General features: G+C 42.0%; 4 protein-coding genes and 5 long non-coding RNA genes across 9 annotated transcripts in view; 8 read left to right on the forward strand and 1 right to left on the reverse strand.

The window, feature by feature from the left end:
• LOC146499034 (uncharacterized) overlaps positions 1-12460 on the forward strand; it is a 22363-nt gene extending 9903 nt beyond the window's left edge. The window contains exon 5 of the mRNA XM_085137121.1: positions 1-12460. This exon is cut by the window's left edge and continues 3635 nt beyond it. Coding sequence (XP_084993247.1) covers positions 1-10899 — 10899 coding nt within the window. The 3' untranslated portion in view covers positions 10900-12460.
• A 6551-nt stretch (positions 12461-19011) lies between these two features.
• Positions 19012-115864, reverse strand: LOC146499035 (uncharacterized). The gene is made up of 3 exons (XR_014870074.1): positions 115477-115864; positions 115271-115400; positions 19012-19605 (listed from the first exon to the last, which is right to left on the reverse strand). It is a non-coding gene; the product is annotated as an uncharacterized LOC146499035 (long non-coding RNA).
• Positions 32880-35450, forward strand: LOC146499036 (uncharacterized). The gene is made up of 3 exons (XR_014870073.1): positions 32880-33476; positions 33582-33749; positions 33861-35450. It is a non-coding gene; the product is annotated as an uncharacterized LOC146499036 (long non-coding RNA).
• On the forward strand, positions 48880-76684 carry LOC146499037 (uncharacterized). Its single transcript, XM_085138254.1, has 8 exons — positions 48880-49099; positions 51163-51264; positions 51370-51537; positions 51649-51759; positions 55270-55868; positions 59717-59726; positions 62235-63598; positions 76604-76684. Exons 1-8 carry the CDS (start codon positions 49054-49056, stop codon positions 76682-76684), a joined length of 2481 nt encoding a protein of 826 aa, XP_084994380.1. The 5' UTR covers positions 48880-49053.
• LOC146499038 (uncharacterized) lies at positions 57745-58907 on the forward strand. Its single transcript, XR_014870315.1, has 3 exons — positions 57745-58038; positions 58144-58311; positions 58423-58907. It is a non-coding gene; the product is annotated as an uncharacterized LOC146499038 (long non-coding RNA).
• On the forward strand, positions 59908-76684 carry LOC146499039 (uncharacterized). Its single transcript, XM_085138255.1, has 6 exons — positions 59908-60060; positions 60155-60245; positions 60633-60827; positions 64854-65346; positions 66313-67057; positions 76604-76684. Exons 1-6 carry the CDS (start codon positions 59908-59910, stop codon positions 76682-76684), a joined length of 1758 nt encoding a protein of 585 aa, XP_084994381.1.
• LOC146499040 (uncharacterized) lies at positions 79447-85203 on the forward strand. Its single transcript, XR_014870388.1, has 4 exons — positions 79447-80691; positions 80797-80964; positions 81076-81186; positions 84706-85203. It is a non-coding gene; the product is annotated as an uncharacterized LOC146499040 (long non-coding RNA).
• On the forward strand, positions 86855-91862 carry LOC146499041 (uncharacterized). The gene is made up of 4 exons (XR_014870314.1): positions 86855-87354; positions 87460-87627; positions 87739-87849; positions 91367-91862. It is a non-coding gene; the product is annotated as an uncharacterized LOC146499041 (long non-coding RNA).
• Positions 93328-109963, forward strand: LOC146499042 (uncharacterized). Its single transcript, XM_085138256.1, has 9 exons — positions 93328-94014; positions 94120-94287; positions 94399-94509; positions 98027-98726; positions 100635-100846; positions 100952-101119; positions 101231-101341; positions 104859-106870; positions 106955-109963. Exons 1-9 carry the CDS (start codon positions 93831-93833, stop codon positions 108854-108856), a joined length of 5568 nt encoding a protein of 1855 aa, XP_084994382.1. The 5' UTR covers positions 93328-93830; the 3' UTR covers positions 108857-109963.
• Positions 115865-124625: the final 8761 nt, after the last annotated feature.

A 124625-nucleotide genomic window follows, 5' to 3' on the forward strand; every position in this document is an offset into this window, starting at 1 on the left:
ACAACAACTGCTGCTCCAACAACAACCACAGCAGCTCCGACCACAACAACTGCTGCTCCAACAACAACCACAGCAGCTCCGACCACAACAACTGCTGCTCCAACCACAACAACAGCTGCTCCAACCACAACAACTGCTGTTCCAACCACAACAACAGCTGCTCCAACCACTACAACTGATGCTCCAACAACAACCACAGCTGCTCCAACCACAACAACAGCTGCTCAAACAACTACAACTGCTGGTCCAACAACAACAACAGCTGCTCCAACAACTACAACTGCTGCTCCAACAACAACCACAGCTGCTCCAACCACAACAACATCTGCTCCAACAACAACCACAGCTGCTCCAACCACAACCACAGCTGCTCCAACAACAACAACAGCTGTTCCAACAACAACCACAGCTGCTCCAACAACAACAACAGCTGCTCCAACAACAACCACAGCTGCTCCAACCACAACAACTGCTGCTCCAACAACAACCACAGCTACTCCAACCACAACAACTGCTGCTCCAACAACGACAGTAGCTGGTCCAACAACAACCACGACGGCTGAACCAACCACAACAACAGTTAATCCAACCACAACAACTGCTGCTCCAACAACAACCACAGCTGCTCCAACAACAACCACAGCTACTCCAACCACAACAACTGCTGCTCCAACAACGACAGTAGCTGGTCCAACAACAACCACGACGGCTGAACCAACCACAACAACAGTTAATCCAACCACAACAGCAGCTGCTCCAACAACAACCACAGTTGCTCCAACAACAACAACAGCTGCTCCAACAACAACCACAGCTGCTCCAACAACAACAACTGCTGCTCCAAAAACAACAGCAGCTGCTCCAACCACTACAACTGCTGCTCCAACAACAACAACAGCTGCTCCAACAACAACTACTGCTGCTCCAACCACGACGACTGCTGCTCCAACCACAACAACAGTTGCACAAACAACAACCACAGCTGCTGGAACCACAACAACACCTGCTCCAACAACAACCACAGCTGCTCCAACCACAACAACTGCTGCTCCAACAACAACCACAGCTACTCCAACCACAACAACTGCTGCTCCAACAACGACAGTAGCTGGTCCAACAACAACTACGATGGCTGAACCAACCACAACAACAGTTAATCCAACCACAACAACTGCTGCTCCAACAACAACAACAGCTGCTCCAACAACAACCACAGCTGCTCCAACCACAACAACTGCTGCTCCAACAACAACCACAGCTGCTCCAACCACAACAACTGCTGCTCCAACAACTACAACTGCTGCTCCAACCACAACAACTGCTGCTCCAAGAACAACAACTGCTGCTCCAACAACAACCACAGCTGCTCCAACAACAACCACAGCTACTCCAACCACAACAACTGCTGCTCCAACAACGACAGTAGCTGGTCCAACAACAACCACGACGGCTGAACCAACCACAACAACAGTTAATCCAACCACAACAACTGCTGCTCCAACAACAACCACAGCTGCTCCAACAACAACCACAGCTACTCCAACCACAACAACAGCTGCTCCAACAACGACAGTAGCTGGTCCAACAACAACCACGACGGCTGAACCAACCACAACAACAGTTAATCCAACCACAACAGCAGCTGCTCCATCAACAACCACAGTTGCTCCAACAACAACAACAGCTGCTCCAACAACAACCACAGCTGCTCCAACAACAACAACTGCTGCTCCAACAACAACAACAGCTGCTCCAACCACTACAACTGCTGCTCCAACAACAACAACAGCTGCTCCAACAACAACTACTGCTGCTCCAACCACGACGACTGCTGCTCCAACCACAACAACAGTTGCACAAACAACAACCACAGCTGCTGGAACCACAACAACACCTGCTCCAACAACAACCACAGCTGCTCCAACCACAACAACTGCTGCTCCAACAACAACCACAGCTACTCCAACCACAACAACTGCTGCTCCAACAACGACAGTAGCTGGTCCAACAACAACCACGATGGCTGAACCAACCACAACAACAGTTAATCCAACCACAACAACTGCTGCTCCAACAACAACAACAGCTGCTCCAACAACAACCACAGCTGCTCCAACCACAACAACTGCTGCTCCAACAACAACCACAGCTGCTCCAACCACAACAACTGCTGCTCCAACAACTACAACTGCTGCTCCAACCACAACAACTGCTGCTCCAAGAACAACAACTGCTGCTCCAACAACAACCACAGCTGCTCCAACAACAACCACAGCTACTCCAACCACAACAACTGCTGCTCCAACAACGACAGTAGCTGGTCCAACAACAACCATGACGGCTGAACCAACCACAACAACAGTTAATCCAACCACAACAGCAGCTGCTCCAACCACAACAACTGCTGCACCATCCACTACAACTGCTGTTCCAACCACAACAACAGTTGCTCCAACCACAACAACAGCTGCTCCAACAACTACAACTGCTGGTCCAACAACAACAACTGCTGCTCCAACAACAACAACAGCCGCTCCAACAACAACCACAGCTGCTCCAACTACAACCTCAGCTGCTCCAACCACAACAACAGCTGCTCCAACAACAACAACAGCTGCTCCAACCACAACAACAGCTGCTCCAACAACAACCACAGCTGCTCCAACCACAACCACAGCTGCTCCAACCACGACAACTGTTGCTGCAACCACTTCAACAGTTGCTCAAACCACTACAACAGCTGCTCCAACAACAACCGCAGCAGCTCCAACAACAACCACAGCTGCTCCAACCACTACAACAGCTGCTGCAACCACTTCAACAGTTGCTCCAACCACTACAACAGCTGCTCCAACAACAACCGCAGCTGCTCCAACAACAACAACAGCTGCTCCAACAACAACAACAGCTGCTCCAACAACAACCACAGCTGCTCCAACCACAACCACAGCTGCTCCAACAACAACCACAGCTACTCCAACCACAACAACTGCTGCTCCAACAACGACAGTAGCTGGTCCAACAACAACCACGACGGCTGAACCAACCACAACAACAGTTGCTCCAACGACAACAACTGCTGCACCATCCACTACAACTGCTGTTCCAACCACAACAACAGTTGCTCCAACCACAACAACTGCTGCTCCAACAACAACCACAGCAGCTCCGACCACAACAACTGCTGCTCCAACAACGACAGTAGCTGGTCCAACAACAACCACGACGGCTGAACCAACCACAACAACAGTTAATCCAACCACAACAACTGCTGCACCATCCACTACAACTGCTGTTCCAACCACAACAACAGCTGCTCCAACCACTACAACTGATGCTCCAACGACAACCACAGCTGCTCCAACCACAACAACAGCCGCTCCAACAACAACAACTGCTGCTCCAACAACAACAACAGCCGCTCCAACAACAACCACAGCTGCTCCAACTACGACCTCAGCTGCTCCAACCACAACCACAGCAGCTCCAACAACAACCACAGCTGCTCCAACCACAACCACAGCAGCTCCGACCACAACAACTGCTGCTCCACCAACGACAGTAGCTGGTCCAACAACAACCACGACGGCTGAACCAACCACAACAACAGTTAATCCAACCACAACAACTGCTGCACCATCCACTACAACTGCTGTTCCAACCACAACAACTGCTGCTCCAACAACAACCGCAGCTGCTCCAACCAGAACAACAGCTTCTCCAACTATGACAACAGCTGCTCCAACAACAACCACAGCAGCTCCAACAACAACCACAGCTGCTCCAACCACAACCGTTGCTGCTCCAACCACAACAACAGTTGCTCCAACCACTACAACAGCTGCTCCAACAACAACCGCAGCTGCTCCAACAACAACAACAGCTGCTCCAACAACAACAACAGCTGCTCCAACAACAACCACAGCTGCTCCAACCACAACAACTGCTGCTCCAACAACAACCACAGCTGCTCCAACAACAACCGTTGCTGCTCCAACAACGACAACTGCTGCTGCAACCACTTCAACAGTTGCTCCAACCACTACAACAGCTGCTCCAACAACAACCGCAGCTGCTCCAACAACAACAACTGCTGCTCCAACAACAACAACAGTTGCTCGAAACACAACAACTGTTGCTCCAACCACAACAACTGCTGCTCCAACAACAACAACAGCTGCTCCAACAACAACCACAGCTGCTCCAACAACTACAACTGCTGCTCCAACAACAACAACAGCTGCTCCAACAACAACCACAGCTGCTCCAACCACAACAACTGCTGCTCCAACAACGACAGTAGCTGGTCCAACAACAACCACGATGGCTGAACCAACCACAACAACAGTTAATCCAACCACAACAACTGCTGCTCCAACAACAACAACAGCTGCTCCAACAACAACCACAGCTGCTCCAACCACAACAACTGCTGCTCCAACAACAACAACAGCTGCTCCAACAACAACCACAGCTGCTCCAACCACAACAACTGCTGCTCCAACAACTACAACTGCTGCTCCAACCACAACAACAGCTCCTCCAACCACTACAACAGCTGCTCCAACAACAACCACAGCTGCTCCAACAACAACCACAGCTGCTCCAACCACAACAACTGCTGCTCCAACAACGACAGTAGCTGGTCCAACAACAACCACGATGGCTGAACCAACCACAACAACAGTTAATCCAACCACAACAACTGCTGCTCCAACAACAACCACAGCTGCTCCAACCACTACAACTGCTGCTCCAACAACAACCACAGCTGCTCCAACAACAACCACAGCTGCTCCAACAACTACAACTGCTGCTCCAACAACAACAACAGCTGCTCCAACAACAACCACAGCTGCTCCAACCACAACAACTGCTGCTCCAACAACAACCACAGCTGCTCCAACCACAACAACTGCTGCTCCAACAACGACAGTAGCTGGTCCAACAACAACCACGATGGCTGAACCAACCACAAAAACAGTTAATCAAACCACAACAACTGCTGCTCCAACAACAACAACAGCTGCTCCAACAACAACCACAGCTGCTCCAACCACAACAACTGCTGCTCCAACAACAACAACAGCTGCTCCAACAACAACAACAGCTGCTCCAACAACAACCACAGCTGCTCCAACCACAACAACTGCTGCTCCAACAACTACAACTGCTGCTCCAACCACAACAACAGCTGCTCCAACCACTACAACAGCTGCTCCAACAACAACCACAGCTGCTCCAACAACAACCACAGCTGCTCCAACCACAACAACTGCTGCTCCAACAACGACAGTAGCTGGTCCAACAACAACCACGATGGCTGAACCAACCACAACAACAGTTAATCCAACCACAACAACTGCTGCTCCAACCACAACAACTGCTGCTCCAACAACAACAACAGCTGCTCCAACAACAACCACAGCTGCTCCAACAACTACAACTGCTGCTCCAACAACAACAACAGCTGCTCCAACCACAACAACTGCTGCTCCAACAACAACCACAGCTGCTCCAACCACAACAACTGCTGCTCCAACAACGACAGTAGCTGGTCCAACAACAACCACGATGGCTGAACCAACTACAACAACAGTTAATCCAACCACAACAACTGCTGCTCCAACAACAACAACAGCTGCTCCAACAACAACCACAGCTGCTCCAACCACAACAACAGCTTCTCCAACTATGACAACAGCTGTTCCAACAACAACAACAGCTGCTCCAACAACAACCACAGCTGCTCCAACCACGACAACTGCTGCTGCAACCACTTCAACAGTTGCTCCAACCACTACAACAGTTGCTCCAACAACAACCGCAGCAGCTCCAACAACAACCACAGCTGCTCCAACCACTACAACAGCTGCTGCAACCACTTCAACAGTTGCTCCAACCACTACAACAGCTGCTCCAACAACAACCGCAGCTGCTCCAACAACAACAACAGCTGCTCCAACAACAACAACAGCTGCTCCAACAACAACCACAGCTGCTCCAACCACAACAACTGCTTCTCCAACAACAACCACAGCTGCTCCAACCACAACAACTGCTGCTCCAACAACGACAGTAGCTGGTCCAACAACAATCACGATGGCTGAACCAACCACAACAACAGTTAATCCAACCACAACAACAGCTGCTCCAACAACAACAACAGCTGCTCCAACAACAACCACAGCTGCTCCAACCACAACAACTGCTGCTCCAACAACTACAACTGCTGCTCCAACCACAACAACAGCTGCTCCAACCACTACAACTGCTGCTCCAACAACAACCACAGCTGCTCCAACCACAACAACAGATTCTCCAACTATGACAACAGCTGCTCCAACAACAACCACAGCAGCTTCAACAACAACCACAGCTGCTCCAACCACAACCGTTGCTGCTCCAACCACGACAACTGCTGCTGCAACCACTTCAACAGTTGCTCCAACCACTACAACAGCTGCTCCAACAACAACCGCAGCAGCTCCAACAACAACCATAGCTGCTCCAACCACTACAACAGCTGCTGCAACCACTTCAACAGTTGCTCCAACCACTACAACAGCTGCTCCAACAACAACCGCAGCTGCTCCAACAACAACCACAGCTGCTCCAACCACTACAACAGCTGCTCCAACAACAACAACAGTTGCTCCAAACACAACAACTGTTGCTCCAACCACAGCAACTGCTGCTCCAACAACAACAACAGCTGCTCCAACAACAACCACAGCTGCTCCAACAACTACAACTGCTGCTCCAACAACAACAACAGCTACTCCAACAACAACCACAGCTGCTCCAACCACAACAACTGCTGCTCCAACAACAACCACAGCTGCTCCAACCACAACAACTGCTGCTCCAACAACGACAGTAGCTGGTCCAACAACAACCACGATGGCTGAACCAACCACAACAACAGTTAATCCAACCACAACAACTGCTGCTCCAACAACAACAACAGCTGCTCCAACAACAACCACAGTTGCTCCAACCACAACAACTGCTGCTCCAACAACAACAACAGCTGCTCCAACAACAACAACAGCTGCTCCAACAACAACCACAGCTGCTCCAACCACAACAACTGCTGCTCCAACAACTACAACTGCTGCTCAAACCACAACAACAGCTGCTCCAACAACAACCACAGCTGCTCCAACAACTACAACTGCTGCTCCAACAACAACCACAGCTGCTCCAACAACTACAACTGCTGCTCCAACAACAACCACAGCTACTCCAACCACAACAACTGCTGCTCCAACAACGACAGTAGCTGGTCCAACAACAACCACGACGGCTGAACCAACCACAACAACAGTTAATCCAACCACAACAACTGCTGCTCCAACAACAACAACTGCTGCTTCAACAACAACCGCAGCTGCTCCAACAACAACAACTGCTGCTCCAACAACAACAACAGCTGCTCCAACAACAACCACAGCTGCTCCAACAACTACAACTGCTGCTCCAACAACAACCACAGCTACTCCAACCACAACAACTGCTGCTCCAACAACGACAGTAGCTGGTCCAACAACAACCACGACGGCTGAACCAACCACAACAACAGTTAATCCAACCACAACAACTGCTGCTCCAACAACAACAACTGCTGCTCCAACAACAACCACAGCTGCTCCAACAACAACCACAGCTACTCCAACAACTACAACTGCTGCTCCAACCACAACAACAGTTAATCCAACCACAACAACTGCTGCTCCAACAACAACAACTGCTGCTCCAACAACAACAACAGCTGCTCCAACAACAACCACAGCTGCTCCAACAACTACAACTGCTGCTCCAACCACAACAACAGCTGCTCCAACCACAACAACAGTTACTCCAACCACAACAACAGCTGCTCCAACCACAACAACAGTTGCTCCAACCACAACAACAGTTGCTCCAACCACAACAACTGCTGCTCCAACAACGACAGTAACTGGTCCAACAACAACCACGACGGCTGAACCAACCACAACAACAGCTGCTCCAACCACAACAACAGCTGCTCCAACCACAACAACTGTGGCTCCAACCACAACAACAGTTGCTCCAACCACTACAACTGCTGGTCCAATGACAACAACAGCTGCTCAACCCACAACATCTGTGGAACCAACCACAACAACAGCTGCTCCAACCACAACAACAGCTGCTCCAACCACAACAACTGTGGCTCCAACCACAACAACTGTGGCAAAGACCACAACAACAGCTGCTCCAACAACAACAACAGCTGCTCAAACCACAACAACTGTGGCACCACCCACAACAACAGCTGTTCTAACCTCAACAACTGTGGCTCCAACCACAACCGCAGCTGCTCCAACCACAACAGCTGCTCCAACCACAACCACAGCTGCTCCAACCACAACAACAGCTGCTCCAACAACAACAACAGCTGCTCCAACAACAACAACAGGCGCTCCAACAACAACCACAGCTACTCCAACCACTACAACTTCTGGTCCAATGACAACAACAGCTGCTCAACCCACAACATCTGTGGAACCAACCACAACAATAGCTGCTCCAACCACAACAGCAGCTGCTCCAACCACAACAACAGCTGCTCAACCCACAACATCTGTGGAACCAACCACAACAATAGCTGCTCCAATCACAACTACAATGGCAACAACAACAGCTGTTCTGTTGGCACAAACCACTGCTCCAACCACAACAACTGCTGCTGCAACCACTTCAACAGTTGCTCCAACCACAACAACTGCTGCTCTAACAACAACAACAGCTTCTCCAACCACAACAACAGCTGCTCCAATCACAACTACAATGGCCACAACAACAGCTGCTCCAATCACAACTACAATGGCAACAACAATAACAGCTGCTCCAACAACAGCTGCTCCAACAAAAACTGCTGCTGCTCCATCATCAACAACTGCTGCTGCGCCAACAACAACAACAGCTGCTATAACGACAACAACAGCTGCTCCAACAACAACAACAGCTGCTCCAACCACAACAACAGCAGCCACTCCAACCACAACAACAGCTGCTATAACCACAACAACAGCTGCTCCAACAACAACAACAGCTGCTCCAACCACAACAACAGCAGCCACTCCAACCACAACAACAGCTGCTCCAACCACAACAAGAGCTGCTCCATCCACAACAACTGCTGCTGCTCCAACAACAACAACAGCTGCTCCATCAACAACTGCTGCTGCTCCATCAACAACTGCTGCTGCTCCAACCACAACAACAGCTGCTCCAACAACAACTGGTGCTGCTCCAACAACAACAACAGCTGCTGCAACCACAACAACACCTGCTCCACCCACAACAACAGCTGCTCAAACCACAACAACTGGAGCCCCAAAAACAACAACTGCAGCCCCAACAACAACAACAGCTGCTCCAACCACAACAACTTCAGCCACTCCAACAACAACAACAGCTGCTCTTACAACAACAACTTCAGCTCCAACAACAACAGCAGCTGCTCCAACCACAACTTCTGCTGCTCCATCAACAACTGCTGCTGCTCCAACAACAACAGCTGCTACAACCACAACAACAGCTGATGCAACCACAACAACAGCTGCTCCAATTACAACTACAATGGCAACAACAACAGCAGCATCTTCTCCAACCACAACCGCAGCTGCCCCAACCACAACTGCAGCTGCTCCAACCACAACAACTGCTGCTCCAACCACAACAACTGCAGCCCCAATAAAAACAACTGCAGCCCCAACAACATCTACAGCCACTCCAACCACAACAATAGCAGCCGCTCCAACCACAACAACAGCTGCTCCAACCACAACAACAGCTACTCCAACCACAACAACTGTGGCTCCAACAACAACAACAGCTGCTCCATCAACAACTGCTGCTGCTCCATCAACAACTGCTGCTGCTCCAACCACAACAGCAATTGCTCCAACCACAACAACAGCTACTCCAACCACAACAACTGCTGCTCCAACAACAACAGCTGCTTCTCCAACAACAACAGCTGCTGCTCCAACCACAACATCGGCAGCTGTTCCAACCACAACCGCAGCTGCTCCAACCACAACAACAGCTACTCCAACCACAACAACTGCTGCTCCAACCACAACATCGGCAGCTGTTCCAACCACAACCGCAGCTGCTCCAACCACAATAGCAGGTGCTCCAACCACAACAGCAGCTGTTCCAACCACAACAACAGCTACTCCAACCACAAGAACTACTGCTCCAAGAACAACAGCAGCTGCTCCAACAACAACAACAGCTGCTCCAACCACAGCAACAGCAGCTGCTCCAACCACAACAGCAGCAGCTGCTCCAACCACAAAAGCAGCAGCTGGCCCAACCACAACAACAGCAGCCGCTCCAACCACAACAACTGCTGCTCTTACAACAACAACTGCTGCTCCAACAACAACTCCTGCTCCAACCACAACAACAGCAGCCACTCCAAACAAAACAACAGCAGCCGCTCCAACCACAACAACAGCAGCCGCTCCAACCACAACAACAACTGCTCCAATCACAACTACCATGGCAACAACCACAACAACAGCTGCTACAACAACAACAACTGCTCGAACCACTACAACTGCTGCTCCAATCAAAACTACCGTGGCAACAACCACAATAACAGCTGCTCGAACCACTACAACTGCTGCTACAACAACAACAACAGTTGCTCCAACCACAACAACTGCTGCTACAACAACAATAACTGCAGCTCCACCACCACCAACAGCTGCTACAACTATGACAACAGCTGCAACAACAACCACTAAAAATCCTACGACAGCTATGTCATCCACAACAACAAAAAGTCACGCATCTTCTGTCAGAATGAATGTAATCCCTCTATTAGTGGCACTCTTTGTCTTTACCATCTATTAAATGGTAAATCATGGATGGAAACCCCATAAAAACACTAAAACTGTGAAAGGATGATTTTTTTTTATGTTACTGTTTACTTCTTCTTTTCCTGTTTAGTTGGGATTTAAGTTTCATTCACTTCAGATGTAAGTAAAAGGGTCTGGGTAAACCTTAGCATGGATAACTATTTAACAAACAATTACCCTTGTGACTTATAAAGTGTAATATCTATTTAATATTTACCCACAAATATATTTATGTATTTATTAAACTCATTATGCAAATGTCTTGAAAAAATGTAATAGTGTGCAATAATAGGAACAGAAATATACATACAGAAATAGACAACCAAACTAGTTACTTGGGATTTTTGTTATATGTGATTCAATGACAGCATTTCTAAAACTAATCACTGTAAATACACCAAAAAAAAGCAAAAGGATTACAACTATGACCATGATAAAGTTTTCAACAGACAGTATGATGGGATTTGTTTTTTTTTCTTTGGAAATATCCCATTGATGGCAAGGGGAATAAAGAAAGCTATGGCAGTATATTTGTTTTGTATGTTATGATTGTCCCGACTGTCACTTATTTTCTTGAATTTTCTCAATCATATTGATGGTAACACATGGCCCCACTTTTAACATTTATAAAATTACAGAATATATTAACCATATGTTATTTAAGATGAGATACTCTGGTTTCCCCTGAATGTAGACTTTTACTCTCTTCACCCTAATAAAACTATTAATGCAACCAATTGTTTTTCTACATGAATTACCCTACCTATAAGATATTTCAAAGTTTCTTTAATGAAATGATATATTTCACACTATTCAACAATATTTCATTATTAAGAAAGTCAATGTTTTTTGCTGGCTTTTCTAACTGCTAGTACATTTCCCTAATAGATATACAAATTTTGATAATTGAAAAGGAAGGGGGATGTGTTGAATTATATATTCTTTTTAAAAGAATGTAATCTCTGTTTCTAGTTATCAATTATGTTGTCCTTGGATCTTTAGTGGTTCTAACAGGCACTAACTATTTGTTTCTTTTTATAATGTCTAAAGGGTTTGGAGTGGTTGATAAGATTAGAAATAAGCTTCCTAAATGTGTATCGATCACATAGTAGTACATATCATGTCACAAGAACCAAAATTAATTGTTGTAATGGAAGTAATAACTAATATGAATTTAGGCAGGTTTGCAACCAAGCAGAAAAGTCTTTCAACATCTCAGATAATAAATATGAAATCACCACACTTGGAGAATGTTCATTTAGCTTTTTTTTACTTCAGAATTTGAATGGCTTTCCCTTTTTTAAAATTAAGTACAGAAAACTTTATGTAATGTTACGATATAAATATATATTCTTAATGCTTATTTTCTGATTATATTGTCTTTTGTACTTTGTAATAGAGGCATAAGATACAACTAGGTCAGAGGGTGACAGGTCGATTTGGCAACAGACTTTAGAAAGGGGAAGTAAAGAAAGGGGAAGTTTAGTGCAGAGCTGCACAGGAAGCCAGACACACAAAAAGAGGAACTAAGTAAACGGTGTGTCGGTGTGACGTAGTGCAGAAATATATATATATATATATATATATATATATATATATATATATATATACATATATATACATATATATATATATATATATATATATATGGATTTAGCTGCAGAAAATTCAGACCTGAGCATGTGTGTTCCGTCTCCATTTCCAGAAATGTAAAATAAAGATTATTTATTTTTCTCTTTCGCCAAAAGTATTCAAAAGAACGTGATTTAATAGTAATCATTTGATAATTTAAACATTATGGAAACCAAAAAGGAGACTCCGCTGGAGGGAGGTCAGCAGCTGATAGATGGATGGCTTCGACAAAGAAAAGGTCATTAGCAATAGGCCACAAAGGAGGTGGAACTCTTCTGAATCTGGAGAAGGAAAATTCAGTGATGCAAGCTCTGACAAAGTGTCTGGTGACTTAGGGGCAGACTCCCTAAAAACATTCATAGAACATACAATTTAATATTAGTAGCTCCTGAAAGGTGTGAGGGACCTAAAACACAGAAAAAAAAATACAATCCTGTCTTTGTGTTTGAAAAGCAAGCACAATCATAGCCCCTCTCATTTGCTGTCATTTTATTAACTGTTATTTTTAACTGCAATTTTTGTTTTATGCTATTTTAAACCAGTAGTTTTGTAAATGAATCACATTTTTTAAATAAAGATTATCATGGTGAAGGGGTTTGTGTGTCCCAGGGATCACAGGGGCTATGTTGGCAGGGGGCTTTTGCCCCCTTGGTAGGGTCTCCCATGGCAAATTGGCCCTGGGTAAGGGACCAGACAAAGAGCGATTCAGAAAACCCCTATGAGAAGACCATTGAGGGGACCGTTCACCCTATGGTTTCAACACTACTTCTTAGCCAACAGGCTTCAGTTTATCTCAGGATGGCTAAAACATACCTTCTTAGATGACACAATATGGGATCAACAGAAAAAGATTATTAGAATATCAAAAAATTAAATCCATAATAAAAAAAAGAAATATAAACCTGGTCAAGTTTAATTACAAACACCACCAAGTGTGGAACAATTTCTTGCTCTTATAACCCCTAAATTACTGTCCAAACTATACAGAATGTTTTCTAAAACAGATGAATCAGTATCACTTCCCATTGCAAAATGGGAAGCGGATTTATCAGTCAACTTAGACCAAAACTTCTGGTCTTATGTAACGCGGTAAAAGACCAGGGCTCCTGACTGCAGCTTCATAGATAATGAGCTATCAGAAGTAGCTTCGGCTACTGAGCCTAGTGTGTGAATAAAACACAGGAAACAGAAATAGAGCTCAAACAATATATATATTATGTATGTTATGGTCAATGCGAAATATATAGACAGGTGCAAAAAAAAATACATACATATATATATATATATATATATATATATATATATAAATATATATATATATATATTAGGGGTGCAACGATACACAAAATTCAGGGTTTGGTTCGATACTTTGGTGTCACGGTTTGATATTTTTTCGATACAAAAAAATGTTCATGCCTTTTTAATTTGTCATTTATTAAAATTATAAATATATATTTTAACTCAAAAGTACAGTTGTTGTGGCCATTTTTGTTGAATGTTTATAGAACGCAATTTGTATTCATTTTTGTTTTTTCTTTAAAGTTGTAAGAATATGCTGACCTAGGTCGTGTCCAAATTCATGGGCTGCATCCTCCTGAGGCCGCATTTGTAGACCGATTACGTCACAGCGACGCGCCGAAGGCTGTCCAAATTCGTAGACTCCTCCGAATGCAGCCGACAAATGCGTCCTCCTTTTCCCCGAATTTGAAGGATGGGTCGGGTGTGTCCTTCGTGGCCTACCATATCCCAGAATTCATAGCGCGGCTCAGCCAAACTCCAGTTTCCAACAATGGCGGCCGCTACTAAGTTTTAAAATTACTCATACTAATCTTTCTGGGTCACAAAATAAACTTTTAACATATTTTCAGGCGAGAAAGTAGCTGTGTGAACATCAAATATCTGTTCGGTTTATCAAGATATCGCATATTTGCAAAAGTGCTTCGACGTTTTCGGAGACGTCTGCTACCCACCAGCTCGATAGCTAGCCGGGAGCTCGAGGGTTACTGAAGCCGCAGAGAACGGCACAACTCCCGGCACATGATTTTCAGATCACCGTGGACTTTCGCTACTCGGCTTACACGTAATATATAAGTCACTTAGACAACCTAAAAATGTTATTGTTGGGCTTTTTTTGTTTGCGAGTCAATCGGTTTGGCTGAGATTAAAGTTATTAGATTAGATTAGATAAAATGAAACTTTATTAATCCCCCGGGTGGGTTCCTCCTTGGTTTTTACACAGCTGACTAAACGTCAAACAGAAAACTGATTAAACAGAAGTATGAGACAGTCGAGAATTTACGCCAGTGTCCTGTTATATTTTAGATAGCAAGGAGCAGACGGCCGAGTTTATTAAACTCCACCGAGACAGCGGTGACGCTAATCAGAAGGCTAGACCGTCCAATTTCACGGCCGTTTACTTCCGGCCTACCCGACCTTCTGAGGACCCGGCCCACGTAGACCGCGAAGGCCGGGTCCTCAGGAGGATGCAGCCCATGAATTTGGATACGACGCTAGTTTTGTTATGTAAATTTGTAATTCATTTTATTGGAAAAGGTTTTGGAAAGTGATTTGTTTATTGGCTTATGGACCCTCCCATTAATCACGGGATTAAGAGCACCCTGGAGGGGTGTGGTAAGGATGGATTTTTGTTTGCCAAATGTCTAATGGGAAGACAGGAGGGTTAGAAAATGATTTTTTGACCACTTTTGAAGTTGTTAAAGCAAATTGAGTTAACTTTCGTTTAATTTTAAGTTTTAAGAAGTTATTTGGTTGACTTTTGTTTATAATTTTCCACGAAATAAACGACATGATTTTTAAACAATGGAGTCAGAAGTGCGTTCTAAAACAAACCTCCCGTTGCCACCCACGGCCTTTTCTTGGACTTTTTTGGTGTTTGGAACAGAGGCGATTTTAGCCCATTTTTGGGGGTGCTGAAGCACCCCCAAAATGAATCAAAGCACCCCCAAAGATTTCTTACTTTTTTTTTTTTTACTTTTTTTGACAATATTTGCTGTTTGTGTGACACACTACTAAAAATATAAAAAGCATACAGTACTTGGTTGAGACGTAACATTTTAACAACAAAAGTATAGAAATCCCCCCCTCCCAAAATGGTTTGTTCCACCTCGCCTCTCCCCTGCTCTGGCTCTAGCGCTCTGTCTGCCAGAGCAATGCTGGCTGAGATGCAGCGGAGCGGAGGTGGAAGTGCCTGGCTTAAAACAGGACATGTTAACTGCATTTAACCTTCAGTTACTCTTTATATAGTTAGGTAGGAGCAGTGTTGGGACTAACGCGTTATTAAGTAACGCGTTACAGTAACTACGTTATTATTGTGGTAACGAGCATGGTAACTAGTTATTATGCCAAAATCAGGAACGCGTTAGTCGTTACTGGGATTTAGATAGGGTCGTTACTCGTTACTTCGTGTGGTGGCTATCGCGGAGCTTACACAGATTCTGTAACATTAGCAAGTGGTGGAGGCCAGCAGGTGGATGAGTGAAAGGGGACGCAGAAGGAAAAGAGACCTGAGGCAGCCGCCGGTCCAAGTGTGAACTGAACTTCAGGTAAGAAGTTATGACCTGCAGTCTATCTGGGTCAGATATAAACCAAGTTTAGGTGGAGTTTATTTTCGTTTTTCTGACTTTTTCCGTACTGCTACTAGCTAGCATGACGAAGTTTCTATACAGCTGGGTGGGTGCTATGATGTTAAAGATGTTGAACTTTATTTTGTTCATAAGTTATTAGAGTTGCCAACCGTCCCGTCTGGTATTCAGAGAAAATATTACGCATTTCTTATTGAGGTGAAAAGGAACAGTTTGTCCCGTAATTCAGCTACAATGGAAAAAGACACAAAGCTGGAGTTATTCTGTGTCTTTGCTGCACAGCTGCCTCTTCTTCTCTCATTCTCCCCCGTCCCTCTCCCGTTTCTACTTCAATCATGAAACTGATCAATGATCAGCTGATCGGCTTTTCTCTCATGTTTATTTATCGCACACTTTGCGCCAGAAAGAGGAAACCAGCCGATGTCGCGTTAAACAACAGCAGCACGTTTAAGCTTGATCAGCTGTTGTTAGAATTTATTTAATATTAATTTCTAGTATCAGCTGATGTTTGCTGGAGCCACAGCTGTAAAGCTGCTGGTCATGATGGTTTGGATATGTGGTGAGAGGGAAACATGAAGATGAAACCAGAAGATGTCCTTACTGAATCATCACAGCTGAACAGGTGATGGAGAAACAGGTTTACCTTTTAGGTGACATGAAGGAGTTGAAGTTATGAACTGTTTCTGAGAGACAGATAACACCAGGATCCTTTTTAGGTAGCTGACAGCTGGTAACTGTGCAGGGGTGGGTCTAGCAAAGTGTTGCCAGGGGGGCAGGTAGGGCATTAACAGGAGAGGGGGGCACAAAGAAATACTTTTCTTTCTTATTCTCATTTAAAATGTTTCGCTTTTATTAAATAATTATCTGAATCTTACAACATAGATTGATAGATTGATGCATATATACCATCAGAACAGTGAACATCACTGTCACAACAGTGTTTGTTTTCATTCAAAGGCTTTATGATTTTTCCTATCATGGCGGCCGGTCAGTCAAAACGCCCGGGACGATTTTTTGTCCCAGTCCAGCCCTGTATGCAGCTCATCTGCAGTCTGCTGTTACCTACATCTTCCTATTCAGAAGGCAGAATTTCCGAGTTCTGAGTACAATCAAAGCACCACGACTGCAGTTTTTGTGTTGGATGTAAAAAGCGCACATGACGCTGTGACGTAGGCTAGAATCATGGCGGCGGTCAATGACGGTCCAGGCGTGGGATTTCTCTCGTGGAAATATGCACATTATCTTTTCCTTTCTATTGGTAGGTGGCACAGTGCTGTGTGGCAGGATAGTGCTAACATGTAAGCAAGCTAGAAGACTGGCAAAGTTATGGAAGCAACACATTAACAAGAGAATTCTGAGTAAAACCAAAGTTACTTTCCCTAGTAACTAGTTACTTTGAAAGTAACGAGTAACTTGAAGTAACTGAGTTACTTTTGATAGAAGTAACTAGTAATGTAACTAAGTTACTATTTTAAAGTAACTTACCCAACACTGGGTAGGAGTCAGACCATGTTTCTTTTTAGCTGAAAAACATTACACCAGGTAACCTGCAGTGTTGAAAACTTGTTTTCTGACGATGTTAGCTAACCTACAATCCATCCTGCACTGTAGTAAAATCAGCCACATATGATCGTCCTGTTATTCCCATTGAAATTTATATAGCCTATTTAAAATCTAAAACTTAGCCTACTGTTGTTACCACTGTCCTGTTTTAAATGGATACTAACTGACTGAATGCCCATTAACCTTATAACTCCTGTTGTGTGTGTGTGTGTGTGTGTGTGTGTGTGTGTGTGTGTGTGTGTGAGAGAGAGAGAGAGAGACAGCCAGGTTCATAATGGATATAAGAAAGTTTTTTAAAAAAAAGGAGCCACGTCAGGTAAAAGTGTAAAATCAAATGATCCGTGAATCAGGAATAATGTTGGATCAGTGTTTCAATATTTATATCTTTTATTAGATGTTCATGTGGTTTGGTTATTTGCCTTTTGGTTGAAAGTAGACTGAGAGAGGACTTTTTGTTAGTGATCTTAATAGTATTTTTTCATATTAATTTAATTTTTCATCTAATTGAATACAATCTATTTGTGTATGATTGTCAGTCCAAAGAGGAAGAGGGGAAAGAGGTGAACGTGAAGAGAAAGTACAAGGTCAGGAAGAACCAGGTAAGAAAACAGACAGGGAACAGTGACAGGCACAATATAAACTGTTAAACTGACAAAGAGAAAAAACCTGATTTTACTCTCACAGTCTGGAAGTTGTGTCCTCCCTATATTAAAGCTGCTGTACAGAATCTGCTAAACAAACTGGGTTGAAACATTTTGACCCTCTTTAACAACATTCCAACATAACATTATCATTGATTGGGGAGATTAAAATTAATGATATATTTTCATGTGGTTCAGCCACAACTCTACTGAAACCTCAGCCAGTAATAGGTAGGCCAACTTTTGGACCGTCCAGTTGTCTGTATGACTGCTACAGTACGTACATCACATTTGCACACTATCAGTGCTAAACAGCCCTGGTGGAGTGAGGAGCTGTAAAGAGAAGCAGATGCTCTGTTTATATTCTAAACATGTTTTAAGCTTGTTTCAAAGATTCTGTACTGCAGCTTTAAATGTTTTCCAAAAGCACACATACACTTATCAGTGTTTCTCAAACTTTTTACAGTGGACCACCTGATAAAATGTCAAGCTCTCCTAAGGACCACTATGAAAGCATGAAACTCATAAATCTTACAACACAAAATTAGTATGATTAAATTAGTAAAATTAGCATCTGCAGTAAAGGTTTTTTCATACATTTTATACATTCTACCACAGGCAAAGTTGCCTCCATTTTTATATTTTTTTAAATTAATATTTTGTAATAATTTATTTATAATAATTTATTCTGTTTTCGGAGTGTTTTTGTATGTATCCAAAAAATGCACTCAGTTTACTTTTTACTCACTATGAGCATCATTCATTATTCTCCCCAGTAATTAAGGTTAGAATATGTATTTTTATTCCAATCCATTCTTCTTTTGCAGCATTCAGATTTGATGGTTTTGTTACAGACTTTGAAAAAAGTGTTTTGCTTTTCTTTCACAAATGTGGGATTAAATTGTTAAAATGTACAAAACAGTGATGTCATGTTTTGTGACGAGGACCCAGGCACAGAGAGACTTGATGAATTTAAGAATCTTATGATTTAATAAAGAAATTTGCAGACTTGCACAGAGATGGTAAAATTATGATGACTGATAACAGAGACGAACATAACAGACTACGAGGACAGGCAGGAACAGGTTTAAATGCATCAAGGAGACATTCAGAGACAACTCGGGACAACTGGAGACATTTAAGGATGCAGGGACTGACAGAGACGGGGAAGACGTCTCATCGTGACGAGTAAAGTTTATCTTGCCTGGCTGGGCAGCTCTCTGGGTGCTCAGCACCCCCAAAGCTCTGATCCTAGAATCGCCCCTGGTTTGGAACATAAAAGGCCGTGACATTTAAGTCAAAAAATCATTTGATTTGCTTGGATGTCAACTTGGAAGCTGGGAAAAACTTGCAAGATTGGTCTTGGAAGATTGGATCTTCTCAGAATGGACTGAAAAAATGACGCAAAATTCGTGAGTAAATGCGAAACTTTGTTTGGATGAGCCGAGACGCTGAGCTGTAACATGAAACATTTGTATTAAACAATTATCTTTTGGACCTTGTGAAACGAATTTTGTGGTTAAAATGGAGGAACAAGAAAGAGAGCTTTTTAATTTGATTAAAAAACGCAGAGCGAAACTTGGTGTTCTGCCAAAAAAACCGAAATGACATTAGTGCTCTCATTGATGCTGGAGAATCAAAAGCTTCCATAGATGAACACATGAAAACATTTAATGATTATTTGGGAGAGTTTATGGACTTACAGACTTCAGTTCAAAAATTGCTGAACGATGATGAAAAGGAAACAGATCACAGCGATTGGTATGAACCTAAGCTGATCGGTTTTAAAGACTTTCTGCATGAAATCGACACTTGGATAAATGCAGACCCTGATCCACAAAAGGATGAATTTGCAGCCTCTAATGTTGAATCAAAGGTAGCATCTCATGACAGTGACATTGCGCCGCATGATAGTGTCTCACAAGTAGCGCAAGAAACGAGCGACATGATTTCCTGTCGGTGGCGCTGTCACTTGGTGTTCGCTCGCTCGCTCTGTGGTATAGTATCGCTTCCTGTTCCTGCTCAAACACAGTGGTGTTTCTGAGTAGCTTATTTGCTTAGCAGTTTAATTAACAACTTTTAAATACATTCTTTTTTCACAGTATAATCTTCACGTGCTTCATCCGAAGCACACTTTCTGTGTACTCACTACCTAATTTATAGTATTCACTCACTGTCTCTGTACTGTTTCGCTAGCTTAGCTCGTAGCCGACCCGTTAGCACCATGGCTACTTCACCTGTCCCTTCTGCACTTTCTTGCTCATTGTGTCAGATGTTTAGTTACTCCTCGGCCTCCTTTAGCAGTAATGATATCTGTAACAAATGTAGCATATTTGCAGCTCTGGAGGCCAGGATTACTGAATTGGAGACTCGGCTTTGCACCCTGCTCTCACCCTTAGCTAGCCAGGCCCCTGTAGCTGGTGCAGCCGAAGATAGCGTAGGCCCCGCTAGCTGTTCCCCGGCAGACCCCAAGCAGCTGGGGAAAGGCTGGGTAACGGTGAGGAGGAAGCGTAGTCCTAAACAGAAGCCCCAGGTACACCACCAACCCGTTCATGTGTCTAACCGTTTTTCCCCACTCGGTGACACACCCGCTGGGGGTCAAACTCTGGTAATTGGTGATTCTGTTCTCAGACATGTGAAGCTAGAGACACCGGCAACCATAGTCAATTGTCTTCCAGGGGCCAGAGCAGGCGACATTGAAGGAAATTTAAAACTGCTGGCTAAGGGTAAACGTAAATTCAATAAAATCATAATTCACGTCGGCAGTAATGACACCCGGTTACGCCAATCGGAGGTCACTAAAATCAATATTGAATCGGTGTGTAACTTTGCCAAAACAATGTCGGACTCTGTAGTTTTCTCTGGTCCCCTCCCCAATCAGACCAGGAGTGACATGTTTAGCTGCATGTTCTCCTTAAATTGCTGGCTGTCTGAGTGGTGTCCCAGAAACGATGTGGGCTTCATAGATAATTGGCAAACCTTCTGGAGGAAACCTGGTCTTGTTAGGAGAGATGGCATCCATCCCACTTTGGATGGAGCAGCTCTCATTTCTAGAAATATCGACAAATTTATTAAACCCCTCAAAACATGACTATCCAGAGTTGGGACCAGGAAGCAGAGTTGCAGTCTTACACGCCTCTCTGCAGCTTCTCTCCTCCTGCTACCCCCCCAAAAACCCATCTCCATAGAGACTGTGTCTGCTTCCAAAAAGACAAAAAACAAACTAAAAACCAGCAACAAACAACTTAAACAATCACAAAGAAAGAACAATACAGTATCCACATCTGAACCAAAGAGTAAAACAGTGAAATGTGGATTATTAAATATTAGGTCTCTCTCCTCCAAGTCTCTGTTAGTACATGACTTAATAATTGATCAACAAATTGATTTACTCTGCCTTACAGAAACCTGGTTGCAGCAGGATGATTATGTTAGTTTAAATGAATCAACACCCCCAAGTCATTCTAACTACCAGAAATCTCGAAGCACAGGTCGAGGGGGCGGTGTGGCAGCAATTTTTCACACCAGTCTATTAATTAATGAAAGACCAAGACAGACTTTTAATTCATTTGAAAGCCTGATGCTTAACATTGTCCACCCCAGCTGTGAAACTCAGAAACCAGTCTTACTTGTTATCATCTATCGTCCACCTGGGCCTTACACAGAGTTTCTGTCTGATTTCTCAGACTTTATATCTAATTTAGTTCTGAGCTCAGATAAAATAATTATTGTGGGTGATTTTAACATCCATGTAGATGCTAAAAATGACAGCCTCAACATGGCATTTAATCTGTTGTTAGACTCAATTGGTTTCTCTCAAAATGTAAAAGAACCCACCCACCACTTTAATCACACTCTAGATCTTGTTTTAACATATGGCATAGAAACTGAACATTTAACAGTGTTTCCTGAAAACCCTCTCCTGTCTGATCATTTCTTGATAACATCTACATTTACAATAATTGATTACGCAGCAGTGGAGAGTGGACTTTATCAAAGTAGATGTCTTTCTGAAAGCGCTGTAACTAAGTTTAAGAATATAATCCAGCCACTGTTATCATCGTCAATGCCCTGTACCAACACAGAGCAGAGCAGCTATCTGAACGCTACCCCAACAGAGGTCGATTATCTTGTTAATAATTTCACCTCCTCACTACGTACGACTCTGGATACTGTAGCTCCAGTGAAAACTAAGGTCTCTAATCAGAAGTACCTGACCCCGTGGTATAATTCTCAAACACGTACCCTAAAGCAGATGACTCGTAATCTGGAGAGGAAATGGCGTGTCACAAATTTAGAGGATCATCATTTAGCCTGGAGAAATAGTTTGTTGCTTTATAAGAAAGCCCTCCGCAAAGCCAGAACAGCTTACTACTCATCACTGATTGAAGAAAATAAGAACAACCCCAGGTTTCTCTTCAGCACTGTAGCCAGGCTGACAAAAAGTCAGAGCTCTGTTGAGCCAACCATCCCTTTAACGTTAACTAGTGATGACTTCATGAACTTCTTCACAAATAAAATTTTTATCATTAGAGAAAAAATTACCAATAATCATCCCACAGATGTAATATTATCTACAGCTACTCTTAGTTTCATTGATGTTAAGTTAGACTCTTTTTTTCCAATCGATCTTTCTGAGTTAACTTCAATAATTACTTCCTCCAAACCATCAACGTGTCTTTTAGACCCCATTCCTACAAAACTGCTCAAAGAAGTCCTGCCATTGATTAATTCTTCGATCTTATATATGATCAACCTATCTCTAATAATCGGCTATGTACCACAGGCCTTCAAGGTGGCTGCAGTTAAACCTTTACTCAAAAAGCCATCTCTAGACCCAGCAGTCTTAGCTAATTATAGGCCAATCTCCAACCTTCCTTTCATATCAAAAATCCTTGAAAGAGTAGTTGTCAAACAGCTAACAGATCATCTGCAGAGGAATGGTTTATTTGAAGAGTTTCAGTCAGGTTTCAGAGTTCATCACAGCACAGAAACAGCTTTATTGAAGGTTACAAATGATCTTCTTATGGCCTCTGACAGTGGACTCATCTCTGTGCTTGTCCTTCTTGACCTTAGTGCAGCATTCGATACTGTTGACCATAATATTCTATTAGAGCGATTAGAACATGCTGTAGGTATTACAGGTATTGCACTGCAGTGGTTTGTATCATATCTATCTAATAGACTCCAATTTGTGCATGTAAATGGAGAGTCCTCTTCACACACTGAGGTTAATTATGGAGTTCCACAGGGTTCGGTGCTAGGACCAATTCTGTTTACATTATACATGCTTCCCCTAGGCAGCATCATTAGAAGACATAGCATACATTTTCACTGCTATGCAGATGACACCCAGCTCTATCTGTCCATGAAGCCAGATAACACACACCAATTAGTTAAACTGCAGGAATGTCTTAAAGACATAAAGACTTGGATGGCCACTAACTTTCTGCTTCTTAACTCAGATAAAACTGAGGTCATTGTACTCGGCGCTGAAAAGCTTAGAAATATGGTATCTAACCAGATTCTTACTCTGGATGGCATTACCTTGGCCTCCAGTAACACTGTGAGGAACCTTGGAGTCATTTTTGACCAGGATATGTCCTTCAACGCACATATTAAACAAATATGTAAGACTGCGTTCTTCCATTTGCGCAACATCTCTAAAATTAGAAATATCCTGTCTCAGAGTGACGCTGAAAAACTAGTTCATGCATTTATTACTTCCAGGCTAGACTACTGCAATTCATTATTATCAGGATGTCCAAAAAACTCACTGAAAAGCCTTCAGTTAATCCAAAATGCTGCAGCAAGAGTACTGACAGGGACTAGAAAGAGAGAGCATATTTCTCCTGTTTTGGCTTCCCTTCATTGGCTTCCTGTTAAATCCAGAATTGAATTCAAAATCCTGCTCCTCACATACAAGGTCTTAAATAATCAGGCCCCATCTTATCTTAATGACCTTGTAGTACCATATTACCCTATTAGAGCACTTCGCTCTTGCTCTGCAGGCCTACTTGTTGTTCCTAGAGTATTTAAAAGTAGAATGGGAGGGAGAGCCTTCAGTTTTCAGGCCCCTCTTCTGTGGAACCAGCTTCCAGTTTGGATTCAGGAGACAGACACTATCTCTACTTTTAAGATTAGGCTTAAAACCTTCCTTTTTGCTAAAGCATATAGTTAGGGCTGGACCAGGTGACCCTGAATCCTCCCTTAGTTATGCTGCAATAGATGTAGGCTGCCGGGGGATTCCCATGATGCATTGAGTTTTTCCTTTCCAGTCACCTTTCTCACTCACTATGTATTAACAGACCTCTCTGTATTGAATCGTATCTGTTATTAATCTCTGTCTCTCTTCCACAGCATGTCTTTATCCTGTCTTCCTTCTCTCACCCCAACCGGTCGCAGCAGATGGCCGCCCCTCCCTGAGCCTGGTTCTGCCGGAGGTTTCTTCCTGTTAAAAGGGAGTTTTTCCTTCCCACTGTCGCCAAAGTGCTTGCTCATAGGGGGTCATATGATTGTTGGGCTTTTCTCTGTATCTATGAAGCGCCTTGAGGCGACATTTGTTGTGATTTGGCGCTATATAAATAAAATTGAATTGAATTGAATTGAATTTCTGAATGAGTTGCTAAACCTGTCAGCAAGGGCTCTAGTAAAGCGCCCAGTAATGTTACTGCAGCCTTAAGTTTAAGGAGTAAAAGCTCACGTGCAGCTTCAATGGCGCTGATGGAAGCTGAGTTGGAAAGAGCCGCTTTGAAAACGGAGGTGGACGCACTGCAAGAAAAACATGCGCTCGAACTGGAAGGAGTTCAATTAAAAGCAAGAAAAGAAGCATTGGCTCTAAGAACTAAGTTGGTTATGGCAGATGCAAAAATGCAAATTTTGGCAGGATTACAGCTCCTTCTGGAACATCTACTGAGTTCATACCTGCTGCTACAGCTCAAAAGGCTCCAAGAACAAAGAAAGCCCCTTTAGTTCATTCACCTTTGCCAATGCCCCTAGAGACACCTGTACCTGCTAAGGTTAAACCAGAAGGGGAAAGCCCAAGGCCAATCTCTTCTCAGGTTGATGTCCACAGCAGTGCCCTAACAGAGATCACGAGAAAGCAAAATGAGATTACTGGCCTTACTAGCTGAGGAACACGTAAACTTTTTACGTTTTCTCTGGTGGCCCGATGGTGACATCACAAAACAGCTGGTGGAACATAGAATGTTAGTCCACATTTTTGGTGCAGTATCCTCCCCCAGCTGTGCCACCTATGCACTAAAGACTGCTGATGACAACCAACATCTGTACCCAGAGGAGGTTATACATACAATCAGGCACAGTTTTTATGTAGATGATTGTCTTAAATCTACCCAGTCTGTTGAGCAGGCCGTCTCACTTTATCAGCAGCTTACTGAGGTGTGTGCCAAGGGGGGATTTAAGCTCAACAAGTGGGTATGTAGTGATCGCTCTGTCCTCTGTCAGATCCCGGAGGAAAATAGAGCCGCAGGTTTAAAGATGCTGGACCTTAGTCGGGACCAGCTCCCCACAGAAAGAGCCCTCGGTGTGCAATGGGATATTGAACATGATGTTTTCACATTCAGTATTGTGAACAAGGACAAACCACTTACAAGACATGGTATTCTGTCCAATGTCAGCTCCATTTACGACCCTTTGGGTTTCTTAGCTCCAGTCATTCTGCCAAAACAAATTCTGCAACATCTATGTAAACTGAGGTTTGGCTGGGATGAGACAATACCAGCAGAAATGGCAGAAACTTGGCAAAAATGAGTTGAGGATTTAGTTCTTCTTAACAAGTTTAGTATTAGTAGATGTGTCACACCCAAAGGATTTGGGGAGGTAAAAAGTGCACAGCTGCATCACTTTTGTGATGCCAGTGAAACTGGGTATGGTGCTGTATCATATCTTAGGCTATCTAATAGCAAGCAGGAAGTGTGTGTTTCCTTTATTATTGGTAAAGCAAGGGTGGCGCCGTTAAAACAAGTCACCATTCCATGTCTTGAGCTGGCTGCTGCAGTTTTAGCTGTGCGCTTGGACAAAATGCTATCAGTTGAACTTAAGCTTAATCTGAGTGAATCAGTCTTTTGGTCTGACAGCACAACTGTGCTACAGTACATTGCAAACACAACCACACGGTTCAAAACATATGTAGCTAACAGAGTTTCCATCATTCATGCTTTGACAAAAGTTGAGCAGTGGAGGTACATTAGTTCAAAGCTGAATCCAGCTGATGCAGCCTCTTGAGGAATGACGGTTGGCTGTTTCCTGAAATCTTCCACCTGGATCAGTGGTCCAGAATTTCTCAGTAAACCTGTTGTTCACTGGCCAGTAAGCAAAACTTATGTATCTGTCCATTTGGAAGCTGACCCAGAAATAAAAGGGGAGGGCGTGATGTGTGCAGCTATGCTGAAAGAAGATGTGTGTCCCACTACTAAGCTGCTGATGTATATTTCTCCAGCTGGACAAAATTAAAAAGGTGTGTGGCATGGATCCTAAAAGTAAAAGAAAGACTTAAACTGCAAACAACGCTGGACACGCACTGTGGAAATCAAATATGTGCTAAAGAAGATGGGAACACTCTGCTCAAAACTGATGATTTGTCCAAGGCTGAGGAGGCTATAGTGAGCTTTGTGCAGAGAAAACATTATGCTGATGAAATGACTGCCCTAAACTCTGGCACTGTAAGGAAGTCAAGTCATCTGTATAAGCTTGATCCTGTAGTTACTAATGGTGTCTTGAGAGTGGGTGGAAGACTGAGCAAAGCAGATTTACCCGAGGAAACAAAACATCCTGCAATTTTGCCTAAAGAAAGCCATGTTTCAAAGCTTATTCTTCAACATATTCATGAAAAGGTTGGTCACAGAGGAAGAAATCACATGCTTTCAACCCTTCGCCGTCAATACTGGATCCCTCATGCTAATTCAGCAGCTAGAAGAGCAGAAAATGTCTGATCTTCCTATTGACAGAATCTCAGCTGATCTTCCACCATTTACTTATGTTGGTGTTGATTATTTTGGACCAATAGAAGTAAAGAGAGGCAAGAGTCTTGTTAAGAGGTATGGAGTTCTTTTCACATGCCTAACCTGTCGTGCAGTTCACCTTGAGGTGGCACATTCTCTTGATACAGCTTCCTGCATTAATGCCATCAGGAGATTCATCTGCCGCAGAGGACAAGTCAAGGAAATCCGGTCAGGCAATGGAACCAACTTTGTCAGCTCAAATCGTGAGTTAAAACAAGCTATGTTAGAGCTAAACCAAAGTAAAATCCAAAAAGGTTTAGCACAGGATGGCATAAAGTGGACCTTTAACCCGCCTTATGGGGCCCATCATGGTGGAGTATGGGAGCGCTTGGTGCAAGAGATAAAGAGAATATTATGCTCTATCACAAACCAGCAAGTAATAGATGATGAAACCTTACATACAGTTTTGTGTGAAGTGGAGGCTATACTGAATGACCGCCCAATCACACCTTCTTCTGATGATCCCAATGATGTAGAAGCTCTTACTCCAAATCACTTGCTCCAGTTAAAAGGCAAACCTGTGCTGCCACCAGGTTTATTCAAAAAAGAGGACCTGTATCTGCGAAGATGATGGAAACAAGCCCAGTATATTGTGGATCTGTTCTGGAAAAGGTGGGTGAAAGAATACCTTCCTATGTTGCAGGAACGACAGAAATGGAACAAGATTAGTAGGAACTTTTGCATTGGTGATGTTGTGCTTATTGTTGATGGAGCTGCACCAAGAAATTCTTGGCCCATTGGCCGCATTACTGAAACCATGGCCGATGCACACGGAGTAGTTCGCTGTGTTCGAGTTAAAACACAAACAAATGAGCTGGAGAGGCCAATAAACAAAATATGTCTCCTGGTGGAGGCCATCTAGAGGAAACAATGAATGTTTGCCTCCAACTGAGCCAAGTTCTGGAACCTCTGTCATTCACACTGACACTCACTTTGCTCTACACTCCATTATGCAACATACACATTTTTTCAATACACACAAAACAAACACATGAACAACAAAGACTTGAAATCATAGAACAATGACCTTTTTTTTGTTTTTGTTTGTTTCTATGAAGACATGGACCACTGAAGAAAATTATCGGTATTGCACTTTGTGATGGCCACTCAGACAGATATAATTCATGTTACACAGGAATTAGGGGCCGGAATGTTGTGGCCATTTTTGTTGAATGTTTATAAAACGCAATTTGTATTCATTTTTGTTTTGTCTTTAAAGTTGTAAGAATATGCTGACCTAGTTTTGTTATGTAAATTTGTAATTAATTTTATTGGAAAAGGTTTTGGAAAGTGATTGATTTATTGGCTTATGGACCCTCCCATTAATCATGGGATTAAGAGCACCCTGGAAGGGTGTGGTAAAGATGTTTTTTTTTTTTTTTTTTTTCCAAATGTCTGATGGGAAGACGGGAGGGTTAGAAAATCTTTTTTTTTTTTACCACTTTTGAAGTTGTTAAAGCAAATTGAGTTGACTTTCGTTTAATTTTGAGTTGTAAGAAGTTATTTGGTTGATTTTTGTTTATAATTTTGCACGAAATAAACGCCAAATGATTTTTAAACAATGGAGTCAGAAGTGCGTTCCAAAAACAAACCTCCCGTTGCCACCCACGGCCTTTTCTTGGACTTTTTTGGTGTTTGGAACATAAAAGGCCGTGACAATATCATTCGTAGAACCCTCCTCTTTTTTCCCCTAAGTCCTTAATGATTCCCCTACCCAACCTTGAAGATTTGTCAGGTAAAGGTCAGGTTAGGAAAAGGAGGTACTTCTAAATGCACTCTGTGTGTTAAAACAAAAATGCCAAGGAGGAAAGACATAAGCCATATTATGTCTTCCTGTTTCTGTCCATAAATCTGGCAAGGATTAAACCAAGTTCTATCATTCTGCATTAAGAAATATTATTCACAAAGGGAAAACATTCAAGACACTTTCTAGGAAATTCACTAATTGGAAAACAAGAGCAGTGTTGGTTCCTGGTGCATTACGACAGGTGTTATGCAACTGCATTCTTTATGCTCATTGTAATATAAGTGTGCATAAAGTGATACTGGTATCTCTTCATAATTTCCCTGGGAGGACAGCTCTTTACTCAAGTTTGGAGTGGAGGAAAATCAGAACGTGTTCTCAGGTTCTACACTCAGATAAGCAAATATATGTAGACGCAAGATTGCTTTTAGAGGGGAGCTAAATGCAATAGACACAGGGAAAAATTTGGAGCCACTCAATCATCTTACCGTAGGGGAGCTTTTCCCAAAATGAAGAGTGCTGCAGCTCACTTTAAAAACCAGAAAATAAATCCCAATACTTTGTATTGGATACATCTTGGATATAGCAAAGCATTAAGTAGCTTCAGTTCAGAGAGTAAAGAGTCTCATGAAGACAGCTACTTAACAACAAGAACAACCAGAATCTAAAATAAAAACATCTTGCATGAAAATCAACCCTCTTTGTTGTCCTTTTAGAGATGCACAAAACACACACAAAACAGAAGCCAAAATCTAAAAAAAGAAAAAACAAAACATGACGTGCCTAGGGCAGACCCGATACAAAGAATACCTTATGTTTGATTTCCAACATGCTATTATTAAGATATAAATAGATTATACCTCAACAAGAGAGGTCGCAGCAATGTCATCAGAAAGTAGCTATTAAGTTATTACACTAAATACTTTCAAATATTTTAAGCTTTTATTAGAGTCACAGTATCATCTGTACTTGGTGATGTTATTAACTTGTTATTAGCAAAATGAACAAAGTGCAAAATATACTTTTCAGTTTATGAAAAATAAAACAGAAATGTTTGAGCTAAAATATACTTAACTACAGCAATGGAGTAAAAGTGCAGTTCCTTCACTTTACAAATATTAATGTGATACTCAAAGTGAGACTGCTGCCACACCTGCTGCTGGAGTAGTTTTACACCTCTGTCTGATTAATTTCACTGAACAGATCGGTTACCTGGTTTATCAACATCTCAGATTAGCAGGAACAACAAAAGTACAAGTGAGCCATGAATCTAGTGATATTACATCTGCATTATAATTTGCAGATCACAGTGGCTCTATAAAGGCAAAATGTTTGCATGATGTATTCATCCATAGAAACAATGGTGTCGCATCACAACAACAAGAATAGCAGTGCATTTAATCATGAGGGGGGAAAAGCATCATGATAAATTAAGAGTATAATTGAAACTTGATTTCACACTGTCTCTGTAAGTTATAGAAATAGGATGTGTGTTTGCATATAAGCTTTGACTGTTTGTAGCTCCAGTGAAAAACTTGCATTGATTATGGGTTTACACTAACTACAGTGGGACAGACAAGCATCCATGGCTAGTGCCATTATAGCTAAACTTTGTTTGCTGTACTAAGCCTTTAGAAAATAGTAGTGAGGAACAAATACATCTGTATGTTAAACTGTACATAAATGTACATTAAATCTTCAAAAGGTGTTGAGGGATTTCTAAAATAATGCTGTGCAATATTTCATTTAGTGTGATGTAGAAAAGATCTCACCATGACTATTCATTCCTTACTCTACAAGTTTTTACAACTATGACAAGTAATCATGGACTCATATTAATTTAGTGAATAAAGAAATGCAAAACACGGAAAATAAAAAAAATAAAATTTACATAGCAAAAGAGAAAATGAAGGCTCAGTGACGCATTATAAGAAATTGTACTCATTCATTTATGAATGAGTACAATTTACCAGGGTGTGGTAAAGTGCGCTAGCAGAATGATTTGACAAAAGAGGAGATGAATGTCTGAATGTTCATGCTGTAAAAATGTAAACACACCCAATCCTGAGATCATCTGTTCAGTATAAAAAGTGTAGGAGTGCTCCTGAGATTTAGTATCGCAGTCCAAGGAAACTAATCTGCAGAAGTGACCTGTTCATCACAATGAAGCTAACTGCTCTAATTGTCCTTTGGGCACTCTCCAGCACAGGTAACTGCTCTTTTTCTTATCATTCAGGATTTAATTTAAACATTTAAAGTCTAAATTTTACAATAAAAGAAAAAGAAAACCTTAAAGTTTATTTTATATAGATATTAAATGTCATTTTCCAAGAACATCCAAACAGTTTACAAGATTAGGTAACTACATGAGCATCACACCACAAACATAACTAAGTTTCCTCTCAAAGCATTATCAGTAGGGATGCACCGATACCGATACTGGTATCGGGTATCGGGGCCGATACTGTAAAATATGTGTGTACTCATACTCATAAAAGTTAACCGATACCATGAACCGATACCAACTTATCTCATTAATCAGAGGGTGGCTTGTCATTTCTTTTGTAGTTTTTTAGATTGGCCACTAGGGGGACATCCCGCGCTAAACAGGCACAGGGTTAGGCGAGTGAGACTGGCAGCTCCAGATAAAAAAGAGAAACTGGAGGCTGCTGTAGCTAGGCTAAACAAAATGTCAGCAGTGTGGACCGGAACAGCCAACTTTAACTCAGGTTTTGGAAAAGCGATGAAAAATGTCAAGAGAAAATCCACGGGCAGTTAAAATAACAGAGGCTCTGACTCATTTTATCGCTCTGGATGACCAGCCAATGCCGGCTGTGGAAAACATAGGATTGCATCGTCTTCTCAGCATACTCGAGCTGCGATATGAAATTCCCAACCGCCCATACATCAGAGAGATAATGGTGCCAAAACTTTCTGAAGAGGTAAAGACAAGCAGTGTGTGCGCGATGTCAGGCCTCGGTTTAACGGCACAGTGGACTGATGATCCACGGGCAGATGAGGAGTTTATTCGTCAATGCCAAATACTTTCGTTATTTTGTTTGTTTGTAATTTAAAAATTTATTTTATTCTCAAACCTAATTTGTATTTATTTTATTCCAAACAAAAGTGTTTATTTATTATTCTGAAAGCTCGAGACAGTGCCAATAGTTTAGCGATATTTTGTTAAATTACAATGTGGAGACTCTGCAATAATTTAACAGAAGTGCTTATTTTTCACTTGAAATTTTTTTGTGGTCATTTTTATTAAGATTTAATTTTTTATCGGCAGAGAATAAAATAAAACCTGTCTTCCAATTCATTGCATTTGTGTGTGTGTGTGTGTGTGTGTGTGTGTGGTAGAAGTATCGGTTTTTGTACTCTGTATCGGCAAGTACTCAGATCCAAGTATCAGTATCGTATCGGTTTGAAAAAATTGGTATCGTTGCATCCCTAATTATCAGGAAACCAAATATCTGTCAGCATATGTGTAGAGAAAATAGATCAATGAGCATGATACACCCAATTAAAGAGCAAACAAGCAAACAAACCAAAAAAACAAACCAAAAAAACCCAAGAGCCTCTGACAAAGATATGCCATACATTTTGTTTTAGTTTATAAATTCTGTTTCTGAATCTGTTTGGCAAACTGATGTGGAAATCTTTTACTTTCGCCAAATCATTTCACTGAGTGGATAAGTTCTACTTCATGCTGAGCAAAACTGGGAAGTGCACATTCCTTTCAGTGTGGACATCTTGATGGATGGCTTAACACTTTGTTCAGTTTGTGATGTGGATGTCACAACCTGTTATCACGTGAACTGTTTGTGATTGGGAAAACAGGTTTAACCCAGAGATAACTGGGAGTTAAAATCCACCTTAATATTTCATATTGCTGATCGCATCTAGTGGTCAGATTCTTTTCTCACACTAGGTGGTGCTATACATGCCATAAAAATGATAACATTTTAAATATAGTTTTACAAACTGTTAAATGTTGGAAGGTTTTTAGAGCAGGCCTCCATGGTGTAAATTATCCTTAATAGATTAACCTTAAATTAACTTTAATGTAGTGTTTCATGTCGACTTTATTAAAAATATTTATACACATGTTAAAGAGATTAACTGCATTTCATCAATCTGTGTAACAGTGTAAAGAAATCAAAGAGCTAAAGATTCTTTAATTATGCTAGTATGCTGGGGTATTTTAAAACCTTTCATTTTTCATTATAACTTCAATCCTTTTATTGTTTCTCTCCTGATTGCAGCTGGAGCCCTTCAGTGTCAAACCTGCACAGATAAGTTGTGTTCAAGCACAGCACTACTTCCATGTTCTTCAGACACCATGTGTGTCACAGCTACTATTTTAGGTAATCTTCTCTTCATATTATGTGATAAACTTCAGTAAATTTCAATGACTTTGAAATTATGTGTACTTTCCATCAACATTCATAAAATACACTTTGAATTTGCAGCTACTTCATCTGGAATTACGGCAACACAAATCTAGAAGGCATGTGCATCTTCCTCCCTGTGTCCAGCTACGGGCTCTCAGACATTTTCAGTTGACCTGGGTGTTCAAAGTGCTCTTGCATCTGCCACGTGCTGCAACACAGATAACTGCAACTCAGCAACTCTGGCTGGTAAGTACAAATCTATAAGTGTTTTATTAAAGACACAATAAGAAACAATATTCTGATATTTGCTGAAATGTTCTCAGTTCTGAAATGAAATGATGCTCTTTTCTTTTACAGCTCCTGCTCCTCAGTCAAGTAATGGCCGACTATGTAACGTTTGTTCCACCCCTCTGTGCGACACTCCATTACAGTGTCAGGGAGTGGAGGACCAATGCTTTCAATCAATGAGTGAGTCTTCATCATGTATACTTTAACAAAGATCATCTTTAAATTGGCTTTTATACCTAAAATAAATTCAAAAACATATTTTTTTATACATTTTTTGGTTAGAGTTCACATGTCAACATGAAAGATTCTGAACATCAAATTAACCTCATGCATTATCAGTGTTGCGCACAACAGTTAGAGAGCACAAAAAAGGCTTACTGTAAAACTGCTGTCTGAGTTTCAAGTTTTATTGTCATGTACATATAAACAGTGTAGCCACATTTACCCGTAGTGAAATTCTTTGGCTCGTGCTCCTCAGCTTTATATGAACATATATAAGTCTGCAGTTATATTTAAAAAGAAAATAACCACAACAACAGCAATGATTATAATAATGATAATAATAAAGATAACAAAAAACTAAAGTATTAATATTAAGAGAATTTGAGACAGTTGTTCAGAATTTACAGTTTCGTATTTAGAGTTGTGCAAAAAGTATGCAGTGAGGATATAAAGTGGCAGTGTGTAAAGTCTAGTAATTGTAGGGAGTGTGTAATGGTCAGAATCAGAATCAGAATCTTTATTGTCATTGTCACAGGTACAATGAAATTAAAAATGGTTCCCAATCAATGCATCACCCCTAACAATATCAAAATATAAATAAAACAATAAAATTCAATAATAAAATAAATAGAATACTTAAAGTACTAATAAGAGGTATCAACAAACATTCACATACATTCCCACATACATGCTTCAGTCAGCGCATAGATTAAAACAAGAGTGGTGTGATGGACATTTTTTTGTAGCAGTATTCAGATGTGTTATTGCAGTTGGATAAAAGCTGTTTGAGTCTATTAGTCCTTACACTGATTGCTCTGTACCGTCTGCCTGAGGGCAACAGTTCAAACAGGGAGTGGCCAGGATGTGAGGTATCTTTTATGATGTTTTGGGCTTTTTTAAGACAGCGGGTGTAGATCTTCCAGTGTGGGGAGAGGGCAGCCAGTGATCTTTTGGGCGGTGTTAATGATCCCTTGGAGTGCTTTCCTCTGAGCCACTGTGCAGCTAGTGTATCAGATGCATATGCAATAGGTTCGAACACTCTCAATGGTGGCTCTGTAGAAGGACACCAGCAATCTCTGTATGATGTTATTCCTCCTGAGAATTCTCAGGAAGTACAGTTTCTGTTGGGCCTTTCTCAGCAGCTCGGAGGTGTTCACGCTCCAGGAAAGGTTCTCCTCTATGTTAACTCCCAGGAAGCGGAAGCTTGCCACCCTTTCTACACAGTCCCCATTAACAAATAGTGGTTGGGTCTCTGCCTTTTTCCTTCTGAAGTATATTATGAGTTCTTTGGTTTTTGAAGTGTTGAGGAGGAGGTTATTGGCCGTACACCATGACGACAGCTGGTGTAAGAATGTCAGCAGTTCAAAAGCCTGATGGCTTGTGGGTAAAAACTATCCCTGTGTCTGCTAGTGCGGTTCTGAATGCTCCTGAACCATCTGCCGGACGGCAGGAGTGTGAAAAGGCTGGGGTGCTTGGGATCAGAGTATCCGCTTCCTCATGCAGGGCTATCTATTTAGATCCTGCAAAGCATGCAGCTCAGTCTTGGTGATGCGCTGTGCTGATCTCCCCACCCTCAGCAGAGCTTTGCGGTCGGGAGTGTTACATCTGCCATACCAGGTGGTGATGCAGCTGGTCAGAATACTTTCAATGGTGCATCAGTAGAAGTTGGTAAGTATTCTGGAGTTCATGCAAAATCTTCTCAGGCGCCGGAGGAAGAAGAGCCGCTGTCTTGCTGCTTTTGTGATCACACCAACATGGTGTGACCAACTCAGATCCTTGCAAATGTAGATGCCTAGGAATCTGAAGAAGCTGACTCTCTCCACCTCTGCTCCTTCGATGTGAATGGGCGTGTGCCTTCTTCTCTGTAGTCTCCTGTAATCCACAATGAGCTCCTTGGTTTTGCTGACGTTAAGCAGGAGGTTGTTGTCATGGCACCATGATGTCAGGGCTCTCACCCCTGCCCTGTATGCTTTCTCATCTCCATCAGAAATGCAGCCAATGATGGTAGAGTCTGCAAATTTGATGATGGTGTTGGAGCTGTGTGTTGGTGAACAGGGTGTAAGCAGGGGGCTAAGCACGCATCCCTGGGAGGCACCTGTGCTGAGTGTGAGTGTGGATTAGGTGATGCTGCTGATCCGAACCACCTGAGGTCTGTCTGTCAGGAAGTCCAGGATCCAGCTGCACAGGGAGGAGCTGATGTTCAGATCACGGAGTTTCACGATGAGTCTGGATGGTATGATGGTGTTGAAGGCAGAGCTATAGTCTATGAACAGCATCCGCACATATGTGTTTTTCTGGTCCAAGTGCGAGAGGGCAGTGTGGAATGCAATTGCTATTGCGTCGTCTGTAGATCTGTTTGGCCTGTAGGCAAACTGGAGGGGATCGAGTGAAGCAGGGAGTAAAGGTGTGATGTGAGCTTTAACTATGCGCTCAAAACACTCACGCAATGGATGTGAGTGCTACTGGGTGATAGTTATTTAGGCAGCTCACATTAGTTTTCCTTGGGACAGGGATGATGGTGGTCCTCTTAAAACATTTTGGGACAACAGACTGGAGCAGGGAAAGAGCAGGGAAATGGTAAATGTGTGTCTGAACTGGTAAATATGACTTAGTGGAAAAGTTAATTTGGGGGCTTTATTAAAGTAGAAGACAACAATAAATGTATCAGTTGTTTTACCATTTACCATGACTTATGACTTACCAAAAGGCACTAAACCAACATATTAATGAATATTACTGGTGTAAGATTCTTATTTTATCATATGTTATCCTATCCCTATAATCTTACTGTGTGAATCATTATACTGCTGTAAGCCACACCCTACTCCATATTATAGAGAGTATAATTAGTATTTAGTTTTAATTTGCATTATACCTCTGGATTAAGAAATTGTGAAAATCATTAGATTTATTAGATATGTCTATATTATCCTATACTGTTGATTTACTGTGAATGAGTTACACTGTTTCATTGCATGTCATACTGCTGAGTTAAGAAGAGAATATTGTGTGCAGATGGCCTTGTTTTCTGATAGTTGAGGAGACAGACCACATTCCACAGAAGTTCTACCCCCAGCTTTCTCTATGTCAGAAAGACAGGGAGCCAAGGTCATAACACAGGCTCACTGAGAGTTAGAGGGTATGTAAGTTTAGGCTTTTTACGACTAGGTGGGGGTCAACAGAGGCTATAAAAGCTTTGGCTAACGCTCCACCATTTTGAGATTTGCTGTGCCCCTCTGCATGCATGTCTCCCCATCCGGATGGTTTGTGCTCATAAAGTGTTGAATTGTATGGAATAAAAGATTGTTGATTGAGCATTTATACACCGAGTATTGTCCTTCCTTCAGCCCAAAGAATAAAAGAATTGGGAGGATTTAACACCTGATATCAGCAAACTCATTTTTAAGATGTCTTAACTAATGCTTTAAATATGATATGTCATGACAATAAACATTTTTCATCTGCAGTGACCGACGGCACCAACACTTTCCCAGCTAACGGATGTGCATCTACAAACCTGTGTGCAGCTGCCTCAAGCTTGAAATCTCTACCTTTCATGCAGAGCGTTGGTAACATAACAACAGGACCAATCTGTAATTTACCCTTGACCACTGCTGCACCAACCACAACCACAGCCAACCCAACCACAACAGCTGCTCCAATCACAACAACAACTTCTGCTCCAACCACTACAACTGCAGCTCCAACCACAACAACTGCTGCTCCAGCCACAACAACAGCTGCACCAACCACAACAACAGCTGCTCCAACCACAACAACAGCTGCTTCAACCACAACAACTGCTGCTCCAACAACAGTTGCTCAAACCACTACAACTGCTGCTCCAACAACAACAACAGCTGCTCCAACCACAACAACAGCTGCTCCAACAACAACAACAGTTGCTCCAACAACAATAACTGCTGCTCCAACCACAACAGCAGCTGCTCCAACCACAACAACTGTTGCTTCAACCACAACAACAGCTGCTCCAACCACAACAACAGCTGCCCCAACCACAACAACTGCTGCTCCAACCACAACAGCAGCTGCTCCAACCACAACAACTGTTGCTTCAACCACAACAACAGCTGCTCCAACTACAACGACAGCTGCCCCAACCACAACAACTGCTGCTCCAACAACAGTTGCTCAAATCACTACAAATGCTGCTCCAACCACAACAGCAGCTGCTCCAACAACAACAGCAGCTTCTCCAACCACAACAGCAGCTGCTCCAACCACAACAGCAGCTGCTCCAACCACAACAACTCCTGCTCCAACCACAACAACAGCTGCTCCAACAACAACAACTGTGGCACCAACCACAACAACTCCGGCTCCAACCACAACCACAGCTGCTCCAACAACAACAACTGTTGCTCCAACCACAACAACTGTTGCTCCAACCACAACAGCAGCTACTCCAACAACAACAACTGCTGCTCCAACAACAGTTGCTCCAGCCTCTACATCTGCTGCTCCAACAACAACCACAGCCGCTACAACCACAACAACTGTGGCTCCAACCACTACAACAGCTGCTCCAACCACAACAACCGCTGTTCCAACCACAACAACAGTTGCTCCAACAACAACAACTGCTGCTCCAACTACAACAACAGTTGCTCCAACCACAACAACTGCTGCTCCAACAATAACGACAGCTGCTCCAACAACAACAACAGTTGCTCCTACCACTACAACTGCTGCTCCAACCACAACAACAGCTGCTCCAACAACAACAACAGCTGCTCCAACGACAACAACACCTGCTCCAACAACAACCACAGCTGCTCCAATAAAAACCACAGCTGCTCCAACCACAACCACAGCTGCTCCAACAACAACAACTGCTGCTGCAACCACTACAACTGCTGCTCCAACCGCAACAACAGCTGCTCCAACCACAACAACTGCTGCCCCAACCACAACAACAGTTGCTCCAACAACAACAGCAGCTGCTCCAACAACAACCACTGCAGGTCCAACCACAACAACTTCTGCTCCAACCACAACAACAGCAGCCGCTCCAACCACAACAGCAGCCGCTCCAACCACAACAGCAGCCGCCGCTCCAACCACAACAGCAGCAGCCGCTCCAACCACAACAACTGCTGCTGCTCCATCAACAACTTCTGCAGCTCCAACAACAACTGCTGCTCCAACCACAACAACAGCAGCCGCTCCAACCACAACAACAGCAGCTACCCCAACCACATCAGCAGCAGTTGCTCCAACCACAACAGCAGCCGCCGCTCCAACCACAACAGCAGCAGCCGCTCCAACCACAACAACAGCAGCCGCTCCAACCACAACAACAGCAGCTGCCCCAACCACAACAGCAGCAGTTGCTCCAACCACAACAGCAGCATTTGCTCAAACCACAACAACAGCAGCCGCTCCAACCACAACAACTGCTGCTCCAACAACAACAGCCGTTAAAACCGCAACAGCAGCCGCTCCAACCACAACAGCAGCCGCCGCTCCAACCACAACAGCAGCAGCCGCTCCAACCACAACAACTGCTGCTCTTACAACAACAACTGCTGCTGCTCCATCAACAACTTCTGCTGCTCCAACAACAACTGCTGCTCCAACCACAACAACAGCAGCCGCTCCAACCACAACAACAGCAGCCGCTCCAACCACAACAACAGCAGCTGCCCCAACCACAACAGCAGCAGTTGCTCAAACCACAACAACAGCAGCCGCTCCAACCACAACAACTGCTGCTCCAACAACAACAACAGCCGCTCCAACAACAACAGCAGCTGCTCCAACCACAACAACGGCAGCTGCTCCAACCACAACAACGGCAGCTGCTCCAATCACAACAGCAGCAGCCACTCCAACCACAACAGCAGCAGCCGCTCCAACCACAACAACTGCTGCTCTTACAACAACAACTGCTGCTGCTCCATCAACAACTTCTGCTGCTCCAACAACAACTGCTGCTCCAACCACAACAACAGCAGCCGCTCCAACCACAACAACAACTGCTCCAATCACAACTACCGTGGCAACAACCACAACAACAGCTGCTACAACAACAACAACTGCTCAAACCACTACAACTGCTGCTACAACAACAACAACAACAACAGTTGCTCCAACCACAACAACTGCTGCTACAACAATAATAACTGCAGCTCCACCACCACCAACAGCTGCTCCAACTATGACAACAGCTGCAACAACAACCACTAAAAAACCTACAACAGCTATGTCATCCACAACGACAAAAATTCACGCATCTTCGGTCAGAATGAATGTAATCCCTCTATTACTGGCACTCTTTGTCTTTACCATCTATTAAATGGTAAATCATGGATGGAAACCCCATAAAAACACTAAAACTGTGAAAGGAAGATTTTTTTTTTTATGTTACTGTTTACTTCTTCTTTTCCTTTTTAGTTGGGATTTAAGCTTCATTCACTTCAGATGTAAGTAAAAGGGTCTGGGTAAACCTTAGCATGGATAACTATTTAACAAACAATTACCCTTGTGACTTATAAAGTGTAATATCTATTTAATATTTACCCACAAATATATTTATCTATTTATTAAACTCATTATGCAAATGTCTTGAAAAATGTAATAGTGTGCAATAGTAGGAACAGAAATATACATACAGAAATAGACAACCAAACTAGTTACTTGGGATTTTTGTTATATGTGATTCAATGACAGCATTTCTAAAACTAGTCACTGTAAATACACCAAAAAAAAAAAAGCCGAAGGATTACAACTATGACCATGATAAAGTTTTCAACACACAGTATGATGGGGTTTGTTTTTTTGCTTTGGAAATATCCCATTGATGGCAAGGGGAATAAAGAAAGCTATGGCAGTATATTTGTTTTGTATAATGTTATGATTGTCCCGACTGTCACTTATTTTCTTGAATTTTCTCAATCATATTGATGGTAACACATGGCCCCACTTTTAACATTTATAAAATTACAGAATATATTAACCATATGTTATTTAAGATGAGATACTCTGGTTTCCCCTGAATGTAGACTTTTACTCTCTTCACCCTAATAAAACTATTAATGCAACCAATTGTTTTTCTACATGAATTACCGTACCTATAAGATACTTCAAAGTTTCTTTAATGAAATTATATATTTCACACTATTCAACAATATTTCATTATTAAGAAAGTTAATGTTTTTTGCTGGCTTTTCTAACTGCTAGTACATTTCCCTAATAGATATACAAATTTTGATAATTTAAAAGGAAGGGGGATGTGTTGAATTATATATTCTTTTTAAACGAATGTAATCTCTGTTTCTAGTTATCAGGTTTCAATTATGTTGTCCTCGGATCTTTAGTGGTTCTAACAGGCACTAACTATTTGTTTCTTTTTATAATGTCTAAAGGGTTTGGAGTGGTTGATAAGAAATAAGCTTCCTAAATGCGTATCGATCACACATAGTAGTACATATCATGTCACAAGAACCAAAATTAATTGTTGTAATGGAAGTAATAACTAATATGAATTTAGGCAGGTTTGCAACCAAGCAGAAAAGTCTTTAAACATCCCAGATAATAAATATGAAATCACCACACTTGGAGAATGTTCATTTAGCTTTTTTTTACTTCAGAATTTGAATGGCTTTCCCCTTTTTAAAATTAAGTACAGAAAACTTTATGTAATGTTACGATATAAATATATATTCTTAATGCTTATTTTCTGATTATATTGTCTTTTGGAAACAACTAGGTCAGAGGGTGACAGGTCGATCTGGCAACAGACTTTAGAAAGGGGAAGTAAAGAAAGGAGAAGTTTAGTGCAGAGCTGCACAGGAAACCAGACACAAAAAAAGAGGAACTAAGTAAACGGTGTGTCGGTGTGACGTAGTGCAGAAATATATATATATATGGACTTAGCTGCAGAAAATTCAGACCTGAGCATGTGTGTTCCGTCTCCATTTCCAGAAATGTAAAATAAAGATTATTTTTTTGAGCTTTACCACTCTGAGTTCAGTCTTTCTCTTTCGCCAAAAGAATTCAAAAGAACGTGATTTAATAGTAATCATCCATCCATCCATCCATTCGCTTCCGCTTATCCTTTTCAGGGTCGCGGGGGGCGCTGGAGCCTATCCCAGCTGTCATAGGGCGAGAGGCGGGGTACACCCTGGACATGTCGCCGGTCTAACACACATGGACAGACAACCATTCTCACTCACATTCATTCGCACATTCACACCTAGTGACAATTTGGATTATCCAATTAACCTATCCCCACAAGCTGCATGTCTTTGGACGGTGGGAGGAAGCCAGAGTGCCCGGAGGGAACCCACGCAAACACGGGGAGAACATGCAAACTCCACACAGAAACCCTGATGGTGGAATTGAACTCAGGACCTTCTTGCTGTGCGGCAACAGTGCTAACCACCGTGCCACCGTGCTGCTTAGTAGTAATCATTTGATAATTTAAACATTATGGAAACCAAAAAGGAGACTCCGCTGGAGGGAGGTCAGCAGCTGATGGATGGATGGCTTCGACAAAGAAAAGGTCATTAGCAATAGGCCACAAAGGAGGTGGAACTCTTCTGAATCTGGAGAAGGAAAATTCAGTGATGCAAGCTCTGACAAAGTGTCTGGTGACTTAGGGGCAGACTCCCTAAAAACATTCATAGAACATACAATTTAATATTAGTAGCTTCTGAAAGGTGTGAGGGACCTAAAACACAGGAAAAAAAATACAATCCTGTCTTTGTGTTTGAAAGGCAAGCACAATCATAGCCCGTCTCATTTGCTGTCATTTTATTAACTGTTATTTTTAACTGCAATTTTTGTTTTATGTTATTTTAAACCAGTAGTTTTGTAAATGAATCACATTTTTTAAATAAAGCTTATCATGGTGAAGGGGTTTGTGTGTCCCAGGGATCACAGGGGCTATGTTGGAAGGGGGCTTTTGCCCCCTTGGTAGGGTCTCCCATGGCAAATTGGCCCTGGGTAAGGGACCAGACAAAGAGCGATTCAGAAAACCCCTATGAGAAGACCATTGAGGGGACCGTTCACCCTACCCAAGATATGGTTTCAACACTACTTCTTAGCCAACAGGCTTCAGTTTATCTCAGGATGGCTAAAACATACCTTCTTAGATGACACAATATGGGATCAACAGAAAAAGATTATTAGAATATCAATAAATTAAATCCATAGTAAAAAAAGAAATATAAACCTGGTCAAGTTGAATTACAAACACCACCAAGTGTGGTACAGTTTCTTGCTCTTATAACCCCTAAATTACTGTCCAAACTATACAGAATGTTTTCTAAAACAGATGAATCAATATCACTTCCCATTGCAAAATGGGAAGCGGATTTATCAGTCAACTTAGACTAAAACTTCTGGTCTTATGTAACGCAGTAAAAGACCAGGGCTCCTGACTGCAGCTTCATAGATAATGAGCTATCAGAAGTAGCTTCGGCTACGGAGCCTAGTGTGTGAATAAAACACAGGAAACAGAAATAGAGCTCAAACAATATATATATATTATGTATGTTATGGTCAATGCGAAATATATAGACAGGTGTAAAAAAAAAATTACATATACATACAAAAATTACATCTATATATACATATATATATATATATATATATATATATATATATATATATATATATATATATATATATATTAGGGGTGCAACGATACACAAAATTCAGGGTTCGGTTCGATACTGTGGTGTCACGGTTTGATATTTTTTCGATACAAATAAAATGTTCATGCCGTTTTTATTTGTCATTTATTAAAATTATAAATATATATTTTTAACTCAAAAGTACAGTTGTTGTGGCCATTTTTGTTGAATGTTTATAAAACGCAATTTGTATTCATTTTTGTTTTTTCTTTAAAGTTGTAAGAATATGCTGACCTAGCTTTGTTATGTAAATTTGTAATTCATTTTATTGGAAAAGGTTTTGGAAAGTGATTGGTTTATTGGCTTATGGACCCTCCCATTAATCATGGGATTAAGAGCACCCTGGAGGGGTGTGGTAAAGGTGTTTTTTTTTTGTTGTTTTTTTTTCTCCAAATGTCTGATGGGAAGACGGGAGGGTTAGAAAATTTTTTTTTTGACCACTTTTGAAGTTGTTAAAGCCAATTGAGTTAACTTTAGTTTAATTTTAAGTTGTAAGAAGTTATTTGGTTGATTTTTGTTTATAATTTTGCACGAAATAAACGCCATATGATTTTTAAACAATGGAGTCAGAAGTGCGTTCCAAAAACAAACCTCCCGTTGCCACCCATGGCCTTTTCTTGGACTTTTTTGGTGTTTGGAACATAAAAGTCCGTGACAATATCATTCGTAGAACCCTCCTCTTTTTTCCCCTAAGTCCTTAATGATTCCCCTACCCAACCTTGAAGATTTGTCAGGTAAAGGTCAGGTTAGGAAAAGGAGGTACTTCTAAATGCACTCTGTGTGTTAAAACAAAAATGGCAAGGAGGAAAGACATAAGCCATATTATGCCACTCCAGCTTATTAATGAACCATAGAACCAGACAGAATTCTAATTGATTTGAAGTTTGAGTCTTATCCTTGTTCACCCTTTCATGTATGCCATAGAAAAATAACATGTGACAGCATTCCCTAAAAACCCTCTTTTGTCTGATCATTTCTTAGTAACATTTACATTTACTCTAACAAATTACACAGAAGTGGGAAAAAGTGTTTGTTGCTATGACACTATTCATCACTGGTTGAAGAAAATAAGAACTCCTTAAACAGGCATTTAGGGTCAGACAAAAAATTTTTTTTTAAAAATGACACAACCTGAAATTCATACACAATTCAAATGCAGATGATAAGCCTAAATGACACACAACAGGAGACAATTGTCATTCATTTAATTTTAGAAATGAATGTAACTGTTTACCCTTTTGACAGTGTTAAATGCAGGATTAAAAGGGTGTGGAACCTGTACTTACGTCATGATTTTGCAAAAGAGCGAACTGCATGTTTGGAATTTACAAAATGTAAACACACCCAGTCTATTCAGCATATAATTATATATTATGTAGTTCATGACGTAACCATTAAAGTGTATAATTTAGAACACAGAGTAACAGAGAAAACAAAATAGAGTAATGAAGAGTAAAAGGCAAAAAAGGACTATTTAAATTTTCTATATCAAGAGACAGGCACTTGCGGTGGCAAAAAGTAAACTAAAAAAAGTAACTAAAAATTGTTTCCTCATTTTTTGTTTTCAGTCCTGCTTGCCTTACTTGTCCTGACAGAATGCCACTCCCAGTGCTACGTAGTGTATGTTTGCCTATTTAGCTGCAGTAATAAAGTCTATTTCTACAAATATTACCATCACCTGGATGACTGAGAACCTATACAGACATAGAAATTACTATGTCTGCGTAGGTTACAATGCAGATAGACATTAAACACATAAAGAGAGTAAAAACAAACCAACAAACAAAAAACAGCACTTTTCTTTATGTATTTAAAAAGTTTAAAAAATTCCTTTCTAGAAAAATGCTTCCTAGAAAGTAGGTAGTGGTTATTATCCAATTCAAGCTACACTTATACTTTTCCAGCCAAAGGTTAATTATAATTTCTTTAGAATGATCATTATTTTAACTTCTAATTAGAGTTGATTGGGATAAAGTGATCGATAGAGGAAATTCTATTTCAGTCGTTAAACAAAGTGGAGGAAAGGCGTTACACTCAGTAACTATCCAGCAGGTAAATAAAAGAAAATAAGATTTAATGTATAGACTATGGAGCAGTTATCCTGCACAGGTCAAATTATTATGGTGAAGTATTCATAGGGTGATCTACTAGCAGTGTGGTGTAATTTAGACGCAAAGACCCAGCAAGTTCACTTCAGTAATGTACAGTGTTCTGCCAGGAGGCGCCCAAACTAACATCTCAAAAAAATGAGCAGACCAGGTAAGGTTGCTGAGGGAGCGAGTAATAACCTATTAACAAAAAAGGTTTCAATTCAATTTGATTCAATTTTTTTATACAGCACCAAACCACAACGACAGTCATCTCAAGGCACTTTGTATTGTAAGATCGACCCTACAATAATAGAACACAGAAAACCTCAACAATCATATGACCCTATGAGCAAGCGCTTTGGCAACAGTGGGAAGGAAAAACTCGCTTTTAACAGGAAAAATCCTCCAGCAGAACCACGCTCTGCCATCTGCAGCATTTAGTTGGGGATGAGAGGAGGAATTCAGGACAAGACCCAAGGACCATGACAACATTGTTTGTGTGTGCACGCACTTTATATTTGTTTGTTTGTTGGGGTCTTTTTGGCCAGCTCTCATATTGTAATATTCAGACTTTATTATGCAGCACATTAACACGGTTTCATTAATATTTGTATTTTGGCAGACATTTCCCTTTGGTTTTTTATGCATGAATATGGAGAAATGGTTTGCTGAAAAGACAAGTTAGTTCAGTAAAATTACTCTGTTTCAAAAAGGTATTTTTGAAGAACAGAAATGAGTGGGGCTTGGGTATAAACACTCAGCGTAAGGATCAAGTGAAGAATTTTAGGATAGAGCTAACGTTTTGACATCACAGGCATAACTTAATTTCACCTAGAAGCAGCTATCTTAATGACATCAGGCATAAAACATACGCTGCTTTTTTTGTTATTGAATTTAGACATTAATTTAACTGTATCGCCAGCTTTGTAAATGACATTCTCAGTTACATTGCCTGCCTAAACTATAACAATAAGGACATGGGATAAAGTAAGATGTGTATTTTGTTGTCCTTCTTTTGCACATTATAGTTTCAATTAGGCAGGCATCTGACATTAAATTGTTTGAAGGCTTGTGTAATATCATTCGTAGAACCCTCCTCTTTTTCCCCTAAGTCCTTAATGATTCCCCTACCCAACCTTGAAGATTTGTCAGGTAAAGGTCAGGTTAGGAAAAGGAGGTACTTCGAAATGCACTCTGTGTGTTAAAACAAAAATGCCAAGGAGGAAAGACATAACCCATATTATGTCTTCCTGTTTCTGTCCATAAATCTGCCAAGTTCTATCATTCTGCATTAAGAAATATTATTCACAAAGGGAAAACATTCAAGACGCTTTCTAGGAAATTCACTAATTGGAAAACAAGAGCAGTGTTGGTTCCTGGTGCATTACGACAGGTGTTATGTAACTGCATTCTTTATGCTCATTGTAATATAAGTGTGCATAAAGTGATACTGGTATCTCTTCATAGTGTCCCTGGGAGGACAACTCTTTACTCAAGTTTGGAGTGGAGGAAAATCAGAATGTGTTCTCAGGTTCTACACTCAGATAAGCAAATATATGTAGACGCAAGATTGCTTTTAGAGGGGAGCTAAATGCAAGAGACACAGGGAAAAACTTGGAGCCACTCAGTCATCTTACCGTAGGGGAGCTTTTCCCAAAATGAAGAGTGCTGCAGCTAACTTTAAAAACCAAAAAATAAATCCCAATACTTTGTATTGGATACATCTTGGATATAGCAAAGCATTAAGTAGCTTCAGTTCAGAGAGTAAAGAATCTCATGAAAACAGCTACTTAACAACAAGAACAACCAGAATCTAAAATAAAAACATCTTGCATGAAAATCAACCCTCTTTGTTGTCCTTTTAGAGATGCACAAAACACACACAAAACAGAAGCCAAAATCTAAAAATAGAAAAAACAAAACATGACGTGCCTAGGGCAGGGGTGTGTGTGCCTGTGACACACACGCAGACCCGATACAAAGAATACCTTATGTTTGATTTCCAACATGCTATTATTAAGATATAAATAGATTATACCTCAACAAGAGAGGTCGCAGCAATGTCATCAGAAAGTAGCTATTAAGTTATTACACTAAATACTTTCAAATATTTTAAGCTTTTATTAGAGTCACAGTATCATCTGTACTTGGTGATGTTATTAACTTGTTATTAGCAAAATGAACAAAGTGCAAAATATACTTTTCAGTTTATGAAAAATAAAACAGAAATGTTTGAGCTAAAATATACTTAACTACAGCAATGGAGTAAAAGTGCAGTTCCTTCACTTTACAAATATTAATGTGATACTCAAAGTGAGACTGCTGCTACACCTGCTGCTGGAGTAGTTTTACACCTCTGTCTGATTAATTTCACTGAACAGATCGGTTACCTGGTTTATCAACATCTCAGATTAGCAGGAACAACAAAAGTACAAGTGAGCCATGAATCTAGTGATATTACATCTGCATTATAATTTGCAGATCACAGTGGCTCTATAAAGGCAAAATGTATAGCAGTGCATTTATTCATGAGGGGGGAAAAGCATCATGATAAATTAAGAGTATAATTGAAACTTGATTTCACACTGTCTCTGTAAGTTATAGAAATAGGATGTGTGTTTGCATATAAGCTTTGACTGTTTGTAGCTCCAGTGAAAAACTTGCATTGATTATGGGTTTACACTAACTACAGTGGGACAGACAAGCATCCATGGCTAGTGCCATTATAGCTAAACTTTGTTTGCTGTACTAAGCCTTTAGAAAATAGTAGTGAGGAACAAATACATCTGTATGTTAAACTGTAGATAAATGTACATTAAATCTTCAAAAGGTGTTGAGGGATTTCTAAAATAATGCTGTGCAATATTTCATTTAGTGTGATGTAGAAAAGATCTCACCATGACTATTCATTCCTTACTCTACAAGTTTTTACAACTATGACAAGTAATCATGGACTCATATTAATTTAGTGAATAAAGAAATGCAAAACACGGAAAATAAAAAAAATAAAATTTACATAGCAAAAGAGAAAATGAAGGCTCAGTGACGCATTATAAGAAATTGTACTCATTCATTTATGAATGAGCACAATTTACCAGGGTGTGGTAAAGTGCGCTAGCAGAATGATTTGACAAAAGAGGAGATGAATGTCTGAATGTTCATGCTGTAAAAATGTAAACACACCCAATCCTGAGATCATCTGTTCAGTATAAAAAGTGTAGGAGTGCTCCTGAGATTTAGTATCGCAGTCCAAGGAAACTAATCTGCAGAATTGACCTGTTCATCACAATGAAGCTAACTGCTCTAATTGTCCTTTGGGCACTCTCCAGCACAGGTAACTGCTCTTTTTCTTATCATTCAGGATTTAATTTAAACATTTAAAGTCTAAATTTTACAATAAAAGAAAAAGAAAACCTTAAAGTTTATTTTATATAGATATTAAATGTCATTTTCCAAGAACATCCAAACAGTTTACAAGATTAGGTAACTACATGAGCATCACACCACAAACATAACTAAGTTTCCTCTCAAAGCATTATCAGTAGGGATGCACCGATACCGATACTGGTATCGGGTATCAGGGCCGATACTGTAAAATATGTGTGTACTCATACTCATAAAAGTTAACCGATACCATGAACCGATACCAACTTATCTCATTAATCAGAGGGTGGCTTGTCATTTCTGTTGTAGTTTTTTAGATTGGCCACTAGGGGGACATCCCGCGCTAAACAGGCACAGGGTTAGGCGAGTGAGACTGGCGGCTCCAGATAAAAAAGAGAAACTGGAGGCTGCTGTAGCTAGGCTAAACAAAATGTCAGCAGTGTGGACCGGAACAGCCAACTTTAACTCAGGTTTTGGAAAAGCGATGAAAAATGTCAAGAGAAAATCCACGGGCAGTTAAAATAACAGAGGCTCTGACTCATTTTATCGCTCTGGATGACCAGCCAATGCCGGCTGTGGAAAACATAGGATTGCATCGTCTTCTCAGCATACTCGAGCTGCGATATGAAATTCCCAACCGCCCATACATCAGAGAGATAATGGTGCCAAAACTTTCTGAAGAGGTAAAGACAAGCAGTGTGTGCGCGATGTCAGGCCTCGGTTTAACGGCACAGTGGACTGATGATCCACGGGCAGATGAGGAGTTTATTCGTCAATGCCAAATACTTTCGTTATTTTGTTTGTTTGTAATTTAAAAGTTTATTTTATTCTCAAACCTAATTTGTATTTATTTTATTCCAAACAAAAGTGTTTATTTATTATTCTGAAAGCTCGAGACAGTGCCAATAGTTTAGCGATATTTTGTTAAATTACAATGTGGAGACTCTGCAATAATTTAACAGAAGTGCTTATTTTTCACTTGAAATTTTTTTGTGGTCATTTTTATTAAGATTTAATTTTTTATTGGCAGAGAATAAAATAAAACCTGTCTTCCAATTCATTGCATTTGTGTGTGTGTGTGTGTGTGTGTGTGTGTGTGTGTGTGGTAGAAGTATCGGTTTTTGTACTCTGTATCGGCAAGTACTCAGATTCAAGTATCAGTATCGTATCGGTTTGAAAAAATTGGTATCGTTGCATCCCTAATTATCAGGAAATCAAATATCTGTCAGCATATGTGTAGAGAAAATAGATCAATGAGCATGATACACCCAATTAAAGAGCAAACAAGCAAACAAAAAAAAAAACAAACCAAAAAAACCCAAGAGGCTCTGACAAAGATATGCCATACATTTTGTTTTAGTTTATAAATTCTGTTTCTGAATCTGTTTGGCAAACTGATGTGGAAATCTTTTACTTTCGCCAAATCATTTCACTGAGTGGATAAGTTCTACTTCATGCTGAGCAAAACTGGGAAGTGCACATTTCTTTCAGTGTGGACATCTTGATGGATGGCTTAACACTTTGTTCAGTTTGTGATGTGGATGTCACAACCTGTTATCACGTGAACTGTTTGTGATTGGGAAAACAGGTTTAACCCAGAGATAACTGGGAGTTAAAGTCCACCTTAATATTTCATATTGCTGATCGCATCTAGTGGTCAGATTCTTTTCTCACACTAGGTGGTGCTACACATGCCATAAAAATGATAACATTTTAAATATAGTTTTACAAACTGTTAAATGTTGGAAGGTTTTTAGAGCAGGCCTCCATGGTGTAAATTATCCTTAATAGATTAACCTTAAATTAACTTTAATGTAGTGTTTCATGTCGACTTTATTAAAAATATTTATACACATGTTAAAGAGATTAACTGCATTTCATCAATCTGTGTAACAGTGTAAAGAAATCAAAGAGCTAAAGATTCTTTAATTATGCTAGTATGCTGGGGTATTTTAAAACCTTTCATTTTTCATTATAACTTCAATCCTTTTATTGTTTCTCTCCTGATTGCAGCTGGAGCCCTTCAGTGTCAAACCTGCACAGATAAGTTGTGTTCAAGCACAGCACTACTTCCATGTTCTTCAGACACCATGTGTGTCACAGCTACTATTTTAGGTAATCTTCTCTTCATATTATGTGATAAACTTCAGTAAATTTCAATGACTTTGAAATTATGTGTACTTTCCATCAACATTCATAAAATACACTTTGAATTTGCAGCTACTTCATCTGGAATTACGGCAACACAAATCTACAAGGCATGTGCATCTTCCTCCCTGTGTCCAGCTACGGGCTCTCAGACATTTTCAGTTGACCTGGGTGTTCAAAGTGCTCTTGCATCTGCCACGTGCTGCAACACAGATAACTGCAACTCAGCAACTCTGGCTGGTAAGTACAAATCTATAAGTGTTTTATTAAAGACACAATACGAAACAATATTCTGATATTTGCTGAAATGTTCTCAGTTCTGAAATGAAATGATGCTCTTTTCTTTTACAGCTCCTGCTCCTCAGTCAAGTAATGGCCGACTATGTAACGTTTGTTCCACCCCTCTGTGCGACACTCCATTACAGTGTCAGGGAGTGGAGGACCAATGCTTTCAATCAATGAGTGAGTCTTCATCATGTATACTTTAACAAAGATCATCTTTAAATTGGCTTTTATACCTAAAATAAATTCAAAAACATATTTTTTTATACATTTTTTGGTTAGAGTTCACATGTCAACATGAAAGATTCTGAACATCAAATTAACCTCATGCATTATCAGTGTTGCGCACAACAGTTAGAGAGCACAAAAAAGGCTAACTGTAAAACTGCTGTCTGAGTTTCAAGTTTTATTGTCATGTACATATAAACAGTGTAGCCACATTTACCCGTAGTGAAATTCTTTGGCTCGTGCTCCTCAGCTTTATATGAACATATATAAGTCTGCAGTTATATTTAAAAAGAAAATAACCACAACAACAGCAATGATTATAATAATGATAATAATAAAGATAACAAAAAACTAAAGTATTAATATTAAGAGAATTTGAGACAGTTGTTCAGAATTTACAGTTTCGTATTTAGAGTTGTGCAAAAAGTATGCAGTGAGGATATAAAGTGGCAGTGTGTAAAGTCTAGTAATTGTAGGGAGTGTGTAATGGTCAGAATCAGAATCAGAATCTTTATTGTCATTGTCACAGGTACAATGAAATTAAAAATGGTTCCCAATCAATGCATCACCCCTAACAATATCAAAATATAAATAAAACAATAAAATTCAATAATAAAATAAATAGAATACTTAAAGTACTAATAAGAGGTATCAACAAACATTCACATACATTCCCACATACATGCTTCAGTCAGCGCATAGATTAAAACAAGAGTGGTGTGATGGACATTTTTTTGTAGCAGTATTCAGATGTGTTATTGCAGTTGGATAAAAGCTGTTTGAGTCTATTAGTCCTTACACTGATTGCTCTGTACCGTCTGCCTGAGGGCAACAGTTCAAACAGGGAGTGGCCAGGATGTGAGGTATCTTTTATGATGTTTTGGGCTTTTTTAAGACAGCGGGTGTAGATCTTCCAGTGTGGGGAGAGGGCAGCCAGTGATCTTTTGGGCGGTGTTAATGATCCCTTGGAGTGCTTTCCTCTGAGCCACTGTGCAGCTAGTGTACCAGATGCATATGCAATAGGTTCGAACACTCTCAATGGTGGCTCTGTAGAAGGACACCAGCAATCTCTGTATGATGTTATTCCTCCTGAGAATTCTCAGGAAGTACAGTTTCTGTTGGGCCTTTCTCAGCAGCTCGGAGGTGTTCACGCTCCAGGAAAGGTTCTCCTCTATGTTGACTCCCAGGAAGCGGAAGCTTGCCACCCTTTCTACACAGTCCCCATTAACAAATAGTGGTTGGGTCTCTGCCTTTTTCCTTCTGAAGTATATTATGAGTTCTTTGGTTTTTGAAGTGTTGAGGAGGAGGTTATTGGCCGTACACCATGACGACAGCTGGTGTAAGAATGTCAGCAGTTCAAAAGCCTGATGGCTTGTGGGTAAAAACTATCCCTGTGTCTGCTAGTGCGGTTCTGAATGCTCCTGAACCATCTGCCGGACAGCAGGAGTGTGAAAAGGCTGGGGTGCTTGGGATCAGAGTATCCGCTTCCTCATGCAGGGCTATCTATTTAGATCCTGCAAAGCATGCAGCTCAGTCTTGGTGATGCACTGTGCTGATCTCCCCACCCTCAGCAGAGCTTTGCGGTCGGGAGTGTTACATCTGCCATACCAGGTGGTGATGCAGCTGGTCAGAATACTTTCAATGGTGCATCAGTAGAAGTTGGTAAGTATTCTGGAGTTCATGCCAAATCTTCTCAGGTGCCGGAGGAAGAAGAGCCGCTGTCTTGCTGCTTTTGTGATCACACCAACATGGTGTGACCAAGTCAGATCCTTGCAAATGTAGATGCCTAGGGATCTGAAGAAGCTGACTCTCTCCACCTCTGCTCCTTCGATGTGAATGGGCGTGTGCCTTCTTCTCTGTAGTCTCCTGTAATTAACAATGAGCTCCTTGGGTTTGCTGACGTTAAGCAGGAGGTTGTTGTCATGGCACCATGATGTCAGGGCTCTCACCTCTGCCCTGTATGCTTTCTCATCTCCATCAGAAATGCAGCCAATGATGGTAGAGTCTGCAAATTTGATGATGGTGTTGGAGCTGTGTGTTGGTGAACAGGGTGTAAGCAGGGGGCTAAGCACGCATCCCTGGGAGGCACCTGTGCTGAGTGTGAGTGTGGATTAGGTGATGCTGCTGATCCGAACCACCTGAGGTCTGTCTGTCAGGAAGTCCAGGATCCAGCTGCACAGGGAGGAGCTGATGTTCAGATCACGGAGTTTCACGATGAGTCTGGATGGTATGATGGTGTTGAAGGCAGAGCTATAGTCTATGAACAGCATCCGCACATATGTGTTTTTCTGGTCCAAGTGCGAGAGGGCAGTGTGGAATGCAATTGCTATTGCGTCGTCTGTAGATCTGTTTGGCCTGTAGGCAAACTGGAGGGGATCGAGTGAAGCAGGGAGTAAAGGTGTGATGTGAGCTTTAACTATGCGCTCAAAACACTCACGCAATGGATGTGAGTGCTACTGGGTGATAGTTATTTAGGCAGCTCACATTAGTTTTCCTTGGGACAGGGATGATGGTGGTCCTCTTAAAACATTTTGGGACAACAGACTGGAGCAGGGAAAGAGCAGGGAAAGGTAAATGTGTGTCTGAACTGGTAAATATGACTTGGTGGAAAAATTAAATTGGGGGCTTTATTAAAGTAGAAGACAACAATAAATGTATCAGTTTTTTTTTACCATTTACCATGACTTATGACTTACCAAAAGGCACTAAACCAACATAATAATGAATATTACTGGTGTAAGATTCTTATTTTATCATATGTTATCCTATCCCTATAATCTTACTGTGTGAATCATTATACTGCTGTAAGCCACACCCTACTCCATATTATAGAGAGTATAATTAGTATTTAGTTTTAATTTGCATTATACCTCTGGATTAAGAAATTGTGAAAATCATTAGATTTATTAGATATGTCTATATTATCCTATACTGTTGATTTACTGTGAATGAGTTACACTGTTTCATTTCATGTCATACTGCTGAGTTAAGAAGAGAATATTGTGTGCAGAGGGCCTTGTTTTCTGATAGTTGAGGAGACAGACCACATTCCACAGAAGTTCTACCCCCAGCTTTCTCTATGTCAGAAAGACAGGGAGCCAAAGTCATAACACAGGCTCACTGAGAGTTAGAGGGTATGTAAGTTTAGGCTTTTTACGACTAGGTGGGGGTCAACAGAGGCTATAAAAGCTTTGGGTAACGCTCCACCATTTTGAGATTTGCTGTGCCCCTCTGCATGCATGTCTCCCCATCCGGATGGTTTGTGCTCATAAAGTGTTGAATTGTATGGAATAAAAGATTGTTGATTGAGCATTTATACACCGAGTATTGTCCTTCCTTCAGCCCAAAGAATAAAAGAATTGGGAGGATTTAACACCTGATATCAGCAACCTCATTTTTAAGATGTCTTAACTAATGCTTTAAATATGATATGTCATGACAATAAACATTTTTCATCTGCAGTGACCGACGGCACCAACACTTTCCCAGCTAACGGATGTGCATCTACAAACCTGTGTGCAGCTGCCTCAAGCTTGAAAGCTCTACCTTTCATGCAGAGCGTTGGTAACATAACAACAGGACCAATCTGTAATTCACCCTTGACCACTGCTGCACCAACCACAACCACAGCCAACCCAACCACAACAGCTGCTCCAACCACTACAACTGCTTCTCCAACCACAACAACAGCTGCTCCAACCACAACAACTGCTGCTCCAACCACAACAACTGCTGCTCCAACCACAACCACAGCTGCTCCAACCACAACAACTGCTGCTCCAACCACAACAACAGCTGCTCCAACCACAACAACTGCTGCTCCAACCACAACAACTGCTGCTCCAACCACAACCACAGCTGCTCCAACCACAACAACTGCTGCTCCAACCACAACAACAGCTGCTCCAACCACAACAACTGCTGCTCCAACCACAACAACAGTTGCTCCAACCACAACAACAGTTGCTCCAACCACTACAACGGCTTCTCCAACCACAACAACAGCTGCTCCAACCACAACAACAGCTGCTCCAACCACAACAACTGCTGCTCCAACCACTGTCCTTTGGGCACTCTCCAGCACAGGTAACTGCTCTTTTTCTTATCATTCAGGATTTAATTTAAACATTTAAAGTCTAAATTTTACAATAAAAGAAAAAGAAAACCTTAAAGTTTATTTTATATAGATATTAAATGTCATTTTCCAAGAACATCCAAACAGTTTACAAGATTAGGTAACTACATGAGCATCACACCACAAACATAACTAAGTTTCCTCTCAAAGCATTATCAGTAGGGATGCACCGATACCGATACTGGTATCGGGTATCGGGGCCGATACTATAAAATATGTGTGTATTCATACTCATAAAAGTTAACCAATACAACTTTTTTCATTAATCAGAGGGTGGCTTGTCATTTCTGTTGTAGTTTTTTAGATTGGCCACTAGGGGGACATCCCGCGCTAAACAGGCACAGGGTTAGGCGAGTGAGACTGGCGGCTCCAGATAAAAAAGAGAAACTGGAGGCTGCTGTAGCTAGGCTAAACAAAATGTCAGCAGTGTGGACCGGAACAGCCAACTTTAACTCAGGTTTTGGAAAAGCGATGAAAAATGTCAAGAGAAAATCCACGGGCAGTTAAAATAACAGAGGCTCTGACTCATTTTATCGCTCTGGATGACCAGCCAATGCCGGCTGTGGAAAACATAGGATTGCATCGTCTTCTCAGCATACTCGAGCTGCGATATGAAATTCCCAACCGCCCATACATCAGAGAGATAATGGTGCCAAAACTTTCTGAAGAGGTAAAGACAAGCAGTGTGTGCGCGATGTCAGGCCTCGGTTTAACGGCACAGTGGACTGATGATCCACGGGCAGATGAGGAGTTTATTCGTCAATGCCAAATACTTTCGTTATTTTGTTTGTTTGTAATTTAAAAGTTTATTTTATTCTCAAACCTAATTTGTATTTATTTTATTCCAAACAAAAGTGTTTATTTATTATTCTGAAAGCTCGAGACAGTGCCAATAGTTCAGCGATATTTTGTTAAATTACAATGTGGAGACTCTGCAATAATTTAACAGAAGTGCTTATTTTTCACTTGAAATTTTTTTGTGGTCATTTTTATTAAGATTTAATTTTTTATCGGCAGAGAATAAAATAAAACCTGTCTTCCAATTCATTGCATTTGTGTGTGTGTGTGTGTGTGTGTGTGTGTGTGGTAGAAGTATCAGTTTTTGTACTCTGTATCGGCAAGTACTCAGATCCAAGTATCAGTATCGTATCGGTTTGAAAAAATTGGTATCGTTGCATCCCTAATTATCAGGAAATCAAATATCTGTCAGCATATGTGTAGAGAAAATAGATCAATGAGCATGATACACCCAATTAAAGAGCAAACAAGCAAACAAAAAAAAAAACAAACCAAAAAAACCCAAGAGGCTCTGAAAAAGATATGCCATACATTTTGTTTTAGTTTATAAATTCTGTTTCTGAATCTGTTTGGCAAACTGATGTGGAAATCTTTTACTTTCGCCAAATCATTTCACTGAGTGGATAAGTTCTACTTCATGCTGAGCAAAACTGGGAAGTGGACATTTCTTTCAGTGTGGACATCTTGATGGATGGCTTAACACTTTGTTCAGTTTGTGATGTGGATGTCACAACCTGTTATCACGTGAACTGTTTGTGATTGGGAAAACAGGTTTAACCCAGAGATAACTGGGAGTTAAAGTCCACCTTAATATTTCATATTGCTGATTGCATCTAGTGGTCAGATTCTTTTCTCACACTAGGTGGTGCTACACATGCCATAAAAATGATAACATTTTAAATATAGTTTTACAAACTGTTAAATGTTGGAAGGTTTTTAGAGCAGGCCTCCATGGTGTAAATTATCTTTAATATATTAACCTTAAATTAACTTTAATGTAGTGTTTCATGTCGACTTTATTAAAAATATTTATACACATGTTAAAGAGATTAACTGCATTTCATCAATCTGTGTAACAGTGTAAAGAAATCAAAGAGCTAAAGATTCTTTAATTATGCTAGTATGCTGGGGTATTTTAAAACCTTTCATTTTTCATTATAACTTCAATCCTTTTATTGTTTCTCTCCTGATTGCAGCTGGAGCCCTTCAGTGTCAAACCTGCACAGATAAGTTGTGTTCAAGCACAGCACTACTTCCATGTTCTTCAGACACCATGTGTGTCACAGCTACTATTTTAGGTAATCTTCTCTTCATATTATGTGATAAACTTCAGTAAATTTCAATGACTTTGAAATTATGTGTACTTTCCATCAACATTCATAAAATACACTTTGAATTTGCAGCTACTTCATCTGGAATTACGGCAACACAAATCTACAAGGCATGTGCATCTTCCTCCCTGTGTCCAGCTACGGGCTCTCAGACATTTTCAGTTGACCTGGGTGTTCAAAGTGCTCTTGCATCTGCCACGTGCTGCAACACAGATAACTGCAACTCAGCAACTCTGGCTGGTAAGTACAAATCTATAAGTGTTTTATTAAAGACACAATAAGAAACAATATTCTGATATTTGCTGAAATGTTCTCAGTTCTGAAATGAAATGATGCTCTTTTCTTTTACAGCTCCTGCTCCTCAGTCAAGTAATGGCCGACTATGTAACGTTTGTTCCACCCCTCTGTGCGACACTCCATTACAGTGTCAGGGAGTGGAGGACCAATGCTTTCAATCAATGAGTGAGTCTTCATCATGTATACTTTAACAAAGATCATCTTTAAATTGGCTTTTATACCTAAAATAAATTCAAAAACATATTTTTTTATACATTTTTTGGTTAGAGTTCACATGTCAACATGAAAGATTCTGAACATCAAATTAACCTCATGCATTATCAGTGTTGCGCACAACAGTTAGAGAGCACAAAAAAGGCTAACTGTAAAACTGCTGTCTGAGTTTCAAGTTTTATTGTCATGTACATATAAACAGTGTAGCCACATTTACCCGTAGTGAAATTCTTTGGCTCGTGCTCCTCAGCTTTATATGAACATATATAAGTCTGCAGTTATATTTAAAAAGAAAATAACCACAACAACAGCAATGATTATAATAATGATAATAATAAAGATCACAAATAACAAAAAAATTAAAGTATTAATATTAAGAGAATTTGAGACAGTTGTTCAGAATTTACAGTTTCGTATTTAGAGTTGTGCAAAAAGTATGCAGTGAGGATATAAAGTGGCAGTGTGTAAAGTCTAGTAATTGTAGGGAGTGTGTAATGGTCAGAATCAGAATCTTTATTGTCATTGTCACAGGTACAATGAAATTAAAAATGGTTCCCAATCAATGCATCACCCCTAACAATATCAAAATATAAATAAAACAATAAAATTCAATAATAAAATAAATAGAATACTTAAAGTACTAATAAGAGGTATCAACAAACATTCACATACATTCCCACATACATGCTTCAGTCAGCGCATAGATTAAAACAAGAGTGGTGTGATGGACATTTTTTTGTAGCAGTATTCAGATGTGTTATTGCAGTTGGATAAAAGCTGTTTGAGTCTATTAGTCCTTACACTGATTGCTCTGTACCGTCTGCCTGAGGGCAACAGTTCAAACAGGGAGTGGCCAGGATGTGAGGTATCTTTTATGATGTTTTGGGCTTTTTTAAGACAGCGGGTGTAGATCTTCCAGTGTGGGGAGAGGGCAGCCAGTGATCTTTTGGACGGTGTTAATGATCCCTTGGAGTGCTTTCCTCTGTGCCACTGTGCAACTAGTGTACCAGATGCATATGCAATAGGTTCGAACACTCTCAATGGTGGCTCTGTAGAAGGACACCAGCAATCTCTGTATGATGTTATTCCTCCTGAGAATTCTCAGGAAGTACAGTTTCTGTTGGGCCTTTCTCAGCAGCTCGGAGGTGTTCACGCTCCAGGAAAGGTTCTCCTCTATGTTGACTCCCAGGAAGCGGAAGCTTGCCACCCTTTCTACACAGTCCCCATTAACAAATAGTGGTTGGGTCTCTGCCTTTTTCCTTCTGAAGTATATTATGAGTTCTTTGGTTTTTGAAGTGTTGAGGAGGAGGTTATTGGCCGTACACCATGACGACAGCTGGTGTAAGAGTGTCAGCAGTTCAAAAGCCTGATGGCTTGTGGGTAAAAACTATCCCTGTGTCTGCTAGTGCGGTTCTGAATGCTCCTGAACCATCTGCCGGACAGCAGGAGTGTGAAAAGGCTGGGGTGCTTGGGATCAGAGTATCCGCTTCCTCATGCAGGGCTATCTATTTAGATCCTGCAAAGCATGCAGCTCAGTCTTGGTGATGCGCTGTGCTGATCTCCCCACCCTCAGCAGAGCTTTGCGGTCGGGAGTGTTACATCTGCCATACCAGGTGGTGATGCAGCTGGTCAGAATACTTTCAATGGTGCATCAGTAGAAGTTGGTAAGTATTCTGGAGTTCATGCCAAATCTTCTCAGGTGCCGGAGGAAGAAGAGCCGCTGTCTTGCTGCTTTTGTGATCACACCAACATGGTGTGACCAAGTCAGATCCTTGCAAATGTAGATGCCTAGGGATCTGAAGAAGCTGACTCTCTCCACCTCTGCTCCTTCGATGTGAATGGGCGTGTGCCTTCTTCTCTGTAGTCTCCTGTAATTAACAATGAGCTCCTTGGGTTTGCTGACGTTAAGCAGGAGGTTGTTGTCATGGCACCATGATGTCAGGGCTCTCACCCCTGCCCTGTATGCTTTCTCATCTCCATCAGAAATGCAGCCAATGATGGTAGAGTCTGCAAATTTGATGATGGTGTTGGAGCTGTGTGTTGGTGAACAGGGTGTAAGCAGGGGGCTAAGCACGCATCCCTGGGAGGCACCTGTGCTGAGTGTGAGTGTGGATTAGGTGATGCTGCTGATCCGAACCACCTGAGGTCTGTCTGTCAGGAAGTCCAGGATCCAGCTGCACAGGGAGGAGCTGATGTTCAGATCACGGAGTTTCACGATGAGTCTGGATGGTATGATGGTGTTGAAGGCAGAGCTATAGTCTATGAACAGCATCCGCACATATGTGTTTTTCTGGTCCAAGTGCGAGAGGGCAGTGTGGAATGCAATTGCTATTGCGTCGTCTGTAGATCTGTTTGGCCTGTAGGCAAACTGGAGGGGATCGAGTGAAGCAGGGAGTAAAGGTGTGATGTGAGCTTTAACTATGCGCTCAAAACACTCACGCAATGGATGTGAGTGCTACTGGGTGATAGTTATTTAGGCAGCTCACATTAGTTTTCCTTGGGACAGGGATGATGGTGGTCCTCTTAAAACATTTTGGGACAACAGACTGGAGCAGGGAAAGAGCAGGGAAAGGTAAATGTGTGTCTGAACTGGTAAATATGACTTGGTGGAAAAATTAAATTGGGGGCTTTATTAAAGTAGAAGACAACAATAAATGTATCAGTTTTTTTTTACCATTTACCATGACTTATGACTTACCAAAAGGCACTAAACCAACATAATAATGAATATTACTGGTGTAAGATTCTTATTTTATCATATGTTATCCTATCCCTATAATCGAACTGTGTGAATCATTATACTGCTGTAAGCCACACCCTACTCCATATTATAGAGAGTATAATTAGTATTTAGTTTTAATTTGCATTATACCTCTGGATTAAGAAATTGTGAAAATCATTAGATTTATTAGATATGTCTATATTATCCTATACTGTTGATTTACTGTGAATGAGTTACACTGTTTCATTGCATGTCATACTGCTGAGTTAAGAAGAGAATATTGTGTGCAGAGGGCCTTGTTTTCTGATAGTTGAGGAGACAGACCACATTCCACAGAAGTTCTACCCCCAGCTTTCTCTATGTCAGAAAGACAGGGAGCCAAGGTCATAACACAGGCTCACTGAGAGTTAGAGGGTATGTAAGTTTAGGCTTTTTACGACTAGGTGGGGGTCAACAGAGGCTATAAAAGCTTTGGGTAACGCTCCACCATTTTGAGATTTGCTGTGCCCCTCTGCATGCATGTCTCCCCATCCGGATGGTTTGTGCTCATAAAGTGTTGAATTGTATGGAATAAAAGATTGTTGATTGAGCAGTTATACACCGAGTATTGTCCTTCCTTCAGCCCAAAGAATAAAAGAATTGGGAGGATTTAACACCTGATATCAGCAAACTAATTTTTAAGATGTCTTAACTAATGCTTTAAATATGATATGTCATGACAATAAACATTTTTCATCTGCAGTGACCGACGGCACCAACACTTTCCCAGCTAACGGATGTGCATCTACAAACCTGTGTGCAGCTGCCTCAAGCTTGAAATCTCTACCTTTCATGCAGAGCGTTGGTAACATAACAACAGGACCAATCTGTAATTCACCCTTGACCACTGCTGCACCAACCACAACCACAGCCAACCAAACCACAACTGCAGCTCCAACCACAACAACTGCTGCTCCAACCACAACCACAGCTGCTCCAACCACAACCACTGCTGCTCCAACCACAACAACAGCTGCTCCAACCACAACAACAGTTGCTCCAACCACAACAACAGCTGCTCCAACCACAACAACAGCTGCTCCAACCACAACCACTGCTGCTCCAACCACGACGACTGCTGCTCCAACCACAACAACAGTTGCACAAACAACAACCACAGCTGCTGGAACCACAACAACACCTGCTCCAACAAGAACCACAGCTGCTCCAATAACAACCACAGCTGCTCCAATATCAACAACAGCTGCTCCAACAACAGTTGCTCAAACCACTACAACTGTTGCTCCAACCAAAGAAACAACCGCTCCAACCACAACAACTGACGCTCCAACAACAACAACTACTGTTCCAACAACAACAACAACAGTTGCTACAACCACTACAACTACTGTTCCAACAACAACAACAACTGTGGCTCCAACCACAACAACAGCTGCTCCAACCACAACAACAGTTGCTCCAACAACAGTTGCTCCAACCACAACCACAGCCGCTCCAACCACAACAACTGCTGCTCCAACCACAACAACAGTTGCTCAAACCACTACAAGTGCTGCTCCAACCACAACAGCAGTTGCTCCAACCACAACAGCAGCTTCTCCAACCACAACAACAGCTGCTCCAACCACAACAACAGCTGCCCCAACCACAACAACTGCTGCTCCAACAACAGTTGCTCAAACCACTACAACTGCTGCTCCAACCACAACAGCAGCTGCTCCAACCACAACAGCAGCTTCTCCAACCACAACAGCAGCTGCACCAACCACAACAGCAGCTGCTCCAACAACAACCACAGCCGCTACAACCACAACAACTGTGGCTCCAACCACTACAACAGTTGCTCCAACAACAACAACTGTGGCACCAACAACAACCACAGCCGCTACAACCACAACAGCAGCTGCACCAACCACAACAGCAGCTGCTCCAACTACAACAACAGCAGCTCAAACCACAACAACTGCTGCTCCAACCGCAACAACAGCTGCTCCAACCACAACAACTGTGGCACCAACCACAACAATAGCCGCTCAAACCACAAAAACAGCTAATCCAACCACAACAACAGCCGCCGCTCCAACCACAACAGCAGCCGCCGCTCCAACCACAACAGCAGCAGCCGCTCCAACCACAACAGCAGCAGCCGCTCCAACCACAACAACTGCTGCTCCAACAACAACAGCCGCTAAAACCACAACAGCATCCGCTCCAACCACAACAGCAGCAGCCGCTCCAACCACAACAGCAGCAGCCGCTCCAACCACAACAACAGCCGCCGCTCCAACCACAACAGCAGCCGCCGCTCCAACCACAACAGCAGCAGCCGCTCCAACCACAACAGCAGCAGCCGCTCCAACCACAACAACTGCTGCTCCAACAACAACAGCCGCTAAAACCACAACAGCATCCGCTCCAACCACAACAGCAGCAGCCGCTCCAACCACAACAGCAGCCGCCGCTCCAACCACAACAGCAGCCGCTCCAACCACAACAGCAGCAGCCGCTCCAACCACAACAGCAGCCGCCGCTCCAACCACAACAGCAGCCGCTCCAACCACAACAGCAGCAGCCGCTCCAACCACAACAGCAGCAGCCGCTCCAACCACAACAACTGCTGCTCTTACAACAACAACTGCTGCTGCTCCATCAACAACTTCTGCTGCTCCATCAACAACTGCTGCTCCAACCACAACAGCAGCCGCCGCTCCAACCACAACAGCAGCCGCTCCAACCACAACATCAGCCGCCGCTCCAACCACAACAGCAGCCGCTCCAACCACAACAGCAGCAGCCGCTCCAACCACAACAGCAGCCGCCGCTCCAACCACAACAGCAGCAGCCGCTCCAACCACAACAACTGCTGCTCCAACAACAACAGCCGCTAAAACCACAACAGCAGCCGCTCCGACCACAACAACAGCAGTTGCTCCAACCACAACAACAGCAGCCGCTCCAACCACAACAGCAGCCGCTCCAACCACAACAGCAGCAGCTGCCCCAACCACAACAGCAGCAGTTGATCAAACCACAACAACAGCAGCCGCTAAAACCACAACAACTGCTGCTCCAACCGCAACAACAGCTGCTCCAACCACAACAGCAGCAGTTGATCAAACCACAACAACAGCAGCCGCTCCAACCACAACAGCAGCCGCTCCAACCACAACAACAGCCGCTCCAACAACAACAGCAGCCGCCCCAACCACAACAGCAGCAGCTTCCCCAACCACAACAGCAGCAGTTGATCAAACCACAACAACAGCAGCCGCTCCAACCACAACAGCAGCCGCTCCAACCACAACAACTGCTGCTCCAACAACAACAGCCGCTAAAACCACAACAGCAGCCGCTCCGACCACAACAACAGCCGCTCCAACAACAACAGCAGCCGCTCCAACCACAACAACAGCAGCCGCTCCAACCACAACAGCAGCCGCTCCAACCACAACAGCAGCAGCTGCCCCAACCACAACAGCAGCAGTTGATCAAACCACAACAACAGCAGCCGCTAAAACCACAACTACTGCTGCTCCAACCGCAACAACAGCTGCTCCAACCACAACAGCAGCAGTTGATCAAACCACAACAACAGCAGCCGCTCCAACCACAACAGCAGCCGCTCCAACCACAACAGCAGCCGCTCCAACAACAACAGCAGCCGCTCCAACCACAACAGCAGCAGCTGCCCCAACCACAACAGCAGCAGTTGATCAAACCACAACAACAGCAGCCGCTCCAACCACAACAGCAGCCGCTCCAACCACAACAACAGCAGCCGCTCCAACCACAACAGCAGCCGCTCCAACCACAACAACTGCTGCTCCAACAACAACAGCCGCTCCAACCACAACAGCAGCAGCTGCCCCAACCACAACAGCAGCAGTTGCTCAAACCAGAACAACAGCAGCCGCTCCAACCACAACAACTGCTGCTCCAACAACAACAGCCGCTAAAACCACAACAGCAGCCGCTCCAACCACAACAGCAGCAGCCGCTCCAACCACAACAGCAGCCGCTCCAACCACAACAACAGCCGCCGCTCCAACCACAACAGCAGCCGCCGCTCCAACCACAACAGCAGCAGCCGCTCCAACCACAACAGCAGCAGCCGCTCCAACCACAACAACTGCTGCTCCAACAACAACAGCCGCTAAAACCACAACAGCATCCGCTCCAACCACAACAGCAGCAGCCGCTCCAACCACAACAGCAGCCGCTGCTCCAACCACAACAGCAGCCGCTCCAACCACAACAGCAGCAGCCGCTCCAACCACAACAGCAGCCGCCGCTCCAACCACAACAGCAGCCGCTCCAACCACAACAGCAGCAGCCGCTCCAACCACAACAGCAGCAGCCGCTCCAACCACAACAACTGCTGCTCTTACAACAACAACTGCTGCTGCTCCATCAACAACTTCTGCTTCTCCATCAACAACTGCTGCTCCAACCACAACAGCAGCCGCCGCTCCAACCACAACAGCAGCCGCTCCAACCACAACAGCAGCCGCCGCTCCAACCACAACAGCAGCCGCTCCAACCACAACAGCAGCAGCCGCTCCAACCACAACAGCAGCCGCCGCTCCAACCACAACAGCAGCAGCCGCTCCAACCACAACAACTGCTGCTCCAACAACAACAGCCGCTAAAACCACAACAGCAGCCGCTCCGACCACAACAACAGCAGTTGCTCCAACCACAACAACAGCAGCCGCTCCAACCACAACAGCAGCCGCTCCAACCACAACAGCAGCAGCTGCCCCAACCACAACAGCAGCAGTTGATCAAACCACAACAACAGCAGCCGCTAAAACCACAACAACTGCTGCTCCAACCGCAACAACAGCTGCTCCAACCACAACAGCAGCAGTTGATCAAACCACAACAACAGCAGCCGCTCCAACCACAACAGCAGCCGCTCCAACCACAACAACAGCCGCTCCAACAACAACAGCAGCCGCCCCAACCACAACAGCAGCAGCTTCCCCAACCACAACAGCAGCAGTTGATCAAACCACAACAACAGCAGCCGCTCCAACCACAACAGCAGCCGCTCCAACCACAACAACTGCTGCTCCAACAACAACAGCCGCTAAAACCACAACAGCAGCCGCTCCGACCACAACAACAGCAGTTGCTCCAACCACAACAACAGCAGCCGCTCCAACCACAACAGCAGCCGCTCCAACCACAACAGCAGCAGCTGCCCCAACCACAACAGCAGCAGTTGATCAAACCACAACAACAGCAGCCGCTAAAACCACAACTACTGCTGCTCCAACCGCAACAACAGCTGCTCCAACCACAACAGCAGCAGTTGATCAAACCACAACAACAGCAGCCGCTCCAACCACAACAGCAGCCGCTCCAACCACAACAGCAGCCGCTCCAACAACAACAGCAGCCGCTCCAACCACAACAGCAGCAGCTGCCCCAACCACAACAGCAGCAGTTGATCAAACCACAACAACAGCAGCCGCTCCAACCACAACAGCAGCCGCTCCAACCACAACAACAGCAGCCGCTCCAACCACAACAGCAGCCGCTCCAACCACAACAACTGCTGCTCCAACAACAACAGCCGCTCCAACCACAACAGCAGCAGCTGCCCCAACCACAACAGCAGCAGTTGCTCAAACCAGAACAACAGCAGCCGCTCCAACCACAACAACTGCTGCTCCAACAACAACAGCCGCTAAAACCACAACAGCAGCCGCTCCAACCACAACAGCAGCAGCCGCTCCAACCACAACAGCAGCCGCTCCAACCACAACAACAGCAGCCGCTCCAACCACAACAGCAGCAGCTGCCCCAACCACAACAGCAGCAGTTGCTCAAACCAGAACAACAGCAGCCGCTCCAACCACAACAACTGCTGCTCCAACAACAACAGCCGCTAAAACCACAACAGCAGCCGCTCCAACCACAACAGCAGCAGCCGCTCCAACCACAACAACTGCTGCTCTTACAACAACAACTGCTGCTGCTCCATCAACAACTTCTGCTGCTCCAACAACAACTGCTGCTCCAACCACAACAACAGCAGCCGCTCCAACCACAACAACAGCAGCCGCTCCAACCACAACAACAGCAGCTGCCCCAACCACAACAGCAGCAGTTGCTCAAACCACAACAACAGCAGCCGCTCCAACCACAACAACTGCTGCTCCAACAACAACAACAGCCGCTCCAACAACAACAGCAGCTCCTCCAACCACAACAACGGCAGCTGCTCCAACGACAACAACGGCAGCTGCTCCAATCACAACAGCAGCAGCCGCTCCAACCACAACAGCAGCAGCCGCTCCAACCACAACAACTGCTGCTCTTACAACAACAACTGCTGCTGCTCCATCAACAACTTCTGCTGCTCCAACAACAACTGCTGCTCCAACCACAACAACAGCAGCCGCTCCAACCACAACAACAGCAGCCGCTCCAACCACAACAGCAGCAGCTGCCCCAACCACAACAGCAGCAGTTGCTCAAACCAGAACAACAGCAGCCGCTCCAACCACAACAGCAGCCGCTCCAACCACAACAGCAGCCGCTCCAACAACAACAGCAGCCGCTCCAACCACAACAGCAGCAGCTGCCCCAACCACAACAGCAGCAGTTGATCAAACCACAACAACAGCAGCCGCTCCAACCACAACAGCAGCCGCTCCAACCACAACAACTGCTGCTCCAACAACAACAGCTGCTAAAACCACAACAGCAGCCGCTCCGACCACAACAACAGCAGTTGCTCCAACCACAACAACAGCAGCCGCTCCAACCACAACAGCAGCCGCTCCAACCACAACAGCAGCAGTTGATCAAACCACAACAACAGCAGCCGCTAAAACCACAACAACTGCTGCTCCAACCGCAACAACAGCTGCTCCAACCACAACAGCAGCAGTTGATCAAACCACAACAACAGCAGCCGCTCCAACCACAACAGCAGCCGCTCCAACCACAACAGCAGCCGCTCCAACAACAACAGCAGCCGCTCCAACCACAACAGCAGCAGCTGCCCCAACCACAACAGCAGCAGTTGATCAAACCACAACAACAGCAGCCGCTCCAACCACAACAACAGCAGCCGCTCCAACCACAACAACTGCTGCTCCAACAACAACAGCCGCTCCAACCACAACAGCAGCAGCTGCCCCAACCACAACAGCAGCAGTTGCTCAAACCAGAACAACAGCAGCCGCTCCAACCACAACAACTGCTGCTCCAACAACAACAGCCGCTAAAACCACAACAGCAGCCGCTCCAACCACAACAGCAGCAGCCGCTCCAACCACAACAGCAGCCGCTCCAACCACAACAGCAGCCGCCGCTCCAACCACAACAGCAGCAGCCGCTCCAACCACAACAACTGCTGCTCTTACAACAACAACTGCTGCTGCTCCATCAACAACTTCTGCTGCTCCAACAACAACTGCTGCTCCAACCACAACAACAGCAGCCGCTCCAACCAGAACAACAGCAGCCGCTCCAACCACAACAACAGCAGCTGCCCCAACCACAACAACAGCAGCCGCTCCAACCACAACAACTGCTGCTCCAACAACAACAGCCGCTAAAACCACAACAGCAGCAGCCGCTCCAACCACAACAACTGCTGCTCTTACAACAACAACTGCTGCTGCTCCATCAACAACTTCTGCTGCTCCAACAACAACTGCTTCTCCAACCACAACAACAGCAGCCGCTCCAACCACAACAACAGCAGCCGCTCCAACCACAACAACAGCAGCTGCCCCAACCACAACAGCAGCAGTTGCTCAAACCACAACAACAGCAGCCGCTCCAACCACAACAACTGCTGCTCCAACAACAACAACAGCCGCTCCAACAACAACAGCAGCTGCTCCAACCACAACAACGGCAGCTGCTCCAACGACAACAACGGCAGCTGCTCCAATCACAACAGCAGCAGCCACTCCAACCACAACAGCAGCAGCCGCTCCAACCACAACAACTGCTGCTCTTACAACAACAACTGCTGCTGCTCCATCAACAACTTCTGCTGCTCCAACAACAACTGCTGCTCCAACCACAACAACAGCAGCCGCTCCAACCACAACAACAGCAGCCGCTCCAACCACAACAACAACTGCTACAAGAACAACAACTGCTCAAACCACTACAACTGCTGCTACAACAACAACAACAACAACAGTTGCTCCAACCACAACAACTGCTGCTACAACAACAATAACTGCAGCTCCACCACCACCAACAGCTGCTCCAACTATGACAACAGCTGCAACAACAACCACTAAAAAACCTACAACAGCTATGTCATCCACAACGACAAAAAGTCACGCATCTTCAGTCAGAATGAATGTAATCCCTCTATTACTGGCACTCTTTGTCTTTACCATCTATTAAATGGTAAATCATGGATGGAAACCCCATAAAAACACTAAAACTGTGAAAGGAAGATTTTTTTTTTTTTATGTTACTGTTTACTTCTTCTTTTCCTGTTTAGTTGGGATTTAAGCTTCATTCACTTCAGATGTAAGTAAAAGGGTCTGGGTAAACCTTAGCATGGATAACTATTTAACAAACAATTACCCTTGTGACTTATAAAGTGTAATATCTATTTAATATTTACCCACAAATATATTTATCTATTTATTAAACTCATTATGCAAATGTCTTGAAAAATGTAATAGTGTGCAATAGTAGGAACAGAAATATACATACAGAAATAGACAACCAAACTAGTTACTTGGGATTTTTGTTATATGTGATTCAATGACAGCATTTCTAAAACTAGTCACTGTAAATACACCAAAAAAAAAAAAGCCGAAGGATTACAACTATGACCATGATAAAGTTTTCAACACACAGTATGATGGGGTTTGTTTTTTTGCTTTGGAAATATCCCATTGATGGCAAGGGGAATAAAGAAAGCTATGGCAGTATATTTGTTTTGTATAATGTTATGATTGTCCCGACTGTCACTTATTTTCTTGAATTTTCTCAATCATATTGATGGTAACACATGGCCCCACTTTTAACATTTATAAAATTACAGAATATATTAACCATATGTTATTTAAGATGAGATACTCTGGTTTCCCCTGAATGTAGACTTTTACTCTCTTCACCCTAATAAAACTATTAATGCAACCAATTGTTTTTCTACATGAATTACCGTACCTATAAGATACTTCAAAGTTTCTTTAATGAAATTATATATTTCACACTATTCAACAATATTTCATTATTAAGAAAGTTAATGTTTTTTGCTGGCTTTTCTAACTGCTAGTACATTTCCCTAATAGATATACAAATTTTGATAATTGAAAAGGAAGGGGGATGTGTTGAATTATATATTCTTTTTAAATGAATGTAATCTCTGTTTCTAGTTATCAGGTTTCAATTATGTTGTCCTCGGATCTTTAGTGGTTCTAACAGGCACTAACTATTTGTTTCTTTTTATAATGTCTAAAGGGTTTGGAGTGGTTGATAAGAAATAAGCTTCCTAAATGCGTATCGATCACACATAGTAGTACATATCATGTCACAAGAACCAAAATTAATTGTTGTAATGGAAGTAATAACTAATATGAATTTAGGCAGGTTTGCAACCAAGCAGAAAAGTCTTTAAACATCCCAGATAATAAATATGAAATCACCACACTTGGAGAATGTTCATTTAGCTTTTTTTTACTTCAGAATTTGAATGGCTTTCCCCTTTTTAAAATTAAGTACAGAAAACTTTATGTAATGTTACAATATAAATATATATTCTTAATGCTTATTTTCTGATTATATTGTCTTTTGGAAAAAACTAGGTCAGAGGGTGACAGGTCGATCTGGCAACAGACTTTAGAAAGGGGAAGTAAAGAAAGGAGAAGTTTAGTGCAGAGCTGCACAGGAAACCAGACACAAAAAAAGAGGAACTAAGTAAACGGTGTGTCGGTGTGACGTAGTGCAGAAATATATATATATATATATGGACTTAGCTGCAGAAAATTCAGACCTGAGCATGTGTGTTCCGTCTCCATTTCCAGAAATGTAAAATAAAGATTATTTTTTTGAGCTTTACCACTCTGAGTTCAGTCTTTCTCTTTCGCCAAAAGAATTCAAAAGAACGTGATTTAATAGTAATCATCCATCCATCCATCCATTCGCTTCCGCTTATCCTTTTCAGGGTCGCGGGGGGCGCTGGAGCCTATCCCAGCTGTCATAGGGCGAGAGGCGGGGTACACCCTGGACATGTCGCCGGTCTGTCGCAGGGCCAACACACATGGACAGACAACCATTCTCACTCACATTCATTCGCACGTTCACACCTAGTAACAATTTGGATTATCCAATTAACCTATCCCCACAAGCTGCATGTCTTTGGACGGTGGGAGGAAGCCGGAGTGCCCGGAGGGAACCCACGCAAACACGGGGAGAACATGCAAACTCCACACAGAAAGACCCCGGCCTGATGGTGGAATTGAACTCAGGACCTTCTTGATGTGCGGCAACAGTGCTAACCACCGTGCCACCGTGCTGCTTAGTAGCAATCATTTGATAATTTAAACATTATGGAAACCAAAAAGGAGACTCCGCTGGAGGGAGGTCAGCAGCTGATGGATGGATGGCTTCGACAAAGAAAAGGTCATTAGCAATAGGCCACAAAGGAGGTGGAACTCTTCTGAATCTGGAGAAGGAAAATTCAGTGATGCAAGCTCTGACAAAGTGTCTGGTGACTTAGGGGCAGACTCCCTAAAAACATTCATAGAACATACAATTTAATATTAGTAGCTTCTGAAAGGTGTGAGGGACCTAAAACACAGAAAAAAAAATACAATCCTGTCTTTGTGTTTGAAAGGCAAGCACAATCATAGCCCGTCTCATTTGCTGTCATTTTATTAACTGTTATTTTTAACTGCAATTTTTGTTTTATGTTATTTTAAACCAGTAGTTTTGTAAATGAATCACATTTTTTAAATAAAGCTTATCATGGTGAAGGGGTTTGTGTGTCCCAGGGATCACAGGGGCTATGTTGGAAGGGGGCTTTTGCCCCCTTGGTAGGGTCTCCCATGGCAAATTGGCCCTGGGTAAGGGACCAGACAAAGAGCGATTCAGAAAACCCCTATGAGAAGACCATTGAGGGGACCGTTCACCCTACCCAAGATATGGTTTCAACACTACTTCTTAGCCAACAGGCTTCAGTTTATCTCAGGATGGCTAAAACATACCTTCTTAGATGACACAATATGGGATCAACAGAAAAAGATTATTAGAATATCAATAAATTAAATCCATAGTAAAAAAAGAAATATAAACCTGGTCAAGTTGAATTACAAACACCACCAAGTGTGATACAATTTCTTGCTCTTATAACCCCTAAATTACTGTCCAAACTATACAGAATGTTTTCTGAAACAGATGAATCAATATCACTTCCCATTGCAAAATGGGAAGCGGATTTATCAGTCAACTTAGACTAAAACTTCTGGTCTTATGTAACGCAGTAAAAGACCAGGGCTCCTGACTGCAGCTTCATAGATAATGAGCTATCAGAAGTAGCTTCGGCTACGGAGCCTAGTGTGTGAATAAAACACAGGAAACAGAAATAGAGCTCAAACAATATATATATATTATGTATGTTATGGTCAATGCAAAATATATAGACAGGTGTAAAAAAAAAATTACATATACATACAAAAATTACATCTATATATATATATATATATATATATATATATATATATATATATATATACATATATTAGGGGTGCAACGATACACAAAATTCAGGGTTCGGTTCGATACTGTGGTGTCACGGTTTGATATTTTTTCGATACAAATAAAATGTTCATGCCGTTTTTATTTGTCATTTATTAAAATTATAAATATATATTTTTAACTCAAAAGTACAGTTGTTGTGGCCATTTTTGTTGAATGTTTATAAAACGCAATTTGTATTCATTTTTGTTTTTTCTTTAAAGTTGTAAGAATATGCTGACCTAGCTTTGTTATGTAAATTTGTAATTCATTTTATTGGAAAAGGTTTTGGAAAGTGATTGGTTTATTGGCTTATGGACCCTCCCATTAATCATGGGATTAAGAGCACCCTGGAGGGGTGTGGTAAAGGTGTTTTTTTTTTTGTTTGTTTTTTTTCTCCAAATGTCTGATGGGAAGACGGGAGGGTTAGAAAATATTTTTTTTTGACCACTTTTGAAGTTGTTAAAGCCAATTGAGTTAACTTTAGTTTAATTTTAAGTTGTAAGAAGTTATTTGGTTGATTTTTGTTTATAATTTTGCACGAAATAAACGCCATATGATTTTTAAACAATGGAGTCAGAAGTGCGTTCCAAAAACAAACCTCCCGTTGCCACCCATGGCCTTTTCTTGGACTTTTTTGGTGTTTGGAACATAAAAGTCCGTGACAATATCATTCGTAGAACCCTCCTCTTTTTTCCCCTAAGTCCTTAATGATTCCCCTACCCAACCTTGAAGATTTGTCAGGTAAAGGTCAGGTTAGGAAAAGGAGGTACTTCTAAATGCACTCTGTGTGTTAAAACAAAAATGGCAAGGAGGAAAGACATAAGCCATATTATGCCACTCCAGCTTATTAATGAACCATAGAACCAGACAGAATTCTAATTGATTTGAAGTTTGAGTCTTATCCTTGTTCACCCTTTCATGTATGCCATAGAAAAATAACATGTGACAGCATTCCCTAAAAACCCTCTTTTGTCTGATCATTTCTTAGTAACATTTACATTTACTCTAACAAATTACACAGAAGTGGGAAAAAGTGTTTGTTGCTATGACACTATTCATCACTGGTTGAAGAAAATAAGAACTCCTTAAACAGGCATTTAGGGTCAGACAAAAATTTTTTTTTAAAAAATGACACAACCTGAAATTCATACACAATTCAAATGCAGATGATAAGCCTAAATGACACACAACAGGAGACAATTGTCATTCATTTAATTTTAGAAATGAACGTAACTGTTTACCCTTTTGACAGTGTTAAATGCAGGATTAAAAGGGTGTGGAACCTGTACTTAAGTCATGATTTTGCAAAAGAGCGAACTGCATGTTTGGAATTTACAAAATGTAAACACACCCAGTCTATTCAGCATATAATTATATATTATGTAGTTCATGACGTAACCATTAAAGTGTATAATTTAGAACACAGAGTAACAGAGAAAACAAAATAGAGTAATGAAGAGTAAAAGGCAAAAAAGGACTATTTAAATTTTCTATATCAAGAGACAGGCACTTGCGGTGGCAAAAAGTAAACTAAAAAAAGTAACTAAAAATTGTTTCCTCATTTTTTGTTTTCAGTCCTGCTTGCCTTACTTGTCCTGACAGAATGCCACTCCCAGTGCTACGTAGTGTATGTTTGCCTATTTAGCTGCAGTAATAAAGTCTATTTCTACAAATATTACCATCACCTGGATGACTGAGAACCTATACAGACATAGAAATTACTATGTCTGCGTAGGTTACAATGCAGATAGACATTAAACACATAAAGAGAGTAAAAACAAACCAACAAACAAAAAACAGCACTTTTCTTTATGTATTTAAAAAGTTTAAAAAATTCCTTTCTAGAAAAATGCTTCCTAGAAAGTAGGTAGTGGTTATTATCCAATTCAAGCTACACTTATACTTTTCCAGCCAAAGGTTAATTATAATTTCTTTAGAATGATCATTATTTTAACTTCTAATTAGAGTTGATTGGGATAAAGTGATCGATAGAGGAAATTCTATTTCAGTCGTTAAACAAAGTGGAGGAAAGGCGTTACACTCAGTAACTATCCAGCAGGTAAATAAAAGAAAATAAGATTTAATGTATAGACTATGGAGCAGTTATCCTGCACAGGTCAAATTATTATGGTGAAGTATTCATAGGGTGATCTACTAGCAGTGTGGTGTAATTTAGACGCAAAGACCCAGCAAGTTCACTTCAGTAATGTACAGTGTTCTGCCAGGAGGAGCCCAAACTAACATCTCAAATAAATGAGCAGACCAGGTAAGGTTGCTGAGGGAGCGAGTAATAACCTATTAACAAAAAAGGTTTCAATTCAATTTGATTCAATTTTTTTATACAGCACCAAACCACAATGACAGTCATCTCAAGGCACTTTGTATTGTAAGATCGACCCTACAATAATAGAACACAGAAAACCTCAACAATCATATGACCCTATGAGCAAGCGCTTTGGCAACAGTGGGAAGGAAAAACTCGCTTTTAACAGGAAAAATCCTCCAGCAGAACCACGCTCTGCCATCTGCAGCATTTAGTTGGGGATGAGAGGAGGAATTCAGGACAAGACCCAAGGACCATGACAACATTGTTTGTGTGTGCACGCACTTTATATTTGTTTGTTTGTTGGGGTCTTTTTGGCCAGCTCTCATATTGTAATATTCAGACTTTATTATGCAGCACATTAACACGGTTTCATTAATATTTGTATTTTGGCAGACATTTCCCTTTGGTTTTTTATGCATGAATATGGAGAAATGGTTTGCTGAAAAGACAAGTTAGTTCAGTAAAATTACTCTGTTTCAAAAAGGTATTTTTGAAGAACAGAAATGAGTGGGGCTTGGGTATAAACACTCAGCGTAAGGATCAAGTGAAGAATTTTAGGATAGAGCTAACGTTTTGACATCACAGGCATAACTTAATTTCACCTAGAAGCAGCTATCTTAATGACATCAGGCATAAAACATACGCTGCTTTTTTTGTTATTGAATTTAGACATTAATTTAACTGTATCGCCAGCTTTGTAAATGACATTCTCAGTTACATTGCCTGCCTAAACTATAACAATAAGGACATGGGATAAAGTAAGATGTGTATTTTGTTGTCCTTCTTTTGCACATTATAGTTTCAATTAGGCAGGCATCTGACATTAAATTGTTTGAAGGCTTGTGTAATATCATTCGTAGAACCCTCCTCTTTTTCCCCTAAGTCCTTAATGATTCCCCTACCCAACCTTGAAGATTTGTCAGGTAAAGGTCAGGTTAGGAAAAGGAGGTACTTCGAAATGCACTCTGTGTGTTAAAACAAAAATGCCAAGGAGGAAAGACATAACCCATATTATGTCTTCCTGTTTCTGTCCATAAATCTGCCAAGTTCTATCATTCTGCATTAAGAAATATTATTCACAAAGGGAAAACATTCAAGACACTTTCTAGGAAATTCACTAATTGGAAAACAAGAGCAGTGTTGGTTCCTGGTGCATTACGACAGGTGTTATGCAACTGCATTCTTTATGCTCATTGTAATATAAGTGTGCATAAAGTGATACTGGTATCTCTTCATAGTGTCCCTGGGAGGACAACTCTTTACTCAAGTTTGGAGTGGAGGAAAATCAGAATGTGTTCTCAGGTTCTACACTCAGATAAGCAAATATATGTAGACGCAAGATTGCTTTTAGAGGGGAGCTAAATGCAAGAGACACAGGGAAAAACTTGGAGCCACTCAGTCATCTTACCGTAGGGGAGCTTTTCCCAAAATGAAGAGTGCTGCAGCTCACTTTAAAAACCAAAAAATAAATCCCAATACTTTGTATTGGATACATCTTGGATATAGCAAAGCATTAAGTAGCTTCAGTTCAGAGAGTAAAGAATCTCATGAAAACAGCTACTTAACAACAAGAACAACCAGAATCTAAAATAAAAACATCTTGCATGAAAATCAACCCTCTTTGTTGTCCTTTTAGAGATGCACAAAACACACACAAAACAGAAGCCAAAATCTAAAAATAGAAAAAACAAAACATGACGTGCCTAGGGCAGGGGTGTGTGTGCCTGTGACACACACGCAGACCCGATACAAAGAATACCTTATGTTTGATTTCCAACATGCTATTATTAAGATATAAATAGATTATACCTCAACAAGAGAGGGTGCAGCAATGTCATCAGAAAGTAGCTATTAAGTTATTACACTAAATACTTTCAAATATTTTAAGCTTTTATTAGAGTCACAGTATCATCTGTACTTGGTGATGTTATTAACTTGTTATTAGCAAAATGAACAAAGTGCAAAATATACTTTTCAGTTTATGAAAAATAAAACAGAAACGTTTGAGCTAAAATATACTTAACTACAGCAATGGAGTAAAAGTGCAGTTCCTTCACTTTACAAATATTAATGTGATACTCAAAGTGAGACTGCTGCCACACCTGCTGCTGGAGTAGTTTTACACCTCTGTCTGATTAATTTCACTGAACAGATTGGTTACCTGGTTTATCAACATCTCAGATTAGCAGGAACAACAAAAGTACAAGTGAGCCATGAATCTAGTGATATTACATCTGCATTATAATTTGCAGATCACAGTGGCTCTATAAAGGCAAAATGTTTGCATGATGTATTCATCCATAGAAACAATGGTGTCGCATCACAACAACAAGAATAGCAGTGCATTTAATCATGAGGGGGGAAAAGCATCATGATAAATTAAGAGTATAATTGAAACTTGATTTCACACTGTCTCTGTAAGTTATAGAAATAGGATGTGTGTTTGCATATAAGCTTTGACTGTTTGTAGCTCCAGTGAAAAACTTGCATTGATTATGGGTTTACACTAACTACAGTGGGACAGACAAGCATCCATGGCTAGTGCCATTATAGCTAAACTTTGTTTGCTGTACTAAGCCTTTAGAAAATAGTAGTGAGGAACAAATACATCTGTATGTTAAACTGTACATAAATGTACATTAAATCTTCAAAAGGTGTTGAGGGATTTCTAAAATAATGCTGTGCAATATTTCATTTAGTGTGATGTAGAAAAGATCTCACCATGACTATTCATTCCTTACTCTACAAGTTTTTACAACTATGACAAGTAATCATGGACTCATATTAATTTAGTGAATAAAGAAATGCAAAACACGGAAAATAAAAAAAATAAAATTTACATAGCAAAAGAGAAAATGAAGGCTCAGTGACGCATTATAAGAAATTGTACTCATTCATTTATGAATGAGCACAATTTACCAGGGTGTGGTAAAGTGCGCTAGCAGAATGATTTGACAAAAGAGGAGATGAATGTCTGAATGTTCATGCTGTAAAAATGTAAACACACCCAATCCTGAGATCATCTGTTCAGTATAAAAAGTGTAGGAGTGCTCCTGAGATTTAGTATCGCAGTCCAAGGAAACTAATCTGCAGAATTGACCTGTTCATCACAATGAAGCTAACTGCTCTAATTGTCCTTTGGGCACTCTCCAGCACAGGTAACTGCTCTTTTTCTTATCATTCAGGATTTAATTTAAACATTTAAAGTCTAAATTTTACAATAAAAGAAAAAGAAAACCTTAAAGTTTATTTTATATAGATATTAAATGTCATTTTCCAAGAACATCCAAACAGTTTACAAGATTAGGTAACTACATGAGCATCACACCACAAACATAACTAAGTTTCCTCTCAAAGCATTATCAGTAGGGATGCACCGATACCGATACTGGTATCGGGTATCGGGGCCGATACTGTAAAATATGTGTGTACTCATACTCATAAAAGTTAACCGATACCATGAACCGATACCAACTTATCTCATTAATCAGAGGGTGGCTTGTCATTTCTGTTGTAGTTTTTTAGATTGGCCACTAGGGGGACATCCCGCGCTAAACAGGCACAGGGTTAGGCGAGTGAGACTGGCGGCTCCAGATAAAAAAGAGAAACTGGAGGCTGCTGTAGCTAGGCTAAACAAAATGTCAGCAGTGTGGACCGGAACAGCCAACTTTAACTCAGGTTTTGGAAAAGCGATGAAAAATGTCAAGAGAAAATCCACGGGCAGTTAAAATAACAGAGGCTCTGACTCATTTTATCGCTCTGGATGACCAGCCAATGCCGGCTGTGGAAAACATAGGATTGCATCGTCTTCTCAGCATACTCGAGCTGCGATATGAAATTCCCAACCGCCCATACATCAGAGAGATAATGGTGCCAAAACTTTCTGAAGAGGTAAAGACAAGCAGTGTGTGCGCGATGTCAGGCCTCGGTTTAACGGCACAGTGGACTGATGATCCACGGGCAGATGAGGAGTTTATTCGTCAATGCCAAATACTTTCGTTATTTTGTTTGTTTGTAATTTAAAAATTTATTTTATTATCAAACCTAATTTGTATTTATTTTATTCCAAACAAAAGTGTTTATTTATTATTCTGAAAGCTCGAGACAGTGCCAATAGTTTAGCGATATTTTGTTAAATTACAATGTGGAGACTCTGCAATAATTTAACAGAAGTGCTTATTTTTCACTTGAAATTTTTTTGTGGTCATTTTTATTAAGATTTAATTTTTTATTGGCAGAGAATAAAATAAAACCTGTCTTCCAATTCATTGCATTTGTGTGTGTGTGTGTGTGTGTGTGTGTGTGTGTGTGTGTGTGGTAGAAGTATCGGTTTTTGTACTCTGTATCGGCAAGTACTCAGATTCAAGTATCAGTATCGTATCGGTTTGAAAAAATTGGTATCGTTGCATCCCTAATTATCAGGAAACCAAATATCTGTCAGCATATGTGTAGAGAAAATAGATCAATGAGCATGATACACCCAATTAAAGAGCAAACAAGCAAACAAAAAAAAAACAAACCAAAAAAACCCAAGAGGCTCTGACAAAGATATGCCATACATTTTGTTTTAGTTTATAAATTCTGTTTCTGAATCTGTTTGGCAAACTGATGTGGAAATCTTTTACTTTCGCCAAATCATTTCACTGAGTGGATAAGTTCTACTTCATGCTGAGCAAAACTGGGAAGTGCACATTTCTTTCAGTGTGGACATCTTGATGGATGGCTTAACACTTTGTTCAGTTTGTGATGTGGATGTCACAACCTGTTATCACGTGAACTGTTTGTGATTGGGAAAACAGGTTTAACCCAGAGATAACTGGGAGTTAAAATCCACCTTAATATTTCATATTGCTGATCGCATCTAGTGGTCAGATTCTTTTCTCACACTAGGTGGTGCTATACATGCCATAAAAATGATAACATTTTAAATATAGTTTTACAAACTGTTAAATGTTGGAAGGTTTTTAGAGCAGGCCTCCATGGTGTAAATTATCCTTAATAGATTAACCTTAAATTAACTTTAATGTAGTGTTTCATGTCGACTTTATTAAAAATATTTATACACATGTTAAAGAGATTAACTGCATTTCATCAATCTGTGTAACAGTGTAAAGAAATCAAAGAGCTAAAGATTCTTTAATTATGCTAGTATGCTGGGGTATTTTAAAACCTTTCATTTTTCATTATAACTTCAATCCTTTTATTGTTTCTCTCCTGATTGCAGCTGGAGCCCTTCAGTGTCAAAGCTGCACAGATAAGTTGTGTTCAAGCACAGCACTACTTCCATGTTCTTCAGACACCATGTGTGTCACAGCTACTATTTTAGGTAATCTTCTCTTCATATTATGTGATAAACTTCAGTAAATTTCAATGACTTTGAAATTATGTGTACTTTCCATCAACATTCATAAAATACACTTTGAATTTGCAGCTACTTCATCTGGAATTACGGCAACACAAATCTACAAGGCATGTGCATCTTCCTCCCTGTGTCCAGCTACGGGCTCTCAGACATTTTCAGTTGACCTGGGTGTTCAAAGTGCTCTTGCATCTGCCACGTGCTGCAACACAGATAACTGCAACTCAGCAACTCTGGCTGGTAAGTACAAATCTATAAGTGTTTTATTAAAGACACAATAAGAAACAATATTCTGATATTTGCTGAAATGTTCTCAGTTCTGAAATGAAATGATGCTCTTTTCTTTTACAGCTCCTGCTCCTCAGTCAAGTAATGGCCGACTATGTAACGTTTGTTCCACCCCTCTGTGCGACACTCCATTACAGTGTCAGGGAGTGGAGGACCAATGCTTTCAATCAATGAGTGAGTCTTCATCATGTATACTTTAACAAAGATCATCTTTAAATTGGCTTTTATACCTAAAATAAATTCAAAAACACATTTTTTTATACATTTTTTGGTTAGAGTTCACATGTCAACATGAAAGATTCTGAACATCAAATTAACCTCATGCATTATCAGTGTTGCGCACAACAGTTAGAGAGCACAAAAAAGGCTAACTGTAAAACTGCTGTCTGAGTTTCAAGTTTTATTGTCATGTACATATAAACAGTGTAGCCACATTTACCCGTAGTGAAATTCTTTGGCTCGTGCTCCTCAGCTTTATATGAACATATATAAGTCTGCAGTTATATTTAAAAAGAAAATAACCACAACAACAGCAATGATTATAATAATGATAATAATAAAGATAACAAAAAACTAAAAACTAAAGTATTAATATTAAGAGAATTTGAGACAGTTGTTCAGAATTTACAGTTTCGTATTTAGAGTTGTGCAAAAAGTATGCAGTGAGGATATAAAGTGGCAGTGTGTAAAGTCTAGTAATTGTAGGGAGTGTGTAATGGTCAGAATCAGAATCAGAATCTTTATTGTCATTGTCACAGGTACAATGAAATTAAAAATGGTTCCCAATCAATGCATCACCCCTAACAATATCAAAATATAAATAAAACAATAAAATTCAATAATAAAATAAATAGAATACTTAAAGTACTAATAAGAGGTATCAACAAACATTCACATACATTCCCACATACATGCTTCAGTCAGCGCATAGATTAAAACAAGAGTGGTGTGATGGACATTTTTTTGTAGCAGTATTCAGATGTGTTATTGCAGTTGGATAAAAGCTGTTTGAGTCTATTAGTCCTTACACTGATTGCTCTGTACCGTCTGCCTGAGGGCAACAGTTCAAACAGGGAGTGGCCAGGATGTGAGGTATCTTTTATGATGTTTTGGGCTTTTTTAAGACAGCGGGTGTAGATCTTCCAGTGTGGGGAGAGGGCAGCCAGTGTTCTTTTGGGCGGTGTTAATGGTCCCTTGGAGTGCTTTCCTCTGAGCCACTGTGCAGCTAGTGTATCAGATGCATATGCAATAGGTTCGAACACTCTCAATGGTGGCTCTGTAGAAGGACACCAGCAATCTCTGTATGATGTTATTCCTCCTGAGAATTCTCAGGAAGTACAGTTTCTGTTGGGCCTTTCTCAGCAGCTCGGAGGTGTTCATGCTCCAGGAAAGGTTCTCCTCTATGTTGACTCCCAGGAAGCGGAAGCTTGCCACCCTTTCTACACAGTCCCCATTAAGAAATAGTGGTTGGGTCTCTGCCTTTTTCCTTCTGAAGTATATTATGAGTTCTTTGGTTTTTGAAGTGTTGAGGAGGAGGTTATTGGCCGTACACCATGACGACAGCTGGTGTAAGAATGTCAGCAGTTCAAAAGCCTGATGGCTTGTGGGTAAAAACTATCCCTGTGTCTGCTAGTGCGGTTCTGAATGCTCCTGAACCATCTGCCGGACAGCAGGAGTGTGAAAAGGCTGGGGTGCTTGGGATCAGAGTATCCGCTTCCTCATGCAGGGCTATCTATTTAGATCCTACAAAGCATGCAGCTCAGTCCTGGTGATGCGCTGTGCTGATCTCCCCACCCTCAGCAGAGCTTTGCGGTCGGGAGTGTTACATCTGCCATACCAGGTGGTGATGCAGCTGGTCAGAATACTTTCAATGGTGCATCAGTAGAAGTTGGTAAGTATTCTGGAGTTCATGCCAAATCTTCTCAGGCGCCGGAGGAAGAAGAGCCGCTGTCTTGCTGCTTTTGTGATCACACCAACATGGTGTGACCAACTCAGATCCTTGCAAATGTAGATGCCTAGGAATCTGAAGAAGCTGACTCTCTCCACCTCTGCTCCTTCGATGTGAATGGGCGTGTGCCTTCTTCTCTGTAGTCTCCTGTAATCCACAATGAGCTCCTTGGTTTTGCTGACGTTAAGCAGGAGGTTGTTGTCATGGCACCATGATGTCAGGGCTCTCACCCCTGCCCTGTATGCTTTCTCATCTCCATCAGAAATGCAGCCAATGATGGTAGAGTCTGCAAATTTGATGATGGTGTTGGAGCTGTGTGTTGGTGAACAGGGTGTAAGCAGGGGGCTAAGCACGCATCCCTGGGAGGCACCTGTGCTGAGTGTGAGTGTGAATTAGGTGATGCTGCTGATCCGAACCACCTGAGGTCTGTCTGTCAGGAAGTCCAGGATCCAGCTGCACAGGGAGGAGCTGATGTTCAGATCACGGAGTTTCACGATGAGTCTGGATGGTATGATGGTGTTGAAGGCAGAGCTATAGTCTATGAACAGCATCCGCACATATGTGTTTTTCTGGTCCAAGTGCGAGAGGGCAGTGTGGAATGCAATTGCTATTGTGTCGTCTGTAGATCTGTTTGGCCTGTAGGCAAACTGGAGGGGATCGAGTGAAGCAGGGAGTAAAGGTGTGATGTGAGCTTTAACTATGCGCTCAAAACACTCACGTATTGGATGTGAGTGCTACTGGGTGATAGTTATTTAGGCAGCTCACATTAGTTTTCCTTGGGACAGGGATGATGGTGGTCCTCTTAAAACATTTTGGGACAACAGACTGGAGCAGGGAAAGAGCAGGGAAAGGTAAATGTGTGTCTGAACTGGTAAATATGACTTGGTGGAAAAATTAAATTGGGGGCTTTATTAAAGTAGAAGACAACAATAAATGTATCAGTTTTTTTTTTTACCATTTACCATGACTTATGACTTAGCAAAAGGCAATAAACCAACATAATAATGAATATTACTGGTGTAAGATTCTTATTTTATCATATGTTATCCTATCCCTATAATCGAACTGTGTGAATCATTATACTGCTGTAAGCCACACCCTACTCCATATTATAGAGAGTATAATTAGTATTTAGTTTTAATTTGCATTATACCTCTGGATTAAGAAATTGTGAAAATCATTAGATTTATTAGATATGTCTATATTATCCTGTACTGTTGATTTACTGTGAATGAGTTACACTGTTTCATTTCATGTCATACTGCTGAGTTAAGAAGAGAATATTGTGTGCAGAGGGCCTTGTTTTCTGATAGTTGAGGAGACAGACCACATTCCACAGAAGTTCTACCCCCAGCTTTCTCTATGTCAGAAAGACAGGGAGCCAAGGTCATAACACAGGCTCACTGAGAGTTAGAGGGTATGTAAGTTTAGGCTTTTTACGACTAGGTGGGGGTCAACAGAGGCTATAAAAGCTTTGGGTAACGCTCCACCATTTTGAGATTTGCTGTGCCCCTCTGCATGCATGTCTCCCCATCCGGATGGTTTGTGCTCATAAAGTGTTGAATTGTATGGAATAAAAGATTGTTGATTGAGCATTTATACACCGAGTATTGTCCTTCCTTCAGCCCAAAGAATAAAAGAATTGGGAGGATTTAACACCTGATATCAGCAAACTCATTTTTAAGATGTCTTAACTAATGCTTTAAATATGATATGTCATGACAATAAACATTTTTCATCTGCAGTGACCGACGGCACCAACACTTTCCCAGCTAACGGATGTGCATCTACAAACCTGTGTGCAGCTGCCTCAAGCTTGAAATCTCTACCTTTCATGCAGAGTGTTGGTAACATAACAACAGGACCAATCTGTAATTCACCCTTGACCACTGCTGCACCAACCACAACCACAGCCAACCCAACCACAACAGCTGCTCCAACCACAACAACAACTTCTGCTCCAACCACTACAACTGCAGCTCCAACCACAACAACTGCTGCTCCAACCACAACAACTGCTGCTCCAACCACAACCACAGCTGCTCCAACCACAACAACAGCTGCTCCAACCACAACTGCTGCTCCAACCACAACAACTGCTGCTCCAACCACAACAACAGTTGCTCAAACAACAACCACAGCTGCTCCAACCACAACAACAGCTGCTCCAACCACAACAACTGCTGCTCCAACCACAACAACAGTTGCTCCAACCACTGTCCTTTGGGCACTCTCCAGCACAGGTAACTGCTCTTTTTCTTGTCATTCAGGATTTAATTTAAACATTTAAAGTCTAAATTTTACAATAAAAGAAAAAGAAAACCTTAAAGTTTATTTTATATAGATATTAAATGTCATTTTCCAAGAACATCCAAACAGTTTACAAGATTAGGTAACTACATGAGCATCACACCACAAACATAACTAAGTTTCCTCTCAAAGCATTATCAGTAGGGATGCACCGATACCGATACTGGTATCGGGTATCGGGGCCGATACTGTAAAATATGTGTGTACTCATACTCATAAAAGTTAACCGATACCATGAACCGATACCAACTTATTTCATTAATCAGAGGGTGGCTTGTCATCTCTGTTGTAGATTTTTAGATTGGCCACTAGGGGGACATCCTGCGCTAAACAGGCACAGGGTTAGGCGAGTGAGACTGGCGGCTCCAGATAAAAAAGAGAAACTGGAGGCTGCTGTAGCTAGGCTAAACAAAATGTCAGCAGTGTGGACCGGAACAGCCAACTTTAACTCAGGTTTTGGAAAAGCGATGAAAAATGTCAAGAGAAAATCCACGGGCAGTTAAAATAACAGAGGCTCTGACTCATTTTATCGCTCTGGATGACCAGCCAATGCCGGCTGTGGAAAACATAGGATTGCATCGTCTTCTCAGCATACTTGAGCTGCAATATGAAATTCCCAACCGCCCATACATCAGAGAGATAATGGTGCCAAAACTTTCTGAAGAGGTAAAGACAAGCAGTGTGTGCGCGATGTCAGGCCTCGGTTTAACGGCACAGTGGACTGATGATCCACGGGCAGATGAGGAGTTTATTCGTCAATGCCAAATACTTTCGTTATTTTGTTTGTTTGTAATTTAAAAGTTTATTTTATTCTCAAACCTAATTTGCATTTATTTTATTCCAAACAAAAGTGTTTATTTATTATTCTGAAAGCTCGAGACAGTGCCAATAGTTTAGCGATATTTTGTTAAATTGCAATGTGGAGACTCTGCAATAATTTAACAGAAGTGCTTATTTTTCACTTGAAATTTTTTTGTGGTCATTTATATTAAGATTTAATTTTTTATCGGCAGAGAATAAAATAAAACCTGTCTTCCAATTCATTGCATTTGTGTGTGTGTGTGTGTGTGTGTGTGGTAGAAGTATCGGTTTTTGTACTCTGTATCGGCAAGTACTCAGATCCAAGTATCGGTATCGTATCGGTTTGAAAAAATTGGTATCGTTGCATCCCTAATTATCAGGAAACCAAATATCTGTCAGCATATGTGTAGAGAAAATAGATCAATGAGCGTGATACACCCAATTAAAGAGCAAACAAGCAAACAAAAAAAAAAAAAAAAAAAAAACCCAAGAGGCTCTGAAAAAGATATGCCATACATTTTGTTTTAGTTTATAAATTCTGTTTTTGAATCTGTTTGGCAAAGTGATGTGGAAATCTTTTACTTTCACCAAATCATTTCACTGAGTGGATAAGTTCTACTTCATGCTGAGCAAAACTGGGAAGTGCACATTTCTTTCAGTGTGGACATCTTGATGGATGGCTTAACACTTTGTTCAGTTTGTGATGTGGATGTCACAACCTGTTATCACGTGAACTGTTTGTGATTGGGAAAACAGGTTTAACCCAGAGATAACTGGGAGTTTAAGTCCACCTTAATATTTCATATTGCTGATCGCATCTAGTGGTCAGATTCTTTTCTCACACTAGGTGGTGCTACACATGCCATAAAAATGATAACATTTTAAATATAGTTTTACAAACTGTTAAATGTTGGAAGGTTTTTAGAGCAGGCCTCCATGGTGTAAATTATCCTTAATAGATTAACCTTAAATTAACTTTAATGTAGTGTTTCATGTCGACTTTATTAAAAATATTTATACACATGTTAAAGAGATTAACTGCATTTCATCAATCTGTGTAACAGTGTAAAGAAATCAAAGAGCTAAAGATTCTTTAATTATGCTAGTATGCTGGGGTATTTTAAAACCTTTCATTTTTCATTATAACTTCAATCCTTTTATTGTTTCTCTCCTGATTGCAGCTGGAGCCCTTCAGTGTCAAAGCTGCACAGATAAGTTGTGTTCAAGCACAGCACTACTTCCATGTTCTTCAGACACCATGTGTGTCACAGCTACTATTTTAGGTAATCTTCTCTTCATATTATGTGATAAACTTCAGTAAATTTCAATGACTTTGAAATTATGTGTACTTTCCATCAACATTCATAAAATACACTTTGAATTTGCAGCTACTTCATCTGGAATTACGGCAACACAAATCTACAAGGCATGTGCATCTTCCTCCCTGTGTCCAGCTACGGGCTCTCAGACATTTTCAGTTGACCTGGGTGTTCAAAGTGCTCTTGCATCTGCCACGTGCTGCAACACAGATAACTGCAACTCAGCAACTCTGGCTGGTAAGTACAAATCTATAAGTGTTTTATTAAAGACACAATAAGAAACAATATTCTGATATTTGCTGAAATGTTCTCAGTTCTGAAATGAAATGATGCTCTTTTCTTTTACAGCTCCTGCTCCTCAGTCAAGTAATGGCCGACTATGTAACGTTTGTTCCACCCCTCTGTGCGACACTCCATTACAGTGTCAGGGAGTGGAGGACCAATGCTTTCAATCAATGAGTGAGTCTTCATCATGTATACTTTAACAAAGATCATCTTTAAATTGGCTTTTATACCTAAAATAAATTCAAAAACATATTTTTTTATACATTTTTTGGTTAGAGTTCACATGTCAACATGAAAGATTCTGAACATCAAATTAACCTCATGCATTATCAGTGTTGCGCACAACAGTTAGAGAGCACAAAAAAGGCTAACTGTAAAACTGCTGTCTGAGTTTCAAGTTTTATTGTCATGTACATATAAACAGTGTAGCCACATTTACCCGTAGTGAAATTCTTTGGCTCGTGCTCCTCAGCTTTATATGAACATATATAAGTCTGCAGTTATATTTAAAAAGAAAATAACCACAACAACAGCAATGATTATAATAATGATAATAATAAAGATAACAAATAACAAAAAACTAAAGTATTAATATTAAGAGAATTTGAGACAGTTGTTCAGAATTTACAGTTTCGTATTTAGAGTTGTGCAAAAAGTATGCAGTGAGGATATAAAGTGGCAGTGTGTAAAGTCTAGTAATTGTAGGGAGTGTGTAATGGTCAGAATCAGAATCAGAATCTTTATTGTCATTGTCACAGGTACAATGAAATTAAAAATGGTTCCCAATCAATGCATCACCCCTAACAATATCAAAATATAAATAAAACAATAAAATTCAATAATAAAATAAATAGAATACTTAAAGTACTAATAAGAGGTATCAACAAACATTCACATACATTCCCACATACATGCTTCAGTCAGCGCATAGATTAAAACAAGAGTGGTGTGATGGACATTTTTTTGTAGCAGTATTCAGATGTGTTATTGCAGTTGGATAAAAGCTGTTTGAGTCTATTAGTCCTTACACTGATTGCTCTGTACCGTCTGCCTGAGGGCAACAGTTCAAACAGGGAGTGGCCAGGATGTGAGGTATCTTTTATGATGTTTTGGGCTTTTTTAAGACAGCGGGTGTAGATCTTCCAGTGTGGGGAGAGGGCAGCCAGTGATCTTTTGGGCGGTGTTAATGGTCCCTTGGAGTGCTTTCCTCTGAGCCACTGTGCAGCTAGTGTATCAGATGCATATGCAATAGGTTCGAACACTCTCAATGGTGGCTCTGTAGAAGGACACCAGCAATCTCTGTATGATGTTATTCCTCCTGAGAATTCTCAGGAAGTACAGTTTCTGTTGGGCCTTTCACAGCAGCTCGGAGGTGTTCATGCTCCAGGAAAGGTTCTCCTCTATGTTGACTCCCAGGAAGCGGAAGCTTGCCACCCTTTCTACACAGTCCCCATTAACAAATAGTGGTTGGGTCTCTGTCTTTTTCCTTCTGAAGTATATTATGAGTTCTTTGGTTTTTGAAGTGTTGAGGAGGAGGTTATTGGCCGTACACCATGACGACAGCTGGTGTAAGAATGTCAGCAGTTCAAAAGCCTGATGGCTTGTGGGTAAAAACTATCCCTGTGTCTGCTAGTGCGGTTCTGAATGCTCCTGAACCATCTGCCGGACAGCAGGAGTGTGAAAAGGCTGGGGTGCTTGGGATCAGAGTATCCGCTTCCTCATGCAGGGCTATCTATTTAGATCCTACAAAGCATGCAGCTCAGTCCTGGTGATGCGCTGTGCTGATCTCCCCACCCTCAGCAGAGCTTTGCGGTCGGGAGTGTTACATCTGCCATACCAGGTGGTGATGCAGCTGGTCAGAATACTTTCAATGGTGCATCAGTAGAAGTTGGTAAGTATTCTGGAGTTCATGCCAAATCTTCTCAGGCGCCGGAGGAAGAAGAGCCGCTGTCTTGCTGCTTTTGTGATCACACCAACATGGTGTGACCAACTCAGATCCTTGCAAATGTAGATGCCTAGGAATCTGAAGAAGCTGACTCTCTCCACCTCTGCTCCTTCGATGTGAATGGGCGTGTGCCTTCTTCTCTGTAGTCTCCTGTAATCCACAATGAGCTCCTTGGTTTTGCTGACGTTAAGCAGGAGGTTGTTGTCATGGCACCATGATGTCAGGGCTCTCACCCCTGCCCTGTATGCTTTCTCATCTCCATCAGAAATGCAGCCAATGATGGTAGAGTCTGCAAATTTGATGATGGTGTTGGAGCTGTGTGTTGGTGAACAGGGTGTAAGCAGGGGGCTAAGCACGCATCCCTGGGAGGCACCTGTGCTGAGTGTGAGTGTGGATTAGGTGATGCTGCTGATCCGAACCACCTGAGGTCTGTCTGTCAGGAAGTCCAGGATCCAGCTGCACAGGGAGGAGCTGATGTTCAGATCACGGAGTTTCACGATGAGTCTGGAGGGTATGATGGTGTTGAAGGCAGAGCTATAGTCTATGAACAGCATCCGCACATATGTGTTTTTCTGGTCCAAGTGCGAGAGGGCAGTGTGGAATGCAATTGCTATTGTGTCGTCTGTAGATCTGTTTGGCCTGTAGGCAAACTGGAGGGGATCGAGTGAAGCAGGGAGTAAAGGTGTGATGTGAGCTTTAACTATGCGCTCAAAACACTCACGTATTGGATGTGAGTGCTACTGGGTGATAGTTATTTAGGCAGCTCACATTAGTTTTCCTTGGGACAGGGATGATGGTGGTCCTCTTAAAACATTTTGGGACAACAGACTGGAGCAGGGAAAGAGCAGGGAAAGGTAAATGTGTCTGAACTGGTAAATATGACTTGGTGGAAAAATTAAATTGGGGGCTTTATTAAAGTAGAAGACAACAATAAATGTATCAGTTTTTTTTTTTACCATTTACCATGACTTATGACTTAGCAAAAGGCACTAAACCAACATAATAATGAATATTACTGGTGTAAGATTCTTATTTTATCATATGTTATCCTATCCCTATAATCGAACTGTGTGAATCATTATACTGCTGTAAGCCACACCCTACTCCATATTATAGAGAGTATAATTAGTATTTAGTTTTAATTTGCATTATACCTCTGGATTAAGAAATTGTGAAAATCATTAGATTTATTAGATATGTCTATATTATCCTGTACTGTTGATTTACTGTGAATGAGTTACACTGTTTCATTTCATGTCATACTGCTGAGTTAAGAAGAGAATATTGTGTGCAGAGGGCCTTGTTTTCTGATAGTTGAGGAGACAGACCACATTCCACAGAAGTTCTACCCCCAGCTTTCTCTATGTCAGAAAGACAGGGAGCCAAGGTCATAACACAGGCTCACTGAGAGTTAGAGGGTATGTAAGTTTAGGCTTTTTACGACTAGGTGGGGGTCAACAGAGGCTATAAAAGCTTTGGGTAACGCTCCACCATTTTGAGATTTGCTGTGCCCCTCTGCATGCATGTCTCCCCATCCGGATGGTTTGTGCTCATAAAGTGTTGAATTGTATGGAATAAAAGATTGTTGATTGAGCATTTATACACCGAGTATTGTCCTTCCTTCAGCCCAAAGAATAAAAGAATTGGGAGGATTTAACACCTGATATCAGCAAACTCATTTTTAAGATGTCTTAACTAATGCTTTAAATATGATATGTCATGACAATAAACATTTTTCATCTGCAGTGACCGACGGCACCAACACTTTCCCAGCTAACGGATGTGCATCTACAAACCTGTGTGCAGCTGCCTCAAGCTTGAAATCTCTACCTTTCATGCAGAGTGTTGGTAACATAACAACAGGACCAATCTGTAATTCACCCTTGACCACTGCTGCACCAACCACAACCACAGCCAACCCAACCACAACAGCTGCTCCAACCACAACAACAACTTCTGCTCCAACCACTACAACTGCAGCTCCAACCACAACAACTGCTGCTCCAACCACTACAACTGCTGCTCCAACCACAACAACTGCTGCTCCAACCACAACAACTGCTGCTCCAACCACAACCACAGCTGCTCCAACCACAACAACTGCTGCTCCAACCACAACAACAGTTGCTCAAACAACAACCACAGCTGCTCCAACCACAACAACAGCTGCTCCAACCACAACAACTGCTGCTCCAACCACAACAACAGTTGCTCCAACCACTGTCCTTTGGGCACTCTCCAGCACAGGTAACTGCTCTTTTTCTTGTCATTCAGGATTTAATTTAAACATTTAAAGTCTAAATTTTACAATAAAAGAAAAAGAAAACCTTAAAGTTTATTTTATATAGATATTAAATGTCATTTTCCAAGAACATCCAAACAGTTTACAAGATTAGGTAACTACATGAGCATCACACCACAAACATAACTAAGTTTCCTCTCAAAGCATTATCAGTAGGGATGCACCGATACCGATACTGGTATTGGGTATCGGGGCCGATACTGTAAAATATGTGTGTACTCATACTCATAAAAGTTAACCGATACCATGAACCGATACCAACTTATTTCATTAATCAGAGGGTGGCTTGTCATCTCTGTTGTAGATTTTTAGATTGGCCACTAGGGGGACATCCTGCGCTAAACAGGCACAGGGTTAGGCGAGTGAGACTGGCGGCTCCAGATAAAAAAGAGAAACTGGAGGCTGCTGTAGCTAGGCTAAACAAAATGTCAGCAGTGTGGACCGGAACAGCCAACTTTAACTCAGGTTTTGGAAAAGCGATGAAAAATGTCAAGAGAAAATCCACGGGCAGTTAAAATAACAGAGGCTCTGACTCATTTTATCGCTCTGGATGACCAGCCAATGCCGGCTGTGGAAAACATAGGATTGCATCGTCTTCTCAGCATACTTGAGCTGCAATATGAAATTCCCAACCGCCCATACATCAGAGAGATAATGGTGCCAAAACTTTCTGAAGAGGTAAAGACAAGCAGTGTGTGCGCGATGTCAGGCCTCGGTTTAACGGCACAGTGGACTGATGATCCACGGGCAGATGAGGAGTTTATTCGTCAATGCCAAATACTTTCGTTATTTTGTTTGTTTGTAATTTAAAAGTTTATTTTATTCTCAAACCTAATTTGCATTTATTTTATTCCAAACAAAAGTGTTTATTTATTATTCTGAAAGCTCGAGACAGTGCCAATAGTTTAGCGATATTTTGTTAAATTGCAATGTGGAGACTCTGCAATAATTTAACAGAAGTGCTTATTTTTCACTTGAAATTTTTTTGTGGTCATTTATATTAAGATTTAATTTTTTATCGGCAGAGAATAAAATAAAACCTGTCTTCCAATTCATTGCATTTGTGTGTGTGTGTGTGTGTGTGTGGTAGAAGTATCGGTTTTTGTACTCTGTATCGGCAAGTACTCAGATCCAAGTATCGGTATCGTATCGGTTTGAAAAAATTGGTATCGTTGCATCCCTAATTATCAGGAAACCAAATATCTGTCAGCATATGTGTAGAGAAAATAGATCAATGAGCGTGATACACCCAATTAAAGAGCAAACAAGCAAACAAAAAAAAAAAAAAAAAAAACCCAAGAGGCTCTGAAAAAGATATGCCATACATTTTGTTTTAGTTTATAAATTCTGTTTTTGAATCTGTTTGGCAAACTGATGTGGAAATCTTTTACTTTCACCAAATCATTTCACTGAGTGGATAAGTTCTACTTCATGCTGAGCAAAACTGGGAAGTGCACATTTCTTTCAGTGTGGACATCTTGATGGATGGCTTAACACTTTGTTCAGTTTGTGATGTGGATGTCACAACCTGTTATCACGTGAACTGTTTGTGATTGGGAAAACAGGTTTAACCCAGAGATAACTGGGAGTTTAAGTCCACCTTAATATTTCATATTGCTGATCGCATCTAGTGGTCAGATTCTTTTCTCACACTAGGTGGTGCTACACATGCCATAAAAATGATAACATTTTAAATATAGTTTTACAAACTGTTAAATGTTGGAAGGTTTTTAGAGCAGGCCTCCATGGTGTAAATTATCCTTAATAGATTAACCTTAAATTAACTTTAATGTAGTGTTTCATGTCGACTTTATTAAAAATATTTATACACATGTTAAAGAGATTAACTGCATTTCATCAATCTGTGTAACAGTGTAAAGAAATCAAAGAGCTAAAGATTCTTTAATTATGCTAGTATGCTGGGGTATTTTAAAACCTTTCATTTTTCATTATAACTTCAATCCTTTTATTGTTTCTCTCCTGATTGCAGCTGGAGCCCTTCAGTGTCAAAGCTGCACAGATAAGTTGTGTTCAAGCACAGCACTACTTCCATGTTCTTCAGACACCATGTGTGTCACAGCTACTATTTTAGGTAATCTTCTCTTCATATTATGTGATAAACTTCAGTAAATTTCAATGACTTTGAAATTATGTGTACTTTCCATCAACATTCATAAAATACACTTTGAATTTGCAGCTACTTCATCTGGAATTACGGCAACACAAATCTACAAGGCATGTGCATCTTCCTCCCTGTGTCCAGCTACGGGCTCTCAGACATTTTCAGTTGACCTGGGTGTTCAAAGTGCTCTTGCATCTGCCACGTGCTGCAACACAGATAACTGCAACTCAGCAACTCTGGCTGGTAAGTACAAATCTATAAGTGTTTTATTAAAGACACAATACGAAACAATATTCTGATATTTGCTGAAATGTTCTCAGTTCTGAAATGAAATGATGCTCTTTTCTTTTACAGCTCCTGCTCCTCAGTCAAGTAATGGCCGACTATGTAACGTTTGTTCCACCCCTCTGTGCGACACTCCATTACAGTGTCAGGGAGTGGAGGACCAATGCTTTCAATCAATGAGTGAGTCTTCATCATGTATACTTTAACAAAGATCATCTTTAAATTGGCTTTTATACCTAAAATAAATTCAAAAACACATTTTTTTATACATTTTTTGGTTAGAGTTCACATGTCAACATGAAAGATTCTGAACATCAAATTAACCTCATGCATTATCAGTGTTGCGCACAACAGTTAGAGAGCACAAAAAAGGCTAACTGTAAAACTGCTGTCTGAGTTTCAAGTTTTATTGTCATGTACATATAAACAGTGTAGCCACATTTACCCGTAGTGAAATTCTTTGGCTCGTGCTCCTCAGCTTTATATGAACATATATAAGTCTGCAGTTATATTTAAAAAGAAAATAACCACAACAACAGCAATGATTATAATAATGATAATAATAAAGATAACAAATAACAAAAAACTAAAGTATTAATATTAAGAGAATTTGAGACAGTTGTTCAGAATTTACAGTTTCGTATTTAGAGTTGTGCAAAAAGTATGCAGTGAGGATATAAAGTGGCAGTGTGTAAAGTCTAGTAATTGTAGGGAGTGTGTAATGGTCAGAATCAGAATCAGAATCTTTATTGTCATTGTCACAGGTACAATGAAATTAAAAATGGTTCCCAATCAATGCATCACCCCTAACAATATCAAAATATAAATAAAACAATAAAATTCAATAATAAAATAAATAGAATACTTAAAGTACTAATAAGAGGTATCAACAAACATTCACATACATTCCCACATACATGCTTCAGTCAGCGCATAGATTAAAACAAGAGTGGTGTGATGGACATTTTTTTGTAGCAGTATTCAGATGTGTTATTGCAGTTGGATAAAAGCTGTTTGAGTCTATTAGTCCTTACACTGATTGCTCTGTACCGTCTGCCTGAGGGCAACAGTTCAAACAGGGAGTGGCCAGGATGTGAGGTATCTTTTATGATGTTTTGGGCTTTTTTAAGACAGCGGGTGTAGATCTTCCAGTGTGGGGAGAGGGCAGCCAGTGATCTTTTGGGCGGTGTTAATGGTCCCTTGGAGTGCTTTCCTCTGAGCCACTGTGCAGCTAGTGTATCAGATGCATATGCAATAGGTTCGAACACTCTCAATGGTGGCTCTGTAGAAGGACACCAGCAATCTCTGTATGATGTTATTCCTCCTGAGAATTCTCAGGAAGTACAGTTTCTGTTGGGCCTTTCACAGCAGCTCGGAGGTGTTCATGCTCCAGGAAAGGTTCTCCTCTATGTTGACTCCCAGGAAGCGGAAGCTTGCCACCCTTTCTACACAGTCCCCATTAACAAATAGTGGTTGGGTCTCTGTCTTTTTCCTTCTGAAGTATATTATGAGTTCTTTGGTTTTTGAAGTGTTGAGGAGGAGGTTATTGGCCGTACACCATGACGACAGCTGGTGTAAGAATGTCAGCAGTTCAAAAGCCTGATGGCTTGTGGGTAAAAACTATCCCTGTGTCTGCTAGTGCGGTTCTGAATGCTCCTGAACCATCTGCCGGACAGCAGGAGTGTGAAAAGGCTGGGGTGCTTGGGATCAGAGTATCCGCTTCCTCATGCAGGGCTATCTATTTAGATCCTACAAAGCATGCAGCTCAGTCCTGGTGATGCGCTGTGCTGATCTCCCCACCCTCAGCAGAGCTTTGCGGTCGGGAGTGTTACATCTGCCATACCAGGTGGTGATGCAGCTGGTCAGAATACTTTCAATGGTGCATCAGTAGAAGTTGGTAAGTATTCTGGAGTTCATGCCAAATCTTCTCAGGCGCCGGAGGAAGAAGAGCCGCTGTCTTGCTGCTTTTGTGATCACACCAACATGGTGTGACCAACTCAGATCCTTGCAAATGTAGATGCCTAGGAATCTGAAGAAGCTGACTCTCTCCACCTCTGCTCCTTCGATGTGAATGGGCGTGTGCCTTCTTCTCTGTAGTCTCCTGTAATCCACAATGAGCTCCTTGGTTTTGCTGACGTTAAGCAGGAGGTTGTTGTCATGGCACCATGATGTCAGGGCTCTCACCCCTGCCCTGTATGCTTTCTCATCTCCATCAGAAATGCAACCAATGATGGTAGAGTCTGCAAATTTGATGATGGTGTTGGAGCTGTGTGTTGGTGAACAGGGTGTAAGCAGGGGGCTAAGCACGCATCCCTGGGAGGCACCTGTGCTGAGTGTGAGTGTGGATTAGGTGATGCTGCTGATCCGAACCACCTGAGGTCTGTCTGTCAGGAAGTCCAGGATCCAGCTGCACAGGGAGGAGCTGATGTTCAGATCACGGAGTTTCACGATGAGTCTGGAGGGTATGATGGTGTTGAAGGCAGAGCTATAGTCTATGAACAGCATCCGCACATATGTGTTTTTCTGGTCCAAGTGCGAGAGGGCAGTGTGGAATGCAATTGCTATTGTGTCGTCTGTAGATCTGTTTGGCCTGTAGGCAAACTGGAGGGGATCGAGTGAAGCAGGGAGTAAAGGTGTGATGTGAGCTTTAACTATGCGCTCAAAACACTCACGTATTGGATGTGAGTGCTACTGGGTGATAGTTATTTAGGCAGCTCACATTAGTTTTCCTTGGGACAGGGATGATGGTGGTCCTCTTAAAACATTTTGGGACAACAGACTGGAGCAGGGAAAGAGCAGGGAAAGGTAAATGTGTCTGAACTGGTAAATATGACTTGGTGGAAAAATTAAATTGGGGGCTTTATTAAAGTAGAAGACAACAATAAATGTATCAGTTTTTTTTTTTACCATTTACCATGACTTATGACTTAGCAAAAGGCACTAAACCAACATAATAATGAATATTACTGGTGTAAGATTCTTATTTTATCATATGTTATCCTATCCCTATAATCGAACTGTGTGAATCATTATACTGCTGTAAGCCACACCCTACTCCATATTATAGAGAGTATAATTAGTATTTAGTTTTAATTTGCATTATACCTCTGGATTAAGAAATTGTGAAAATCATTAGATTTATTAGATATGTCTATATTATCCTGTACTGTTGATTTACTGTGAATGAGTTACACTGTTTCATTTCATGTCATACTGCTGAGTTAAGAAGAGAATATTGTGTGCAGAGGGCCTTGTTTTCTGATAGTTGAGGAGACAGACCACATTCCACAGAAGTTCTACCCCCAGCTTTCTCTATGTCAGAAAGACAGGGAGCCAAGGTCATAACACAGGCTCACTGAGAGTTAGAGGGTATGTAAGTTTAGGCTTTTTACGACTAGGTGGGGGTCAACAGAGGCTATAAAAGCTTTGGGTAACGCTCCACCATTTTGAGATTTGCTGTGCCCCTCTGCATGCATGTCTCCCCATCCGGATGGTTTGTGCTCATAAAGTGTTGAATTGTATGGAATAAAAGATTGTTGATTGAGCATTTATACACCGAGTATTGTCCTTCCTTCAGCCCAAAGAATAAAAGAATTGGGAGGATTTAACACCTGATATCAGCAAACTCATTTTTAAGATGTCTTAACTAATGCTTTAAATATGATATGTCATGACAATAAACATTTTTCATCTGCAGTGACCGACGGCACCAACACTTTCCCAGCTAACGGATGTGCATCTACAAACCTGTGTGCAGCTGCCTCAAGCTTGAAATCTCTACCTTTCATGCAGAGTGTTGGTAACATAACAACAGGACCAATCTGTAGTTCACCCTTGACCACTGCTGCACCAACCACAACCACAGCCAACCCAACCACAACAGCTGCTCCAACCACAACAACAACTTCTGCTCCAACCACTACAACTGCAGCTCCAACCACAACAACTGCTGCTCCAACCACTACAACTGCTGCTCCAACCACAACAACTGCTGCTCCAACCACAACAACAGCTGCTCCAACCACAACCACAGCTGCTCCAACCACAACAACTGCTGCTCCAACCACAACAACAGCTGCTCCAACCACAACAACTGCTGCTCCAACCACAACAACAGTTGCTCCAACCACAACAACAGTTGCTCCAACCACTACAACGGCTTCTCCAACCACAACAACAGCTGCTCCAACCACAACAACAGCTGCTCCAACCACAACAACTGCTGCTCCAACCACAACAACAGTTGCTCAAACAACAACCACAGCTGCTCCAACCACAACAACAGCTGCTCCAACCACAACAACTGCTGCTCCAACCACAACAACAGTTGCTCCAACCACTGTCCTTTGGGCACTCTCCAGCACAGGTAACTGCTCTTTTTCTTGTCATTCAGGATTTAATTTAAACATTTAAAGTCTAAATTTTACAATAAAAGAAAAAGAAAACCTTAAAGTTTATTTTATATAGATATTAAATGTCATTTTCCAAGAACATCCAAACAGTTTACAAGATTAGGTAACTACATGAGCATCACACCACAAACATAACTAAGTTTCCTCTCAAAGCATTATCAGTAGGGATGCACCGATACCGATACTGGTATCGGGTATCGGGGCCGATACTGTAAAATATGTGTGTACTCATACTCATAAAAGTTAACCGATACCATGAACCGATACCAACTTATTTCATTAATCAGAGGGTGGCTTGTCATCTCTGTTGTAGATTTTTAGATTGGCCACTAGGGGGACATCCTGCGCTAAACAGGCACAGGGTTAGGCGAGTGAGACTGGCGGCTCCAGATAAAAAAGAGAAACTGGAGGCTGCTGTAGCTAGGCTAAACAAAATGTCAGCAGTGTGGACCGGAACAGCCAACTTTAACTCAGGTTTTGGAAAAGCGATGAAAAATGTCAAGAGAAAATCCACGGGCAGTTAAAATAACAGAGGCTCTGACTCATTTTATCGCTCTGGATGACCAGCCAATGCCGGCTGTGGAAAACATAGGATTGCATCGTCTTCTCAGCATACTTGAGCTGCAATATGAAATTCCCAACCGCCCATACATCAGAGAGATAATGGTGCCAAAACTTTCTGAAGAGGTAAAGACAAGCAGTGTGTGCGCGATGTCAGGCCTCGGTTTAACGGCACAGTGGACTGATGATCCACGGGCAGATGAGGAGTTTATTCGTCAATGCCAAATACTTTCGTTATTTTGTTTGTTTGTAATTTAAAAGTTTATTTTATTCTCAAACCTAATTTGCATTTATTTTATTCCAAACAAAAGTGTTTATTTATTATTCTGAAAGCTCGAGACAGTGCCAATAGTTTAGCGATATTTTGTTAAATTGCAATGTGGAGACTCTGCAATAATTTAACAGAAGTGCTTATTTTTCACTTGAAATTTTTTTGTGGTCATTTATATTAAGATTTAATTTTTTATCGGCAGAGAATAAAATAAAACCTGTCTTCCAATTCATTGCATTTGTGTGTGTGTGTGTGTGTGTGTGTGGTAGAAGTATCGGTTTTTGTACTCTGTATCGGCAAGTACTCAGATCCAAGTATCGGTATCGTATCGGTTTGAAAAAATTGGTATCGTTGCATCCCTAATTATCAGGAAACCAAATATCTGTCAGCATATGTGTAGAGAAAATAGATCAATGAGCGTGATACACCCAATTAAAGAGCAAACAAGCAAACAAAAAAAAACAAAAAAAAAAAACCCAAGAGGCTCTGAAAAAGATATGCCATACATTTTGTTTTAGTTTATAAATTCTGTTTTTGAATCTGTTTGGCAAACTGATGTGGAAATCTTTTACTTTCACCAAATCATTTCACTGAGTGGATAAGTTCTACTTCATGCTGAGCAAAACTGGGAAGTGCACATTTCTTTCAGTGTGGACATCTTGATGGATGGCTTAACACTTTGTTCAGTTTGTGATGTGGATGTCACAACCTGTTATCACGTGAACTGTTTGTGATTGGGAAAACAGGTTTAACCCAGAGATAACTGGGAGTTTAAGTCCACCTTAATATTTCATATTGCTGATCGCATCTAGTGGTCAGATTCTTTTCTCACACTAGGTGGTGCTACACATGCCATAAAAATGATAACATTTTAAATATAGTTTTACAAACTGTTAAATGTTGGAAGGTTTTTAGAGCAGGCCTCCATGGTGTAAATTATCCTTAATAGATTAACCTTAAATTAACTTTAATGTAGTGTTTCATGTCGACTTTATTAAAAATATTTATACACATGTTAAAGAGATTAACTGCATTTCATCAATCTGTGTAACAGTGTAAAGAAATCAAAGAGCTAAAGATTCTTTAATTATGCTAGTATGCTGGGGTATTTTAAAACCTTTCATTTTTCATTATAACTTCAATCCTTTTATTGTTTCTCTCCTGATTGCAGCTGGAGCCCTTCAGTGTCAAAGCTGCACAGATAAGTTGTGTTCAAGCACAGCACTACTTCCATGTTCTTCAGACACCATGTGTGTCACAGCTACTATTTTAGGTAATCTTCTCTTCATATTATGTGATAAACTTCAGTAAATTTAAATGACTTTGAAATTATGTGTACTTTCCATCAACATTCATAAAATACACTTTGAATTTGCAGCTACTTCATCTGGAATTACGGCAACACAAATCTACAAGGCATGTGCATCTTCCTCCCTGTGTCCAGCTACGGGCTCTCAGACATTTTCAGTTGACCTGGGTGTTCAAAGTGCTCTTGCATCTGCCACGTGCTGCAACACAGATAACTGCAACTCAGCAACTCTGGCTGGTAAGTACAAATCTATAAGTGTTTTATTAAAGACACAATACGAAACAATATTCTGATATTTGCTGAAATGTTCTCAGTTCTGAAATGAAATGATGCTCTTTTCTTTTACAGCTCCTGCTCCTCAGTCAAGTAATGGCCGACTATGTAACGTTTGTTCCACCCCTCTGTGCGACACTCCATTACAGTGTCAGGGAGTGGAGGACCAATGCTTTCAATCAATGAGTGAGTCTTCATCATGTATACTTTAACAAAGATCATCTTTAAATTGGCTTTTATACCTAAAATAAATTCAAAAACACATTTTTTTATACATTTTTTGGTTAGAGTTCACATGTCAACATGAAAGATTCTGAACATCAAATTAACCTCATGCATTATCAGTGTTGCGCACAACAGTTAGAGAGCACAAAAAAGGCTAACTGTAAAACTGCTGTCTGAGTTTCAAGTTTTATTGTCATGTACATATAAACAGTGTAGCCACATTTACCCGTAGTGAAATTCTTTGGCTCGTGCTCCTCAGCTTTATATGAACATATATAAGTCTGCAGTTATATTTAAAAAGAAAATAACCACAACAACAGCAATGATTATAATAATGATAATAATAAAGATAACAAATAACAAAAAACTAAAGTATTAATATTAAGAGAATTTGAGACAGTTGTTCAGAATTTACAGTTTCGTATTTAGAGTTGTGCAAAAAGTATGCAGTGAGGATATAAAGTGGCAGTGTGTAAAGTCTAGTAATTGTAGGGAGTGTGTAATGGTCAGAATCAGAATCAGAATCTTTATTGTCATTGTCACAGGTACAATGAAATTAAAAATGGTTCCCAATCAATGCATCACCCCTAACAATATCAAAATATAAATAAAACAATAAAATTCAATAATAAAATAAATAGAATACTTAAAGTACTAATAAGAGGTATCAACAAACATTCACATACATTCCCACATACATGCTTCAGTCAGCGCATAGATTAAAACAAGAGTGGTGTGATGGACACTTTTTTGTAGCAGTATTCAGATGTGTTATTGCAGTTGGATAAAAGCTGTTTGAGTCTATTAGTCCTTACACTGATTGCTCTGTACCGTCTGCCTGAGGGCAACAGTTCAAACAGGGAGTGGCCAGGATGTGAGGTATCTTTTATGATGTTTTGGGCTTTTTTAAGACAGCGGGTGTAGATCTTCCAGTGTGGGGAGAGGGCAGCCAGTGTTCTTTTGGGCGGTGTTAATGGTCCCTTGGAGTGCTTTCCTCTGAGCCACTGTGCAGCTAGTGTATCAGATGCATATGCAATAGGTTCGAACACTCTCAATGGTGGCTCTGTAGAAGGACACCAGCAATCTCTGTATGATGTTATTCCTCCTGAGAATTCTCAGGAAGTACAGTTTCTGTTGGGCCTTTCACAGCAGCTCGGAGGTGTTCATGCTCCAGGAAAGGTTCTCCTCTATGTTGACTCCCAGGAAGCGGAAGCTTGCCACCCTTTCTACACAGTCCCCATTAACAAATAGTGGTTGGGTCTCTGCCTTTTTCCTTCTGAAGTATATTATGAGTTCTTTGGTTTTTAAAGTGTTGAGGAGGAGGTTATTGGCCGTACACCATGACGACAGCTGGTGTAAGAGTGTCAGCAGTTCAAAAGCCTGATGGCTTGTGGGTAAAAACTATCCCTGTGTCTGCTAGTGCAGTTCTGAATGCTCCTGAACCATCTGCCGGACAGCAGGAGTGTGAAAAGGCTGGGGTGCTTGGGATCAGAGTATCCGCTTCCTCATGCAGGGCTATCTATTTAGATCCTGCAAAGCATGCAGCTCAGTCCTGGTGATGCGCTGTGCTGATCTCCCCACCCTCAGCAGAGCTTTGCGGTCGGGAGTGTTACATCTGCCATACCAGGTGGTGATGCAGCTGGTCAGAATACTTTCAATGGTGCATCAGTAGAAGTTGGTAAGTATTCTGGAGTTCATGCCAAATCTTCTCAGGCGCCGGAGGAAGAAGAGCCGCTGTCTTGCTGCTTTTGTGATCACACCAACATGGTGTGACCAACTCAGATCCTTGCAAATGTAGATGCCTAGGAATCTGAAGAAGCTGACTCTCTCCACCTCTGCTCCTTCGATGTGAATGGGCGTGTGCCTTCTTCTCTGTAGTCTCCTGTAATCCACAATGAGCTCCTTGGTTTTGCTGACGTTAAGCAGGAGGTTGTTGTCATGGCACCATGATGTCAGGGCTCTCACCCCTGCCCTGTATGCTTTCTCATCTCCATCAGAAATGCAGCCAATGATGGTAGAGTCTGCAAATTTGATGATGGTGTTGGAGCTGTGTGTTGGTGAACAGGGTGTAAGCAGGGGGCTAAGCACGCATCCCTGGGAGGCACCTGTGCTGAGTGTGAGTGTGGATTAGGTGATGCTGCTGATCCGAACCACCTGAGGTCTGTCTGTCAGGAAGTCCAGGATCCAGCTGCACAGGGAGGAGCTGATGTTCAGATCACGGAGTTTCACGATGAGTCTTGATGGTATGATGGTGTTGAAGGCAGAGCTATAGTCTATGAACAGCATCCGCACATATATGTTTTTCTGGTCCAAGTGCGAGAGGGCAGTGTGGAATGCAATTGCTATTGTGTCGTCTGTAGATCTGTTTGGCCTGTAGGCAAACTGGAGGGGATCGAGTGAAGCAGGGAGTAAAGGTGTGATGTGAGCTTTAACTATGCGCTCAAAACACTCACGTATTGGATGTGAGTGCTACTGGGTGATAGTTATTTAGGCAGCTCACATTAGTTTTCCTTGGGACAGGGATGATGGTGGTCCTCTTAAAACATTTTGGGACAACAGACTGGAGCAGGGAAAGAGCAGGGAAAGGTAAATGTGTGTCTGAACTGGTAAATATGACTTGGTGGAAAAATTAAATTGGGGGCTTTATTAAAGTAGAAGACAACAATAAATGTATCAGTTTTTTTTTACCATTTACCATGACTTATGACTTAGCAAAAGGCACTAAACCAACATAATAATGAATATTACTGGTGTAAGATTCTTATTTTATCATATGTTATCCTATCCCTATAATCGAACTGTGTGAATCATTATACTGCTGTAAGCCACACCCTACTCCATATTATAGAGAGTATAATTAGTATTTAGTTTTAATTTGCATTATACCTCTGGATTAAGAAATTGTGAAAATCATTAGATTTATTAGATATGTCTATATTATCCTATACTGTTGATTTACTGTGAATGAGTTACACTGTTTCATTTCATGTCATACTGCTGAGTTAAGAAGAGAATATTGTGTGCAGAGGGCCTTGTTTTCTGATAGTTGAGGAGACAGACCACATTCCACAGAAGTTCTACCCCCAGCTTTCTCTATGTCAGAAAGACAGGGAGCCAAGGTCATAACACAGGCTCACTGAGAGTTAGAGGGTATGTAAGTTTAGGCTTTTTACGACTAGGTGGGGGTCAACAGAGGCTATAAAAGCTTTGGGTAACGCTCCACCATTTTGAGATTTGCTGTGCCCCTCTGCATGCATGTCTCCCCATCCGGATGGTTTGTGCTCATAAAGTGTTGAATTGTATGGAATAAAAGATTGTTGATTGAGCATTTATACACCGAGTATTGTCCTTCCTTCAGCCCAAAGAATAAAAGAATTGGGAGGATTTAACACCTGATATCAGCAAACTCATTTTTAAGATGTCTTAACTAATGCTTTAAATATGATATGTCATGACAATAAACATTTTTCATCTGCAGTGACCGACGGCACCAACACTTTCACAGCTAACGGATGTGCATCTACAAACCTGTGTGCAGCTGCCTCAAGCTTGAAAGCTCTACCTTTCATGCAGAGCGTTGGTAACATAACAACAGGACCAATCTGTAATTCACCCTTGACCACTGCTGCACCAACCACAACCACAGCCAACCCAACCACTACAACTGCAGCTCCAACCACAACAACTGCTGCTCCAACCACTACAACTGCTGCTCCAACCACAACAACAGCTGCTCCAACCACAACAACTGCTGCTCCAAACACAACCACAGCTGCTCCAACAACAACAACTGCTGCTCCAACTACAACAACAGTTGCTCCAACCACAACAACTGCTGCTCCAACAATAACCACAGCTGCTCCAACCACAACAACAACTGCTGCTCCAACAACAACAACTGCTGCTCCAACAACAACTGCTGCCCCAACCACAACAACAGTTGCTCCAACAACAACAGCAGCTGCTCCAACAACAACAACTGCTGCTCCAACCACAACAACAACAGCTGCTCCAACCACAACAACAGTTGCTCCAACAACAGTTGCTCCAACCACAACCACAGCCGCTACAACCACAACAACTGTGGCTCCAACCACTACAACAGCTGCTCCAACCACAACAACCGCTGTTCCAACTACAACAACAGTTGCTCCAACCACTAAAACTGCTGCTCCAACAATAACCACAGCTGCTCCAACAACAACAACAGTTGCTCCTACCACTACAACTGCTGCTCCATCCGCAACAACAGCTGCTCCAACAACAACAACAGCTGCTCCAACGACGACAACACCTGCTCCAACAACAACCACAGCTGTTCCAACCACAACAACAGTTGCTCCAACAACAACAACTGCTGCTCCAACTACAACAACAGTTGCTCCAACCACAACAACTGCTGCTCCAACAATAACCACAGCTGCTCCAACAACAACAACAGTTGCTCCTACCACTACATCTGCTGCTCCAACAACAACCACAGCCGCTACAACCACAACAACTGCTGCTCCAACCACAACAGCAGCTGCTCCAACGACAACAACAGCTGCTCCAACCACAACAACAGTTGCTCCAACAACAACAACTGCTGCTCCAACCACAACAACAGCTGCTCCAACAACAACAACAGCTGCTCCAACCACAACAACAGCTGCTCCAACCACAACAACTGCTGCTCAAACAACAGTTGCTCAAACCACTACAACTGCTGCTCCAACAACAACAACAGCTGCTCAAACCACAACAACTGCTGCTCCAACCGCAACAACAGCTGCTCCAACCACAACAACTGTGGCACCAACCACAACAATAGCCGCTCAAACCACAACAACAGCCAATCCAACCACAACAACAGCTGCTCCAACAACAACAACAGTTGCTTCAACCACTACAACTGCTGCTCCAACAACAACAACTGCTGCTCCAACAACAACTGCTGCCCCAACCACAACAACAGTTGCTCCAACAACAACAGCAGCTGCTCCAACAACAACCACTGCAGGTCCAACCACAACAACTTCTGCTCCAACGACAACAACAGCAGCTCGAACCACAACAGCAGCTGCTCCAACCACAACAGCAGCTGCCGCTCCAACCACAACAATAGCAGCCGCTCCAACCACAACAACTGCTGCTCCATCAACAACAACTGCTGCTGCTCCATCAACAACTTCTGCTGCTCCAACAACAACTGCTGCTCCAACCACAACAACAGCAGCCGCCGCTCCAACCACAACAACAGCAGCCGCTCCAACCACAACAACAGCAGCTGCTCCAACAACAACAGCCGCTAAAACCACAACAGCAGCCGCTCCAACCACAACAACTGCTGCTCTTACAACAACAACTGCTGCTGCTCCATCAACAACTTCTGCTGCTCCAACAACAACTGCTGCTCCAACCACAACAACAGCAGCCGCTCCAACCACAACAACAGCAGCTGCCCCAACCACAACAGCAGCAGTTGCTCCAACCACAACAGCAGCAGCCGCTCTAACCACAACAGCAGCAGCCGCCGCTCCAACCACAACAACAGCAGCCGCTCCAACCACAACAACTGCTGCTCCAACAACAACAGCCGCTAAAACCACAACAGCAGCCGCTCCAACCACAACAACTGCTGCTCTTACAACAACAACTGCTGCTGCTCCATCAACAACTTCTGCTGCTCCAACAGCAGCCGCCGCTCCAACCACAACAACAGCAGCCGCTCCAACCACAACAACTGCTGCTCCAACAACAACAGCCGCTAAAACCACAACAGCAGCCGCTCCAACCACAACAACTGCTGCTCTTACAACAACAACTGCTGCTGCTCCATCAACAACTTCTGCTGCTCCAACAACAACTGCTGCTCCAACCACAACAGCAGCAGCCGCTCCAACCACAACAGCAGCAGCCGCCGCTCCAACCACAACAACAGCAGCCGCTCCAACCACAACAACTGCTGCTCCAACAACAACAGCCGCTAAAACCACAACAGCAGCCGCTCCAACCACAACAACTGCTGCTATTACAACAACAACTGCTGCTGCTCCATCAACAACTTCTGCTGCTCCAACAGCAGCCGCCGCTCCAACCACAACAACAGCAGCCGCTCCAACCACAACAACTGCTGCTCCAACAACAACAGCCGCTAAAACCACAACAGCAGCCGCTCCAACCACAACAACTGCTGCTCTTACAACAACAACTGCTGCTGCTCCATCAACAACTTCTGCTGCTCCAACAACAACTGCTGCTCCAACCACAACAACAGCAGCCGCTCCAACCACAACAACAGCAGCTGCCCCAACCACAACAGCAGCAGTTGCTCCAACCACAACAGCAGCAGCCGCTCTAACCACAACAGCAGCAGCTGCCCCAACCACAACAGCAGCAGTTGCTCAAACCACAACAACAGCAGCCGCTCCAACCACAACTGCTGCTCCAACAACAACAGCCGCTAAAACCACAACAGCAGCCACTCCAACCACAACAGCAGCCGCTCCAACCACAACAGCAGCCGCTGCTCCAACCACAACAGCAGCAGCCGCTCCAACCACAACAACTGCTGCTCCAACAACAACAGCCGCTAAAACCACAACAGCAGCCGCTCCAACCACAACAGCAGCCGCTCCAACAACAACAGCAGCCGCCGCTCCAACCACAACAGCAGCAGCCTCTCCAACCACAACAACTGCTGCTCTTACAACAACAACTGCTGCTGCTCCATCAACAACTTCTGCTGCTCCAACAACAACTGCTGCTCCAACCACAACAACAGCAGCCGCTCCAACCACAACAGCAGCAGCCGCTCCAACCACATCAGCAGCAGCTGCCCCAACCACAACAGCAGCAGTTGCTCAAACCACAACAACAGCAGCCGCTCCAACCACAACAACTGCTGCTCCAACAACAACAGCCGCTAAAACCACAACAGCAGCCGCTCCAACCACAACAGCAGCAGCCGCTCCAACCACAACAGCAGCCGCTCCAACCACAACAGCAGCCGCCGCTCCAACCACAACAGCAGCAGCCGCTCCAACCACAACAACTGCTGCTCTTACAACAACAACTGCTGCTGCTCCATCAACAACTTCTGCTGCTCCAACAACAACTGCTGCTCCAACCACAACAACAGCAGCCGCTCCAACCACAACAACAGCAGCCGCTCCAACCACAACAACAGCAGCTGCCCCAACCACAACAGCAGCAGTTGCTCAAACCACAACAACAGCAGCCGCTCCAACCACAACAACTGCTGCTCCAACAACAACAACAGCCGCTCCAACAACAACAACTGCTGCTACAACAACAATAACTGCAGCTCCACCACCACCAACAGCTGCTCCAACTATGACAACAGCTGCAACAACAACCACGAAAAAACCTACAACAGCTATGTCATCCACAACGACAAAAAGTCACGCATCTTCGGTCAGAATGAATGTAATCCCTCTATTACTGGCACCCTTTGTCTTTACCATCTATTAAATGGTAAATCATGGATGGAAACCCCATAAAAACACTAAAACTGTGAAAGGAAGATTTTTTTTTTTTATGTTACTGTTTACTTCTTCTTTTCCTGTTTAGTTGGGATTTAAGCTTCATTCACTTCAGATGTAAGTAAAAGGGTCTGGGTAAACCTTAGCATGGATAACTATTTAACAAACAATTACCCTTGTGACTTATAAAGTGTAATATCTATTTAATATTTACCCACAAATATATTTATCTATTTATTAAACTCATTATGCAAATGTCTTGAAAAATGTAATAGTGTGCAATAGTAGGAACAGAAATATACATACAGAAATAGACAACCAAACTAGTTACTTGGGATTTTTGTTATATGTAATTCAATGACAGCATTTCTAAAACTAGTCACTGTATATACACCAAAAAAAAAAAGCCGAAGGATTACAACTATGACCATGATAAAGTTTTCAACACACAGTATGATGGGGTTTGTTTTTTTGCTTTGGAAATATCCCATTGATGGCAAGGGGAATAAAGAAAGCTATGGCAGTATATTTGTTTTGTATAATGTTATGATTGTCCCGACTGTCACTTATTTTCTTGAATTTTCTCAATCATATTGATGGTAACACATGGCCCCACTTTTAACATTTATAAAATTACAGAATATATTAACCATATGTTATTTAAGATGAGATACTCTGGTTTCCCCTGAATGTAGACTTTTACTCTCTTCACCCTAATAAAACTATTAATGCAACGAATTGTTTTTCTACATGAATTACCGTACCTATAAGATATTTCAAAGTTTCTTTAATGAAATTATATATTTCACACTATTCAACAATATTTCATTATTAAGAAAGTTAATGTTTTTTGCTAGCTTTTCTAACTGCTAGTACATTTCCCTAATAGATATACAAATTTTGATAATTTAAAAGGAAGGGGGATGTGTTGAATTATATATTCTTTTTAAACGAATGTAATCTCTGTTTCTAGTTATCAGGTTTCAATTATGTTGTCCTCGGATCTTTAGTGGTTCTAACAGGCACTAACTATTTGTTTCTTTTTATAATGTCTAAAGGGTTTGGAGTGGTTGATAAGAAATAAGCTTCCTAAATGTGTATCGATCACACATAGTAGTACATATCATGTCACAAGAACCAAAATTAATTGTTGTAATGGAAGTAATAACTAATATGAATTTAGGCAGGTTTGCAACCAAGCAGAAAAGTCTTTAAACATCCCAGATAATAAATATGAAATCACCACACTTGGAGAATGTTCATTTAGCTTTTTTTTACTTCAGAATTTGAATGGCTTTCCCCTTTTTAAAATTAAGTACAGAAAACTTTATGTAATGTTACGATATAAATATATATTCTTAATGCTTATTTTCTGATTATATTGTCTTTTGGAAACAACTAGGTCAGAGGGTGACAGGTCGATCTGGCAACAGACTTTAGAAAGGGGAAGTAAAGAAAGGAGAAGTTTAGTGCAGAGCTGCACAGGAAACCAGACACAAAAAAAGAGGAACTAAGTAAACGGTGTGTCGGTGTGACGTAGTGCAGAAATATATATATATATATATGGATTTAGCTGCAGAAAATTCAGACCTGAGCATGTGTGTTCCGTCTCCATTTCCAGAAATGTAAAATAAAGATTATTTTTTTGAGCTCTACCACTCTGAGTTCAGTCTTTCTCTTTCGCCAAAAGAATTGAAAAGAACGTGATTTAATAGTAATCATTTGATAATTTAAACATTATGGAAACCAAAAAGGAGACTCCGCTGGAGGGAGGTCAGCAGCTGATGGATGGATGGCTTCGACAAAGAAAAGGTCATTAGCAATAGGCCACAAAGGAGGTGGAACTCTTCTGAATCTGGAGAAGGAAAATTCAGTGATGCAAGCTCTGACAAAGTGTCTGGTGACTTAGGGGCAGACTCCCTAAAAACATTCATAGAACATACAATTTAATATTAGTAGCTTCTGAAAGGTGTGAGGGACCTAAAACACAGAAAAAAAAAATACAATCCTGTCTTTGTGTTTGAAAGGCAAGCACAATCATAGCCCGTCTCATTTGCTGTCATTTTATTAACTGTTATTTTTAACTGCAATTTTTGTTTTATGTTATTTTAAACCAGTAGTTTTGTAAATGAATCACATTTCACCACCCCATCACAAGGGGTTTGTGTGGCAGGGGGCTTTTGGCAGGGGGCTATGTTGGAAGGGGGCTTTTGCCCCCGTGGTAGGGTCTCCCATGGCAAATTGGCCCTGGGTAAGGGACCAGACAAAGAGCGATTCAGAAAACCCCTATGAGAAGACCATTGAGGTGACCGTTCACCCTACCCAGGATATGGTTTCAACACTACTTCTTAGCCAACAGGCTTCAGTTTATCTCAGGATGGCTAAAACATACCTTCTTAGATGACACAATATGGGATCAACAGAAAAAGATTATTAGAATATCAACTAATTAAATCATAGTAAAAAAAGAAATATAAACCTGGTCAAGTTGAATTACAAACACCACTAAGTGTGGTACAATTTCTTGCTCTTATAACCCCCAAATTACTGTCCAAACTATACAGAATGTTTTCTAAAACATCAATGAATCAATATCACTTCCCATTGCAAAATGGGAAGCGAATTTATCAGTCAACTTAGACCAAAACCTCTGGTCTTATGTAACGCGGTAAAGGACCAGGGCTCCTGACTGCAGCTTCATAGATAATGAGCTATCAGAAGTAGCTTCGGCTACGGAGCCTAGTGTGTGAATAAAACACAGGAAACAGAAATGGAGCTCAAACAATATATATATATTATGTATGTTATGGTCAACGCAAAATATATAGACAGGTGTAAAAAAACAAAATACATACATACAAAAAAAAACAAAAAAACACCACACCCAGCAAGCCCCTGCGGGCGGTTTATCCTTCAAGCTCAGGTCCTCTACCAGAGGCCTGGGAGCTTGAGGGTCCTGCGCAGTATCTTAGCTGTTCCCAGGACTGCGCTCTTCTGGACAGAGATCTCCGATGTTATTTCCGGGATCTGCTGGAGCCACTCGCCTAGCTTGGGAGTCACCGCACCTAGTGCTCCGATTACCACGGGGACCACCGATACCTTCACCCTCCACATCCTCTCAAGCTCTTCTCTGAGCCCTTGGTATTTCTCCAGCTTCTCGTGTTCCTTCTTCCTGATATTGCTGTCATTCGGAACCGAATCGATCACTACGGCCATCTTCTTCTGTTTGTCTACTACCACTATGTCCGGTTGGTTAGCCACCACCATTTTGTCCGTCTGTATCTGGAAGTCCCACAGGATCTTAGCTCGGTCATTCTCCACCACCCTTGGGGGCATTTCCCATTTTGACCTCGGGACTTCCAGGTTATACTCGGCACAGATGTTCCTGTACACTATGCCGGCCACTTGGTTATGGCGTTCCATGTATGCCTTGCCTGCTAGCATCTTGCACCCTGCTATTATGTGCTGGATTGTCTCTGGGGCATCTTTACACAGCCTGCACCTGGGGTCTTGCCTGGTGTGATAGACCCCAGCCTCTATGGATCTTGTACTCAGAGCTTGTTCTTGTGCTGCCATGATTAGTGCCTCTGTGCTATCTTTCAGTCCAGCTTTGCCCAGCCACTGGTAGGATTTCTGGATATACAGAAATCCTACGGTATGTACGGTGGTACATACCGTGCAGGGGCCTGTCCTTCCATGATGGTTCCTCGTCTCCCTCCTCTTTCTTGGGTTTCTGCTGCCTGAGGTATTCACTGAGCACGCTGTCAGTTGGGGCCATCTTCGTGATGTATTCTTGGATGTTCGTTGTCTCATCCTGGACTGTGGTGCTGACACTCACCAGTCCCCGGCCCCCTTCCTTCCGCTTAGCGTACAGCCTCAGGGTGCTGGACTTGGGGTGAAACCCTCCATGCATGGTAAGGAGCTTTCTTGTCTTTATGTCAGTGGCTTCTATCTTCTCCTTTGGCCAGCCTATTATCCCAGCAGGGTACCTGATCACGGGCAGGGCGTACGTGTTGATGGCCCGGATCTTGTTCTTACCGTTCAACTGACTCCTCAGGACTTGCCTGACCCTCTGCAGGTACTTGGTGGTTGCAGCTTTCCTAGCGGCCTCTTCATGGTTCCCATTCGCCTGCGGGATCCCCAGGTACTTGTAACTGTCCTCTACGTCTGCAATGTTGCCTTCTGGTAGTTCAATCCCCTCAGTTCTGACTACCTTCCCTCTCTTTGTTACCATCCGACTAAACTTCTCCAGCCCGAACGACATTCCAATGTCATTGCTGTATAGCCTGGTAGTGTGGATCAGTGAATCGATGTCTTGTTCACTCTTGGCATACAGCTTGATGTCATCCATGTACAGGAGGTGGCTGACAACTGCTCCGTTCCGTAGTCGGTATCCGTAGCCAGTCTTGTTAATGATCTCACTGAGGGGGTTCAGGCCTATGCAGAACAGCAGTGGGGACAGAAGCAGTGGGGACAGAGCATCTCCTTGGTAGATCCCGCACTTGATGGTGACTTGTGCTATGGGCTTGGAGTTGGCCTCTAGTGTTGTACGCCACATCCCCATTGAGTTCCTGATGAAGGCTCTTAGGGTCCCATTGATCTTGTACAATTCTAGGCATTCTAGTATCCAGCTGTGGGGCATTGAGTCATAGGCCTTCTTGTAATCAATCCAGGCAGTGCACAGGTTGGTTAGTCTGGTCTTGCAGTCTCGGCTGACTGTTCTGTCTACCAGTAGCTGGTGTTTTGCGCCTCTGGTATTCTTGCCAATTCCTTTCTGTGCCCCGCTCATGTATTGACCCATGTGCCTGTTCATCTTAGCCGATATGATGCCTGACAGGAGCTTCCATGTAGTACTGAGGCAGGTTATTGGTTGGTAGTTCGAGGGGACTGGTCCCTTCTTGGGGTCCTTGGGGATCAGGACCGTCCGACCTTCGGTTAGCCATTCCGGGTGTCCCTCGTTAACTAGCAGCTGGTTCATTTGTGCTGCCAGACGCTCGTGGAGTGCAGTCAGCTTCTTTAGCCAGTAGGCGTGAACCATGTCGGGCCCTGGTGCTGTCCAACTCTTCATACTGGAGACCCTTTCTTGGATATCTGCCACTGTGATGGTTACTGGACCTTGTTCAGGGAGGTCGCTATGGTCTGCCCTCAGATCCACTAGCCACTGAGCATTGCCGTTATGGGTTGTGTCCTTCTCCCATATGCTCTTCCAGTATTGCTCCGTCTCCAGCCTTGGTGGTGCTGTTCTCTTATTATTGTTCCCTTGCCACTGAGAGTACACCTTTGCTGGTTCTGTGGAGAACAGCTGGTTTATTCTCCTGGTGTCCTTATTCTCCTGGTGTCCTCTCTCTGGTGTACCTCCTCAAGCGGCTGGCCAAGGCTGTGAGTCTTTGCTTGGCAGTTTCCAAGGCCTCAGGTATGGACAGCTTGCTGTATTTCTTATGCACCTTCGTTGTCGCACCTTTCTGCAACTCCGTTAGTTGGCTAACCTCCCTCCGTGCTACTTTGATCTTGCCCTCTACCTCCTTACCCTCCTTCTCCATGGAGGGTACTGCCCCTTGTGGCTGTTCAACTTGTAGCCAAGCATCTCACTGATCACTGCTGCCGTATTGTAGATCAGCTTGTTAGTGTCGGTAATCGTGGTTGTAGGTATCGTCCGTAGTGCTGCATTAACATCATCTAGCAGACCTTCTGAGGGTACTTCACCTAATCTTGGTAACCGGCAACGGGGGGTCCAGGTTTCAAGCTTGGCCATGATCCTATCTTTCAGGTCAGTTCCTCTCGCACTCAACGATCCTTCTCCTGTCGCACTTGGGGCTATGTACCCAATCTCGGGTGGGGGTAATGATATCTCCCCCCTGACCTTCGGTTTGGTTCGATACTTTGGTGTCACGGTTCGATATTTTTTCGATACAAAAAAAATGTTCATGCCTTTTTAATTTGTCATTTATTAAATTTTCACGGCACATTCTGCACCACACACGCAGGAAGGCTTATACCCCACGGGTCAAACTACCACTCGTGCTGGTAGTAATTATCCTCAATCGCAAGCCGGTCTGGCTCCCCACCGGCTGAGACCGGCAACCGAGGCGATTTAAAGTCCCAGCACGACACTCGGGCAGAGGGTCGCTTCAGCCCAATCACAGAAGCGTGGGTACGAGCAACAGTCCAGAATAAAATAGAATAAAACCAGGCAAACCAGAAAAAGGTAAGCCTACTTAATAAAAACAAGATAAGACAAGCTAAAACAAGACAAGACGAGACAAGACAGCAGGCTCCACCGAGGAGGAGTCCTCACAACAGCGGCTGGGAAGGTGTTTCACTCCTCCGATTTAGGTTGGGCGATTTGCCACGGAGAGGTGAATACAGCAATCAAACCCTAAAACAGATAAATATAACCTTAGACTCTTATAGCTATGAATGCTAATAAAAGTAGTTTTAACGGCTTACCCCAGGACCGGAGGCGCTATACTCTCACTGGTGGGGATAACACGAGCACCTCTCTCCGCAACGTCGGAATAAAACAAACTGCCGCGCTACAACAGGCCGCAAAAACTATATTAACACAAATTCCAGTACTCGGAGGGAATCTGAGGTTAAGCGAGAGCATACCTGTAGCTGTCATATGATCTGCTCTTGCTGATCAGTCCGTCGCAGTGTGCCAGCATTTACTGCTGCTTTGCGCTGAATGCACGTGTGGCAGGAGGAATGTTATTCCTTGGTTCAACCCACTTTCAGCCTGGCGCATTAGGGGGCGCTAGTATAAATAGTGGCCATTTGAGCATTCCTGGATCGCTTACCTGTGATCTCCTTTTTGGTCACCTGACTTCCCCTTGGTGTTGCAGAGATCATTCTGAAGCCTCCATCGTGGCTGGTAGGTGTTTACTCATTGTAGTGTGTGCATTACCTTACTTGGTGGTAAACAGATATTGTTTTTAGGTCATAGCTGTGGAAGCCTCCTATGAGCCCCTGCTCATGTTTCATGACGCGGGTTTACTCGGTACGTACAGTGGGGCAAAAAAGTATTTAGTCAGCCACCGATTGTGCAAGTTCCCCCACTTAAAATGATGACAGAGGTCAGTAATTTGCACCAGAGGTACACTTCAACTGTGAGAGACAGAATGTGAAAAAAAAATCCATGAATTCACATGGTAGGATTTGTAAAGAATTTATTCGTAAATCAGGGTGGAAAATAAGTATTTGGTCAATAACAAAAATACAACTCAATACTTTGTAACATAACCTTTGTTGGCAATAACAGAGGTCAAACGTTTACTATAGGTCTTTACCAGGTTTGCACACACAGTAGCTGGTATTTTGGCCCATTCCTCCATGCAGATCTTCTCAAGAGCAGTGATGTTTTGGGGCTGTCGCCGAGCAACACGGACTTTCAACTCCCGCCACAGATTTTCTATGGGGTTGAGGTCTGGAGATTGGCTAGGCCACTCCAGGACTTTCAAATGCTTCTTACGGAGCCACTCCTTTGTTGCCCGGGCGGTGTGTTTTGGATCATTGTCATGTTGGAAGACCCAGCCTCGTTTCATCTTCAAAGTTCTCACTGATGGAAGGAGGTTTTGGCTCAAAATCTCACGATACTTGGCCCCATTCATTCTGTCCTTAACACGGATCAGTCGTCCTGTCCCCTTGGCAGAAAAACAGCCCCATAGCATGATGTTTCCACCCCCATGCTTCACAGTAGGTATGGTGTTCTTGGGATGCAACTCAGTATTCTTCTTACTCCAAACACGACGAGTTGAGTTTATACCAAAAAGTTCTACTTTGGTTTCATCTGACCACATGACATTCTCCCAATCCTCTGCTGTATCATCCATGTGCTCTCTGGCAAACTTCAGATGGGCCTGGACATGCACTGGCTTCAGCAGCGGAACACGTCTGGCACTGCGGGATTTGATTCCCTGCCGTTGTAGTGTGTTACTGATGGTGACCTTTGTTACTTTGGTCCCAGCTCTCTGCAGGTCATTCACCAGGTCCCTCCGTGTGGTTCTGGGATCTTTGCTCACCGTTCTCATGATCATTTTGACCCCACGGGATGAGATCTTGCGTGGAGCCCCAGATCGAGGGAGATTATCAGTGGTCTTGTATGTCTTCCATTTTCTGATGATTGCTCCCACAGTTGATTTTTTTCACACCAAGCTGCTTGCCTATTGTAGATTCACTCTTCCCAGTCTGGTGCAGGTCTACAATTCTTTTCCTGGTGTCCTTCGAAAGCTCTTTGGTCTTGGCCATGGCGGAGTTTGGAGTCTGACTGGTTGAGGCTGTGGACAGGTGTCTTTTATACAGATGAGGAGGTCAAACAGGTGCCATTCATACAGGTAACGAGTGGGGGACAGAAAAGCTTCTTACAGAAGACGTTACAGGTCTGTGAGAGCCAGGGATTTTCCTTGTTTGAGGTGACCAAATACTTATTTTCCACCCTGATTTACGAATAAATTCTTTACAAATCCTACCATGTGAATTCATGGATTTTTTTTTCACATTCTGTCTCTCACAGTTGAAGTGTACCTCTGGTGCAAATTACTGACCTCTGTCATCATTTTAAGTGGGGGAACTTGCACAATCGGTGGCTGACTAAATACTTTTTTGCCCCACTGTAATTCAATTTCGTTACGATCCCTGCCTTTTATTGTTTGTTTTATAGTAATTACTTATTATGCTTTGCAGGAAGTGTGGGCCTTAGTTTTACACAACGCCACGCTAACTGAGGTGCTGCTGCTTTGCTTTGCTTGGCTTTTACCGTCTGTTCCCGTTGCAAAGTTTCTTTTCCTGCTGCTGCCAGCTTTTTAAAGTGGATGTCGGCGTGGACAGCGGCCATATGCATGCCGGTTATGGGAGTCAGCTGGCGTACATATTGACTGACCGTATGATTAATTTATAGTCGGGCAGACGGCTCGTTGGAGCAATACAGCTCCAGATTTTAAAGTTTTATCCAGATTCTATGTTGTTTTTCTGTTTTGATTTGTAGTTTTGATTTTTGTTACGCCACTGGTGGGAGGCCCTTTTTATAGCTGCAGATCACCAGTGTGGTCCTGCATTTGGGTTATCCCCCAGCGCTACATTAGTTTTGTTGTAATATATTAAAATTTTCTTTGTTTCTTCTATTCAGATGCGGAGTGCCGAAGTGGAGGAGACTAGGGTGCCTTGGTGGTGGGATCCTTTGAGTGTACACACCTGCCTTGTTTAGTTTATTAGTGTGAGTGTGTGATTTTGTGTTGCATTTGTGTCGTGGTGTGTTCTTTTTTTTGAGTTTGTGCGTGGCATCCCTGCCCCTCCACTGGTAAGCCTCAGCTCTGAATATATTTTTAAGCATATTTGTACATGGATTCTTATGACTGTGCTTTTATACGGTGTTTTAAATAATTGTTAATAAATTGTCAATTTGTCTTATCATTGAACCTCGTCTCTGTACTGAGTATAACAAACCTAACTGCCTTCTTGGTGATTAGTGTTACTTCCAGTATTCTCTGGGTGAAATTCCCAGAGTGGCGTTGTCTTTTAAAACTGTGAAGAGTATTTACTTTATTCTCACCTCGTGCTGCCACACACGGGAGGAATGATCCAGAAAAACGCCGGCTTAGCTTTATACGGGCAAACGCCACCTTGCAATCAATATGCAGGTGGGTTCCCAATTAACCTAGTTGCGCAGCGAAGAGAACGAGCGCAGGAGAGAGAGAGTGAGAGAGAAAAAGAAAGGCAAGTAGTCCATCTGGCTACAGTAATAAAAAAATCTATCTGATCAATAAATCACTCATCTTTGGAAAAGAGAGTTTATTACAGAGAAATGGCTCTTTCCAAAATAAATGCTATACTATACGCTTCTTCTGGGCTATATTCTCAGCAGCATATTAAACATATCAGGTCCTCATAAGGAGAATCACGTGCTAACGGCTGTCTAAATGACTCGGGTAAAGTTTGTAACATGCGTGCTTGTTGTTTTTGTCTGCTTCCACTTGTCTTTGCACTAGGGTGATGTCGGCGTAAATGTGCAGTCATATTTGTTGTGTTCCCACTAGTGCTGTCAGCGTTAATCTTGTTGAAATGACGTTAACGCCACAACACGGCAAATCTCCGTTAACAAGCTACCGCGGATCGCCCCGTGTGTTAACGAGCTAACTGCGCTAACGCAGTAGTTCCCATCCATGTAAGTGAGCATTGCATGGCACATCCGACATACTGTTTTACTTTTGTCCATGACACGCTTACCTTCAGGGTCATACATCACATGAAAACCAAAATAGTTCCAAACGCCAGATCTGAATGAGGGTGGGGGAGGTTCAATTTGCCATGTTGCAAGGAGAGCTTAACTTCTGTCTCGCTAGCTTGCCCTGCGCTCAATGAATCTGTGTTCGACTACTCCGCCTAGGCCGCACTGTGGAGCGCAGATCCACTGAGCACTCAACACAGACAGCATCGTCAGAAGGAAAGTTGATAAAATAAATTAAAAATTTTGTATTGTTCGATACATATGCATACCGAACCGAAAGCACTGTATCGAATGGTTCAATATCGATACGAGTATTGTTGCACCCCTAATATAAATATATATATATATATATATATATATATATATATATATATATATATATATATATATATATATATATATATATATTATCTCAGTGAACAAAAATAATGTTGACAATACAAAACGGCTTATTACGTTCCAAAACGAGGTGGGATGAGGTTTAGTCCAGTATGAGATTTAGTTTAGTTCCATGGACCTGTGATAGGTCATGTGTCAACAGTTTAACTCAGTCCATAGGTTCACGATTCCTACCGCAATGTAACGGTGGTCGGGTGGCTCGCCATCCCGCGCTGACCAGGGCTGTGATCGTGGGAGAAAAAAAAAAACCTGACCTAAACAAGGTCACAAACATAAATTATCATTCAATATTAAATTTAAACAGCGTTCGACTGCCATGATAAAACAAAATCAATAAATCCATAAATAACAAAGTCAAATAATGCCATATTTTATACAACAATCAATAAACCAATAACCAAACAAATCATAACATATTATAGTCATCTTATAATGAATTTCATTCAAAATACTATTATACAAAAACATTCTCATGGGTCCCATCAAAGCTAATAAACATTATCCAAAATTAATCAATTAACACATTTAATCACAGGTGTTACGCAACAAGTTCAATAATCTAAAGGGAGTTTAACTCAATTCAAACGTCTCATAGGCCGTTTTGGCATTTAATCAGAAAAGTAACAAAAAACATCCAGAACTACAAAAATCAAATCACTCGCTCAACTCTTGATACGTTAATTCAACATTCGGCCATAGTGAAATAAACAAAAACAACAATATTCAATAAATAAAACCAGTAATTGCACTTACTGTCAGTAGCCTAGCATTAGCGTTTTAGAATGCGCGACCGCGGCTCCGCATTTTCATTAATTGTGACAAAACAAAACAAACAAATAACTCACCGTTGAGTCGATTGAGAGAGGGTGTAAAGGTGAATGAATCGGCCAGGTTATTGCACGCAGTCAACTGGTATGTAGTCTGTAATTTGTCAATATCTGACAAGAACGTGTTGTGGAAGTTTTCCACTTAAATAAAGCCTGCAGACGAGCGGTGAGCGGTAGCTAACATTCTTTAATCCAAGCACACAAAGACAACATACAAACAAGCTTGTGGAGCCCCATGGCCACGGGACAGACGGTCAGCAGAGGTCTCACTGAGTCTAGCATGGCTCTCAGTTAAATACCTTCTCCAGGAACAAAAGGCAGTACACAGCTGTTTCACACCTTAAGGTTCACACTCCCTTGCTACTTCCCAGAGTCCTCAAGAGATAAAAGACTGGTCCTCTGGAGTTCCTGTTTCCCCAACATCCTTACTACACCCCCTACCATTTGTCTTAAGTATGAGTGTCAGACATGTTAAAACAATGAAATAATGTGATTAATACCTAGGTGAAAGAAATTCCTATACAATCCCACCCTTTGATTCTTAAATCAAGAATCACATTAAAACCAGAATTTCTTTCCTGACATTCTGTTTATCACATCAACATTATTGTTCACTTAAAGGAGTTTCACACTGTGTATCCTCACTGTTCTGTTCTCCCACCACCCTTTGTTCATCTTTAATCTTCCCCACAATCTAAGCTCTCACATGCAAATGGAAACAACAATGATACAGAGGAAAGGTCTTCTCCAGAGTGTCAAAGTACTTTGCATGGCAAAGTGAAACAGCATTAGGTGGTCATTCTCAGTCACAGTCATGGCTCCTGGTGTCTGTGCCATTTACAGAGTCATAATTCCAACGCTGATCTTCCTTGCGCTGTCACTTTTGGAGCTTAGCACGCTCTCTCCATCCCTCGATTTCTGTTCCAACGCAGCTGTAGATTTAAGGCAGAGCATGTCGTACACCTTAGTTGTCTTCCTCAGCGTCAACGGCGAAACTCTTTCATTTTATTTTTAAGATTTTGCTGTTCAAAATCTCCTCATGACAATCCTTTGGAAGCCCAGTGGTGCAGCCCACTGTCGTTTGTCAGTTGTCCTGCAGATGGTCCCTGCTTCTCACTGGTCCACTTGAAGTGTTGTCTCCTAGTCATAGTTTGCATCTGCGCCTCAGTCAATCCTTCCATATCCCTCATGTCATGGTTCCTGCAATTTAAAAATGAAAACTTCCCTGGAAAACCCTCTTTTTCCCTCTGTCAGCTTATCACCATTAGACATGCACAATAAAGTTGTGCATTGTCTCTTAAAAATTCTCAGGGCTTCTCCCCTGAAGTAACTTTACTCCAGGCCCTGTCGTAAGAAAAAAAACATTAGCCAGTGGTGTGTCCTGCTGTAGATCATGTGATTAGATCATATGATTAGCCCTCTGCTGTGGAAAAAGTGATATGGATGTTAGCGCAGCGCGTCTGTATGCACACTTTCTCACAGTGACCTCTGCACTGTAAACAATACAAGGTCATGAATAACACACCGCTGGTAAATTCACAAAGACACAGAAAGTGGCAATTAAAAGGTCAAGTCAGCACGGCAGCCCATGCAACCCAGGATGTTGCTGTCACCTTTCTGCTCCTGTAAAAAGAAACATACATACATCCACCGTTTTGTCAGGTCAAGGTGGAGGTGCAATCTTGCATAGTCAGTTCCCATTTTTTATTTGCTGACAGTAGAACCTCTCGTGACGCAATAAGTTTCTACTGCCAGCAATGACGTCATTTCAAAAAAGGAAAAAAAGAATTTAGACGGGATTACCTCGCTGAATCCTTTTTGACAGGGTCTTGTTTTCTGATTGTCCCAAATAAGTGGCTTTCTCCCGAGCCCATTTTAATTTTGGAGAAGCTCACTTGCGATTGTTAAACATGTTGTGTAGCGCTTTCGATTCTGATCTTGCAGGCCTGCTTGAAAAAGAGAAAATTGCCAAACAAAAATCTCAGTGCACTGTTAAAAATCAAAAAATATGAAGGCCTCTTTTAGAAGTTGTCTAAGCATACTCCCTTAGAATGATAGATCAAAACAACTAATTGGCAGGTTCAAAGTGGTACCAAAAGAAAATGCATCAGCCAAGTAAATCCCCAAAACTTTCATCCACCAGTCACACACCTCACACAACAGCAATATTCTATTAGAAAATGAGTTTTTGTTTTCCCCATGTACCCAGATGTGTGTCATGATAAGACCTCCCTCACACATCAGAAACCAGAAACTCAATAATCTATTAGTCTCCACTCATTTGACCCTCCCGCAGCATTTTGTTCACCCCTGCAATGATTCAATCATCCCTCCCCAAAAATAATACTAGTTCACTAGTCTATGTATCACTGCTTAACCCACTAAGTGAACCGGACAAGATGACGGTAACAGAAATGCTTAAAATGCTATTTGGTCTTCGTGAGCTTCATTGCATGTGTGTATGTGTTAGTAGGATTAATGCATTTTCTGTTTGTGTAATTTTTTGTGTACCTCTCCTCTTTGCGGTGCTCCAGACACTTTTCAATTCTCCACGCAAGGCAGTCGTTTTTTCCTTCCCAGTTTCCTAAACCCAAATTTCATTCCCACACTACAACAGCCTTCCTCCATGTTGTCCCCTTCTCCTTTGACTGTGGTCTCATCTGATCTCTCCCCCTTGCAGCAGTCCAGTGAGAGTCAGTTGTCTTTCAGCTTTGTCCTGTGTCTTTAACACTCTCATTTTGCCATTTTGCGCCGAAAGTGGCAAATGTCCAACTCAAGCAGTCTTTTCAAAAGTCCATTCACACACAGTGAAGGTGCAGCTCGTTGGAAATGCACATCCATCCATCCAGTCATGATGATGCCATTTTTCTCCTTGCTGTCGCTGTCTTGCACAGCTGTTGCTGCTGGACCTTTTCTTCACTGCTCAGGATACTGCTGTGAGCTCTCGAGATCCATCTCGTTGTTCTGAAACTGCATTTCTAGTCTTCAAGGAGAGATTCTTGGAGCTTGTGTTCTCAGGGTGACAAACACATGGAAGTTAAGCTGTAAAACAATTCAGCCAAAACTTGGCTTGAGTGTTTCTAATCATGTTAACCTATAATTTTCTTCCGACTGCTGCACGTGGAAAATTGATCCGGGTCTGCTCTTCACCTGCAAGTGACACACTGAGACATTTTGATCATTCTTCTCATTGCTTAAAACAACACCTCTCCCCTCTCTGGTTCTGAATTCCCCTTTCTTAAAAACCCAGAGAGATTGTAGTTGTTCTACGTTGAAAAACACCAAACCCTCTTCCTATTTTGCTTATTTTTATCAACAATTCTGCTAAAAAAGAAATTTTCATGTGTCCACCCTAGGGGAGCTGGTGGCCCGCAGTACCACCTTCTCCCTCTAGTTGGAAACAACTTTTACACACATTTCTACACTCCTCTCTCTTTTTTTTTTTTTTTGTTCTTGTTTTTGTTCCCCATTTTCAACAATTTGTAACCCAATTTTTCACTGTTTTTACACACACATCAACGTTTCCCACACAACCATTCTCTGCAATCTTACACACTACACATTTACTCAATTCTTACCATACAGTCACGTATTGAGTTTTGTCTCTGGCCGCCTGGTGGAACGTCTGCCGATCTACTGGATCTAGATCCCATTTTACTACACGAGGCGTCCCCCGCGAGGTCCTTGCCTTCTACGGACCAAGGAACGAACACCGCCACTCCGTGCACCATAGTACACTCCCATTTATCTGCAAGCTTGTGTTTGCCTCTTACCCGCACGTTCCTCACAAGAACTCTGTCTCCAGCATTCAGCTGTGATGCAGTGACATTCTTATCAAATCTGTTTTTGTTACGTTTCATCACTTTTTCTGAGTTTTCAATGGCCAGCTTGTAACTTTCTTCCAGGTGGGACTTTAGTTTTTCCGCATATTGTGTGTGGGATGTTGATCCTTCTTTGGCAAGGGGTAGTCCAAAGGCTAAGTCCACCGGTAAGCGAGGTTGGCAGCCAAACATGAGCTCATATGGTGAGAAACCTGTAACATCATATCTTGTGCAATTGTATGCATGCACCAGGGGCTTTACAATCTTTCCAATGAGATTTCTGTTGAGCTGTCAGTGTTCTTAGCATATCCAGTAATGTTCGGTTAAACCGTTCAAAAGGATTGCTTCTTGGATGGTATGGAGTGGTTCTTATTTTGTGGATCCCAGCCATTTCACAAAGCTCTCAGATGATTCTGGATTCAAAGTCAGCGCCTTGGTCACTGTGCAACCGTTCTGGGATACCATAATGCACAACAAATTTCCATTGCTGCC

The sequence above is a fragment of the Neolamprologus multifasciatus genome, chromosome 17 (assembly GCF_963576455.1).
Source record: "Neolamprologus multifasciatus chromosome 17, fNeoMul1.2, whole genome shotgun sequence".
Classification (NCBI taxonomy): domain Eukaryota; kingdom Metazoa; phylum Chordata; class Actinopteri; order Cichliformes; family Cichlidae; genus Neolamprologus; species Neolamprologus multifasciatus.

Bases quoted from the DNA above. Each gene is read 5' to 3' on its own strand.
- LOC146499037 (XM_085138254.1), top strand. From the start codon at position 49,054: ATGAAGCTAACTGCTCTAATTGTCCTTTGGGCACTCTCCAGCACAG. The intron at 49,100-51,162 runs GTAACTGCTCTT...TCCTGATTGCAG, and splicing joins TTGGGCACTCTCCAGCACAG to CTGGAGCCCTTCAGTGTCAA. The intron at 63,599-76,603 runs GCAGCCGCCGCT...ATCTCTTCATAG, and splicing joins CCGCCGCTCCAACCACAACA to TGTCCCTGGGAGGACAACTC.
- LOC146499039 (XM_085138255.1), top strand. From the start codon at position 59,908: ATGACGACAGCTGGTGTAAGAGTGTCAGCAGTTCAAAAGCCTGATGGC. The intron at 60,246-60,632 runs GTAAGTATTCTG...GTTGGTGAACAG, and splicing joins TGGTGCATCAGTAGAAGTTG to GGTGTAAGCAGGGGGCTAAG. The intron at 65,347-66,312 runs TCCAACCACAAC...AGCAGCAGTTGA, and splicing joins ACCACAACAACAGCCGCCGC to TCAAACCACAACAACAGCAG.
- LOC146499042 (XM_085138256.1), top strand. From the start codon at position 93,831: ATGCTAGTATGCTGGGGTATTTTAAAACCTTTCATTTTTCATTATAAC. The intron at 94,510-98,026 runs GTGAGTCTTCAT...TTTCATCTGCAG, and splicing joins CCAATGCTTTCAATCAATGA to TGACCGACGGCACCAACACT. The intron at 106,871-106,954 runs GCTCTAACCACA...GCTCCAACAACA, and splicing joins CAACCACAACAGCAGCAGCC to ACAGCCGCTAAAACCACAAC.